At 45.7% G+C, this 143,496-nt stretch overlaps 1 protein-coding gene across 1 annotated transcript; it reads left to right on the top strand.

The window, feature by feature from the left end:
- The first annotated feature begins 24,346 nt into the window (after nucleotides 1-24,346).
- On the top strand, nucleotides 24,347-137,085 carry NECTIN1 (nectin cell adhesion molecule 1). Its single transcript, XM_081333775.1, has 6 exons — nucleotides 24,347-25,121; nucleotides 113,355-113,702; nucleotides 115,923-116,225; nucleotides 116,975-117,092; nucleotides 121,619-121,770; nucleotides 134,760-137,085. Exons 1-6 carry the CDS (start codon nucleotides 25,040-25,042, stop codon nucleotides 135,293-135,295), a joined length of 1,539 nt encoding a protein of 512 aa, XP_081189901.1. The 5' UTR covers nucleotides 24,347-25,039; the 3' UTR covers nucleotides 135,296-137,085.
- The last annotated feature ends 6,411 nt before the right edge of the window (nucleotides 137,086-143,496 follow it).

The following is a 143,496-nucleotide window of genomic DNA, read 5'->3' as shown; positions in this document are numbered from 1 at the left end:
CCATCCTTCCGAGGTAGGTAAAATGAGGACCCAGATTGTTGGGGGCAATGAGCTGACTTTGTAATAATGCTGCTTGGGGGGGGGCGAAAGCCCTAATAAGCAGGCATATACATAGAATGAAGGCTATTGCTAAGCTTGTAAGCCGCCCTGAGCCTTCGGAGAAGGGCGGGATATAAATGGGATTAAAAAAAAAGTGGCCAAGGTTGAAAAACATGTTGTATGTGCAGAACCAAGCAATGTGACTTCTTGCGATCGACAGCTGACACATTTTGTCAATGTGCAGATTTTCTAAGTGCTGTCCAAAATTTTGGGTTATGGCAGACAGTATACTGATAACCACTAGGATTGCTGTAGCAGGTTCATGTCATAATCTTTCCATTTTGATTTTTGGATCTTGATACTTTTTGATCGTTTCCAATTCTTCGTCTTCTACTTTACTATCACATGGTCTTGCCACATCAACTATCCACAATTTCTTCTTTGCAACCACAGTTAAATCTGGTGTGTGATGAGCCAACACTTTATCAGTCTGGGTCTGGAAACCCCCACAATATTTTAACCTGCCCATTCTTGACAACTTTTTTCAACTCTTAGGTTCCCACCAATTTTTCATTCCCGCTATGTGATCATTTTTACAGATGTTCCAGTGAATCATTTTGATGACTATTTTATGCCATTGTTTATCATCAGTTTATGCAATCTTCCTGCATGAGCTGAATAGATGATATGTTTGGGGCACATGTTCTTCTCGAAAGTCCTAGAATTAAGCTCAACTCAATGGGAGGATAATGCTGGTGCAGTTGCCCATCATTTATTGGTTTAATGGAAACTGAAAGAAATCATTGGAGGATACCAGAAGTTTCAAGTCCCCACAAAATGTATTGCAAGCGAAATGATGATTAAATGATTGGAATTTGCCTGGAGGAAACATTGGTAAAAACTCAACTCCTCGTTCTATTTCTGGTTTGAGCTTTGCCAGCAAAAAGGACGGGGATGAAGGTAGGAATGGACTGAACATTTGAGCAGCTGAAAACAGTGATAATCTATCACAGCGTTCCAAAAACAAAATGACATTTGGAAAGCTTAACTCAAAAGAAAAGGTTCCATTTCTTCTCAAATGCAGCTTAAATTGATTTCTCTTCCTCTTAACTCTTCCTTCTCCCATTTGGGCAGAAGAAGCAGTTCAAGGCAAGCAGGGGGCAGAATCAGAGAAGAAAACAATATTATCGTGCATGTGTTTACAAATAACAATAACTGTGGCCCATCAATTATGTGGCAAAATTGAAAATTCAGAAGCAGAGATAACAATATCGAAGCAGAATACCCTGTAAGGCTTATAAGAGCAATTTTTTGAGTCCAGCCAAGCATGAAAAGAAAGCATTGAGTTTAGGTCTTCAAATCCAAAAAAAGTAGAGCTCTGTTTTTGCCACTGTCATGGTTTTCTCATCAGGGTACATCTTGCCCAATTTTAGAGGAATTAAGTGCTACATTTTTCATGCACCTATTTCTCTCTCCCCCACTCTAGTTGGGGAGGAGGAGAAGAAGAAGAAGAAGGAGGAGGAGAGGAGAAAGGAAAGAAAGAAAGAAAGAAAGAAAGAAAGAAAGAAAGAAAGAAAGAAAGAAAGAAAGAAAGAAAGAAAGAAAGAATAAGAAGAATATGATATACCTCCTAGCCATCACAAACTCTTAGGGATGAGCGTACATCCTTGGTAATGTCTAAATATCTCCCATCAGATGTGAAGCAATTAAGCCCAGGGTCTCAACAAGCATTCTGGCAGATTTGTTCTGAGCTTCCAACTGATCTGCCTGGGTGAAGTATGTGAGAGACAGGAGCACAGCAAGAAGCACAGGTGCGTCTGGGCTCAGTGACAACTGATGGAGCCCATGATTAACATGTCTGCCTGTTAATTGCGTGTCATCTCCCCTGCACATTTTTCATTTGTCCCGCACATCTGATCCAAAAACAAATCTAATTGTGAAGGGTGAAACAAATTCCTCTATCAAATAAAGTGCACTCACACGTTTATGCACTGTGCATAATCCTGCCTGGAAAATGCTGGTAGCAATGGGAGGAAAAATCAGGAATTGAGTATCGATAGCAGACAGGAAGACAATAAGACCAAAAGATAATGAAGAGAGCAGAGACTACACCCATATATATAGGTGGGACTGAAACATATGCATGTCTGAATCAACCTCTCGTTGACTCTGAAGATCAGTCCTTGAATAATTGCACATCACCCAAGTTCTCTGCCTTGATGAAAATGAAGCCAATTATAAGTTTGCAAGGCTAAGCATCCTTACTAGAGAGTGAACTCCACTGAGGATAATAGCTATTGGAGAGCAATTGTCCCAGTTGGGATGAGGGCTCAAGCGAAGAATTAGTCTGAACTCATTACGTAAACACAAGAGGGCAAGATCTGACTCCCCTCCAAATGAGCCTTATCTAGTGTTTCCCAGGTGAAAGCTGCCAATCTGGAGAGATTCCTGCATTATAGGCATAGAAAAATAAAGCAGCTAGTTTGAACTCTGCATGTGTGAGTCTGGTTGTTTGCACTTAACAATAGCCTATAGTAAGCAGCAGTGGTGGGATTCAAGTATGTGGTTCTTTGTGTGGATGCCGCTTCCAGAAGTCCGTTCTGGGCCTGAACAAAAAATTAGCTAACGGTTCTGCTGAACTGGTATGAACTGGCTGAATCCCACCACTGGTAAGCAGTGTTGCAGAGCAGAAGGACGGTACACATTTGCCATTGGTCAGGAGGCCCAGGAATCTCTGGGAATCTCTGGACCCCTCCTCTCCTAGGAGAAAGAGAAGAGCAACCAGGCCTTCTACCCAGAATTGGTCAGAAGAGGTCTGGCTGCATACATGCTTTAAATAAATAAATTAAAAATAAATGCAGGAGACCCTCAGAAGAAGACTTTCCTCCTTACCAGAAATCACCTTTGCTAAAGGACTCTTTGGCTAAGAACTGGTGGCTGGGTGGCTTCCCCACCCCCTTCTTTTACCTTCCCAATCCTTTTCCTTTCTTGTTCTGTTGTGAAGATTTTTTTTAAACAGGTAGGATTTTGTAAGCCGCTCTGGGAGTCTCCACTACTGAAGACTGTGATAACAGCTCTTTAAAGCATAAAGGCGACTGAAGACTCATGCACAGGCTAGTGCGATCCGTAGTCGGCTGTGTACTGCGATACACAGCGAGAATGCAATTAATGAAGGGCTCATAACCCTAACCCACCCCAAACATTCATCTTACGGGGAATAGCCCATTACGTGTGAGTCTCTGTTCTAGCTACGGCTTTGGCTGCAGTAATTGGTGCTAGCTGGGACTTAACAGTTGCATTGCCTTCCTGCTAAATGAGTGAACATCCCTCCTCGTTGGAGGCTTCCTGTTGCTTCAGCAGGCCTCTGTCTTTCTCCTCAATTGGCTCCGCTAATTCTGCTCTAATTCTCTGGGAAAGAGATCGGCACGTTCCGTTCTTTCCAGAACTGAAGGACAGCAGAAGGAGTGGTCCCTGAAGGGGTTCTGTGCTTCGTCCCTGCCTGGATTGTTGTTGCCGTCCTGCTTTCCTCAAAATCAGTACGATCGGAAACCAGGAAGACCTGCATCGTTCATTCTTGGGCAATTTGTTTATTATTTATTATCACTTCAGTTCTGAGGCCGTCCTGCTCCATAGCGACTCCAGGAAGTTTGAGGATAAGCATTCAAAGAAAACAAAGTATATCAAGAGGAAAAAGAGAGAAGACAAGTCAAACAAACAAAAATAATTAAACCCCCCAACCAATAAAGAAAGAGCTAGTTTAGTCTAGTGGTGAAGGAACCAGGCTACAAGCCAGGAGACTGGGAATTCTAGTTCCACCTTAGACATGAAAGCTGGCTACAGGACTTTGAGCCAATCACAAGGAGATTGGGAGTTGTATTCCCTTCTTAGGCATGAAAGTCAGCTTGATGAGTTTGGGCCAATCAATAGGAGACAGTGAGTTCTAGTTCCTCCTTAGGGGCAAAAATCAACCGGGTAACTTTGGGCCAATCACCCAAAGACAATGAGTTCTAGTCTTGCATTAGTCTTGAAATCCAAGCTGGGTGACTTTGGGCCAGTCACTTTCTCTCAGTCCAACCCACCTTTTTTCGTTATGGGGAAAATAGGAAGAGGAAGCAGAATTAAATCTGTTCTGTGCCTTGAGTTAGCTAGAAAAATAATAAAGGTGGGATAAATATATTTAAAAAAAAATAAGCAGCCATCACTACCCTTGCCAGGGTCTAGGAGAAAAATTAGTTCATAAGCAGCTTGTAGAAACTCAAAAGAGTAGGAACCCCATGAAACTCAGGCAGAAATCGGGCTGAAGCATCACTGAATCATTATGGATCTCTTCAAGTTTGGGATTTGAGCAACGCTTCCTTCTTTGAAGGTGGGCATTTCTAGTGGCTATATGCTCAGAAGACTAACTTTTTTATTTTGGGAAAGTGAGGCTCAGCTGTCAGGAGTTTGGTTCTGGCTGACCTACTTGCTTCGGTAAGCCCACCCACCTGTACGAGGCCAGACCATCTAAAGTCCATGCTCCATGCAGAGTCATTTCTGAGTCTTATTCTAAAGGTGGCAATTAAACACCAAAGAAAAATCAGTCCATTTGGGATGCATTCACGAAGGGCGAAGGCTGAATTATATCTCCCCAACCTCCACTGACAACCTCCATTATTCATCCTCAATGAGTCTCCTTACGTTTGAATATCAATTTGTCAATTATCTTGGAAAACAAGCTTTGCTGCACTGCTGGGAAGAGAAGATGGTGCACATCTTACCTGATAGTCTACCCCCGGGGTCCTCAACCTTGACAACTTTAAGACTTGTGAACTTCAACTCTCAGCTTTGCTGGCTGAGGAATTCTGGGAGTTGAAGTCCACAAGTCTTAAAGTTGCCAAGGTTGAGAACCCCTGGTCTACCCAACCCATTGCTTGGTGTTGCCAACGAAGAAAATGAAAGGCGAGGTACAAGAGAAGAGACAGAGGCTTTTTGAAAGGCTGGGTCTTCAAAATCTGGGTACAAGCAAAACACCCATACACAGAATCTTTCCCAGATCTACATTGCTGTTGAATCTCCAGCACCAGAGCAAAGATAAGCTTAATGCAAGCAGACACCTTCCCCAACACTTATAAATATCGTATGTCAGCCTAATTTACTCATGCAATCAGGTGATGGTCTGTCAAGAATATTTATTCATTAAACATATGTGACAACCATCCTGCCTGGAGGCACATGAGGAGGAGGTGGGTCTTATTGTAGCCCATTAACCTTCTCCAGTTAGACATGCTCCCACCTGGAAGACAGGCCAATTAGCAGAGCCAGGTCTTCAGACCTTCTTGGAAAGCCTCAAACATTCTCCTTTTCTGGCTGACTCAACCATCTTCTACAGACATCACGCCCAGTCCCTGCCTTGGAGGATTTTCCTCTAAAGAGAACCCCATACTTGAGATGTGGCTCAGTGCCACAAGCCACATCTTCTTCCTGTTTGTCCTCTAGATCCTGGTTCTTTCAGCTAACAGTCATGCTTTCTGTCGGGTCCTTGGTGCTTGTTTCAACCAAGCTCCGAGAGCACCAAGGACCCTACAGTTCAACCCTGAGCTACAAATGTGCTCTTCAATTGGTACTCATGTGTTCTGCTCTTCCCTTCCAGCCTCCACTTTTCTTCTGACCCCTTTTTCCAATAAACACTTGCTTCTCCTTGTCTTATCCAGAGGGAGGCATCAGCACTCACTTGGCTAATGATTCCAAGTGACATCAATCATGGTGACAAGAGGCCTCCATCAGTCTTTGGCCATTTATCACAAGCTCACCCCCTGTTGTTTTGCTCCTGGCAGCAGGCATGGATGCTCTATAGGTCCCCAGCTGCAGAAAATGGGACGGAGGGAGACTTGACTCTCTCTGTCTTATACACACATACGCAAACACACACACCAAAAGACCCACACAGACACATGAATACACACAACAAAGGAAAGCAACGCATGTCAGGCCCAGTGCCATCCTACTTTCCAGAAAAAGAAGCCTGGATTTGCTGCAAGAGAAAAGCATCTCCATCCTTTCACCTCCATTAAATTGTGAAGACATTTTGCTGTGAAAGAATGAGAGAGCTTTTATAAATAAATATAGAAATGAGAGTTCCAGCTATAAAGGGAGGTCACAAGGGGGAAAATTGTTAAGGGTGTCTCAGGCTCATTCAACCATCTTCAATGCTGTTCTTATTTTTTTTCCTTGGATGGACAAAGTTGAGCGCATGGCAGGAGTAGTGGGACTTAAATCTGGAGTGGGAAAATCTTTGAAAAGAAGCCAAAATAAGGCCTCTCTCTATTATACTTCAGATCCTGTATCATTATTTCTCTAAGAGGAAAGGACAGCTCTGGATATTGCAACAGTTTTGTACATCGCTGAATGACTACACTTAAAAACAATTAAGTAGGCTTTGCAGGACAATGGGAACCCATTTCAAGGCAAGCATCCATTACTATATGGATATAGATTTGATTGGATTGTGAGTGGGAATGTCTTCAAAACACATTTTATGGAAGGAAGGAAAGGAAGGAAGGACGGAAGGAAGGAAGGAAGGAAGGAAGGAAGGAAGGAAGGAAGGAAGGAAGGAAGGAAGGAAGGAAGATCTCTGGGAAATTTTTGCAGTTGAAAATCCAGGAGTAGACATTAACTCTTCCACCTTCTGCAATAAATGTGTGAAATCTGGAGAAGAGCTATTTGGACCTAGTGATTCTGGTGTGGATGACTCTCCTATAGTAGTATTCCACACAGATGTCCATGTCACAATAGTTCATTCTCTGGGGAGGGGGATAATGACTCCCTACAATGCTATCTAAGGAGGTCCCCTTCATATGTTGCTAATGTCCACGTTCTAAAGCAGTGTGTCTTAAACTTGGCCACTTTACAATGTGTGGACTTCAACTTCCAGCCTGGTGGCTATGGAATTCTGGATGCTCTGCAGTCCACACATTTTAAAGTGGCCAAGTTTGAGGAACACTGGTCTGAAGCTTTCGTCCCTCTTACCTTGAAGGCATCTCCTACTAGTTGTACTTCATCATCCTTCTGATTGGAGAGTGAGACCAGAGCTCCTCATTCAAACTGGTTTGGGAGAAAAATAAGAAAATCTTGGCTCCCCCTTTCTCTTCAGCTATCTGTTCCTCCTGTATCAGCTGTTCCTCGCTTTTTGTATTCTCTTTTAAACCAACTCAACAAACTTTCACATTATTCCTCCTTGCCATCAGGAAAGCTGGTAATTAAGCCCCGCTACCCACAGCAGGGTTTCCCTCCTGACTGGCAGCTCAATTCGATCCACACTGGTTTTGTGGTGAGCCAGCAAGAGATGAGAGCAGCATCATCTGCTTACAGGCTGCCAGGCGCCTTGCCTTCGTAAATCTCAGTGTGTCTGGATCCAGAAATTTTGAGAAGAAAGATAAGGGGGGGAGGAGGTTGGATAAGGGCAAAAGGCTGAAGAAGCTGCCAGGACTAGGGAAGTACGTGGACATCAACTCTGGAAGTCGTGACACCACATGTTGAGAGGAGCTTTGCCCAGCTGAAATAGGTCAGGTAAATCATGAAGAATACTTGGAAGAGACGGATACATTTATCCTTGTGAAGAGGTGACTAAAAGGAGATTAAAAAACAACAGCCACCCTAGCAGCTTTCTCACCTGCAAGAAGAACGTGTCTTGAAGAACATGGTGTAGAATGTTCCCAAGGATAGAAGATACACATTACAGGGAGGCCTTAATTTAAGATCACAACTGAAGCCAGAGCTATTGCTAACAATAGCAGGGTGCCCACACGATGATCCTGGCTCTCCTGGTTGCCGTTGTTATGCACACCCATGGAGTGCTTTGGGGGAGGAAGGCTCTGGGTTGATGAATGAATGGCTGTAAGTCAAAGGTTGTCTGCAAGAGGAGAAAGTGTTATTGAATATTAAGAAATACTTCCTAGTAATGTCGCTGTGGATTAGATTTAGGAGGAGAGACCTGCAACCATAAATTTGACAAATTTCAATCCCACTGGAGCCAGGCTCCCCTATTTTGGATGTGTTCTGTAAGTTACCCCATCTGAGATAGTTGGATTCAAAAATTATTGCACTAGGATAGCTATATCACTTATATACCACTTCCTAGTGCTTTACAGCCCTCTTTGAGCAATTTACAGAGTCAGCATATTTCCCCTGACCCCAATCAAAAATGAGGACCCCAATCTGGGTCCTCATTTTACTGACCTCAGAAGGATGGAAGGCTGAGTCAACCTTGAGCCAGTCAGGATCGAACTCCTGGCTGTGGGAAGAGTTTGCCTGCAATACTGCCTTCTAATTGCTGCACCACCACGGCTCATCAAACAGGAGAATTTTTGTCATATATAGATCGATAATACCAGCGACAGGGTGGGAAAGAAGTGTAGATATGGGACCAGGTGGTGGAAACCCCAAGAGATGATGATCTGAAAGCTTCCTGGAGACTCTTGAAAATCACCTTTGAATATCATCCCAGGTTGGTATATCAAGGAATCTGGATCACTTTTCCAAAGCCTTTTGTTTCTCTGATTCTCTTTTGAAATGGGCATCAGCTGTTCCTAATTATCTGAAAATGTTTAATGCCACCCTAAGCCAACTGAAGCACTTGTTCACAGACGATAAATCCTTCATCTCTCAGCTTTCAACTGGCTCTTCCTTGATGGGTCTCAAGATCCTTCAAGAGTCTCAGCGTGACTGTGCTGACATTGACACCTACGGAACTGAAGTTAGATAGTGGGGAGCAAGCAAAATCAGCCTTTCAATAATGAAGGCCAAGATGGAAACATTGGGTCGCCATAAGGGATATTTTCTCCCTTAGCAGGAGGTGTGAAATGAAGAGAACTCCTGGGTTACGGATTTTCTTTGAAGATGCTACGGCTAATAGACTTTATCATAAATCACACTGAGATTTTTTTTATTGCACTGTTCAAACAATGTATACGTGGTTATCTGGAAAACTAACTCTCAGCCTTTCTAAGTAGACCAAGTCGGGAAATAGACACCACAAGAAAAACCAGAACTTTATTGAAATAAGTCAATGTTTTTCTGACTTTGATAGCAACTTTTAAGATGTGTGGCCTTCAACTCTCAGAATTCCCCAGCCAACATGGGTGAATTCTGGGAGATGGCCACATATCTTAAAGCTGCTAAGTTTGAAAAACTCTAATGTAAGTTAGAATATTAGAATCTTGAAAACTGATAAGAGTTTTCAAGATTTTTAGCTATATTGAAAAGAGTCAAGGTGAAGCATTCTTGAGTATCTTCCTCACCTTTTCCTGTTATCCTGGACTATGTTCATGTTTTCTTAATGACTGATGTGTGTTTCTTCAAAGTTATCTCTATTCTCCATGGGAGGGAGGAAATGCAAAGCAACTGAAAAACATGGCTGCTACTTGGCACTCCAAAGTATAAATTTTGATGTTCTCCCTCACATCCATTGACCTCTCTCATATCATTTATTTTTCCTTAGGGGTTGACAACTACACTTTCTCTAAATATCGATAGCTATCTTCTTCAAAATTGCCCTTCAGGGGAACTTACCTGTTCTCAGGTGAGATTCCTTAATTTATTCATCAACTATCATGTAATGGGTTATTCCAGGGGTCTTCAAACTTGGCCCTTTTATGACTTGTGGACTTCAACTCCCAGAATTCCTCAGCCAAGCACGCTGGCTGAGGAATTCTGGGAGTTGAAGTCCACAAGTCATAAAAGGGCCAAGTTTGAAGACCCCTGGGTTATTCCCTAATTTTCTGCTTGGTGCAAGAATGTTTGGCGACAGCATGCATATACAATACACATATATGGGCTGAAGGAATCTACATATGGACTTTGGAGAGAATTTCTACAGTATAAGTAAAAGCAATTTAAAAAGCACTGGGTAGTGGTCCAGGAACAGATGGTAAGAAGAGCGAGAAAGAGAGATGCAATTATAAAATGGCACATTTTAAGATATATACCGTAGAGCCGGATTTCAGTAAAGGAAGTGTTTTAAAAGTTACTTTGCAAACGGCTTGCACGTCATGATTCTACACCTGGTGCGCCCACTTAAAAGTATGTTCCATTATATTCCCTTGGGATCGTTCTCAATTAAGTGGGCAGCCAATTTATCTCATTTGTATGCACAGAACAGAAAACAGGAAAGGGGGGGGTCGGAGCCAATATAGAAGAATATAGAAGCTTCTACTGATTAGCTATTGATTTGCATTTGGGTTGAGATGATATAATGATCAGAGCTTGTTTTCACTGGGATGTACTGTCCTCTTTTGTGCCATTTCTGCACCACACTGCACCAAAGAGAATTATTCCTCCTCCTTCTCCTCCTCCTCCTCCTCCTCCTCCTTCTCCTCCTCCTTCTCCTCCTCCTCCCCTCTTTCTCCTCTTCTCTTCTTCCTCTCCATCTCTCTTCTATCACTGCTAATGTTATCTAGTTTGGTCATGAAACATCTGCAAGAAAATGACCAAGCTCAGAGAGCAGCAAGCAGCCCTCACAGTCTCCTCCTCCTTCCTTCCCCTCTCCCTCCCCCTTCTCCTCCTCCTCAGTGAGTGAGCAACTTTCTCAGGATGACATCAGGAAGCTACATCAGAGATGGCAACATTACTGGATATTAGTCAATAAATCCTACACGCCAGAAGCGATGAGAGCCTTATAGCATTATGACGGTGACGGAAGGTGAATGAGAGAGCAAAAGGAACTGGAATTGCTCAGATCAGTCACTGAGATTTCTGCAAAGCTGATTTCTGCACCACAATTTTGTTCTCTCTGTTCCCACATTTGGTCTGCCTTCCTTTGTCAGTTTTTTTTCTTTGAAAATGGATGTGGAAGAGAACGGGTCCGTGGGAAGCCATGGAATATTTTTATTAATATGTTATTAGGTAGCCTATAAACAATTTATATACCTTCGGCTGTAAATAAATCTGAGTAGGGAGAGAAGCAGAGTTCACCTATTTGAAAGAATACTTTTTTTGAAATAACTTTATTAAATTTTAAAGTAAAAAGATAAAAACTAACAAAAATCAATCACTGTTCTTAGTATCTAGGCAGCCATTTCTACTGAAGAAAAGCAAAGATTGAAAAAGAAAGCAAAAAGAAGGAAAGGGAATTTAAAAATTGACTTCCGACTTCCTTTTACAACAGAAGTAAGCATAAATTCAGCTCTTACTCTTTCACAACATGACTTTTCATATTTTTTTATCCTTTACTTTTTTTTCTAATCATCAGATCCATACATCATAATTTCAGGTGTTTTTTCCCCATTTACTGGGGAATTCTGGGAGTTGAAGTCCACCCGTCTTAAAGTTGTCAAAGATTAATCTAGAAGCACACTCTTGCCATTAATTATGACGTGTGGCACTAAAACCATTCAACCATTTTTCGATCCCACTTTGCAAGTCTTCTATTGTCGTGAAATGCGCAGCTCAGATTAAACGAGTTGAAGAAGGAGGAATCCCATCACTTTTGAGAAGATCAGCCTGAGCAAAGTGCACAATTTTGTTTGAACCCGTAGCCTCAGCCTGCGCTTTGAACCCAGTGTGGGAATTTACATCCCCAAAAGTGGGTGAGACCACATTCAGTTTCCTTCCGTTTACGGTGAAATGTTCTCCAAATTTAATTAAGTACAATTAACGTGATGTGTCCCATTCCATTTTGTGATGTTCTCATTTTGTTATATTAATAAGGGCAATTTGGAGACGCTTTTTTTTTTGAGGGGTGGGGTGAAGTCTCCCGGGGAGCCAGAGAAGGCTAGAATTATATGTTCCTTGGGGGAAAAGAAAGATTTTTTTACTTCTCTCTTTGTTTAGGAGTTGACAAATCTACCGCGGCGGGCAGAAACTCTGCTATTTCTGCAATCGGTGGATTAGACAAGAACGGAATTGCCTGCCGGAGGAAAACGTTTGTTCCCTTCAGAGTGACCATCAATTTCAGCAGCCAAGAGAGAAGCTCTTTCCTTCCCTAAGCAGCTTATCTTTGGTGTTTTGATTTCTCTCTTTCCGTTGCCACTTCGCTTCCTTCTGATCATCATCGGGCACAGGACAAGCAACTATTTGGGATGGATCAGAATAACAGGGGAAGCTTTTCCACAGCCAATTCAGCAGGGCGGTGGAATTTTTTCCTGAGGGTTGGGGTTTTACTTCCCCCCAAATTGACCTGGGGTGGGTTTTTTTGTTTGTTTGTTTGTTTGATATCCCACCTTTATTGTTTTTACAAATAACTTAAGATAGCGACCATATCCAACGCAACTTCCTCCTCTTCCTATTTTCCCCATGACGACAACTCTTCGAGGTGGGTTGAGCTGAGAGAGGATGACTGGTCCAAAGTCACCCAGCTGGCTTTCATGTCTAATGTGGGACTAGAACTCACCATCTCCTGGTGATTGGCCTAAAGTCACCCAGCTGGCTTTCATGCCTAGTGCGAGACTAGAACTCACCATCTCCTGGTGATTGGCCTAAAGTCACCCAGCTGGCTTTCATGCCTAGTGCAAGACTAGAACTCACCATCTCCTGGTGATTGGCCTAAAGTCACCCAGCTGGCTTTCATGCCTAGTGCGAGACTAGAACTCACCATCTCCTGGTGATTGGCCTAAAGTCACCCAGCTGGCTTTCATGCCTAGTGCGAGACTAGAACTCACCATCTCCTGGTGATTGGCCTAAAGTCACCCAGCTGGCTTTCATGTCTAATGTGGGACTAGAACTCACCATCTCCTGGTGATTGGCCTAAAGTCACCCAATTGGCTTTCATGGAAAAGGCAGGACTAGAACTCACAGGCTCCTGGTGATTGGCCCAAAGTCACCCAGCCGCCTTTCATGGCAAAGACAGGACTAGAACTTACAATTTCCCGATTTCTAGCCTGGTGAGATATATTAGAGCAGGACTTCAGAGGAAAGACTTTTTAAGCTTGACAGCTTCCAAGGGACATTTCTTGGTTGTGAGTCAGAGATGCCTCATCTGTGAGGCAGAACATACAACTGACCCCTACTAGGACTTTATGGGTTCAGATATTAAATATTACTAGGGAACTATTCAAATGCAACATTCTGTTCACCGGTAGAGGCAGATCCATCTCTATATATTATTGTTATGGGTCTGCTGAGCAGATTTCCCACTTTGGAAGTGCATATTCTCATTTTCCAGTTACAAAATTAGACTCTAAGTGACCATTAGATTAGCTTGCTATTTTTCTTACTTTCTTGGATGAGGAGAGTCGCTCGTCCCTTAAGCCATGGGAGCGGGGGGAACCTCTAGTTCATCCCTCTGAGGTTTGGGTGCAGTTTCTGTCTAGATGCAAATTGCCAAGACAAAAATAAGTCCATTTTTTATTGAGCAAATAAATAAAGCAAGACAGGGTGAGCTCATGATGGAATACATTTAAAACTGACACCGACAGGAAATAGACTTGTCAGTGCTGGCTGAATGGAGAAAATAGAAAAATACAGGGGGAAAAAAATATCACACTATTGTTTTAATAAAGCATTACCGAAAGGGGCCAATGAAATCATCATCATAAGAAAAACCCATCAAAAGCCATCACAGAGATATTTACTAAGGACACAAGCCAGTAGACTGAGGATTATTGCTGTTAAATGAAAACTGTCAGCGTTCACGCCACGACATGTTATTGTAGAAACTCCAGGCCAACTTCTGAAGAACTGCCAGGAAAATGCAGCCAGCAAAGATGAGTTTGTGGCAAAGTCCGACCACAGAAAACTACATATATAACTTTTCAGAGTAATAGCGTAGTTTTTCTCGAGCGACGTGAGAGTTAACTATCTTGCTTCCCGGGGTTCAAGTAATTTCTTAAAAGTAACTCAAGCAATGTGATTCTTCTTCCTCTTTGTCTAGAAGATCAGAATAACAGAACAACAGATCTGGAGGAAACCTTGGAGGTCATCTAGTCCAACCCCCTGCTCAAGCAGGTGACCCCATAGAATTTGAGACAAGTGACTGTCCAGTCTCTTCTTAAAAACCTCCCGTCATGGAGCACCCACGACTCCTGAAGGCACGTAATTCCAGTGACTAATTGTTCTAAATGTCAGGAAATCCCTCCTTAGTTCTAGGTTGCTTCTCTGCTTGATTAGTTTCCATCCATTGTTTTTTTGTTCTGTCTTCAGGTGCTTTGGAGAATAAGTTGATCCCTCTCTTCTTTGTGGAAGCCCCTTAGATACTGCAGTCAGAATTTCCTCCTCCTCTCCTGGAATGCAAAGCTTCTTAAACCTGAGATTGGATGCCAGAAACATTGGTACAATATGAAATGGATTTTGTTAAGACGATGCACCTATGAACAAGGAGAGTCATCATTTTTCTTTACAGCCCAGCAGAAGGTTAAATAAGAGGGGCATGGAGTGGCCTCAACCATCCATCAGCAGAACTGTCCAAAAACAGAAGAGGCTCAGGAAGGAAGGAAGGAAGGAAGGAAGGAAGGAAGGAAGGAAGGAAGGAAGGAAGGAAGGAAGGAAGGAAGGAAGGAAGGAAGGAATAAGAGAGATGGGGGAAAGGTGAGTGGACAAAGGAAGGAAAATGGCTGAATTAGTGGAGGAAGGAACAGTGGAAGAAGGAAGGAGAGGGAGGGAGGGAGGGAGGGAGGGAGGAAAGAAGGAAGGAAGGAAGGAAGGAAGGAAGGAAGGAGCCAGCAAAAGGAAGACCAAAATGCCAGATGAGGTGAAGGGGAACAAAATAGTTCTGAAAATTTCCCCCAGTGTACCCTTCTGGGAGAGACAGTTGGGCATAGACAGAACTAGAACTCACCATCTCCTGGTTTGTAGGCCAGCTTAAGCCCTATATCAAACTGGCTCCTATGCTGCCTATTTCTGTGTTTCACCCATGCACACAAAGCTTTGGAAAAGATTCCAGAAATCATGCCCTGTCTACTGTTTTATTTTCAGGATCAAAAGAGTCCTTTCTTGGTTAGTAGCCTGCAACTGTAGAAGCTGCAGGTAGAAGCTACTGGCTCTCCCCAGAAGTGGACCTTAAGTTGTTCAAATGCCACGTCAACCTATCTGCCTAGTCAGCCTGATCTTATATGCCCTGACATCCCTTGTTACGTCACTCTGCTTCTTGAATTCCACCCCCGAGATGCTTCAGTGGCTGGCAGAGCCCTCGGCGTCCCTCAAGTGCCATTCATCCCCCGGTGTCACTCTGCGCCAACTATCAAATACCAAAATCAATCTCTGCAATCAACATTCAATCAACTTGAACTGTAATTATAGATCTAGGCAAAACGGCGCCCCTGGGAAGCCCAAATGGACTGGGCAGATGTTCATCTCAATCGATTGACAATTAAAGGGTGCGCCCGGCAAATATTTGTAGACCCCTAAGGAATATTCCACTTCAAGATTTGCAGGGGAATTGGAGGTGGAGAGAGAAAGGGAGGAGATTTGATTCATGTTGTTGCCAAAGGGGATGTGGACGTTGGGCTCTCTCTCTCTCTCTCTCTCTCTCTCTCTCTCTCTCTCTCTCTCTCTCTCTCTCTCTCTCTCTCTCTCTCTCTCTTCTCTTTCTCTTTCTCTTTCTCTCTCTCTCTCTCCAAGAATGGGGTGATTCCCACATTCCCATATGAACCGTGACTGAGCAGCCATGATGGTTGAAACCCAAAAGCAAGTGAAACTGAAACCTGAAACCCAAAAGCAAATGAACCACGTGATGGGTTCGCGTGTTGCCTGAGCCCATGTGTGCCACATCGATCAATCTGCACATTCAGTACAATCACGTGTGCCACGGCATTTCCTGTTTTTGCATATGGCCCAAATGGGACCAGAATCTATGTTCCTAAGCAAGGCGGCTGTTGAACGGGTTGGGCTCAATCTTAGCATCTTTCTTTGCCGATGGTTGTTGAGCGAATCACCGTGATTGTTAAGTGAATCCTGGGGTCGTTAAGCGTATCGGCTTCTCCCAATGGACTTTGCTTGTCGGAAGCTGGCTGGGAATGTGGCAAATGGCAATCACAGGACCCTGGGACGCTGCAACCCTCGTAAATACGCGCAAGTTTGCCAAGCGGTTGAATTTCGCTCATGGGACCGTAGGGATAATCATAATGGCAAGGATTGGTTGTAAGTCATTTTTCTCTGCGCTGTTGTAAATCCTGACAGTCGCTAAATGAGTCAAGGACTACCTGTATTGAATTCCTTCTCCAAAATCTGCTGCTGGTGACAAAATTCTGTGCCTGCACACTTTTCTTCCCCTACACACCAACAACCTGTGTGTCAGTGTGTCGGTAAAAAAACAACAACAACACCCTCCTCCTATTTGAATGATTCTGCCTTCTTTTCTTCTTCTTTTTTCCCAGCGTACTTTTTTTTTCATTTCAAAGCAAAGTTCATGCTTAATCTTTTAAGAGGCAGGATGCAAAATGAAGGCTGTTTGTCTCGCTGTTCCAGACAGTTTATTCGGATTTAGGGGATGCTGACAGCTCAAATCTATCTCTCACGTCCACTTTTAACCAAACTCAAAATGCACCACCGTTCGGTTTCTGCATCAGATTGCAGATATGCTGTTTTCAAGCCTGCGTGAAAATGCCCGCACCTGTTTATCCTTTTTTTGGGGGGGCTGTGACAATTAGGCTACCTTCTCTCTCTCTCCCTCCCTCCCCCCCCTCTCTTTTTTGGGGGGGTATTTCTCTTTAATACATTTGGAGCAAATGAAGTGTTGGAGTCTAATGGAAAAATAGATGAATAGATATGGAGAGAGAGGGAGAGAGGGAGAGAGAGAAAGAGAGAGAAGGAAAGAGAGGAGAGAAAGTAGAGAGAGAAGAGGAGAGAGAGAGGAGAGAGAGAAAGAGAGAGAGAGAAGGAGAGAGAGAGAAATAAGGAGAGAGAGAAGGAGAGAAAAAGAGAGGAAAGAAAGAGAAGGAGAGAGAGAGAAGGAGAAAATGGGGGCAGCAAAGATTGTGCTATACGTTTGTAAGGAATGAATAAGTCAAGGTGAGGAAGTCCAACAATAAACAATTAAAAAAATCTTTCTCCAGATATATTCCTGCATATTTTATACCTTCAGGGACAGCTGTGCCAATTGGACACATTTATATTGTCCAGGACAGGGCCAGCCAGCTACGTTGAGTAAAATCAGTAATTTAGACCTTGCTCTTCAAACACTAGATGGCACTGGAAAGTTGCATTATGTAACTCTGGTCTTCTATCTTACAACACGGGACAGAAGGGAACGCAAAATACCGATTTTCACAAAAATTTGCCTCCCTTTTAGAAGGATTTGCACAAACATTTATCACCGGGGCATCCACGTTATTATTCTCTTCTGCGTAGGCCTGATGCTGAAAAGACAACATGGTTCCAATTCTCCAGCTGATTTGTAAATAGGAAAAATGCGCTGAAACGGTGGGTGACTGTTTTGCTGAATGTGCCCAATCGGAGGAAAAATTGGGTGGTTGTGGTGTCTACAATTAGTAGTAACAATGACACTGCCTTCCCCCCCCCCCATTGCTTTGTGGGTCTATGCCACACGGAGCCACAAGTGTGTTTGCAGCTAGTGTGTGTTCCATTGGCCTCAGCATCTAGCCCTGATTTATCCACCGTCGTTTATGGTGTAACATATTGCATAACAGAATAAGGGACCTTAGAGGCCTTCTAGTCCAACCCCCTGCTCAGGCAGGAAACCTTGCACCATTTCAGACAAATGATTGTCGAATCTCTTCTTAAAAGCCTCCACAAATTCTGGAGGCAAGTCGTTCCACTGATTAATTGTTCTCCCTGTCAGAAAATTTCTCCTTAGTTCTACGTTGGGACCATCCAACTGTAGTTTATTCAAACAAAGATGGGACAAGAAACAATGGCTTAAAATTAGGTGTCAACACAGCCATTGCCTACAGAGGAAAGCAAGAGATTAAAATAAAAGGTACCATGAAAAGGTGAGCATGATACTTGGGGTGGTGGGTGGGGGGAAGAAACAAGAGTTAAAAAACAAACATAAAACCTACTAAAAGGACCCCAATTCTAATCTCATTCATGTCCAGCCCCCCTTGTATTTTAAGGAAAAGGCTTTGATTCTCTGTTAGATGATAAACTGATATTTATTCCCTGATGTTGTTATGCAAAGGATGCTAATCTTTTTCCATCATCCAGGGTTACAGTCTGGAAATCATTTTTATGATTTTTATGATCTGCCCATCTTCAGGCTGCCAAGATTGAGAAGCATTCTTCAACGTCACAGCTTTCTTTGGGTGAAAGATGCCCTAGCTCCAGCGGTGGGATTCAAATAGGCGAACAACTGGTTCTCCATGTGGATGCTGGTTCCGGACGTCCATTCTGGGCCTGGGCAACAAAAAATTAGCTACCGGTTCTGCCGAACTGGTGCGAACCGGCTGAATCCCACCGCTGCCCAGCTCCAACATGGATCAGATGTCCATACGTGATTCTTTTCGAGCACCTATTGCTTATTTCCACCCCTGCTTTCTCATTACTGGCCTTTAAGAAAGATGCAAGGTTTTTCTGTGTTTTCGTCCCTTTCAACAACCTTGTGAAAGAGGTTAAGGCTAAGTGAGCAGAAGAACCGGTGATGGGGGTGGGGTGGGGGATGGGGTTGTATTTCTTTCCCCAGGCTTGGTCCAGCCCCTTAATTTAACTGGGTCAGAGGCAGCCCATTCCGTATTCATTCATTCATGGAGCGTTAGAAGCATTTAGAGGCAATGGAGCAAGCATCATGACAATGTGGGCGTTCGCAGGCTGCTTGACACCGCGCTCTGCACAAATTTCTAATGTTTATAAACACCAAAAGGTAATATAATCAAGTACAGCAGGAAGAACACGGCAGGCTTTTTGTGGTGACAAGTGTCAACAATTTTCTCCCAGTTGAGTGACAGGGTTGCCTTCGGAACAAAGGGGACCCCCAGGCTGAAGGGAAGGAGGGCTTGCAGGGGAAATGCATTTCCTGGTGGGGGGGAGGAGGAGGAAGAGGAGGAGATTGCAGAGGACCACAGTGTAACCCACATATTTGGAACGTCTTTTATTGCTCCAAAATGGAATGCCTGAGCCAACCAACAGGAACAATCAAAAACAACAATGAAGGTAATTTCTATTGGTTTTTTCCCCCCAACCCATGTGCCCTGGCTAAATTTCATGTCCTCCCTTTTCCAGTCTCTCTCCTTTCTCTTTTCTTTGATCCCCGTTCCATACAGATGGCTCTGGACAAAACCAGGAATCACTGGGCGAATGAATTTGTCCCAGAGCTGCCAACATTAACAAAGGAAGGGAGGGAGGGAGGGAGGGAGGGAGGGAGGGAGGAGAGGGAGACGGAAGGAAGGAAGGAAAGAGAGGGAGAAGGAAGGAAGGAAGGAAGGGGAGAAGGAAGGAAGAAGGGAGGGAGGGAGGGAGGGAGGGAGGGAGGGAGGGAAGGAAGGAAGGAAGGAAGGAAGGAAGGAAGGAAGGAAGGAAGGAAGGAAGGAAGGAAGGAAGGAGGGAAGGAAGGAAGGAAGGAAGGAAGATGGTCATGATGGGTTTCCTGGCCTCATGAGATACAAAGACTGAAGGCTATGATATTCCAAAGCATTGCACATTGTTGTCCAAGTAAAGCTGAACCATTTATAAGTGCTGGCAATATTTCTTCCACAGTCCAAATATTGTTTCATGCTTTAATTGCAATTTCAAGAGCTATATAAGCATGACCATACTTGTAAGAGCTGGCCAGTTTACTTATGGCATAAGCCATGTATGTAGTATATGGCTGGAATTCAAGGCTGGAATGGATTTTACAGTGAAGTTTAAGATGGTTTTTTTCCCCTGGTTGGTCTGGAGATCCTCCACTTCATATCTGAACTGGTGTACAGAATGGTCAGCCTCTAAATATTTCCAGCAACTTCTCGGGAATGATCAAGATCTCTTTCGCAAGTATGCACTGATGTTAAACCTATTTGAGACCGATCCTTTTTTTTTAAAAGTCCCAAACACAAATCATTCCAAGGTCACATTACACCAGCTTCTATTGGAGTTGGGTGGACCATAAATTTAAATGAATCAATCAACATATAGAAGAAAAACAAAGACACAAAAATGAAGTAGATTGGTGTTAGATAGATAGATAGATGATAGATAGATAGATAGATAGATAGATAGATAGATAGATAGATAGATAGATAGATAGATAGATATGGATGGATGGATGGATGGATGGATGGATGGCTAGACCCAGGGGTCAGCAACCTGAAACAGTGAAAGAGCCACTCGGAACCGGTTCCCTCACAAAAGGAAAAACTGGGAGCCGCAAAAAAATGTGTGCACATGCGCATACATGAGTGCATGCGCAGATCAGGGTTTGACTGAAGAGTGGAGCCAAGGTGAGATATGCACCTACCCTGCATATTTGAATTGATTGGTTGAACTTTTTTAGTCTCACTTTTTTTTTGGACTGCACATGGCAGAGGACCGGGAGCCGCAGGAGATGGCTGAAAGAGCCGCATGTGGCTCCGGAGCCGCGGGTTGCAGACCTGTGGGCTGGACAGACACAGATAGACAGATAAACAGATAGATGAGAACGTAAACAGATACACACACACACACACAAATAACAGAGCACTCTGATGTTCTCCCTTTGCCCTCCTGTTCACTTACACTCACTCACAAGAGTGCAGCAGGTTGTCTTTTTCGGTGTCGCCTCTTTCCTTTGCAGATAGTTACCGGTTGACCATAATTTCCTGTCCCATGCGACTTCTGAGGTGAATGTCATCTTCCTCTATCTGGGCCTTGTCTGTGGCTGGCGACAAACCTCTCACCGTGCCTTATTTCGCCTGCAACATTGGGAGGAGGTATGAAAGGAGGGGAGGGGGGATGGAAGGACAAAGAGACGGGAAAGAGATTTGCTTCCTAAAATAAATGATGCAAAAGTCAAAGAGTGGCTGTTGGCACAAAGGAGGCTGTGAGCACAAACAAATAATCTTGGTTCATTTAATGACTGAGGGGGCGCAATACGAATCTTCCATCCAGGAAAGTGAAAAGGAGGAAGCAGAGGGTGAGCAGACATAACCCAGTTCCTTCAAGCACCTTGATATTTGGACATGCTTGTAAACGATCAGTGCCCAGCAATCGATCAAACAATAAGAAAAGAGTTGTAGGAGAGAGACTGGCTGAGCGAAAGGCAGGAGTCAAGCAGGGCATCAGTCTTGGATCCTTAAGAAGGCACAAGAGGACAACGTCCCAACCCGCTTGAATGCGATTGGACCTTGTTTAGTTTGGGCCAGCTGCAAACCGCCAGTCTGGGAAGATTCCTGTGAAATAGGCATGAGCAATGAAGTAGCTAATTGAAGTCTGCATGCGTAGATCTGGTTGTTCAACCTAACAGTTGCATCCCTACAGGTCGCCAAATGACATTGAAAGGCCCTTGATTTACACGGACAGTTTTTCATAAAATATAAGGAACCTTGTCCCAACTATATTAGATGATTCTCTTGCTTAAATGGGTCAATTCCCAATTCTGCATTCTTTCTACCCTTAGGATAGCATCTCAACAGTTCTGAATGTAACACTTGTTAGTTTCTTCTGCTTCTTGGAAATGAACAGTCTAGCATCAGACTTCAAATATGCAAGATTTTTACATAATAAACCATCTTCTTGTTACAAAAGAAAATTTTATCCTTGGCTGGGTTAATTCTTGGTTAGCTAGAAGAATCAAGTACTTCAGTTGGCAGGTTAATAAGATCAGTAAGCCGCTGCATTAAACCTATGAATAAATTCTTTTCTGCAAGTAAAAAGCTAGCAGCCCAGCAAGATGGAGGCTGGGCTGAAGTCCCTGATGGGCTACATTTCTACTGGGAAGGGAATTCAAAACCTTGAAAATGCTCTCTCCTAAGATGACCTGAGGATTTTATTACTTTCCTGTGGCCGGAATAAAAATAACTGGCATATTATTTCCAACCGCAGGCTTCCTTTGCATCTGTGGAAATGAACTCTTGATGCCATAAACGAAGGGAAGGCTTGCAAGGACACGAAAAGGCATCTTTTTATAGTGTTTCCCTCCTGCCCCCTCCTCTTCCTCCATTTCTGGTTGCACATCCTCCCCTTCCGATCCCTTCTCTTTTCTTCTTCCTTGCCAGCCATTGAGGCCTTGCTAGGAGGCATCTAATGGGGCTTCAGATCAACCGGCTCTTCTCATCGGCGGGATGCACCAGCTGCTCTCCAACGCTTTGTGCCTCACTGTCATTGCCCAAGATGGAACAGATCAGGATTTAAGATTTTGACGTCTGGGAATACAAGATGCAAACACTGGCTGGCTGCATTGACAAAGGAACGGATGAAGGGGGTAGGGTTCCCCCCAACCAACCCCAAAGTGGAAACTCCAGAAGGCTCTTTTCCCAACAACATGATGGGGTTGCAAGAAGGACTGAGGCTCAGGCAAAGAGCCAAGGCCCCAAAACCTTGGTGTGTCCAAATCAGTCCACATAGCAGCAGGGGAGGGGGGCAGCAGCAGCAACAAGGCAAATAAACCCGGTTTCACATCTAAGCCAACCGACAGATATCCAACTTCATCCAAAAACTGTTAACGACTTACTGGAGAATTGCATCCTATCCCTATTCCCATTCCAGCCCAAAGACCTGTACTATTCCGTTCTGTTCGGTTTGTTTTACGTTATCTGAGATTTATGCTATGCAACTCTATTCTAGCTAGATCGAGGACCGTAAAATATGATCACAAATTCAGTTTGTTGACCACGAGTGAGTGATTGATCCATTCTTCTTCCTTTTTTTTTTTTGCTTTCCACAGTGAGGCAGCAGAAATTGTGTTGGGAGTGGGGTTTCGGTTCTCTCGTGGACCCCACCACTCTAGGCTAAACGAATGGCAGGTGGGCTACTGAATCCCAGGTTTAGGGATGGTGCCTGGGTGGCAGGAGGGGCAGCCCTGAGCCTCCCCATCCTTTGCACCACATTGCAGCACCCTGACTGGCCACAGGGGGCACCATTCACCGAGCCACGATTTCTGGGATTCTGCCCCGGTAGCCGCTGCCCAGCTCCGACCGGGAGACAGCCGATGCTGCTGGAAGAGGCAAAGCAGCTGCCCCAAAGGGGGTGGTGGTGGTGTCCCGTCAAAAAGACAGGGCAAAGTAACCCCCAATGCACTTGGCTTACGGGAGAGTAGCTGTCATTTGAGAGCTAAAAGGAGCACGACACAGCTCGCTCTTCGAGCACACGCAGGCTACTTTAAACCAGGATGGAGTGGCTTGTGGATCAAGGGGTGGGGCGTTGTGAGAAGCCCAGCCTTGCTGGAGCTTGAGGAAGGAAGGAAGGAAGGAAGGAAGGAAGGAAGGAAGGAAGGAAGGAAGGAAGGAAGGAAGGAAGGAAAGAAAGTAAGAAAAGAGAGAGAGAAGAGGAAGGAAGGAAGGAAGGAAGGAAGGAAGGAAGGAAGGAAGGAAGGAAGGAAGGAAGGAAGGAAGGAAGGAAAGGAAGGAAGGAAGGAAGAAAGAAAGAAGAAAGAAAGAAAGAAAGAAAGAAAGAAAGAAAGAAAGAAAGAAAGAAAGAAAAGAGAGAGAGAAGAGGAAGGAAGGAAGGAAGGAAGGAAGGAAGGAAGGAAGGAAGGAAGGAAAGAAAGAAAGAAAGAAAGAAAGAAAGAAAGAAAAGAGAGAGAGAAGAGGAAGGAAGGAAGGAAGGAAGGAAGGAAGGAAGGAAGGAAGGAAGGAAGGAAGGAAGGAAAGGAAGGAAGAAAGAGAGAAAGAAAGAAAGAAAGAAAGAGAGAAAGAAAGAAAGAAAGAAAGAAAGAAAGAAAGAAAGAAAGAAAGAAAAGAGAGAAAGAAGAGGAAGGAAGGAAGGAAGGAAGGAAGGAAAGAAAGAAAGAAAGAAAGAAAGAAAGAAAGAAAGAAAGAAAGAAAGAAAGAAAAAGAAAGAAAAGAGAGAGAGAAGAGGAAGGAAGGAAGGAAGGAAGGAAGGAAGGAAAGAAAGAAAGAAAGAAAGAAAGAAAGAAAGAAAGAAAGAAAGAAAGAAAGAAAGAAAGAAAGAAAGAAAGAAAGAAAGAAAGAAAGAAAGAAAGAAAGAAAGAAAGAAAGACTGCGGGAAAAAGGGGCCACTCAGCCAAACTGCCCCCTTTTCGGAGTTTGGCGCGCACCTCGCACTGCGCACGCGCCCCGCCGTCCAGCAGCGGGTTAAGGCGGAGGCCCCGCCCGGAGCGTTACATGCCGTGACATCACAGCCCGGAGGGGCGGGGCCGGAGGGAGGGGCGGGCCAGAGCGCCGAAGCTGGCTCCGGGCGGGCTGGGCCGCTCTTGCTGCTGCTGCTGCTGCTGGTGCGGGCGGTGCGCGTGCCCGGCTGGCGGCGGCGCGAGGCGGGCAGAGGCGCGGGCACGACGGGCGGCGGGGCGCGCTCCCTCTTCGCTCCGCTTCTCTCCGCCCGGCCAGACTCGACTCTCGCTCGGAGGCAGCCGGGGCTGAGGTTGCAGGGCGCCGCCGCCGCCGCCTCCTGCCGCTCCTCCTCCGGCCGCCCGGCCGCCGCAAGCCCGGACCGAGCCATGGACGGGGGGCTCCCTCCGCGCCCCGCCGAGGCCCTCTGAGCAGCCGCCGCGCAGCGCTGAAGCCGGGCTCCCCGGCACCCAGGCGGTCCCGGGAGCGCCCCTCCGCACTCCGGCTCCGCGCCGTCTCTCCGCCTCCCGGCTGTCCGGCGCGCGGCTCTGGCCGCGGGCGATGCTTCGGCGCCGGCGTCCGCTCTGAGACGCTCCGCCGGCGCTGGGCTCGGGGCGAGGAAGGCGCGCCGGGCTGGGCTGGGCTGCCGCGGACCAGCCGATCGGAGCAGCCGCTGGGCGAGCGGAGGCCGGCCGAGAAGCGCCCCGCCGCCAACCCCGCCGTCCCCCGCCGGCCGAAGGGTCGGTGGGCGCGCCGAGGGGGCGTCTGCGGGCGACCCCCGGGGGCTCCTGGGCTCTCCTGCCCCGCGGCCGAGAAGAAGAAGCAGCAGCAGCGGGGCGTCCCTGGCGCGGATCCCGTGGATGCCCCATCCCGGTCGGCGCCTCGCCCCCAATTAACTTCCCACGCCGCCTTGCCTGCTCAGACCCCCCCTCCCCCGCCCCGACCAGGAAACCTCTCCGATGGCCGGGCAAGCGCAGCAGCTGGGCTGGCTCCGGGGCTGGTGGACTACCGGCGTGTGCTTGGCGGCGCTGGCCTTCCCAGGTGAGCCTCCCCCTCCCCTTTTTTCCCCTCTGGAGGTGGTGGTGGTGATACAAGGAGGGGGGGGGTGTCGGAGGGAGGGTCGAGTCGGGGGCGCGGAGGAAGGGGAGAGAAAGCGCAGGGGAGAGTTGGAAGAAGAGAGGTGGGGGGGGGGTCCCTGCCGCTGCTAAGGCTGACTGTGCTTAAGATTGTCCGTTTGGGGTGGGGGGGTGGGGGGCTGTGGACAACCCCCCACCCATGCCAGTTGGGAGGGTGGCACGAGGCTGCGCCCCCCCCCCATTCGTGCTTTTCTGCCAGGGGAAAGGGGAGGGTGTACTCCAAGCTGGGGAGGAACATGTGGGGGGGGCAAAGACTGGTCCATCCTAGGTACACCCCCCTGGATTGAAAAGCAGGGGGGGCTCAAGAGAACATTTCAGGGGGGTGGCTGAGTGGCAGCCTGGCTCATCCTGGTTGAAAAATGTCTTTCCCCCCCCCCCTCTGGATAGAACAAGGGGTCTACAACCGAGCTGAGTTGGATCACGACTCCCCTCTTTCTAACTGTGGGCACTTCTCCCTTGTGCCCAGATCGGCTGGGGGGGGGGGCAAGGGTGCGTCTAGCCTTTGAAACAATTCTGTGTGGGGGATCTTGGATAGATTTCCCTCCCTGCACAATGGTGGAAACGAGGGACCCAGCTTTCTAACTCTTTCTAAGCAAAACCTTGCCTGTGTGTTCCTTAGGATAATTTGGAGGGGGTTGGGGTAGCATTGTTGGTGGGTGCTAACAGGACCCCAGGGGGCCATGGAGGAGGGAAGGCAGCCGTGGAGGAAGCTGGCAAATGTATTGTGTGGGCGAGAAGTGGGCATTTAATGGACTGAACGGTTGTAGGACCTGTGTGTTGGGAATGTGGGGAGGATGCATCCATGCTGCGGGGCACGGGGGGGGGGGGGAGGAGGAAGAATCGCTCCCGCCCCCTTGAATGTCATGCTAACCTGTCATGGAGGGAAACTGAGGCAGTGGGTCTTCGGGGCAGGAGGAATTTTCTGGCAGGAACTGTGCAGTCAGCAAAACCTGTGTTTTGGTAGCTGAGAATTGCAAGGTTGCAAGGAGCTGGCTCAGCCAAGCTTTGGGTGCCTAGACAGACCCAACAACCAAGTCCGTTTCTCTTGGCCAAAGTAGGAGGTGGCTCTTGACCTGGCCAGGTTGATGTCGGTTGCCTTCTGGGTCTTTTCTTTTTGCTTGCTTTTTTGGGGGGTGGGGGTGGGGAGACAGCCCTAGATGCCGGAGGGGCATCTTGCAAAAAGCCAAAATTAAAAAAAAAAACGAGGCTCGGCTTGGCTTTCGAAGTGGTGCCGCTTCTGCTGCTGGTACAGCAGAGGGCAGACTAAGCTGAGGAGGCTCAGTAGATGGAGCCTTCAGAAGGCCAGGAACCAACCAGCTGTCGATCAACCTGGAAAGCTGGTTTGGGGTTCAGGGTTAGAGATGGTTGCAAAGAAGGAAGAGAAGAGAAAGGGAGCCTTCCAAGGTGGGAAGGTGGTCCGTGGTGCTTTTCCTCTTTCTCTCTGCCGGGGACCGGCAGGTGGTGGCAGGCTTAGCCACAGCTCGTGCTGGAGGCAGCAACTAGGGACGCCCTCCAGAGGGTTCAGTGTAATGCTTTTCCAGGATCCTGGGTGGATCAGACTATCTTAGAAGGAGGCAGATCTCAAGGTGGCTGGTTTGCGTGCCTCTGTTCCTTTTGATGGTGGTTGGACTCCAGTCTCCATCATCCTTGCCCACTGGGTTGCTGGCTGGGACTGATGGTCCTTAGAATCCGGCCGCATGCAAAAGACCACTGAGAGAGAGAGAGAGAGAGAGAGAGAGAGAGAGAGAGAGAGAGAGAGAGAGAGAGAGAGAGAGAGAGAGAGAGCGAGAGAGCGCACTTAGAGAGGAGCAAAGCTCGTAAACGGAGCCTGGAACTTGTTTATACCTTTTGTGCTTTTTATTTTTTTTTTTAAATAGCCGTTTTCAGCATCCCCAGGGTCACGTGATCCCAATTCAGCCGCTCGGCAGCTGGCTCACGTTGATGACGGTTGTACCGTCCTGGGGTCCCGCGTTCCCCCTTTTGCGACCTTCTGACAAGCAAAGCCAGATTCGCTTCACATCCGTGTGACTCACTTAAGCACTGCCGCGATTCGCTTAACGAGGGATAGCAAGAGAGGTCGTAAACTGGGGCCAGGCTCGCTTAACAACCGTCTGGCTTAGCAATGGAAATTAATGCCGGCATTAAGCTGCTAAGTTCCTACCCCAAGGGGCTCGGAGGCTAAGTGCTTCTCATGGTGAAGAGTCAGAAGGAGAGAAAGGAAAGGGAACGGAGTTGTCAGCACGGTAGCAACATCCGTCTTGATGGATTTGGGATCAAACCACGGGACGCTTTCCCCTCCTCTTCACCTGCCTTTTCACCGAGCAGAGCAGAACGTACTTTCAGCTTCGGAAGCGGATGGATGTTTACTGAGTAGCAAATCCTGGCTGAGTTTACGGCCTTCGGGAGCTCAGCTCAGGAATAAAGACTATCTTTGCTTACAAATTCCCTGCCCTGTATCATCCCAAAATTTGGACATGTATTTCCAGGAAGAGCAGCTTCGGTTGCAAATGTGAGCGTGGAATTCTTTGCCCACAAAAGGAGACCTAAATCGAGAAGGACGTTGTTCTTAGCAACTTTGGTAAAAGTGATTTTGGCTTCAGTAGCTTCCTTTCCTGCAGCTGGGAATTCCAGCGTGCAAAGCACGGTTGTCCTTAAAGGGACCATGATGGATAGTGTGTGTTGTGATACTTGCGTGACCTTACCAGTTCCTGCAATGGGGGAATTTGGCTTATCAGTAGGCGGAAAAGGAAGGAGGGGAAGATTTCGGTTAAAACGTGGAGTCTTCGCTGCTGTCTGAGTTTTGGGTGCTATCTTGCAGACATCTCAATACCCAACTAGGTAACACTATCGGTGCTAGAAGGGAGTGGGGTTTGCTTATGTTAAAAGGTTTGTATTCGTACATTCCCGGGTGAAGCACAAGAGGAGAGAGGCACTAAACCTAGGTGAAGAAATAAAAAAGGCAACCTGGAGAGATGCTGGAGTAGAAACAGGGAGAGGCAGATTTTGCCCCTCTGCATTCACGGAAAATTCTTGGCTGAATTTAGGCTGGTCCCGCCCACTCAATCCAAGAGCCAATCAGGTGCCTGTCTGTCTCTCTCTGTCCATCCATCCATCCATTCATTTAAACTTTCAACTGCTGCAGAAAAAGGTGGGCATGCTGTACTCCAAATTAAAGTAAAGTAAATCCTAATCTGGTTTAACTTGATGGACCTGGTTCACATAACAGTTCCCACAAATTGCCCAGCCCATTTTCACAAAGACCAGTAAAACACGCTTCTCCCTTTCTCTCTCTGCCCTTTTCCCTCCCTCTCTCTCTCCCTCCCTCTCCTCTCTTCCTCTCTCCCTCCCTTTCCCCCTTTCCCCCTTTCTCTCTCCCTTTCTCTCTCTCCTCAGTCTCTGCCCCTCTCCCTCCCTCCCTCCCTCTCCCTCCTCTCTTCTTCTCTTCCTCTCTCCCTCCCTTTCCCCCTTTCTCTCTCTCTTTCCCTCCCTTTCTCTCTCCCTTTCTCTCTCTCCTCAGTCTCTGCCCCTCTCCCTCCCTCCCTCCCTCTCCCTCCCTCTCTCTCCTCTCTTCTTCTCTTCCTCTCTCCCTCCCTTTCCCCCTTTCTCTCTCTCTCTTTCCCTCCCTTTCTCTCTCTCCTCAGTCTCTGCCCCTCCCTCTCTCTCTCCTTTTCCCTTTCTCTTTCCCTCTCTCCCTCCCTCTCTCCTCTCTCCCTCCCTCTCTCTCCTCTCTTCTTCTCTTCCTCTCTCCCTCCCTTTCCCCCTTTCTCTCCCTTTCTCTCTCCCTTTCTCTCTCTCCTCAGTCTCTGCCCCTCTCTCCCTCCCCCTCCCCCTCTCTCTCCCTTTCCCTCCCCCTTCCTCTCTCTCCTCGGTTTCTGCCCCTCTCTCCCTCCCTCTCTCTCTTCCTTTTCCCTTTCTCTTTCCCTCTCTTCTCTCTCCCTCCCTCTCTCTCCTCTCTTCTTTCTCTTCCTCTCTCCCTCCCTTTCCCCCTTTCTCTCCCTTTCTCTTTCCCTCCCTTTCCCTTTCTCTATCTCTTTCCCTCTCTCCCTCCCTCTCCCTCTCTCCTTTTCCCTTTCTCTTTCCCTCTCTCCCTCCCTTTCCCCCCCTTTCTCTCCTCTTCCTCCCTCTCTCTCCCTCACCCTCCCTCTCTCTCTCCCGCCATCCCCTCGATGGGGAAGCAGAACCGTCTTGCGGTAGACACAACAGGCAGTTTATGCCAGGCTTTGTGTTTTCCCTGCATTCCCTATTAATGCTCATCACTTCCGCGCAGGTAGATACGATTTTATGGCACCGTCTGCTCCTCTGCTGCAGCTGCCCCTCCCGCTTACGGTGTTTGCTCTTCCTTAATGCACAAATAAAATAGAAGGGAGCAGTGCCATAAAAGCAAACGTGGGTCGCTTGCCGAGGGCGGGTGGGAGGAGGCTGGGCAAATTTGCCTTCAGCCACGGACCACGGATGTGTATCCTGCAAGCTGTCCTACAACGGGGCCTTTTTTTTTTGTGGTTGCGGGGTTCACGGGAGGTTTGGCAATTGCAAAAGTGACAGGGATGTTGGAAAAAGCCTCCGGGGGACCCCAGGGACAGCAGAGCAATGTTGTCCCATTGGGGACTCTGGACTGAGCTCAGCTGACCTCAGCTGAGCCCGACATTTACGTTGCTAAGCAAGACATTTGTTAAGTGAGTTCTGCCCCATTTTACAACCTTTCTCAGCACAATTGTTAAGCAGTTGTTAAGTCAGTCACACGGTTGTTACGTGAACTTGGCTTCCCCCATTGACTTTGCTTGTCCGAAGGTTGCCAAAGGGCATCCTGTGATCCCCGGGGCAATGCATCCGTCATAAGTGTGAGTCAGTTGCCAAGTGCCTGAATTTTGACCACATGAGCAGGGGGAATGCTGCAACGGTCGTCAGGGTGACAAACGGTCATAAGTCACTATTTCCTGTGATGTTGTAAATTTGAACAGTCACTCAATGAATTGTTGTAAGTCAAGGTCTTCCTATATTTACCTATCAGGGAAATGGGTTCAGCGGAGCAAGGACAATAAAAAACCCAGCAGCAGTTCTTGCCTTCCAGGGCCGGTTAAAGTGTCCATAGTAGTGTCCGAATTATTAAAGCATCTTGGCTTCCAAAGAATAGAAATGGAAATGGAAATAGAACAGAACAGAACAGAATAGAATACATAACCTTTATTGTCATTTTTTCCTGTGGGCACAATGGCAGACATTAAACATGAAATTTAGTTGCTTGCTCTCAAAGTGTACACATACATAACACACATTTAAACATACTATATGCAACATATGCACAGACCTACACCCTTACAAATAAATATTAATCACTGTCCATCCTGAATACATAATGGAAGGAGGAAGCTTTAGAGTTTACAAGGTTAATACCGTATGGAACAAAGCTGTGACTGAATCTAGGATGAACTGAGGAAAGCAGTGGTAGGTTTGCACCCTGCAAAGTCCTCCCCTTCTCCTCCCAGGTATTTGCAAATACTTTACACATTAAGTAATGACCTAGTGCGCCTGGATGGTGCAAATTCAAGTCTCAGCCTGGCTGCTCTATTAAATAAATAATAAGTGTCACATATACGTATGGGTTTTTATTTTTATTTTTTAAAAAAATTTCTTCCCCCTTGGGGACTGTATCGCTGACAGGCACAACAACTTGATATGTAAAAGCTGACAAGGAAATAATAGATTATGTTTGGGGAAAATTTTTTTCCCACTGCTAAGGTTCTCTCCCTCCTCTCTCTCTAACGCTTCCCCTCCCCATCGCTTCATTAGCTGGATGCAGGAAATTATTCCATTTGCTGGTTTGCAAGAAGTCTTCAGATCCTTGGTGTCAGCAAGAGTCATAATTACACTAAATTTCTCAAAGCTTCTCAAAGCTGTTGGCATCGCCAGCAACCACAGACACACACACCAACGTGTGTGTTAGATCGACCTGACTTGAATGCAAAGTCTAGGATGAAGGCGGGATCACAAAAATCGGCCCTCCGCCTATTAGTAACCAAGGGAGGACAGGGTGTTAGGAAGCTTTAAGTATCAACTGAGTACAGGTAGTGCTTGATTTATGAGCATTCATTCAGGGGCCATTCCAAGAAACAACTGCACTGAAAAAAAGCAACTTGTGTCTGGTCCTCGCACTTACGACCGTCACAGTATCCCTACAGCCGGATGATCAAAATTTGTCTGTGTGGCAATTGGCTTGAATTTATGATGGCGGCAGCATCCCAGGATCCTGTCATTGTCATTTGGAACCCGCCCCGGCATCTTTCAGCAAGGAAAGTCAAGGGGGGAAAATTGGATTCGCTTAATGACTGCATTTTACTTAACAACCTTAGGGATTCGTTTAAATACTGTGGCAAAAAACGAAGTCGTAAGATCAAGCACGAGTCACTTAATAACTGCCTTGATTAGCAACCGAAATTCTGGTCCCAACTGTACTCGTAGGTTGAGCTGTACAATAGGTGTTTATAAGTATTTACACAGAAAGGCAGTTTAAAGAAGAAGAAAAACTCCAGTTAGGAGAGGGCCCCATTTCCTCACTCAGCTTCCTCCAAATCATATTTCCCAGGACTTTTTTTCCATGCCTCACCTCTCTTTATTGGCCACAACATGAGCTCCCGTCCAGCCTTATTACCGAATAATGTAAATAATTTTAAAATAAGCCTACTATAAAAACCTATCAGCCAGATATCAAAACAGGAAGAAATAAAGCAGAAGTTAAAAGGTGAAACCAACTATATCACCTGCCAAGGGTACGCAGCTAAAAAGCTGGGGGAAATAGTGGAATAAATGAAGAATTGATCCGATGAATAGAATAGAATAGAATAGAATAGAATAGAATAGAATAGAATAGAATAGAATAGAATAGAATAGAATAGAATAGAATAGAATAGAATAGAATAGAATAGAATAGAATAGAATAAGGATAGACAATAGAATAGAATAGAATAGAATAGAATAGAATAGAATAGAATAGAATAGAATAGAATAGAATAGAATAGAAAATATGGAATGGAATGGAATGGAATAGAATAGAATAGAATAGAATAGAATAGAATAGAATAGAATAGAATAGAATAGAATAGAATAGAATAGAAATATGGAATGGAATGGAATAGAATAGAATAGAATAGAATAGAATAGAATAGAATAGAATAGAATAGAAATATGGAATGGAATAGAATAGAATAGAATAGAATAGAATAGAATAGAATAGAATAGAATAGAATAGAATAGAAAACAGAAAAGCGTAGAATAGAAACTTTATTATCATTTTAAATGTTCACTAATCAGCATACATTAAAATGAAATTGTGTTGCATTCAGCTCTCCAGAAAAAAAAGCCATTATGCATATACCCACACACACACACATACTGTATATGACACAGAGAAACATCACAGTCTATTGAAGCTTGATACATTAATTGATCAATTGTGCCCACTGTGTAAAATGTTACTTTGGGGTGTCAAGGCCCAGAACATGGGAGAGAAAGGTCTTGTCAAGGTAAAAATCACCTTTGTAGAGGGCGACGGACCGTGCTTCAGAGAATGCATGATACACTTGCAGGAAGGCAAGAAAAACAAGACGCATAATCTTACTAAATACCTTTTACTTACAAAAATATAAAAACTAAATATATATTATACAGAGCTAGCTGGGCTACATCCTAACGTAACAGTCAGTAACAGCAAAGTGAAGAAAACAATACAGATAACAACTCAGAACTTTCTCTAGACATGCGCACTAAACAGACTGAAACCATAACATAGCTAGTCATATGGGATTCACTATGGTTACCAGATAAGTTATCACAACAGGTGCAGAGAACAGGGGAAATGTACAGTTAGAAATGAACTTTTCTGACGAACAAAAAAAAACGTGCAGTGACATTCCCCTTCTTTCGTCAGCAAAGTGAAGACTCAAGTAAGGCACATCTTCTCACGCAGATACTCATGCTGGGCTGTAGGAAGTGGTTTGTTCAGCATGTCAGCAATTTGATCACGTGTAGGCACATACTGTAATGACACAAAACCTTGTTTAACCAGTTGCCTTATGTTTTGATATCGGATGTCAATGTGTCTGGACCTTGAACCTGTAAAACGTGTTTCAGAAATATAAACCACAGATTCATTATCTTCCATCACTGTGATTGGTCGAATCGGATGTGTCCAGATATCTGTGACTAAAGCATCAAACCAGGTTAAAGAATTGCATGCATCAGACACACAAGCATACTCAGCTTCTGTAGAGGAACAAGAAACAAGATTCTGTTTACGCACATGCCAGTAAACAGGACATCCATTTAAAAACATCATGTAACCTGATGTACTTTTCCGTGACTTCTTATCACTCGCCCAATCTGAATCTGCATAACAACATAACTCTGCATAGTCAGTATGTGTGGGTTCCAACAACAACTTCATGTCTTTGGTGTGTTTTAGATACCTCAATAACTTTTTAACACATGTCCAATGAAACTGTTTTGCCTTGCCTACGTGTCGTGATAAAAGATTAACACTAAGTGCAATGTCGGGTCTAGTCCAACTACTAATATACAGCAGCGACCCAATGACTGAGCGATATAGTGTTTGATCTTCGAACTCAGGACTTGGTTCATGTGCCAAAATGTGAAAATCAGTTTGCATGGGTATACTCACAGGCTTAGCGTCCTCCATGTTACAGTGATGTAACAGTTGTTCAATCTTCTCTTCTTGTGTGAGACTAAACCCCTTCTGAGTTTTGGCAATTTGAACACCTAAATAAGTGTTAATACACCCTAAAGACTTCAACGTGAAAAACTTTTGTAAAGCTTTAGCAAAAACCTCACTCATCTGCTTATTTGGACCAATATAAACAATATCATCGACATAAACAAGAATTATCTCATACCTATTACCGGATCTTTTGGTAAACACGCATTCATCTGTTTCGGACTTAATAAAGCCCATTGAATTTAGTTTGTCAGAAAGACATAAGTACCACATTAAACCAGACTGTTTCAGACCATAAAGACTTTTGTGTAGAAACCAGGTATCCCCTTCTTGCTGTCTGAAACCTGGAGGACCTTTGACGTAAATTTCTTCATCAAGATCAGCGTGTAGATAAGCCGTTTCAACGTCGAACTGGAAAACCTCTAGGCCAAGGATAGTTGCAGTGGCTAAAGCAATTTTCACACTTTCAGTTCGCACCGTGGGTGAGTATGTATTTGTATAGTCCTCAGGATAACGTTGAGCGAAACCCTGGGCTACGAGTCTGGCCTTGTACAACGACTCACCATTCGGCTTCTTTTTGATCCTGTAGACCCATCGAGTACCAATAACTTTCTTGTTTGCTGGAGGACTTGCAGGCGTAAACACTTGAAGTTTTTTTAAACTGTCCATTTCAGCCTGCATTGCCTCAAACCATTTATCTTGTTCTGATTCAGGAAGATGTTTGATCTGTGTGAACTTCTCAGGTGGAAGTGTAACATTACAAATCAAAGGTACAGGTGTTTTTGTTACTTGCCACGAATACCGTTTTGGAGGGATTCCCTTTGTGGACCTCTTGGAACGTCTCGGGCCAACCGTCCATTCTTCTTCCGTGTCGTCCTCGTCTTCATCGTCGCCAGCAGCAACATCGGCGGCTTGCGAAGACGGAACAGTAGGTTGAGAAGAACTCGTGGAAGGAACATTCTCCTGTGAATCTTGATCAGGTTGCGTGGCATCAGCAACATCATCTCTAGGAAAATAAACTCCAGGATCGTTAGAATGAATCCTGGACCAGTCAGCATCTTCCTCAAAAGTAGCAGATTGTGAAACCACAATAACATGATGAGAGTCAATGTATTTGCTCCATTTTGAATTATCATCAATGCCCATAAATCTCATCCTTTTTGCTGCAGGACCCCCTTTCTTTCTTTGGGCTAAAGGAATATTCACCATAGCATAGGAACCAAAAATATGGAGATGTGAGAGATCAGGCTTGTGTCCATACAACATGAAATAAGGGGTCTGATTTATCGCACTACTCCAAATACGGTTGATGATATGGTTAGCATATTTGATAGCTTCACCCCAGTATGGAAGACTGAGGTTAGCATCTTCAAGGAGGCAACGCATCATGGTTTGCAAAACCCCATTTCTGCGTTCTGCCACCCCATTTTCAGCTGGAGTATAAGGAGCGGATGTCTGATGTACTATCCCATTCTCACGCATCCAGTCCTGGAAACGCTGAGACATGAATTCAGCACCGCAATCACTCTGGATTCTGGCAATGTTGACCTCGAATTGGGTATAGACAAGACTAGCAAAGTCTTTAAAGATCTGAAAGGTCTCAGATTTTTCTTTCATAGGATATACATATCCATATCTAGAATGATTATCAACGATTGTCAAGAAATATCTTTTACCACCAAGTGTTGGTGCAAAAGGACCAACTATGTCAGTGTGTACCAAATCAAAAATGCGTGTTGACAGGCGTGTAGCGCGTTTTGGAATTGCTGCTGCCTTGGATTTGGCTTTCTTGCAGACAGCACAGTCCAAAAACACCTTACACCCCTTTAGATCCAAACCTCTTGCGAACTCTGGCATCTTCTTCAGAACACGGAAACTGGCATGACCCAATCTTCTGTGCCACTTATGGATACACCTGGAATGCAAAGGTTTACCTGTTAGTGAATTCTCAACATTAGCATTTTTGTTAGGAACCCCAGGCTTGCTGTGAGCAACCTGTGTCTTTTTTGTCTTTTTATCATTATTAGGAACCTTTGGAGTAGCAACAGGATCTCTCTCTGGGACGTCTCTCTCTGGGCCTGTGCTCTTTGGAACGTGTATACTTGCCTGCTCTTGCTGCTTAGGCTTTGGTTTTAAGTAATAAACACCACCAATCAACACGGTTTCAGCAACAATATCTCCGTCTTTGACTATATAACTTGCTTTTTCAAGATGGTGAACCTGAAAATGAGAAAACCTAGACAAATGACTCTGACTAAGCAAATTACTACTGGCAGACGGAACATAGTAAACATTTGGAATGAGAGCACCGAGCTCTTCAATGTAGACAGTTCCTTTTCCCATGACCTGAACAGGATGATTGGAAAAAGAGTAAAGTTCACGAAGTTCAGGTTCAGGCTCGTGCATCTCAGTGTAAAGCTCTTTTCTGTAGGTAACATGTAATGCTGCTCCACTGTCCAAAGTCCAAAGAAGTCGTCTGTCATACTCTGGTTGAGGCTGTGGATCGTTGGTCACAACCAATGTGACAAGTGGAGCTTGTGGATCACGCCTGGAACCACGACCACGACCTTGTCGTCCGCCTCTACCTCTGCCTCCTCTGGAATCTGTTCCTCTGGGCTGGTATGTGACGGGCGCTGGAACTCGCTGGGGACAATCCCGGGTGGCATGTCCCACACAATTGCAGATGTAGCATCTTGGCATTCTTGGAACGTAGGTCCTTCCACGGAAGGCACGCCTCGCTGAAGCTCTTGATGCAGGTGGTTCCCTTAAATGTGGCGCAGCTTGCATAAGTGCCTCTTCTTCGGCTAAAATTCTGCATACATGATCCACTGTGCGTTGAGCAATAGGCACTTGATTGATCTTGGAAATAGCATCTTTCCACTCATGATTCAAAGAATTGATGATAATGCTGATCATTTGAAAATCATCAATAGGATAGCCTTTTTCGCCCAGTTCTTTTCTAATACCTTTCATTTTAGTCAAATGTGCTCCAATATGTTCACCAGATTTTAATCTGGAACCATGGAACTCAGACAAAAGTAAACATGTAGACTCGATTGATGTAGGCCGATAACATGCCTCTAACTGAGTCCAAATTTGTTGGGCAGTTGCATCATGTGAAAACGTGAGCTGCAATTCAATGTCCATTGACATCAATAATGTTGTGCATGCTCTATTATCCAAGTCCCATATGTCAGGAGTCCATGGCTGGGCAGGAGGATTAAACACCATCATGTGAGTACCTTCTCTGCGTAGCAAAAGTCCAACCTCACTGACCCATGCCCTGTAATTCTGTCCTGACTTCTTTAATTTTGAATCACCAGCCAGTGGTACAATGGAAGGTGTTTGATGAGGAATATACAATTGAGGTACTGGCTGTGCAGGTTGTGCAATCCGACCATAACCTGCAGGGGGCACCAGTGGCGTCCGTGCCTGGACATGCGGCAGTTGCATTGAAGCTGTCGGTAGTCTTGGTGCTGGCTGTGACTGTCTTTGAGCTGCTATTCCACCCTGGCCAGCAGGAGACGCTGGCGCTGGGGCTGGTGCATTAGCATAATCTGCAGATGACACTGGCCTTCGCATATAAGAACCCGGTGGCAATTGCATGTGGGTTACATATGGCTGTGCTCTGCCAGGTAGAGGGGCTTGCATAGAAGCAATATTAACAGAAGAAGCAACAGTAACAGGAATCCTAGCACCATCAGGGACTGGAGCCTCAGATAACGGCAGAAATCTTGTATCTCTGAGCAAAGATTCCTCCATCGACAATTGCGAGAGTGAGAGCTCCAATTCATGTCTTAATGCAGCTTCACCAGTAGATGGTGCTATAACATTTGCTTCAGGCATCACTGTGGCTCTGTATGGCCTTTGGGACAGCCCATAATCATGTGACATAGGAGCCTCCGGTTCCCAATCGTCTTGCATGACACTCAATGATGGGCGTGACTTAGGCTTTGGGAAAGAAGGAGGCAATATGGCTTCTCCTTGTGGGTGTGGCAATATGGCCGGTTCATGCTCATAATTCCTCTCATATTGCTGAACCATTGACACATATTTCTTTGCCTGCTGCAAACGCCTTTCAAAAACCCCAATTTGTTCACAGTAGCCTTGCATAGCCCTATCTCGCATAGTTTGCTTGGGGCTTGAAGGAGCAGAAGAAATTTTCTTTGGCTGAACTTTAGGTTTCGCTCCAAGCCTTTGAAATTCATCTTGAGCCCCTGGAGTGTGAACATTTCCAAAAGCAGCTGCCAGGGAGCTTGGAAAAGTAGAAAAAGGAGTGACTGACCTTGCATCGTAGACAGGAGCAGGTGCGTCTTCTCCAAGGCGTGTGGCCGAAGCTATCGGAGTCCTTAAGGTCGAAGGGAGATGCCCAACAGACAAGCTCCTGGCCTCCCGTTTCAGCCGTGGCTTCCTTCCTGACATGTTTCAGCAGTTAATCACCGCTGCCTCACTAGCACTAACTGATAACAGCCGCAGAAACATGCATCTCCAAAAACATAAATCAAACCATCCTCTGCTACCAAAATGTCAAGGTAAAAATCACCTTTGTAGAGGGCGACGGACCGTGCTTCAGAGAATGCATGATACACTTGCAGGAAGGCAAGAAAAACAAGACGCATAATCTTACTAAATACCTTTTACTTACAAAAATATAAAAACTAAATATATATTATACAGAGCTAGCTGGGCTACATCCTAACGTAACAGTCAGTAACAGCAAAGTGAAGAAAACAATACAGATAACAACTCAGAACTTTCTCTAGACATGCGCACTAAACAGACTGAAACCATAACATAGCTAGTCATATGGGATTCACTATGGTTACCAGATAAGTTATCACAACAGGTGCAGAGAACAGGGGAAATGTACAGTTAGAAATGAACTTTTCTGACGAACAAAAAAAAACGTGCAGTGACAGGTCTGGCATTCCCCACATTGTTATGCACGTGACTTATGGCCCAAGAATCAGATGCATCAATTTTGAGAGCTTTGGGGATTCAGTGGGCATAAAAAGGTCAGTCTGTGCCTCAGTTACCCACTGGTCAGCACAAGAGTTGAAGTCCACAAGTCTGAAAGTTGCCAAGGGTGAGGACCCCTGGTCTAAGGGATTCATTGCTTGAGAAGGAAAGGGAGACTTATGGAACTCAGCCCTGCCTCCAGGCTACGGCCTCTAAGTTCCAGCCCAGGGACCAGCTTTGCAGGATCTTTTGGATGGGAAAAAATATATTGCACGTCCTTCAAACACTTCCTCTCGTAGTCTTCATTACTTCTCCTCCTTCCTAGAACAGTTTTTCCCAGCCTGGCGGATTTTAGTCCCCCGTATTCTTAACAACAGGGACGCGGTGGCTCAGTGGGTTAGGATGCTGAGCTTGCCGATCAGATGGTCGGCAGTTTGGCGGGTCGAATCCCGAGTGCCGCGTAACAGAGTGAGCGCCTGTTACTCGTCCCAGCTTCTGCCAACCTAGCAGTTCGAAAGCACGTAAAAGTGCAAGTAGAAAAATAGGGACCACTCCGGTGGGAAGGCAACAGCGTTCCATGCGCCTTTGGCGTCTAGTCATGCCGGCCACATGACCACGGAGACGTCCTCGGACAAGCGCTGGCTCTTCGGCTTTGAAACGGAGATGAGCACCGGCCCCTAGAGTCAGAAACGACTAGCACGCATGTGTGGGGGAACCTTTACCTTTACCTTTATTCTTAACAACGGTTCTTCCGGTTGCGGAATTCTGCGATTTTGGCCACTCAGCTGGAGGGTAATGAAGAGGCTCAGGGTTAAGCTGTATGTCTCTATCCTCCTATATAGCTGGATATGCCTTCTGTTCCTCCTAAAGGAGACAGGAAGGAGGCTGAAGAACAAGCCATCCCTTGTTATGCCTTAGGAGAGCTTGCCTTGGCCTAGAAGCCTTGGATAAGAACTTCATTGACCTCGTTGGAGGCTGGAAGCTGAACCAAGGCTTTGTCCCTCCTTGCCAATCCAGACGCTTGCTACATTATTTTAATTTTTGATGCTGCTTTTCGTCGGCCTGGAAGATTCCTGCAGGCATCTTCTTGTATCGGAGCTGAGTCAGAAGGTAAACCTGTAGAGCCAGCTCCATATGACCTGATTTCCCAGACCTGGCCTAGCCAGTGGTACCTCGTCTCCCTCCCTCTCCTACCTGCCGTGATTAGCCCAGGCTGTGTAATGAGATAAAGAGCAACCGGTGGGGTGGGGTGAACAAACCTAGATAGAGGAGAGAGATAAGTCAGGAGAGGCTCTGGAGGAGACCAGCAGGCAACAGTCAAAGTTGGCTGAGCTTTATTGGAAGAGCTGTAGCCCGGGGGAAGAAGAGGCTTGAAAGACGCTGCCTCATCAAGGTGTTCTGCCAAGGGAAACGTTGCTAGGGGAATGGGGTGGTAGTGGGATGGGGGCAAGTGGATAAGAGGAGGCCTTGGAAGGAGATAGAGGGAGGGAGGGAGGGGGGAAGGAAGGAAGGAGAGGGACTGAAGGAAGGAAGGAAGGAGAGGGAGGGAGGGAAGCAAGGAAGGAAGGAAGAAAGAGGGAGGGAGGGAAGGAGAAGGAGGGAGGGAAGGAAGGATGTAAAGGGACGGAAGGAACGAAGGAGAGGGAGGGAGGGAGGAGAGGGAGGGAAGCAAGGAAGGAAGGAAGGAAGAGGGAGGGAAGGAAGGAGAAGGAGGGAGGGAGAAAGGGAGGAAGGGAGGGAGGGAGGAAGGAAGGAAGGAAAGAAGGAAGGAAGGAAGGAAGGAAGGAAGGAAGGAAGGAAGGAAGGAAGGAAGGAAGGGGAAGGAGGGAGGGAGATTTCAGAAAGTGGTTGTCTGGTCTTAAAAACCTCCAGTGATGGAGCACCCACAACTTCTGAAGGCAAGCTGGTCCACTGGTTGATTGTCCTCACTGTCAGGAAGTTTCTCCTTAGTTCCAGGTTGCTTCTCTCCTTGAGGAGTTTCCATCCATTGTTTCTTGACCTGCCTTCAGGTGCTTTGGAGAATAGCTTGACTCCCTCTTCTTTGGGGCAGCCTCTGAGAGATTGGAAAATGGCTGTCATATCACCCCTGGTCCTTCTAGATCAGTTACAGTGAACCTTCATGTGTGGAACCCTAACCCTATCATATCTTCACTAGTCCTTCATGTCACCCTTAGTCCTTCTTTTCTCTAGATTAGCCATACACAGTTCCTGCAGCCGTTCTTCATATGTTTTCGTCTCCAGGCCCTTAATCACCTTAGTTGCTCTTCTTTTCACTTTTTCCAAAGCAAGATCCATTTGCATTTCAATTTAAGCATTGTTTTTCCTCCTTGAACAGACCTCAAAGCAGTCTGTGATGGAGAACCGGGCACGCTACACTGTCATTTTTTTTTAAAAAAAGGAGAAGTCTGTTTAATCAATAACAATGTAATATTGTTTGAACCAATTTAATTTAAAATCGAGGTGGTTGCAGTCAGAAGTGCTCGGAGGCACCACATGAAGAAAAGGCCGTCTGTCTCTCTTCCGCGCGGCGCTGGTCACCAACCCTTGTTATAATCACACGGCTTCCATTGAAGTCGGCCGCTTCTGTGCGTGGTGGATTTTTGCAGGCGCCTTTTGCAGAAAAACCAGCCTCTTGGCTACCTTTTTGATTATTTTTTCTCTACTTGCCTCGTCGTCATCGGGAAGCTTCCCTGCAGAACTAAAGCTTTCCAAGGAACGGAGAATGTGAATTTCAGCAGAATTTCGAGACAGAGCAGGAAGCAGCATCAAAGGACTCAGCTCAATTAGATGTCCCTAGAACTTGCTTTGGCCAGTGAGAAAGACCTTGGCGTGGCCATCAGGTCCCCATCAAAATAGATCAGCGATGGGCTCTTTGCCAGAAGAATAAACCTCCTTAATTTCTCCGGAGTAGAATTTCCATCTGGAAGATCAAAGATTTAAGGTTCTATTCTTCTTCTGGGGTCCAGCATCTCCTGGGTCCCCTCTGCTGGGTCAGCCCCCAAGGGTGTTGTTTTGGTGCCTGCCTGCGTGCGTAGACTTGCTTACATCAGTTTGCCATTCTGCACAAAGGAAAACAAGATCCATTAGAGTGAGGGGAAACAGAGGAAGGCTCAGCAAGAGATGCGCTACTGCTAATTAAATAACAGGGGAGGGAAAACTGTTCAGTTACGTGACCGCATTAGCTGAGATTTGCAGAGCTTGGAAATCGGTCTGTTCGCTGTTGCCACCCAGACACGGTTGCCGGTTTAGGATTTGCATTTGAGGGTCTCAGTCATCTTGGTCTGAGTCAGTTGCAAAGTGCAAAGAGTTGCCAAAAGGTCCTGTGTAGAAGTTATGCTTGTCTTCTTTCCCCCCCCCCCCAAGTGGGAGATAGATAGAGACAGAACTTCCTTCTTTTCCCACCCCACCCCATCCCTCCTCGCCTCTTCAACTTTCCCCTAGTCCTGAGTTCGTAGCAATATAATCTCAGACCTGAACCAAAACAAACAGAAGGAATGTTCCCAAGGTCCCTAGGTGATGCATACACCCTTTCCACAATTAAAGTTACAATGGAACTCTGGATTTTCAAAGTTCTTGCTGAAGTGGTGGACATGAAAAAGTTCTTCTCCTCCTTGCGAGACTATTTGGGGGCTAGATCTCTGTTGTAGTAGAGTTGAAATGATCAGGAGAGGATGTAGAAGTAGAAATGGGTCAAAAGAGGACAATGGATGATGGATGCAGGAGATGATTGACTAGGGTTGTTTCAAGGACTGCCTCCCTGCCTTTCCATTTTCCGTCAGCAGCCACAATTGCATGGACATCTGGCTGGTTGCCCTCCAGATGTTTAGACTACAAACGCTATAGACTCTAACTATGGCTACGAAGGATGGCCGGGAGCTTTGTCATCAAAATATCAAGAGGAAAACCAGTTTGTCTCTAGTGGTGGCATGGGCCTAGCAAATGGCCATTGTCAGTCAAGGGAACATGGATGACCAGGATGTTCAAAGAGGTCTTCAAAAACGTGTGAGTGTATAGAGAGCCTAAGCATCCTCGCCTGTTATTGAACAGAAAAGAGATGGCCACAAAACTCCTAGGTGACAATTGACATTTGTTGTTGTTGTTGTTAGCTGCGAAGTCGTGTCCGACCCATCGCAACCCTATGGACAACATTCCTCCAGGCCTTCCTGTCCTCTACCATCTTCTGGAGTCCATTTAAGCTCACGCCTACTGCTTCAGTGACTCCATCCAGCCACCTCATTCTCTGTCGTCCCCTTCTTCTATTGCCCTCGATCTTTCCCAGCATTAGGCTCTTCTCCAGTGAGTCCTTCCTTCTCATTAGGTGGCCAAAGTATTTGAGTTTTAGCTTCAGGATCTGGCCTTCTAAAGAGCAGTCAGGATTGATCTCCTCTAGGACTGACCGGTTTGATCGCCTTGCAGTCCAAGGGACTCGCAGGAGTCTTCTCCAGCACCATAGTTCAAAGGCCTCAATTCTTTGGCGCTCAGCCTTTCTTATGGTCCAACTTTCACTGCCATACATTGCAACTGGGAAGACCATAGCCTTGACTATACGCACTTTTGTTGACAGGGTGATGTCTCTGCTTTTTAGTGTGCTGTCTAGATTTGCCATGGCTTTCCTTCCGAGGAGCAAGCGTCTTTTAATTTCTTGGCTACAGTCCCCATTGCATAAATAATGTCTTAACAGATGTCCAGTTTCTCCCTATGTTATTGAACTATTTTAGCTCAAGGTGCTTAATTGTGCTTTATTGCCTGGGTTCCACATCATGCTGAGCCATAAATGATGCCCTGCAAACTAACTGTGGGCTGGGCTTCTACCACACACTAAGCCAAAATCAAACAGACCATTATGAATTAATGCAACGTGTGAATTGTTACGGGTGTCGCTCATCCAGATCTTCCTCTAACATGTTTTAGCTGGAGAGGCTGGTGATTCAACGTGGACCTTATGCATGCAAAGCATGTTCTGTGCCACAGAGCTACAGCGTTTCCCCTTTTAAACATGCGTAACATTTTCCTGAGATGGCCAGTGTTTTGCACATACATAGCAGCCTTCACCAAGAGCTGGTTCACCGTGTTGCTGCTGCTGCTATATACAACCATCACTATATAGTGTGCCTCTTTGGGCATATTGCTTCTGTGTAAAGTATTTGGGAGAGAGAAGGAGACCAATCCAAATTAATTTTGGTATATAAGTGTTTGATACGTTAACTGGTGTGTGACACTACGGAAGCACCGATTAGCTTTTTGGAACTGAACTGACCCCTTTTAGGTGTTTTGATTGCCGTTGTTTGACTTGTATTATAATGGCATGTGCGAATGTCCTTGGGGGACAGGGGGAAGACCCTAGTCAGGGGAATAGTTAGATAAGAGGCAGCTTAGCTCAAAAACCTCTCGTAAGGGACCCTCCCCCCACCCTTCATTTTCTTGGACAGAGGAGAAATATCCCTTCAGACTTGCAAGACTCAAGGTAACTTTACAATAAAGTAGAATTACTTCATCTGGGTGTATGTCTCGTCTGGACAACTTTGCAATTCTGATAGTACCCCACTTTTTCTCCAGAAGCTCAAACATTCCTCACGGGGTTTGGGGGAAATCTCCCTTCATACTAGCCCCATATCCACCTTGGGAGATGCTTTGGGCGAAGCGAGTGATTGGTTCAGTTTTCCAGTGAACATCCTTGGCTGAAGGTGGTCCTGTCTCCACTCCAGTGGAGAACTTAATCCTCTCTCCAGTTCAGTGCCTTCACCATGAATGGTAAGGATTGTGGTCTCCCCAATCCAAGGCAGATAAGCCGAGGGAAGGCTGTGTTTGAGCCAGATCGATAAGGAGAATTCTCTTGGTAATGCACTGAGATGATTTGACCTTTTTGAGCCATGTTTCTTTGCAAGCTTTCATTGGCCGGGTTCAACCGGCTCGTTTTTCTTCCCTTTGGGGTTGTCTTCTGCTCTTCCAGCCTTTCAACCTTCCTCCCCCACCTCCCAAATCAGGTCAGTCTTGCTGACCTCACACAAACGTTCATATTGCTCTCCTGAAACGGATGTGTGTTTTCTCAGTCTGGGTTGAAACAGCTCTGTCCTGCTGTTGGTTATTTATAGCCCAAACTGAAATCAGCTCATGTTTTTTTTTTGGACATCTTTATATCTTCTCGTTTTAATCCCTCGTGCTGGGCGCATTGCTGTCCCTCGTGACAGAGACGTGAAGGGCTGTGGATAAGGTCAGTGAGCATTGGGATGGTACATGCTTTCAGCACCGAAAAGCATTCTGCTGTGCAGCTTGGTCTAGAGTTGGCGGGGGGGGGGGGGAGAGAGAAAAGGTCTTGAAGGCATCTGCGAGGCTTGGAGATTGGCTTTGCAGCGGTGGCTGACTAATAGGGTTGCTTCCAGAGATGACAATCTGAGTCACAAGCAACCTTCTCTGAGTCTCTGTCCTCTTCTGGATCCTAGCAATGCAGGGTCTTAAGGGGTTGTGTTTCCTGGACATGTTCATGCCATCCACAGCCACAACAAACGAGGTCTTCAACAATAGCGGTTGAGAGTGGAAGAGTCTGTTTTTTTCCCCATAAAAGACGGTTCCTGACACTGAGACACACTTGGAGACCCCTAGACTAGAAGACCTCCAAGGTCCCTTCCAACTCGGTTATTTTGTTCTTCTGCTACAAGCAGATGAAGGGCTGATGGAGTCTTTGAACATGTGGAAATATGGTCCTTAAATCCTAATTTCCTAGGGGTTGGCAGCAGAAAGTTCCCCTACCAGGAACTCTGGGCAGAGAGCCAGCAACCAAAATAGGCTGTCCCAGCCTTGCCCAACTTGCTGCCATTCAGAAGTGTGAGACTTCGATTCCCAGAAGTTGGAGATAGGTTCTCAAGAACTCTTGATGGGCTCAGATTGAGAAACCAGGTAGCCATCCTCTCCCTCTCTTTCTCTTTTCACTTGCTGGCCACGTAAACATTCACTGACCCTTCTGGCAGGCCAACTAATTTAAATTTTTTTCCCCTCTCCAAATCAAAGTGCATCCATAACTCCTGTTTTAATGAACTCAGCCCTGTCTTTCCAGCATAACAGATACCCTCCTTCTTGACAACGGGGATATTTGTCTTGGCTCCAGTGTAGCCTAGTGCCTTCCAACTTTAACCCCACCTGATCTGGGGTGGCGGAACAGATCAGGCCAAATGGCAATCCGGAATCAAGGGGTGGGGCTTGTTGGAAGGGGGAGGGGCTTTGGGGCAGGGTTTGGCAATCCAGATGTATCAAGGCAGGGGTTTTCTGATGACTCATCGGTCATAGAAACAAGTATTTTCCTACTTTTCCTTAAGTAAAGACAGAGACCATTTTGGGAGATTTTTCCTCCCAATGCAGGTGTATTAAGTCGTTTAATAAAAATGATTTGAAATGGTGGAATGGAATAATATTAGTAGGAATTGATCTATTTTTTAAAAAAACGAATAGAGAGACCTTATTAAAATCCTTCTGTAGAGCTACTTTCTGAAATATGAACTAAGCTGAATAAGATTTATAGAAGGTGGAGATGACATCCCAATAAAAAGGTCCCATCTCTAGGGTCCCTATAGATGTTATAGACTTGAAAAACTAAGAAATCCTCACCAGCCTGGCAGATATAGAGAATTCTGAGAGTCGGAGTGTCAAGGTTGAATCGCCAAGATGCCAGCTAACTTCTATCGCTACTCAACTTGCCATAGAAATGGGGAAGGGGAGGAAACATGGGGCGGAAACGGGAGTCCAAGAAGCTGTCCACGTAATGCCACTAACACAGGTGTCTGATGCAGAAGTGGACCGTTCCCATAACAAAGCCAAGACATATGATTGGGCAAAGTGAACACCCGCTGGGTGGGGTTTAAAGGAAGCTATTGTTCACTAGGCAGATTTTCGCGTGGGAAAACTAGAGCTGGTTTTGCTTCTTCAGTCCTGAGATGTGTACTCAATAAAGATTGATCTTTTGTGGCATTTCAAAGCCTTGAAGATTCCTTGATTTTGAGTTCTGCAATCAGACAGTTGACATGGAGTTCAGCCATATCTGTTTGCACAGGGCATTTTCTGTACAGGTACATTTTCATATACAGGTAACCCTCGACTTACAGCCATTTGTTTAGTGACTGTTCAAAGTTACAACGGCTCTGGAAAAAAAAGTTACTTACAAAGCCAGTCCTGGCGCTTAACAACCGTCGTAACATCCCTACCGACACGTGATCAAAATTTGGGTGCTTGGCTACTTCAGCATCTTGGGGGTTCCTGTGATCAAACCATTGGTGATCTTCCCAACCAGCTTCCGACAAGCAAGGACGACCCGCAAAGCTGGATCCGCTTAACGGCTGCAGGGCTCACTTAACAGCTTCAGTGATTCGCTTGGGAGCCATGGCAAAAAGTAGGTCATAAATTCGGGCAGGACTCACATAACCGCCACCTTGCTTAACAACAGATTAGGTCCCAATTGCAGTCGTAAGTCAAGGACTACCCACGCTAACTTGACAAGCACAGCAATTCACTTAACATCGGTGGCAAGAAAGGTTGCAAAATGGGGCAAAACTCACTTAACTTTCCCACTTAGTGACCTAAATGTGAGGGTCAATTGCAGTCGTAAGACGAGGACTACCTGTGTATTGTTTGGGCAGATGCAAGAGCGATCCTGCCAGCTTGCCTGCTAAAGCTGCCCTCCTACTGCTGAAGGAGAGGGCTCGGTGAAGATGGGGTGAAGGGTTGGGGAAGAGTTTATAACTCTTAGCAAATTCTCTTCGCGGCTGCACTTCAATTGATCCTCAGTGAACATTCAGCCCTTTCAAAGTGGATTGGAAAAGAATAGGAGAAAAGCCATTAGCAGCATCTGTTCAGGACAGTGAAGGGTGAACAAGGATTTAAATTAAGGCAGGTCCAAATGCAATGCAGTAATGGAATACAATGCCTGGAATGGCTGGGGATTATCTTTCCGTAAAGGTAGGCTACATTTATCGCTGCTCTTCCAGGCAGAGTTTATGCCAGGCGCAACGATTATTATAAGATGTGACTTTGATTTTTTTTCCCCCTTCCAATAATACCATCTCTGATTACGCCCCTTTGCCACACAAAGGGCCGTCGCCTCGGTAAGATAAAAGAACAGTTCGGAGTGTTATTACTCTTTGCTTTTCTCCGGGACTAATAGGCAGAAGGAAAGCTAAGGAGGGCTCAGATCCGTGAAGCAAAATGTAAGGATTAGAAGGATTAAAAAAAAAAGAAGAAGAAGAAGAAGAAGGTAATTGTGAATGTCAGCTGGCTCTTTGCAGGCCTGACTTCTTCCCTGGGTTTGCATTTATTATCATCAGCGTTGATGACAGACAGAGATTCCCAGACTGATTTAAGAAAAGTTGCTCAACTCTTGACTTTTGGCTAATCCAGGGCTACCCCATTTACATAATTGATTACTCCCCACTGGTTGATAACCTTCTGCTTTTGGCACAATCAGGAGTGAAGTGTGGAAACCAGGGAATTATGGTGGCTCCTGCGGTTCGAGGTAACACAAATTTGCATCATCATGAATTTATGGGATTGCGACAGGCAAGCGTTGCAAGAGCCAGGCGCTGGGTGGCAAGTTCAGAGCCTCTTTGCAAGGAGACATCATCCATTCCCAGGCTTTGTGGCTGGGCGTTTTCCACCACAACGTGGGTCTGATTAGTCCAAAGGCAAGTTCTTGGACAGAATCTTCTCACCTGTCAAAAGTCAGGACACTCTAGCAGTGTCCCAAAGCCCTAACTTCTTTACAGAGCCAGCCGTGTGCTGCAGCCGTCAAAAAAAGCCAACACAGTCCTAGGCTGCAATAACAGAGGGATAGAGCCAAAATCATGTGAAGTGTTAATACCACTTTATAATGCCTTGGTGAGGCCACACTTGGAATACTGCATCCAGTTTTGGTCACCGCAATGAGGTTGAGACTCTAGAAAGAGTGCAGAGAAGAGCAACAAAGATAATCAGGGGACTGGAGGCTAAAACATATAAGGAACGGCTGCTGGAATTGGGTATGTCTAGTCTAATGAAGAGAAGGACGAGGGGTGACATAATAGCAGCATTCCAATATTTCAGAGGCTGCCCCAAAGATGAGGTAGTCAAGCTATTTTTCAAAGTACCTGAACGCAGGAGAAGAAGCAACAAATGTCAGGGTACCAGCCACCTTTTTTGGTAGTTCAAAGGTCCAGGAGACTTGCTGAACTCCTGGTCAGAACCGAGAGCATTGGGCATCACTGCAAATTCTCAATGATGATCCCAAAAGGCCCTAGGCTCTTTGGCTGATTCCCCTGGGTATGTCATGTGAGAATGCTTTATATCTGCCAATCAGTGTTGTGCTCCAGGTGGACCGTACAAGTTGACTTGGCTTTGCTTGGACTTGAATTCTTTGAGCATCTTCATGCAGGACTCTGCATTCTATTGTTCCCCAAATTGGTGCTCTGTAAGCATATCTGTGCTCCATACCTGGGCAGGCTAAGGGTAAAAGACACCCTTGAATCAAGGTGGGTTCCTGGTGATTTCCTGGACATCTTCCCTAGTTTTCTTGGAAGCAGTATGGAAGGTCCTTCGTGGTATAAAAGCTTTCTCTTGGTGTTTTGGTCTGTCACAATGGTCTGATGGTAGAAAGTGGGACATAGACGTTGAAAGCATGCCGTAAACAAAATCTGTTCTTGATTTTAAAAGAGCGTTTGGGGTAAGTACATTAAGTCAGGAGCTACATTAGTAAGCAAAATGGCCTTGGCTGAAGACGGAAGGAGCTACAGCATTCAGAAAACGTGCCAACCATCTGGCTGTCACTCTCTTTTATTAATGTTTTTAAGGAGTTGCTGGGAAGGAGATGAAAGCTATTCATTTTGGCTGCTCGGTTCACTGCTTTTTTGGCGGCTTGAAGTTCATAAGGTGTGGGGTAGAGCTGGGGAGAAAATGGCAGGAGCTGCCCCCAGCAGCACAGAAGCTGCGGAGATGTTGGAACAACAGAAGAATTGGTTTCATTATGATGAGGTGGGAGAGAAGCTGGGCTGTGATGGATTGATCCTTGGCCAGACCCTCGGCAAGGTTGTCCTGGACCATTAGTTTCCAACCCAGCTCATGGCCAGATAAGAAATTGTAGGAGTCAAATGACTAGCCAGGGTTACCTGAAACTTAATCACGGGAGATTACAAGGTGGGCACCACCTCCACCAAGGACATGCAAGGAAGGGGGACTGGTGTACTTTTGAGTAATAGCCCATCAAATTCAGAATGGAGTTCCAAGAGGCATCGTCCCAAAACGTCTCCAGGGACCCAGGCGGAGTTTGGGACTGGCCTGCCATCTTTTTCCAAAACAAGGACGGCCAATATCCCTCATCGCCATTTTCCAGCTTCCTGGGAGGACAAATCGCTCTGTCTCTGTAAGCTAAACGACCCTAAGGGGTTGCCGATAGCTGGACCGAATTCAAAGCAGAAATCCAGCTTCCTAAAGGTGTCTGAACAGGAACTCAAGGCATGGCCTTTAAAAAATATATGTGTATATTTGAGAAATCAGAACAGAGGATTACATTCTTCCTGAACAACGGAAAATGCTACACACCCAAATGGGTTTCCTTTGGGGGAGAATCCTGCAGGATCGATCCCCAAAGAGCTCTTTTTCATTTACCTTTTGCTGGTCATCCTCGACAAATACGGCCACAACGGAGCCCAACATTCGGACACTTGGCAACTGGCTCATATTTATGACAGTTGCGGTGTCCCAGGGTTGTGCGATCCCCTTTTGCGACGACCTGACAAGCTAAGCCAATGGGGAAGCCAGATTTCACTTAACAACGGTGTGACTAACTGAGCAACTGCAGTGATTTGTTGAACAACTGTGGCGAGAAAGGTCATAAAAGGGGGCAAAACGCACGTAACAAAAGACTCAGCAACATAAATTTTGGACTCCATTGCAGTTGTAAGTCCCCATTCCTAGACAGGCGATCTCTGATCTCCAAAAAAATCTTAACAACAACAACAACAACAGAGTTGGAAGGGACCTCGGAGGCCTTCTAGTCCAACCCCCTACTCAGGCAGGAAACCCTATACCATTTCAGACAAATGGCTGTCCAGTCTTCTTAAAAACTTCCAGTGTTAAGACAATTTACAACTTCCGGTGGCAAGCAGTTCCATTGGTTAATTGTTCTCGCTGTCAGGAAATTTCTCCTTAGTTCTAGATTGCTTCTCTCCTTGATTACTTTCCATCCTTTGCTTCTTGTCCTGCCTTCAGGGGCCTTGGAGAATAGCTTGGCTTCCTTCTTTTTGGGGACAACCCCTGAGACATGGGAAGACTGCTATTATGGCACCCCTCGTCTTTCTTTTCATTAAACTAGGCAGACCCAGTTCCAGCAACCGTTCTTTATGTGTTTTAGCCTCCAGTCCAGGAACTAGACTAGCATTTTCTTCTTCTCCACCACCACCAATCTTCCTCCCTCTTCTCGGCTCGCTTGTTCTGAGTGGTTTTGGCAAAAGTCCTTTGCCAGGCTGGTTCTGCCAGCTTTCTGCTCCGCTTTGGATGGGGCCAGCGAGCCTTCTTTTGTTGTTTTAAGAGGCGAACTGAGATAAAGCCACCGAGGGTTCATCCTGTGATTAAGCAGCACAGAAAGGATTGTGTAAATAATACAGCCGTGTACACACACACACACACACACACACACACACACACACCTGCATTTTTTTCACAGGGGAACCCGCCAACGCAGCCTCGTTTTAGGCTTAGAAATATGTACCGGGGCGCATGTGTGTCTCTGTTGCTTTTGCATATAGGGGCCCAATGTGTTTGTGCGTGTGTGTTTGTGTGATTTGCTTTTGCATATACAAGACTAAGATAAGCTGCAGAGGCCTCCCCCTCCCCAGGTAACACCTGCCCGCTTGGCACACCTTCCTGAAAGCCGTTGCTGGGTCAATAAACAAGAAACAATGCATGGCCGGTTTTTTTGTTTGTTTTTTTTGAAATTCAACTCCTGTTGAGGCTCTTCCGTGCCGAACATCCTAAACACTGTGACTTCCAGATTACTTGCGAGTAAGTGAGATTTTTTTTCCTCCAGAGGTGCACGTTTTTAAACATTGCCCCCCCCCTCCCCATTTGAACAGTACAAGATTCCTCATTTTCTGGTTAGCGATATGGAGATGATGTCCCCATCCAACCCTCAGATCATTTTGTGAGTCTCCCACGCTAATCCTAACCAGGTCTAAATCTGGTACGATTTTCCCAGATAGCCATGGTTAGCTAGGTATGGTCACTGCTGCAGAGCAGGATGCATCCTTGCATCCGTGCATGCATTCTTGCATCCGTGCATGCATTCTTGCATCCGTGCATGCATTCTTGCATCCGTGCATGCATTCTTGCATCCGTGCATGCATCCATGCGTGCATGCATCCATTAGATTTTTATCCCGTCTTTATCACTTTATAAGTGACTCAAGGCGATAAACCTACCTAATGCTTCTTTCTCTTGCTGTACGTTCTCCACAACAACATCCTTGTGAGGTAGGCTAGAGCCGAGACAGAGTGACTGGCCCAAAGTCACCCAGCCGGCGGTTTTTCTTTAAATTCTGAGCCTCTTTTCTCTCCCTTTTATCCAATATTGTGACTGTGCTTTTACTCTGGCACGTCTGAAAACATCATTCGTCATGTTAGATGAGCTCACCAATTTACTTCTTCCTGGGAAGGAAGGGGAAAAAAATAGAGATGCATGTCACCAAGCTTGGTGGAGAACAGCAGAAGGCCAATAATAGTAATAAAATAAAACAAAACAAAACAGTAAAGTTAGAGGGAGAAAACGTGGTTCCTTTTTCTTCATAGTAGAAAAGACATTTGGGAAATAATTTAGCTAAGGAAACGCTGGAGAACGTGTTTGCCTGGAGCCTCCGTGATGGAGAGGTGGTAGATTTATCTGAGGCTGGGGGGAGGTGAAAAAGGAAGACAAGCCAAACAGAGTAATCTCCCATGTTTGCATCGATCCATAACCTTGTTGGCTGCGTGGATGCGAATCGGCTGCTTTCCCATCTGCTTAATGAAGGAGCTCCTGTGCAGCCTGGAGCTGGTAGAGAAACACGCTTCCGGGTAAGAAATGGGCCCAATGAAAGATACCGTCTCCCTGTTTTGTCTTCCTGCCTGTCGCTGTGCACGACTTATTGTTCGCTGCGTATTATAATTGCAGCTTTCCATTTCTTTTGCCAGAAAGCCTCCAGGCCTTCCTTTCCTGCAACCATAAGGGCTAGAAACTTCGCTGGTTTTTAAGCAGGAAGCCCAGATTGTTCGCTTTTTCCTTAGCTGTAGTGCTGGAAATGGCTTTGCTCCTTCAGGCGGGCGTCCGTCCGTTAGATTCAAGGAGCGAAGGACCGTGGTTTTACCTCTTTGCAAAATGCGAGGTGGAGGTCAGGTTGCAAGAAGAGAAAAGAGAAAAGAGCGGTTCTGGCTGGGGTGACTTCATTTGGGACCTGTTGCGCTTAAGAACCAGTTGGGCTGTTTCCTTTCGCACCAGTTGCACCTCCTCCCTCTCTCCCTCCCAGCCTCCTAACTACCTTCTTTATCTCTTCCTTCCTTCCTTCCTTCCTTCCTTCCTTCCTTCCTTCCTTCCTTCCTTCCTCCCTCCCTCCCTCCCTCCCTCCCTCCCTCCCTCCCTCCCTTTTTACTTTCTTCTTTCTCTATCTTTTCCTTCCTTCCTTCCTTCCTTCCTTCCTTCCTTCCTTCCTTCCTTCCTCCCTTCCTCCCTCCCTCCCTCCCTCCCTCCCTCTTTACTTCCTTCTTTCTCTATTTTTTTCCTTCCTCCCTTCCTCCCTCCCTCCCTCCCTCTTTACTTCCTTCTTTCTCTATCTTTTCCTTCCTCCCTCCCTCTCTCCCTTTTTACTTTCTTCTTTCTCTATCTTTTCCTTCCTTCCTTCCTTCCTTCCTTCCTCCCTCCCTCCCTCCCTCCCTCTTTACTTCCTTCTTTCTCTATTTTTTCCTTCCTTCCTTCCTTCCTTCCTTCCTTCCTTCCTTCCTTCCTTCCTCCCTCCCTCCCTCCCTCTCTCCCTTTTTACTTTCTTCTTTATCTTTTCCTTCCTTCCTTCCTTCCTTCCTTCCTTCCTCCCTCCCTCCCTCCCTCCCTCCCTCCCTCCCTCTTTACTTCCTTCTTTCTCTATCTTTTCCTTCCTTTCTTCCTTCCTTCCTCCCTCCCTCCCTCTTTACTTACTTCTTTCTCTATCTTTTCCTTCCTTGGTGGGCAAGCCAAATGCAATAAAAGCTGGACTTTGGACAGCAGACCCTCCAGTCAGTAGCATTTACCACATAGTGGAAGGTGAGGGAAGATGTTTTTAAAATTGTATTTTTTGGAAGAAGAGAAGGCATAGATCTGTGGACACCCCTCTGATTCGTGTGGACGAGAGTCAGGGTTATTGCTCCTGACTTTTCCAGATTTTTAATCAGGTAGCAAAGGATGGTTGAAGCCTTGTTTATTCTCTCTTCTGAAGCTGGCTCCACATTAGCCCGACCCACAAGGGAACAAAACACACTTGCATTGACACAAAGCGCCCTGCCCAAAGAACTAAACAATAGAAATGCTTAATATGGTGGTCAGGTTTTGCAACATGCTAGGACAGTTCCTGGGTGGGATGACCAGCAACTACCCAACTTCTTTTCATTCAAGTGTGGCAGGTCGTGTGAACCCATCTCGGTGCCACATCTAGGTTTGATAAGGAAAAAAAAAGATTGTTATGAATAACCAGCTGCTTTGTCATGCAAGAGACACAGCTAGCTGGAACCAGCATGTTTGGAAATTCCAATTTTCTCCTTGAGTTCCAATTTTTCTCCCTGTTTGTATAAATACGATGCAGAAATCAACCGCGTCCCCGAAGCAAATTTTATGCATTCACGTCAACCTGGCCTTTCAGTAATCTCAAGGTTTCTGTTCTCCTCCTCCTTCCCCAACTCTGCTCCTTTGTGCAAAGTCCTAAGGCCCAGGAGCATTTGGTCCTTCCCCCCTTCCTCCCCCCTCCCTTGTTTTCTTTTAATAACAGAATAATTGATTTCTGTTCACTTAAAATGAAGCAAATCCCTTCGTGGCTAAGACGAGAGAAAGAGGCGGACTCGGGCTGTGTATCTCTCGAAAAGCAAAGTTTGTTAATTGGCTTTTAATCTGAGAAGCTGAGCGTTTGTTTGGAGCCTGCGTTGAATCGTTATAGGGGATAATATCTTGTCTTTGAGTGATGAGTTATTTGATCTCTGCGTGGCGAGAAACTTGCCATCTGTGTTCACCATTCAGGTGGAGAGAGCTGGGAGGTGGAAGGGAGCCCAAAGCCAGGGAAAGAAAACAGCTGTTTGCCTGCGAATGGTTTTTCCCCTCCCTTCGTGGTCTTTTTCCTTCCTTGGAAAAGTAAATATTAGTACAGGCTTTAAAGGAAACACGGAAAGTAACCCGCCAAACTAATATAAAATGCAAGGGGGGAAGAGGAAGGAAGCGACGGATGGAAACTAGTCAAGGAGAGAAGCAACCTGGAACTAAGGAGAAACTTCCTGACAGCTAGAACAATTAACCAGTGGAACGACTTGCTTCCAGAGGTGGTGAATGCTCCAACACTGGAGGTTTTTAAGAAGATACTGGACAGCCATTTGTCTGAAATGGTATAGCGTTTCCTGCCTGAGCAGGGGGTTGGACTAGATGACCTCCAAGGTCCCTTCCAACTACTTCTTCTTCTTCTTCTTCTTCTTCTTCTTCTTCTTATTATTATTATTATTATTATTATTATTATTATTATTATTATTATTATTATGAAGGAAGGAAGGGAGAGAGGGAGGGAGGGTGAGGGAGGGAGTAGGAGGGACAGGGAAATAAAGAAGAGGAAGGGAAGAAAAATAGGGAAGGAAGGAATAGAGGGAAGGAAGGATGGAAAGAAGGAAAAAAGGAAGGAAAAGAAAGGAACAAAAAGAAAAAGAGGGAGGGAGGGAGAGGGAAAGGGAGAGAGAAGGAAGGAAAGAGTAGAAGGGACAGGAAAATAAAGAAGAGGAAGGGAGGAAAAATAGAAAGGGAAGGAAGGAAGAAATGGAGGGAGGGAAGGAAGGAGGGAAGGAGAGATAGAAAGGTGAGAAAATAAAAGATGAGAAAGAAAGGAAAGAGAGAGGAGGGAAACATAAGTGCAGCGAGAAAGAATAAACAGAAAAAGAAAGAAAAAGCTTCCAATTTCCTCTGCAAGAAATATCTTATCTCTGCTTCTGTGATTACGAAGAGCTTTTCCCTGTTATCCATTTTTTCCCCTAATCATCAAAAACAAGTCCTTTTTCCATTTTATGTAAAAAAAAATAGTCCATAAGTCAATTTTTGTAACTAGTTTTTATGTATTGCCCTGTTCACCGCCCTGAGTCCTTCGGGAGAAGGGCGGTATATAAATTAAATTAATAATAATAATTAATAATAATAACCATAAAGGTAGATCTGGTCTTTTCTCCGAAGAAGGAAGTTAATTTAGCCCTCTCTGCCAGCTCCATGCTCCATCCTCTTCACCAGCCCTTCCTCCATGGTGGGTGGAGGTGCCAAACCTTCTTACTCCTTTTTTTTTCATTATTAGGACTCTTAGTCAGAATCAGGAACCGCACCAGGGAGAGTCCCGTTTTGCTTCTTTGCTCTGGGACACTGTGAACAACACCAAAAAAGAAAAGCAAAAAGAAATGCGAGTAGAGTTTGTCAGCCGGTGAAAACATTGGCCGTTTTTGCCAAAAAAATAACCCAAACTTGATCTCAAAGGACAATCCTTTGCTTTGTGCCAGGAGATTGTAGCCCTTGGAAAGTATCTTGTCCTTTTTCATATTAAGTGTCTGTGGAGGTTGTTGGTCCTCCAGGTCCTGGTTGTCCCAAAGGTACTTTTTTTTCAAGTGGCAACTGGACTTCCTTGTTTTTCTTTGAAGACGTTTCCCTTCTCCTCCAAGAAGCTTCTCCGGCTCTGACTGGAGGGTGGGGAATGGAAGGATTGATACTCCTTGCAGACAGATGGTCATTTGCATCCTTTTGGAGAGTCGTTGAGGACACCTGCAGGTTTACCTGTGTCCTCAGCGTCACCCGAGTAGTGCCAATGGGATGTTTTCTGCCCTGGGTCCCTTCACTGTTGAAGACAGGCCAGGCTGTTGGGGATGAATCTTTGTTGTCTGCTTCTCAAACCAAAGCGCAGGCAGTTCCTGCGGTCTGCAATGTTTTCTGCAAATGCGTTCACACTCCCTCACCATTCAAAGGGGCCCGTCCCAAAGTGCGCTTATTTCACCCAAACCTTCAAGTGGCCTCAACGACTCTCTACAAGAATGGCAAATGACCAGCTGTCTGCAAGGAGTATAAATCCTTCCATTCTCCACCATCCAGTAAGAGCTGGAGAAGCTTCTTGGACGAGAAGGGAAACATGCTCCAATGGCGAACCACATTTGCGTCAGTGAACATTGACTTTCCCATCCCCCCTCTGGTCCTTGCTGACCAGTACATATTTTATAAGAAACTGGCTTGGCTGTATGGCTGGAACGCCGCCTCCTTCTTTCCCCCACCCCTTCATTTCTTTTGCCCTTTCTCCCCTCCCGCTGGTGATAGGTCTGTGTCCCCTGCGTTCAAAGCATTTCCCATTGTCTTCATGTGCTAGCATTCTTGCATTGCTGAATAGCTGTGAGACAAAAGAAGTCTTCTAGAGCTGGGCCATCTATTACGTGGAACTGGGACACTAGATAAGCCTGCAGGACAATCAGAGTCCAGATTTTCCACTGGACCGGCCAAAAGACATCCGGTTATTTTTAAAACCTTCCATTCTGAGGACAACAACGCTTGTCAAGTGGCTTCATGATTAGGAAGACAGAGAGACAGAGAGAGTCTTCTTTTGTTGCAAATCTTGAGCGATGCACAATTGTGTGTGTGTCCAGGAACCATCAACAGACCTACGTCTCGATTGTACTGTATAATCCAAGGGAATTGAGCCCAAACACAGCAGAGGATGCTGGGATGCCAGGCCCAGGTTGGTTTTGAGTGCCAAATGCTTCCGGGTTTTGCACTCAAAGGTGGGGTGTTTTAAATTCAAGGCAGTCTTAATGCAAAATATTTTGTACGTGCCTCCTGACTACTACCCTTGACAGTTTCAGGTGCGCCAAGCTCTAGAATTCATCTTGGTGGGCCTTCGGTAGCACCAGGTGTCAATTGAAGGTCTCAGAAAGATATCTAAAGGATGATCTTCCCCACCCAAAGGAGATAATCAGACGTTTGCCTCAAACAGCTGATGCAGCTAGGGTGGAAGAGGTGTAGGACATTTGATTCTGGCTAAGATCTTTAAGTAGTAGCTCCACGGGACTCCCCCCGCCCTCTCCCCCAGTTCAGGTTGAATTCCGTGCTGACATTTCGCAAAGGGGATGTTTCCTGAATTGCTCCAGAATTCCTTGGCCATCTGGCCACCCACGCTCCCCCTTCCAGCCTTGTCACACACAGAGCTGGGAGACTCCTGCTCCATCTGCAGCTGTTGAGAGTAGGCTCCTCCTCTTTTTTCTGGATGCCAGAAAGACAGATGTGTTCAATGTTCCCGAAATCACTGAGGAAGAGATAACTTTAGGAAAGAGCGCCCAGCCCTAACATTTGGCCCTCGGCATTGTCACTGATTAAAAACATGGGGTGGGGTGAAAATTTGAAAGAAGAGCCGGCCACATTTTATTATAGTGGTGCAGCATCGCCTCTGTCTGTCTGTCTGTCCACCCATGCACGTCATTCATCTGTCTTGCTTTCAGTTGCAAAATTCTAAATTTTGGGCCTCAGTGGTCCACAGAGAGAGCTGAGTGAAATTTGGGAGAAGACCCGGCCCCATTTAGTTAAAATGGTCCAGCATCGCCTCTCTCTGTGTCTATCTGTCTATCTGTCCATCCATGCAATGCATCTGTCTGTCTATCCATTGTGCTGAAATGCAAAACATTGCAGCACCTTCAGGGAAAAAAAAACTAAATAAGGAAACCGTAGTTATACGGCGAAGAAGAAAAAAGTCCAGATATATATTGCCGATTATGATAACTTTTAAGACGAGAAAAAAAAGGAAGAAAAAGAAAATTAACCAGGGGGAAAAAAAGAGTGAGAAGATTCATATAATAACTATTGATAGCGGTATAAAATTAATTCCGCCCTTAAGCTTATCATTAAATCTAGACTATATAGAAGCATTTTGCTCCATCCGCTCCTTTCTAAAACACAAGAGATTTATTTTTATTTTTTTCAAAACCAGATAACCCATTCACATCCTGGATCCGTTCCTCCAAATGGAGAGGATTACTTCCTTTCCATTTACCGTAATTATCCACTTTGTCATGCTGCAGGCTTGGAAAAGCAGAATCTCTTCACAAAGTGCAGTTCAAAGCCGTCTATCTCGGCTCGACCTTTCCAGCCTCTTGGTGGATCAGCATTTCGCAAAACTGGCCCTTTTTATAACCAAACTAAATAGGAGAATTATTATTATCGTGTCTGTCACACGCTCAGCCAGATGTTCAGGCCGGATCTGGCATTTTTAATCCACCTATCGCGTTCCTTCCCAAGGACCTGAGACAGGCAGATATTGCTGTTTGTTGGCATTAAACTATATTGTCGCAGCGTCAAACTGTCCAGTTGGCATTTCCAGAAATTTGCATAGCAGTGCAAATATAGCTCCACTAATGAGTTGGCGCATTCAGCAGCCCCATTAGTACTCGGTCATTCGAAGGACCCCCAATGAAATGGATAGTCTCTATGTGGGTCCCAGTCCTAAGGCTCACTGGCTCATTTAGGCAAGTTACTGGTCCTCCTCCTCCTGTAAGGCAAAGTTCCCCAATCTTTTTGGTTGGAGGCCCGGAGGGAAAGGGAGGACCAGAGAAATGTGTGCGTGCGTGCGTGCATGCGCAAATGAGTGTGTACACGGCGGTGGCACCAGCATCCGTGCACATGCCCAAGCAGACTGTGGGCACCTGCAGCAATGCTGGCACCTGTGTGCCCACGCAAGCAGACCGCTAGAACCCACAAACGGGCTGCTAGCAACCGTGTGCATGCGTAAACGGGCCACTAGCACTGTGTGACACTGGCAGCAGCGCTAGCACTCCCGCACATGCGCAAATGGCCCACTGGCCAACAGGTTAGAGACCCCTGCTGTAAGGCTCCCCCCTTCATCTCCTCATTAGTATAGTGGTAAGCATCCCCTGGTCCCCCACATAACACTTGCATTCCATTGCCAAGATACGAGCAAAAGAGGAAATCTAGTTGAAAAGGCGAATCAGTCTTGACACTCAGAATGTAAGCTCTTCCAAGCAAAGCTGCCTGTTTTGCAATTGACCAATGTTGTTTTTTTGTCAATGCTGATGCTGTTCAAGAGGCGCTCCAGATGTTTTGGGATTGCACCCAAGGCATTGATTACTATTGATACCATCTTTGCTTTCCTTCACCACCATCATTCTACTTCTGTGGGTAGTTCTCTGTACCGCAATCGAGCCCAATGTTTCCGTTGCTAAGCGAGGCAGCTGTTAAGTGAGTTTTGCTCCATTTTGCTCCACCTTTCTTGCCACCATTGTTGAGTGAATTACTGCAGTTACATTAGTAACGCCGTTATTAAGTGACTCCTTCCTCACTGACCATCAGAAGGTTATCACAAGAAACCAGGACGTTGCAACGTATGAATTTTGATCACCTGACCCTGGGGTGCTGCAAGGGTCGAATGTGTGAAAAGGGGCCATAAATCACTTTTTCCAGTGCCGCTGTAACTTTGAACAGTCAATAAACAAACTCTTGTAAGTCAAGGACTTCTTGGGTTGATACCATCTTAGCTTTCTTTTGCCACCATCGTTCTACTTCTGCATGCAGGTCTCTGCGGTTCGTGATTCTCTCCTGTTCTGCTCTGTGTTTTCAGTTTCCACGATACAAACGTTGTTGTTTGCCCTATCAACAGTTCTTAACTGTGGGATGTTGTGGGGCAGATGCTTATTTATTATAATAATTGTTGTTAGTATTTCAACTTGCATTCGACTCTCGGTAATTCTGGGTGTTCGCTGGAAGGAGAGAGTTATTCTACACAGTAACTGCGCGGTAGTGGTTTTTCCCCAGTGGATCAGTGCGTCCCAAACTGGGTCAGCTCCACGTGGTTTCTCTTTGGGTAATGACACATAAACCCATTAGCCAATCACCACAGGGACATTTAAATGGACTCAAATTGTGTTTTACCTACATTAGGTAAGTAGGGCTTTCGGATAAGCAGTTTGGGGTAATGAAGGGAAAAGTTTGAAAAGCCTTTTGTGGTTTTGGGTTTTTGTGTGTGTGTGTTTTTTTTTTAAAAAAAAAACTTTTCAGCTTAGATGTACCTTGGCAGGCTCCCATCCCAATCCATCCCAGCTCCAACCCTGCTTAGCTTCTGAATCCAGAGCTTCCAGATGTTGCCGCTTATGCAGGCCAGGAAAAATCAGGCTGAGCTGTAAGGGTTTTGAACCCAGTCCCTGCTAATAAGCAAAGGACCCGGGGATGAAATAAAGTTAAAAAGTATCTGCAGAGGTTTCAGCTGGGCTGCCTCCTCCTCCTCCTCCTCCTCCTCTTCCTCCTCTTCCTCCTGCCCCTCTTGAGAAAAAGTTTACCAAAAGCTCCTTTGTTCTCCCCATGCCTGACAATGTTGCAAACTGGAACATTAAGGAATTAGCATTGCAAAATTTTCGCTTTCGGATTTTATTATGCTCCTTCCACATCTTGACAGCTGTTCATTTTCTTCCGCCCTATCTTTTCTCTCCCCAAAGAGGTGACAGTCAGATGCATCTTAACGGCTGCAGAAAAAAGAGAATGAGAGAGAGAGAGAAAAAAAGAGCAAGGAGATTAATAAATGTAATTCCCAGGAGCAAATATAGCCATCACCATTTGGCAACAATTAAAATGTGGTGCTTCCTCCCCCCCCCCCCTTTTCTTTGAATTCTGGTATAAGTTATGCTGCTGAGCTGGGCTTCCATCTGGCTGGGTTGTGGTGTGATTTGGCTGGGCTGGGGGAAGTACACAGGGGCCAAATTGTGTGTCCAAGGATAGTTCCCAAGTGTGGTGTTGAGGCCCGCGAGGACATCATTAAAAGGGAGCCCCATCTGCAGCGAGAAATAAGTTATCACAATCATTAAAGGCTCCTCCGGGTCTGAAGCAACCATTGGCAAGAAGTTTCCTGCTGGGTCCCTGCATGCTTCACCTTTGGTTAGTGATGGAGAGTTTCAGCCAGGTCACCCTGATCATTCAGTCACGCCATTCCTAAAAGGGCAGCGCAATTGCCAGATGCAAAGAGAAGGTGCTGGGGTTTTGATGATCTCAGAAGCCATCATAGAATCCAATGGATTTTTGAGCAAGGTGGTTAACTCTCAGAATTGATTGGAGGTGGTTCTGCTGCTCTTCTGGACTTACTTGGGTTCCGTCTGAAGGCTGCCTTTCCTGGGGAGTCATCCTGAAATGCAGAGAGGGGATCTTCAGGACAAGAGGCAATGGGTGGAAGCAGTTCAGAGGGAAATCCAGTCTGGAAATCGGGAGGAATTTCCTGACAGTGAGAACGATTAATCAATGAAACAGCTGGCTTCCCGGAGTTGAAGGTGCTCCATCATTGGAGGTTTTTAAGGAAAGATAATTTGTCCAGGATGAATAAGGGTGCCTGCCTTGAGTAGGGGGGTTGGGTCAGAAGACCTCCAAGGTCCCTACCAGCCCTATGATGAAAGAAGGAAGGAGAGAGAGAAAGAGAAAGAAGAATATGAAGAATAAAGGAGAGGAGAGGAAGAGAGAAGAAGAAGGAAGGGTTGTGAGAGGAATAAGGGAGGGAGGGAAGGAAGGAAGGAAGGAAGGAAGGAAGGAAGGAAGGAAGGAAGGAAGGAAGGAAGGAAGGAAGGAAGGAAGGAAGATCAGTGGAAGCTGGTCAGAGAGAAATCCGACCAGGAAATCTGAAGGAATTTCTTGACAGAACAATTAATCAATGGAACAGCTTTGCCTCCAGAAGTTGTGGGTGCTCCATCACTGGAGGCCTTCAAGAAAAGATTGGACAGCCATCTGTTCAGGATGGTCTTTAGGACTGTGTCTTGGGCAGGGGGTTGGAGCAGAAGACCTCCAAGGTCCCTTCCAGACCTGTGATTCTATGACCCAATTCAGAAAAAAGGATATATTTCTTGGCCTTTTGAAAAAGCCAGATTTGGGCTGCAGATGAGCAGACCCAATAGTCAGCTCCTGTCTATAAACAGATTGACTTGTTTGAGAGCAAAATGGGGCTGAACCTTCAAGGCTTAGAAACCATCCTTGCAGAAGTGAACCCCTCCTTGAAAACTACTTCCCAGTTGCTTCACTTTGCCCTTGAACCCCAAGCCTGGCCAGCTTCCTCTTTCCCAAAATTCAGTCCCAAGAGGCACTTAATCCTTCTTTTGAGCATCTCTTATGTGCCGCTGTTAATAAGGACATGGGCTGGCCCAGCGAAAAATTAGCAAGAGACACCTGCCCAAGTGTAGGTTGTTTCATCCCTCTCCTCTTCCTCCTCCTCCTCCTCCTCCCCCTCCTCCTCCTCCTCCTCCTCCTCCTCCTCTTCCTCCTCCTGCTCCTCCTCCATTAAGAATGGGCTGCTGGATGGACCCTGTTGGGTCAACCAACATTGCCCATGTGTCATTGGTCACTTTTTCAGTGCCATTGTAACCTCAAACGGTCGCCAAAGAAACGGTGGCAAGTCAAGGACTTACAGTCTGTAAGCGGACTGTAATATCATGCAAGGAATGTTGGCTTTGCCCATAGCCAGAAAAGGGGAATAATTAAGGAAAGAAATGACATTACAGAAACCTGCTCCAGATCAAAGGACTGCCTGGTGTTGTATTGAAGCGAAATCCGACTCGTATCTTCTTTAGAAGAAGGTTCCATTAGGTTCAATGGTGTCTTTTGTCTGAGGGGGTAAGAGGAAGATTGTGCTGTAAATTAATCCAGAATTAGACAACTCTCATGCACTGTTCTCTTGGAAGTAATCCTCCCTGGGTTCAGGGGCCTTTAATCCCGGATAAGTGGGCTTTAATTCCACCATGAAGCTGATTTCCAAGAAACTATGCCGACGCCGCCTTCCAAGTTATGTGCACTTCTGCAAAATTTCAGATCCCGTGGAAATTTTCCGCGTATGAGTTAGGCAGAGTGGCTAACCCTGTTAGGGAGCTCATGCTGAGCGAAGAAGACATTTCTTTCCACGTTATTAGCAGCTGAGGGTAAGCAAAAACTAAAGTTAACCTTTGCCAGACTGAAGAGAAAGAGGGATTTACACTATCCAGCTCCACGTTTAGTTGATGAATGAATGTCCCACGTGGTCCTGATTCTGCCCCAGAAGCGGCCGGTTTTCCTGGGGTTGCACGTGGTTCTTCTGCTCAGTGTATCCTTTGGGGCGATTTCCTAAAGAAGAGGGTTTTCTGATGCTGCGGCACATGGGTCTGCAACCGAGCTGTGCCTGATGCGCTGCTTAGTACAGACGTAGGATTGGGTCCTTACCTCTTGCCATCCCTGCTGGATTAGAGGATAAGCACCATGTGCTTTAGGAATAGCTGGGAATTGTGGGGGCTATGACCCTGAAGCTGAGCCTGCCAGTGCAGCTCAGGGTCCTGTTGTTGCAGCATGGAGCAAATCAGGTCGTTGAGTTGTGCAGCTCGACAGTTCGAAGGCTCTCACACGTTGGCATTGGGAGATAGCCGTGCTCTTGCAGAGCAACTATCATTTGTGATTTCAGTAGCCTCCAAGTTCAGATGAACACCATCCTGGAGGTCCACTTTGGTCCTGAACCCTCAGGAGAAGACCATCCAGGTCCATGGGCTATTGTGAGATGGTCAGTTAGGACAGTTGGTGCCGACTCTTAAGGAGAACCCTGAGCGCCAACATATGGAGAATTCTGGGGAGGTTGAAGTCCTCTCACCTGGAAAGTGCGACCTGGGAAGGTTGCCGAAGGTTGGGCTGATGTTTTGCACCCACAACATTCACTCCCATGAGGTTTATTTTGTGTATTTCAGAGGGTAGGGGTCATTGGCAGCTTCCTTGCCTCCTTCAAATATTTGTTTTCTATCCTTGTTAAAGAGCAGCTTTGCAGCTACTTGGGGAAAAACAGAGCATTTCTAGGAAATTAGAAAGAGGGAGGGAGGGAGGGAGGGAGAGAGAGAGAGAGAGAGATGATAACCAGCAGTAATTATTGGCAGAAACCACTGGATTTTACTAAGCTCTCCTTTGCTTAAGTTCCAGATGTGTATATTTTTAAGCCGAGGATCCATTCTTGCCTGCATCTAAAATTAAATTGTATATTTCATTCAGAATCCAGCAGGGTGACTTATGTAACTGTTCCCTTCTGAAAAGCCATGTGTGACCTGATTTTTTTTTTTTTTTGCATTAAGGCAGGTTTCGAGGCAGTTCACATCGACGCACGGTTTTCTACGTGTAATGTAAATATTTCTGTTGTGCACATAAGTATAAAAGCAGCATGTTGACAATTTTTCATAGCCACCAATTTATATAAGTCGGGTCTTACATAACCTGAGGCCTAATTGCTTTGAAAGGGATGGATGAATTAATAGACGCTCCGTTTGGTCTCCGGGAAATCCAGAGGAAGGAGGGGGGGGCAGCTACTGTTGTGGCTGGTTGAAAGGTTGGCTTAACGGGGAGGTGGGGGGACGGAGAGACGGGGCTGTCAGAAACATTGGTTTCCCCCTTATTTCCGTGTGTCTGAATCTGTATTTTAAGCAGACAGACCGAGGAGCAACTCGGAGTAAGAGGTGAAGGAGAAAACAGCTATCAACTCAATTCAGGGGACCGTAAAATTAGTCCTTGACGTAGGGCTACAATTGAGTCCCAAATTTATGGTGCTAAGGGAGAAATTTGTTAAGTGAGCTTTCCGCCATCTTACATTTCTTGCCACAGTTGCTAAGTGAATCACTGCAGTGATTCAATTAGTCACCCGCTTGTTAATTGAATCTGGGTTTCCCCCATCGACCTTGCTTGTCCGAAGGTCGCAAAAGGGGATCACGTGACCTCACGGGGCACTGCCGCCGTCATAAATGTGAATCAGTTGTCAAGCATGACCGTGGAGATGCTGCAGTGGTCATCAGTGCGAAAATCGCTTTTTTTCAGGGCCATTGTAACTTTGAACGGTCGCTAAATGAATTGTTGTAAGTTGAGGGCTGCCTGTATTGCATCAGGTCAAAGGTAGAAGGAGAAGGAAGTTTCTGGGGAGGTTTTTCATCCTCCAGGTCATGGTTGTCCCAAAGGTGCTTCCCCCCCCCAAAAAAAAGGCAACTGGAGTTCATTGGGTTTTTTTTTCTCTTTGAAAACCTTTCGCTTCTCATCCAAGAAGCTTCTTCAGTTCTCTGAAGTTCTTCTGAAGAAGCTTCTTGGATGAGAAGCGAAAGGTTTTCAAAGAAAGAAAAAAAACACCCCAAGAAAATCCGGTTGCCTTTTGGCGGTGGGGGGGGGGAGAGAAAGCACCTTTGGGACAAAAACAAGGAAGGATCTTCTCGGGTGGCAGGACAACAAAAACATCAACCCAACAAGGAGTGTCCTGGATGTAGATTTTGCTTCTTGCCTTGGGAGGTTTTGGGTGTTTTGACGCTGCAGCATTTTTTAAAAAAAAATTTTTACTGCACACCCTCCTCCTGCTGACACATTGCAGCAGCCTGTTGTGACTTTGTCCACGTGACTTAATTCTGACCCCCCCCACCCCCCACCTTCTGCTTGTCTGTCATGTGGATCTTGTGACTGATGACAGTCAACCCCTGCTTGAATTTTGTTTTTTTTTTGTTTTCCTTCAAGAGGGGATTGACACAACAGCATCTCGCCCTGCTTGTTGTCGATCCCTTTGGTTCTTCCAGGCACGTTTCCCCACCAGCTTGTTGGTACTTGAAGAGGATATGTGGAAAGACATTCTGGAAGAAATAAACAAGAGGCCTGACCTTCTCTGACACAGCCTGCGCCGGATCTGTGGAGCTCCCACGGATTTTGGGGCTGCCAATAATCCAGTCTGGGTTAATATTCCCATTTAATAAAGCACGGGTAGATCAGTTTTTATGTACCGGTAGGTAGATCTTGATCTCATCCATCTTGGAGAGATGATAGGCAGTGATAACCCTGGTTGTTGTAGAAGCTCTTTGTTCAGTTTGGTCTCATTGTTCAATGGTATCAATCCATAGTTTCAGAAATCACCCTTAGCAGTTCAACTCTGTGTCGGAAACAGTGGATGGAAAGACTAGTATTAAGGTTGGTTGCACAGTCAGCCAATGTTTATGTGGGATTTTTATCCACCTGTGAGTGTTTACTAAGGATCTGGGATAGGCAGGTGTTGTTTGGTGGTGTTAAAGATATTGTTGCAGGATGTCAGCTGTTCCAAGCCAAGCTGCCTTTTGCAATTGACCGATGGTGATTTTGTCAGTGCCGATGGTGTTCAAGGGGTGTGCCAGATATTTGGCCATTTGGAGGGTTGTGAGAAGATTGTTAACTCTCCAAATAAAATTGACTGTCATGGTTCCGACTGATGAACCCAACTGAGCAAGCACCATCGAGACTATCCAATCCCTTAATGCAAAACTTAATTGAGTACATCCTTTTGGCACAGATGAAAGCAAAACCAGCTCTGGTTATTTCCCACACAAACCAGTATAATTAGTATAGAATTCTCCCTCCCCCTATTAGTGCAGATCACATGGTCCAATCGAGTGTCAAAATATTGTTATGAGAAAGTTTCACTGGGTTGACAAACACCTGCTGAAACGTCCTTGGTTCACACGGGCAGACTTCATGTCGTCTGGAGGCTGCATTCTATTTCCCCCTCTCCTGCCTCCCGGTGCATTAGCAAGCTGAGAAGCAATAATGGTGGCAGCATCATACACTATGAGCTTGACATTGATTTTCCTGAATCCTAATTTTCATATCAGCTTGAATTGGAAGCCTCTGTTCAAATCTTTGACCAGAGATTGGTCTTAAGTTCCTTCTCAAGGAAGGAACTCTTCTCTCTCAAGGGCCCTCTCAGTGTTGGCCCCTCCTCTATGGAACATCATTCCCCCGGGGTACCAATGGCCTTCACCCTGTTGCGTTTCTGAAGGGTCCTGAAGACTAGGTTTGGCCAGGAGGCCTGCAGATCCCAAATGGAGATGATTGTGGGGTTGATCTGATGGTGTGGTTGCTGCCATAATGGGGGGGGGATGTTATGGTTTTGATGTTGTAACTCATCCGGAGTCACTCCTCTGTGAGTTGGAGGGCCATATAAATATGTTTAATTAATAATAAATTACAAAAGAACTGGGTTCTCTAGGTGCCTCTGGCATTCGAACACCCACTGAAAAGATGCCCCCCCACACAGGCAAACTGAATTATTTTTTTCTGAATCATTTGGACTTAGTGTGAGAAGCTGGTTTGGGAATGCAAATCGGAACAATACAGAAGTGGCTTTGATGATACAAATCAAATCCATCCTGGCCATTAGGCCTGAACAGATCTGTACTTGTTTATTCACTGCTTCCTAGACCCAAGCTGGCAAGCAAAATACGACTGCTAAGAAAAACAAAGAGAAATAAAATATTAACATTCTGCACTGGATGGGAATGGTAGCCTCTCATGCATGAATGAAGCGTAAAAATCAAAAGTCTGTAAATAAAATACTTAACCCTGACAGATTTTGTGTAGGGACTTGCCTTCTACGCAACCGTTCGTCTAAATCTATAATTTCAGGAAGTGCCGAAGTCCTCCTCTCCCATTAAGGGAGAATTCTGCCATATTCTGCTTTTTTCCTATCACTTTCCCTCACCTCGTTTGAAAAACTTTTGTTATTGATGTGCATTGATATGTATTGCTATTATTTAAATAGCCGCCCCTCTTGCACATGTGACCATGGACCATGGATTAAAAACAAAGATCCCAACCATAACCACTATCAGCACCACCCAGTGACCAAGGATAAGCCGTTAACTAACCATCATAGTAGAGATCATCTCCACCCTGACCAAATGTCGGGGGGAGGACAGTGCAGGTCTTCTCTATCTTGCGAAAGGCTGGTGGAGTTGAGTTGTTGGCTCCTTGAGCATCTGGATTTGGCTCAAGTGTTTGAGGTCCTCCTTGTTTTGAAGTAATAAAGACCTTTTGGCATCATCTCCCAAACTCTTGAGTATCCAGCACTTGCTTCACCTTCTGGGGTGGCATTGATGGAGTGGCCTTCTTCTTGGGACTTGCTGAGAATCTCCTGCCAAGTTCTACTCAAGGCCAAGTAGCTGCTGCCACCTTTGTAATACATTCACCCATTGGCCTCATCTTCTTTGCCTTCCTTTCCTTCTCCTTTCTTGCATGTGAAATGATAAAAGTGAATTTCTTTGGGGAAACCAAAATCACCCTTCAGATCTCATATTTTATTGGCCCACCTTCCTGGATGAGGCTAAGACCGTCTCTTGCTGAGATTTCCTGCAAGATTGGGGCCCAGGAGGAAACGGGATTTGGGGGCACCTGTGAAGTTTATTTATTCATTAAGAAAATGTATATGGCTGCCCAACCCACTCTTAGTGACTGCAGGTAGCTTAACAGAAATATAAAACCCCAATGCAACCCCCCCACCACCAGTGACAACAATCAAAGAACCAATTGATGGGCTCTATATTATCCTGAGGTCCTTAGGCTTGCTGACAAAACCACTTCTTCAGGACCTTTCTTGAACTGTGGAGGCCAATCTTGTTTCTGGAGGGATGATATTCCAGAGGGAGGGAGCCACCACAGAGAAAGTCCTTCTTCTTGGTCTCACCAGATGGAACTCCTTAAGAGAGGGGACCCTTAACATCATCTGTCTCCCTGTTGTGGTGGGTTGGGTAGATATAACTGAGAAAAGATGGTCCTTCAAACAGCCTGGTCCAAGGCCATGGAGGGCTTTAAAAATGACAAGCAGAATTTTGATTTGGATCTGGAAGCAACTTGTAGCTGTAGTAATAAAGGAAGCAAATAGACCTTCACACCACATATTTAAGGGCTTAAGCAGGCCAATTGGAAGCCAATGCAGCTTTCACAGAAGAGGTGACGCAGGAGAAAATCTAGGTTTGCCGTGTACTCTGACAGCCAAAGAGAAGGTGTTTGCAGCCCTTGCTTCAGCAGCAACAGAAATCCGGTGGAAAGATTCCCATTTTTGAACGCCTGTGGATTTTCTGGTTGTTTCCCCCCAATTCCTCGGGGTTTATTTTTTAACATTGTGTACTGAGGCAGATCATCCTGGAATGAAACATTAAATTCCCTACACGAGGGCTGCTCTTCTTCTTCTCCTCTGCACAGTGATGGAGAGCCAAAGCATGCCGTGAGTCAGATCAAGATTCAAACAAGGTTACTCATTTGCTACCATCCCAAAATAACTATATTCTGATGTTATCAGGAGCAGGTGGAGGATGTGCAACCACTTTTCCCAGGGTATGGAGATGACTTGGGTTACCTGTTCTTGCCAGGATACCATTGAGGTGGTTGGCTGGAATACTGGGAAACTAGATGTGTTTGAACAACTGCTAGCATGTTCTTTCTAACTTGGCATTGTCTACGACTGTGAGTGGATCCTGGAAATACAGAGGAGGAAGCAGAACCGTTACAGAAGAGATTTCTGAATTCAGGAGAGAGAAGATAACATGAAAAAGAAAAACTCGGAGTAACGCCACCTTAATGATGCTAGGTGTATTTCTGCGGAGATTCTCAGTCCTCCAGGTCACAGTTATCCCAAAGATGCTTTTTCAGGAGGCAACTGGACTTCCTTGGTTTTCTCTGAAGATGTTTCGCTTCTCATCCAAGAAGCTTCTTCAGCTGAAGAAGCTTCTTGGATGAGAAGCGAAACATCTTCCAGGAAAAAGAAGGAAGTCCAGTTGCCTCCTGAAAAAGCATCTTTGGGATATGCCGGACATGCTGGAGAATGGCTTTGTAAGCTTTCAAGGTTTTGTTACCTTGGACCAGGGTTTCTCAACCTTGCTCCCTGGGGAATTCTGGGAGTTGAAGTCCACCCACCTCCAAGCTGCCAAGGTTGAGAAATACACTGCATTAGACTAATAGCCATAAAGATTGTTCCAGAAATGCAAGTGGTTCTTGTTTCTTGACTTGGCCAGCTTTGAAGGACTTGGCACGAGTCTTGACATCCTGCCAAAGCAAATGTCCAGACCAACTTACACTTAGCGTAATTAAGATGGAGTTACTCTGTGTCTCTTTTTTATGTTTTCTCCTCTCTCTTCTGGACTCAGGAATCTTTTCTGTGATGGTGCTGGTCCCTCCTTTGAGCTCCCTGGGTCTACAGGAGATCACAACTGCAGCAGGGGTTAAACATCTGTCCCATTGCACCTTGATGTCTGTTTTTGCCTCTCCACTATTTCTGAAATCTACATTCAGTGTTCTGGGGGTGTTTTCAGGGCATGAATCCTGTTGCTGCTTCGTGATTGATCCTAATCCCCAAAGTTGTGGACAGGTGGTGCATCTTTGTATCCCCAAGTCCTCGGTCTACTCTTGTTCCCTCTGACGCAGGAGTCCTCACGACTGTCTGTCGTAAGTCGTGATGGTTGTAAGTTGAGGCACCCCTACATGGCCGGATTCAATTTTATACTTTTTTGTGGTAGTCATTAAGTGAATGTGTCTGCTGTTAAGCAAACGCAGCAGACGTTAAGTAAACGCCAGGGTCGTTAAGCGAATCAAAGTGTTCCTTGGGCTGTGTATTTTGCTGGAAATAGGCCGAGCAGGTCAGAAACCAGCAAAAGAAAGTCATGAATCACATAACCACAGAACTCCGTAACTGATCATAAAGGTGAGACAAGTTGCCAAACACCCAAATTGTGATCTGTGGCCTCAAGTGGTGTGTTCAGCCAGTTGAAGTCCAGAACCAGGTTGTAAGTAGCTTTTGGGGGGGAATCCATCGTGAATCGAGGAATACCTGTAATATAACTTCTATGCTTGTAAAATCATGAGCGGCTGTGGTTCGTGGGGTCTCTGCTGAGCATGTCTGGAGGATGCCACAGTAGGAAAGCTAGGTGTAAACAGGCCTGAATTGGATGGTCAAAAGGTCTATTTTAGTTCGAGGCTGCCGTCGTTCATACGTATGTGCAGCCAAACTCGGCTGATTTCAGCCGGGCTGCCTCTGTTTTTGTCGGTTGCAAATGCAATTGACATTCCGGTGCCGCTTGGAACCGACGTGGGAAGGAAGAAAAGCCTTCAAAGATGTTCTCTGCCAGTTGAGGCTCCGGGAATGCAAACATTTGACAAAGCAGCCAGATCAACAGTTGGGGAACAAAAGACCTCCTTTGGAAATGTCAAAATGTTTTGTTTGGATTCAGAATATTGATTGGGCAATTTCATTCAGTTACTCAGCCTTTCCCTTTGGAGTCCTCCTGTGTGCTGAATGTCGTTTGGATCACTCTCCGTTTTCTCCTAAAGAGAAATGGGGGGGAAGGGAGCTGGTCTTGCCATTTTGCAGGCCGACATGGCGATTTAATTACGGATTTGCTCCGTAATGCTGAGTTCTCCACCCAATCTCTAGAGTCTCCTACCCTGCCCACCCCCATTGGATACTCTTGGTTCTTTTGCAAAACTGAGAACATCCTGCGAGCAAATGACACTTGGCTTGGCCATTTGCAAGATGTTTGCCACAGTGGGCAGAACCTTCTAGAATATTTATTTCTTCCTTCTTCTTGCTGCCTCTGGACATTCTCAGTCATCCAGGCCATGGTTGTCCCATGAAAAAGGGACTTTTCCAAAAGGCAACTGGACTTACTTTCTTTGTTTTTTCCTTGAAGACGTGTTCACTTCTCATCCAAAAAGCTGAAGTTCACACATCTTAGCCTGTCTAAGATTGAGCAACGCTCAACTCGGAGCCAATAGGATCGCTCCGATATTATTTAATGAATAATGAATGAATGAATAATTAATTAACATTACTTCGAATCCATTACGCTCAGAAGCAGTTCTGATTTGGCCTTTCTATATTCCCTGTTTCTGGCCCTTCCAACTATTGACTTTGGCTCCAGAGGTCTCTGGCCCACTGGGGTCCTGGCTTCCTGCCCCCCATTGCAATTCCTTTATTTAAAAAGTACCCCTCCCTTGTGTGTCTGTTTGTGGGTCTGTGCATCTCTTGTGTGTGTGCCTGTGTCCACATGCATGCGCTCACCCTGGTTCTTAATTCCTCTCCCCCAAGCTGCAAATGCAATTTAATTCCCCAGTTCCCTTCCAGCAAATGACTTAAAAGTGAGGGAGAACTAATGCTGGAGTTTCCTTCCTTCCTTTCATGAAGGGAAAAGGGCAAAATTTTGCCTGAGTAGTCTAGAAAGGAATTATAGCCTTAAGCTGGGCATAGAATGAGCAGGGGGGGGGAGGAGAAGGGGGGGCTGAGCAATTAAAGCTTCTCTCCCAAAAGGCAGAGCAAGCAAGGTGAGGCTTGTCAGCCAGGCATTCAGACCGTGCTCTGAATAAAAGAGGATGAAATTCCTGGGCACTCAGAATTGGAAGTGGTCCAATCTCCTGTTGGTTCTGAATGGCATTCTTAAAAACATCTCCAGGTAGGTGGTGGGGATAGCCAAAGTCTCCATCCTACTGTGGGGTCCTTGGTGCTCTCTGGGCTTGGGGGTTTTCTTGCAGACGTTTCATGACCCAACTAGGAAACATCATCAGTGCTAGAAGGGAGTGGGGGGGTGTCTGTCTCTCTCTTTATATATTATTAGCTTGCCCTGTCAATGTAGGTGGGACTGTTTGGAGCTCCTCAAGAAACCACCAAGAAAAGTCCCACCAACATTGACAGGGCAACCCACTTGTACATAAACAGAGAGTGAATCCTTCTACGGTAGCACTAAAAATATTACCTAGTTGGGTAATGCAATGTCTGCAAGAAAACAACCAAGCTCAGAGAGCAGCAAAGTCCCCACAATTCTCCTCCTCCTCCTCCTCCTCCTCCTCCTCCTCCTCCAATCCCACTCCCTTCCAGCACTGATGATGTTACTTATTGGGTGATGAAACGTTTCCAAGAAAACAAACTCCTCAGAGAGCACCAAGGACCCCACACTTTAACCTCAAGCTACAAATATTCTCTTCTATTGGTACGCCATCTACATTGTGCCAGAGAGATTCCACCTCCATTTTTTTAGACAGCCTAATGCAGGGGTGAATTACCTGTACCTTTATGGACTTGTATGGCTTCTCTGTCCTTGATCTGCACACATGTGCCCCAATAAAAGCTTGGCCGGATGTCAGCAGTGGCCTACTCCCTTTGTGGCCATTGCCACCAAAAAGCTAGCCAACTTACTTTCTTCCATGGCAGCTTTGCAGAGCATGGACGTCTCTTGACCTCCAGCCATCAGTTAATCCTCCTTGAAGACTTTTTCCAACTTCTTAAGAGATTCTGCAGGAGTCACGAGAACTGGGAATTTACTTCTAGAGGGGGGAGGTGAAGAGAGAAAGAAACTAGCATGAAAGGAGGCAGAAGATTAAATTCATCCATCATTCTTTTTATTCTAAAAATAGTGAGTGGATTTGGCTATGCTTACACTTTTTTGGATAAATGCAGAAAGTGCCCATATCTTCCCTGTGTTGATTGATTGATTCTGCTTGTATATTAAAAGGACTTCCAGTGGTCTATAGGGTAATAAACTGACGATTAAAATATCTATATAAAGTAATGAAGCAAACATGTTTTCCTCAGTTGTCACCAAAACCCTTCTCAAATGGAGATGAGGTCCAATGATGCAGACTCTTGAGAAATTCTGAAGGAAGCTGATGAGACCAGGTGGAATATCAGCACACCAAAATTAATGATAATAACAACAACAACAGCGCGATTATGGATGAAACATGTAACAGTGTCATCGGGGCACTGGGAACTATGTCCAAAAACTTTGCCAAATACATCAAGAAACTGCAGCTTCCTGCAATAACTCCAGCAAAGTTGCAATAAAACTGTGCTACTTGGAACATCTTACATTTTAAGGAGGTACCTGGTTGATACCTAGGATGCTGGTAGCAACCCATGTCAACTATCAGCGCCAGTCAATTTGAATGTTCATGTTTAATGAATAAAAGAAAATAACAACAATAACAACAGCATTATCATGGATGCTTTAATTGTATTATTGTTTTTATTACTTTACATAGGTATTTTAATTCAGTTTATTACCATTACTGATCTCTGCCATGATTGCTTTCTTAGGAAACTTGCTCAGAGGACTGCTGGGTTTCTCACCCACCTGGCAATGACTGGCTCCGGTCTTAATTTTCAGAGCAATGCATAACTGGCACATTCCTCTGCAAGCTAAGGCAGACACAACCCCCCACCTCTGCGCCTCTCGCACCCAACCCTCCCTTGTTTACCCAGGAGAGGGCCCAATCCTGCATCACAAGAGAAGGATTGCATTCCTTGGCTCTTTCCCCCTTGCGATGGTGGCCGCCTTTGAGGCTTAGCAAGTTGGAGCAGGACCTCCTGTTTTCAGGTTGCGTAAGGTGGTGGGGGGAGAGCAAGAGGGGGGGATTGGATTGTGTGCGCGTTGTGATTTGTCTGCTGCGCTTGAGGAGGGAGATAGGAAAGGAGGTGACTCTTCAGGCCTGGAAATGGAGAGATGAGTTGAAACCTGCACAGGGCCTTCCCCGATTCAAGTCAAATTTCTGGAAACCCTCCTTAGATAGACCAGAAAAAAAAAAGAAAAAAAAAGGGAGAGATAAGGATTTACTTTTTAAGCCAAGATTCAGGTGCTCTTGAGGAACCTCCTGAATTAGCCATATCTTCCTGAAAAGGGAGGGGAAAAAAGTTTGAACATGTGCAAAATGTAGCACAGGTAGTCCTTGACTTATACCCATTCATTTAGCAGTTAACAGCGGCACTGGAAAAACGGACTTACAACCATTGTTCTCACTTAACAGCCGTTGCAAGCATCCCCATGTGATCAAAACTCGGACGCTGGGTCACTGACTTATATTTACGACAGTTGCAGGCTGCTGGCGTCACGTGACCATCTTCTGACAACCCACGTCAATGGGGAAGACAGATTCGCTTAACAGCCATGTGTCTTAACATAACAACTGCCGTGATTCACTTAACAACAGTGGCAAAAAAGGTTGCAAAACGGGGCAACATTCATTTAACAGCTGTCTTGCTTAGCAGTGGAAATTCTGTGCTCAGCTGTGGTCAGAAGTAGAGAACTACCTGTATGGTCCTCTCCGCAAGGCCAGCAATGAATCTACCCTGAACTCCAGGTGAGAAGTTGTTGTTTCCAGGCAGACCTCGGGTGTGACAGGCACAGAGGCTAAATTCAGAGGGAACCCTTCCAATCAGACGCATTGCATTTCACTCCTACAATTCCTGAGAAAGACTAACTGAGAAGGCTTAGCGCAAGATGGGAACCGGCGCTTAGTTAACTTCAGTGGGCTGGCTTCATAAGTGGTTATAAATCCAGCAAGTTGTGGCTAATTAAACAAACAAAACCCAGCAGAAACAAACGGCATCGCGGTGTGGGTTGTCAACATCCAGAGTTAGATTGGAGAGTCTTTTCATGTATTCAGGATTCCTCCTCTGCTATTGAGCTCCCTGGAGGCCATCTGCCATACATCAAAAGCCAGGCTGAAACTGATTTTTGAGACTCAGCTAGAGCTGGTGGGATGGGGAAGCCAGACCAGTGGGACATGGCGAGAATTGCCGCATGACTGTAAGAATTGTAGTGATTCTAGAACTGAAATTTGGACCTCTGCCCTTTGCTTTATCCTGTTGAAAGACAAAGCTCTTCCCCCCTTCTCCTTCAGCTTTTGTGTCTGCTGACAGCTTATCCTGTCCTCTTCTGTGGCCAATTAAGCTGTTCTTGGGAAGCACCACCCACAATCCAGAGATGGGGATGCTGAGAAAGGGGGCAGAAGTCCATGAAGAGGTTCTTCTTACCTTCAATCCTCAGAGTTTGCTGAATGGTGGTAAGGTGAAAATCCACCAGAAGCTTTTCAGAGGAGTAAAAAGCAGACACATAGGGTTGGGAGATTACCCAAGTTCCCAATCAGATGTTTTCTTGAATTGCTAAACAACCAGACAGCTTCAAAATCCTTGGACCTTCTTCTTTGGGTCATCCTTGAATAGCAGGAAAAAGCCCGCTTGAATTAAAGCTTCTCAGTTCTTCCGTCCCGTTCTCTGACTGGGTTTTCTCTCTCCAGCTCTTGTTCAAAAGCTCCCCTTTCCCCCAGTAATATTATGCTGGAGTTTTGAAGATACCTTAAGAGCAGTAATTCAGGTAAAGTGCAGAACAAAGACAGTCAAACAAACCCACAGTGTCAGTCTTGGGGTCTCACATTGATTATTACTTGAATGTCTAAGAAAACTAGTGCAACCTGTTTGTCACTGTGTTGTTGTAAATGTTCAGTTATATTCAAGATTATTCTCACATTATCCTTTAATTGGCTTCTGGGTGGAAAAACCACACTGACCCTCATGTACGTAATCTCGAAAAACTTTTTAAACTCTTCAGCTAAAACGAATGTGAACAGTTTATCATCATTATTAAGAAGAGAAATTGGTCTGTAGTTCTTCACAGAAGTTACGTCCTGCCCTTCCGTGGGTATCAAAGTGATACAGGCTTCTTTCCGTGAATCAGGCATAGAATTTCCTTTTAAAATAAGAGTTCATTAGAAGATATCCTTAGAGCGATGATTCAGGTAAAGTGCAGGATGAAGACAGTCTAGCAAGTCTACAGAGGTAGTCTTGGTGTCTCTCCTTGATTTTACTTGAAGGTCTAAAATCCCATTCCTTCCTACAACATTAGTGTCCTTGTAATTCTGTTTTGGACTCCTCAAATATGCTCCTTCTTCCTCCTAATCCCACATCACAGCTTTCATTACAGTTCCTTTCCCACTCCAGTGACAAAACCACATCATTTCATTTTGAGCTGGACCTCCAGAATAATCTGAATTGTGGTACCCTAGGGTGGTGGTTGGTAGTTGTTTTGCCCAGTATTAGAAGCCGAAGAGCCAGCACTTGTCCGAGGACGTCTCCGTGGTCATGTGGCCGGCATAACTAGATGCCAAAGGCGCATGGAACGTTGTTACCTTCCCACCGTAGTGGTCCCTGTTTTTCTACTTGCATTTTTACGTGCTTTCGAACTGCTAGGTGGGCAGAAGCAGGGACAAGTAACAGGTGCTCACTCTGCTACGTGGCACTCAGGATTTGACCCGCCAAACTGCCAACCTTCTGATCGACAAGCTCAGTGTCCTAACCCACTGAGCCACCGCGTCCCTTGAGCCACCGCGTTTGTTGTAGCCACCCAAAATGTTTGTTTTTGTTCCTCTTCTCAAAATCAAATTTATGTACGTATGAAGTTGAGAACTCATTAAAAAAATGAGAACAAGTGAATCATTCAAGGGTTGAATATTCTTTTTCCTGATTTCCCCCCCCCCCTAATAACAGGAATGCTGTAGGGATCCTCCTGAGATACCGTCTAGCAATCTCTCCTTTCATTTTTCTTGTCTTTTCTATTCCCTTTCCCTAAATTAATAATAAAGTTTTCATAGCTACGAATCAAGTTTAATCTTCATTCCCTTGTTTTATCAGTTCTTTGACATCTAAGGAGTTTTTTTAAAAAAAAAATCAAACACCACCTTGTTTTTTTTCATTATTTGCTTTGATTATAATCCCAGCGGCCCTTGTACTCGATTTTGCAATTAGATGGAGTTAGTGTAAGAGTCTGCAATTGACATTAAAAAAAAAGGGAGTGGGGTGGGTCAGGATTTATAAACCGATTTATGGATATAATAGGGAATGTTAATTTACTAAGTATTGCAAAGGTTTCTCACATTTTTCAGTCATGACTGTTGTCCTCGGAATTGCATGAGAGTCGGATAATTCCTGGCAGGTTGCTCATAAAGATAGTTATCTTTGTGTCGTGAAAAGCAAATGTAACATAGGTTTTGTTCCTGGATTTTTTTCCCCTTTAAATCTGTCAGACACAGGAGAATGACCTACCTTTTGCAGTACAGTTGTTTTTCTTCTTTTAGTGTCCCTTTTCACCTATATGTCAGCCCTACAAGGCAGTTAAGATAGGTAGACAGACAGACAGACAGAGATGGATAGATGGATAGATAGATGGATAGATAGATAGATAGATAGATAGATAGATAGATAGATAGATAGATAGATAGATAGATAGATAGAGATGGATAGATAGAGATAGATGGATAGATAGATGGATAGATGGATAGATAGATGATAGATAGATAGATAGATAGATAGATAGATAGATAGATAGATAGATAGATGGATGGATGGATGGATGGATGGATGGATGGATGGATGGATGGATAGATAGATAGATAGATAGATAGATAGATAGATAGATAGATAGATAGATAGATAGAGATAGATGGATAGATAGAGATAGATGGATAGATAGAGATAGATGGATAGATAGATGGATAGATGGATAGATAGATAGATAGATAGATAGATAGATAGATAGATAGATAGATAGATAGATAGATAGATAGATAGATGATAGATAAAATAATTTCCTTTTTGAGCTTCTGTAAAGTCCTGTTCTTTCCATTGGAAGTGCCAGTAGATACAAATTGGGTGCCAATTTCTCTTCTTTCTCTCTCCTTTCTTCTTTTTTGCTTCCATCAATTATTCAGCAGTTCCATTCATTGCTTGGCACTTTAGCCCAACCACATTCTCCTATCTCCAAATTACCGCACATTTGGGAGGTATTGATCTCCCCCAGAAAAGAGATTCCTTCCATATGTTTCATCATGCTAATCCCTTTGTTGAAGAGCTTTCCTTAGCCCTCGCCCGCATCTTCCCGCCCCAGACCAATGCTTCTTTTCCACTTGAGAGCTGTGACAGGTAAATAGGTTTGAAACTGATTGAAAATCGCAGCGAAGATGCTTTTTTTAACGAACAGAGCAGTTTGACCCATGAAGAGGAGCTTGTTTTTGGTTTGTTTGCTTTCATGGTTGCTCTGCTTTTCTCATTCGGTGAATCAAAACACGAAAAGTTCAATCTGGCAGCCTCGGTAAATTCCATGGGTTGTCAACTGAGGAGAATGAATGGTGGACCTTACCAAAGTCCGTGCCACTAATACAAGTGGGATTCCTCCGATTGAGCCCGGGTTGAGCCAACGTTCAGGAAGGGGAAAACCTATCCTTGAATTTTAACTCTGATCAAACTCTTGCCCAATCAGGAATCTCTGTCCAGAACATGAGAGAGATTGCAAAATAAGAACCTGGCTTTTCAAGCCAGGTGTGAAACAGCAGGTCCACACATGAAGGTTCACTGTAACTGATTTAGAAGGACCAGGGGTGACATGACAGCCGTGTTCCAATCTCTCAGGGGCTGCCCCAAAGAAGAGGGAGTCAAGCTATTCTCCAAAGCCTGAAGGCAGGACAAGAAGCAGCAGATGGAAACTAACCAAGGAGAGAAGCAACCTGGAACTAAGGAGAAACTTCCTGACAGTGAGAACAATTAACCAGTGGAACAACTTGTCCCCAGAAGTTGTGAATGTTCCAACACTGGGTTTTCTTTACAAAGAGATTGGACAATCCTTTGTCTGAAATGGTATAGGGTTTCCTGCCTGAGCAGGAGGTTGGACTAGAAGACCTCCAAGGTCCCTTCCAAATGTGTTATTCAGTTATTCTGCACTAAGATCATTCTACGGTGAGGGCTCTGCCTGGAAACGTACAGGGTCCTCAGTGAGGAAGTGGATTCACCAGGGTGCCAAAGCCATGGTTGGCGGCGTGAATTTTACAGCTGCTTTCAGTCAACCTCACCAGATGAAAGTCATGTTCAAAGAGAGTTGGGGGGAGGGGGAGTGGCGGCAGCAGTGGCAGCTGCAGGCCCCAACAGGTATGTCAAGAGCTCAGCCAGAACTTGAAAGCTTGCAAGTTAAGGCTGGAAATGAGCAGGGTGCGGCTTCCCACAACAGCTATCTCAGTTTGGGGAGAGGAGGGGACCACTGGCGACCCCAGGTCCTCGGAGAGCGAAACTGCACGTCACCAGGGGCTTGGAGAAACTGAGTGGTTTTTTTGGGGGGGAGGACCAGGGGTGGGGGGAAAAAGCACGGAGGCCAAAAAAGAGTGAGAAAAGAGGAATCTTTCCCCCCACCCACCCAAGCTGAACAAGGAAGATCTGTGTTTGGGCTGGAACGGGAAAAAAAGACAAGGGGTCCAGCTTGTGTTTTTGGAGGAGATTGTATCAAAGTGGTCAGCAACTTGTAGCCTGAGTTCAATTTTAATCCAGCACAACATGTTGGAAAAGATTGCTGGATCAGACTGAGCATCAAACTACAAAGCAGGAGGTTGGGAGTTCTAGTCCTGTTGTAGCTGGTTGGGTAACTTTGGGCCAATCAGCAGGAGACTGTCAGTTTTCGTCCTGCCTTCAGCATAAAAGCTGGCCGGGTGACTTTGGGCCAGTCATAGGAGTCTGGGAATTCTAGTCCCATCTTAGGCGTGAAAGCTGGCTGAGAGACCTTGGGTCGGTCATTCTTTCTCAGCCCACCCCACCTCTGAGGGTTCTTGTTAGGATATATATCTCCTCGCCTTTTAACATGCCGCTTTGGGGGCCAAGGGCACCCTCATCTTTTCTCTTTAGCCCTAGAAAGCAGGGCTGGTTGAAAAAGATTTGAAAGACGGTGCGTGGCTTGGGTAAGATCTTGGCATGGACATCTTGGCACCGGGAGGGACTTGGAAAGAGCAGAACATGATTTGATGTTCATCAACCTTTGGAGGGTTTTAAGGGTAGCTGGCAAATAGCCTTTACAGCAGGGGTGTCCATCCTTGGCAGCTGTGCTGGCTGGGGGATTCTGGGAGTTGAAGTCCACAAGTCTTAAAGTCTTAAAATTCTGGGAGTTGAAGTCCACAAGTCTTCAACTCCACAAGTCTTAAAGTTGGCAAAGTTGGAGAGCCCTGATTTACGGCTTTATTTATCCGAACTTCCTCAGGGAACGCCTGGGTCAATTGGAGCAATATTTCCCTTGTGTTGTGTCAGCTTATGACTTATGCACAAGGCTAGGAAACGGGGCCTCTCCTTTAACTCCAGAAGCCGTAATGGATTGGATTGATGAAGTCTCTTAATTTGTTAAATTGCTGGCTAAAGTGCTGGATTGTTTAATTAGATTAGAATTATAGCTGGCCCTCATCGTGGGGTTTTCTCTATCAGTCAGATGGCCGCTAAATCTCCCCTTCATCTTCTGAGGCTGTTATCTTGACAACTGACAAGCTCACAATTATTTTTATCCTCTCAATATTTGTTCAATTAAGGGGCTTTGTAAAAAACAAAAACAAAAAAAGGTATCTACAGTGGAGCTGCAATTACCAAATCTTAATTAAGAAGCAAGCTTTTCTTTTCCAGGCCATGAGGGGTAGTGGCTAAGAATGTGACCAGCCTATCCCACTGGAATTTAAACCTCCCGCTGCTGGCTGTGGACAATGGGCTATACTCAGTGATAGGGGAATAATGAGACTGAACTAATTTACAGAGCCAGCGTGAAAAATGTTACACAGATGACATTAGACTTTAGCCGAAAAGCATTTTGAAATGTCTTCCGTTGATTTAAAGGACCAATCGTGAGTTCCACATTGCATATTTGTTGTGTCGACCAAGCGTAGACACTTTGATGCTTCCAGATTTTTAGACTAGATCACCCATCATCTGCTTTCATCAGTCACTAGTCGGGGGAGGGAGGGGGGCGCTAACAATATGGATTTTGAATTACATGAGCATAACCAGATAATTTCATTTAGCCCAGAGAGTCCACTTGCCTTTAGGAAAAGCACCTTTGGGACAGATCATGGCTGGATGATGGAGAATCTCCGTGGACTCTTTTACTTGAGTGTAACACACTCTTGTTTAGCTGACATCACTCCGAGCCCCCCCCCCAAATGTTTTCAAACTTTGTTGAAAGTATAAGCATTCTTGCATGCACTAGTCCTTGACTTTACAATTTGGACCAGAATTTCTTAAGGGACTCACACCCGATTTTACAAGGTTAATTTGTGTCCTTTTCCCTCTTTCTCACACAGTAGACAATATCCTTGCGATGTGCTGGCTGGCCTCAGCTAAATTCCTCAAATTTTCCAAAACCAGCTTGGACTTTTGTTATAAAAAAGGGGAGGATTTTCAAAGCTGGCCCCAAAATTCTGGGTTTTTGCTGGTCTTCTTCTTCTTCTTCTTCTTCTTCTTCTTCTTCTTCTTCTTCTTCTTCTTCTTCTTCTTCTTCTTCTTCTTCTTCTTCTTCTTCTTCTTCTTCTTCTTCTTCTTCTTCTCCTCCTCCTCCTCCTCCTCCTCCTCCTCCTCCTCCTGCTTTGCTTCTGCTTCTGCTTCTGCTTCTGCTTCTGCTTCTGCTCCTTCTCCCAGGAACATGTTTTTCCTTGCTCCAGACTCAAAGTAAGGTGTCTCTCCTCTTTCTGTCAAAGGTTTTGTGAGATGACATCTCCCTCCCCACAAGCCGGAGTGTCTTTACCTCTCATGTCAAAATTTAATCAAAGAGACAATCCGCTGTTCAGGAGATAGCCCACCCCCTTGGGGGAGGGAAATGGGGCTTGCTTTATCCGTGGCCTGTTTTCCCACTGATCCTGGGTAATTACAGTGGCTTAGCAGCTGAATAAGCCAACAGCTGTCTTTGGGCAGCTTCCCTCCCTAGACAAGAGGACTATGGTTCATGCAAAGGCGAAAGAGAGAGAGAGGGGGGGGGGAGAGAGAAATAGGGGAAGAGAGAAAGAGAGCAGGAGAAAGAGGGAAATAGAGGAAAAGGGAGAGGAGGGGGGAGAGGAAGAGAGGAAGAGAAAGGTTGAGAGAAAGAGGCCTACATTCAACAGATCTGAACAAAACAGTGGGGCCAAGCAGCCATTTGCCATAAATGGCCAGGAATTTGGGATGCAGGAGGGAGAGGAAAGGAGATTAAAAGGCCTTGGTTTCAAAGAGGATGGGGGGAAAATGCTGAGATTGAGATAGAAAAAAGAGGATGCAGGATTCCAGGGAAAAATGATTTTAAGGACGGTAATCTATCACCCAATGGGAATGGGTGCACTGTGACTTTTGGAATCCCTTGTGTGCAAGAAATGTAAGGCATGCGGCACGTTTTGGGGAGGTCACCATAGATTTGTCATCCAGCTTGGTCCAGGAGGAGGGGGTGCCCCGATAAGGAAGGTGAGGGGAAGACTCTGGGGAACGTTGGAATGGCAAGGAAAGTGGCAGAACAGAAGGAGAGCAAGAGGTTCGGCAGGCCTGCTGGAGAGTTTGCTTTTGAAGGAATGGTGGGCTTCCTTGGAAAGAAAACTGAAAATACTGGGTCGTAGGGCTTTTTTTAAAAAAAATAGTTGTTTCTTTCTTGATGGTCTTCAGTTCTCTTGAACAGAGATACTTTGCAGGAGAACCCACATACATCGCAGGAGCAGGTAGCAATCTGATGCAACCCAACCAGCAAAAATGTCATCTCTAGAAGCTGGCTCTGATCAGCATTGAGACCTCAAAAACAACTCTAGGTTACAGCATCCCCATCTCTGCTTTTAGAAGGTTTCTGGGCAGAAGCAGCTGAGAGGTGTCTCCGTGGCAGCTGCAAGTTAGGCCGCCTTTGCTAGCGTCTGCAATTCTCCAGTCTCTTGTTCTACCTTTTTGACCAGTATTTCCCAACCGTGGCCAATTGAAAGTGAGCGGACTTCAACTATCAGCATTCTAAGCCATGGCTATGCTGGCTGTGGAATTCTGGGAATTGAGGTCCATACACCTGGAAATTGCCAAGGTTGGGAAACCCTGTTTTTAGGGTGATGGAACCTGGATGGAATCAGGAAGGTGAAGGAAGCACAGGAGAACCCTCACAAAAAAGACCTGGGAGGCCTTGTAGTGACTTGGATTATCCCATGTCAGAAGTAAATTCCATGGGTTGATCTCTAGGAGATGGTTCTTCTCATACATGAGCATTCCTTCCTTCAGAAGAAGAAATTTCCCCTTTCTGTGTGGGTCAGTAGTAAATTCCACAAATTTGTCTGGTCTACAAATGTCCATCGTAGCAGAAGAAAAATATGTCCTTCCTGTTTCCCAACATGCATCCCTCTTCTTTATTGCTTACATCTCTTACTCTTCAGGTCCACCTTCCATGATCATGTTAGGTCAGCCTGGGTCTTATTTTCCAGCTGAGCTGACCCTCATATTGGACAACGCTTCCCAACTCTTCCCTTCCACCCCTCTCTCTGTTCTAGCCCCAAACCCACATCAATTATGACTTTATCCCAGCATGTAGGCCAGCCCTTTGATTTATAGGCTTGACTAATCATGCCATACTCCGTGCCAGGAGGAAGTGGAAATAACTAGCATTTTGATGTCTCTACCACGAGCTTCCCTCATCGCTTCCTCTGGTTCTTTGGAAAGCACCAGAGCGAAACCCACCGTGATCTCATCATGACTTCAAGGCTGCAAACTCGTTTGGGGAGACCAACCCCTTTGCCTTGGAGAGCTGGCTTTGTCTGAACATGGATCCTGAGATCGGGGAGAATCCCTAGGTGGGTGTCCCTGCCTGCCAAGAGGATGGTTCTGCAGGGTAGAAAGAGGGCTTGCTGGTAAATGCTGAGAAACAAACTTTTCTGGATTGGTGTGTCTGATTGTGGAAGGCTGAGTGTTGAGAGAAGAAGGGCTTTCACAGGCTGGAGTGGAACCCGGTTCCAGCCCCCACCTCATCCCACAAACATGGTGTGGCCCAGTGTCTCTCCCAATTTCCCAGGGTGGTGATTTTTTGCATCGCGCATCGGCTCCTTTCACAATCTCACCCAGTCACTTCTTTCCCTTCAGCCAACCCTGTCTTTATTTTGTCTGAATTTAAAAGAGCGTTCTCTTCTCCAAACCCCTCCAAAGGTATAAAACATTGCTATAGGTGAAGATCTTTGATCTGAGAAGCACACTGGAAAGGAATGGACATCTGCAAAGTTTTGCTAGCTTTGATGCCCATAATATTTGGAAGTACTTCTATCTTCTCCCCACTCCTCCCGGCTATCATCACCCTAACGATGATGGCACCCGATCTTTAGGAAGCCTTCCTAAGGACTTCTCTTCCCTTCCTAAGGACTTCTCTTCTCTTCTCTTCTCTTCTCTTCTCTTCTCTTCTCTTCTCTTCTCTTCTCTTCTCTTCTCTTCTCTTCTCTTCTCTTCTCTTCTCTTCCCTTCCCTTCCCTTCCCTTCCCTTCCCTTCCCTTCCCTTCCCTTCCCTTCCCTTCCCTTCCCTTCTCTTCTCTTCTCTCCTCTCCTCTCCTCTCCTCTCCTCTCCTCTCCTCTCCTCTCCTCTCCTCTCCTCTCCCCTCCCCTCCCCTCCCTTCCCTTCCCTTCCCTTCCCATTCCAATGCCCAACTCCACAGGGATGACAGGAACAGAATAGCTATGCCTGCTCATTTCCCTCCAGCGACTGGCCTTGGGAGATGGTCTACCTTTTCTTCTAGACATATGATCACAGCTTGATCCTAGAACTCTAAACAGGACTGTGCCCTTTGCAATCATTCTAATTAAGCTGGTTATGGCTTCCTTGATTAGAAAGCACCATCCAGGAGGAGCTTCATCCTGCCTCCCCTTGCCCACTGGAAGTCAATAAGGAAAGTCCTGAGGAGTCTGGGGAAGGCTGAGACACACACACCCCGGATGCAGATGGATTGGAGGGTGCTCAGAGAGAATGTTGAGTGGGTTTCGGCTCATCAATAGCTCCTTGACACCCACTGCGCTGCAAATATTACAATAAGGAAGCTTGCTTTTACCCGTTTCCCTTTTCAGACATGTGCCACTTTCCAAAAGTGCTCAGCAAGAGAGCCTTTTGACAGACAAACGGGGAAAAAATTTTTTGGCACTTTGTAAGAACCATCCTTTTGGCAGGGTGCTTGAAAATTTTGTCCAGCCACATTTTGAGCTGATTCACATCTCCCTGACTAATCACTTAGATTAGTTATCCTTCAGATTTTGCACCTGTCTGCATTTTGTGATATTGTTCTTGGCTCCAGTGTCCCAAAATGGCCCTCAAAATCAGGTGAAATGCTCCTAAAAACGGCCTATTTTAACATGGACCCGCTTAATGGGGTGTCTTTTGTCAAAATCACTGTTGGAAGTTGATAAAAAATGGATGGAAGCAAGACAGGAGAGAGACAGCTTGTGCGAACCTGACAGTCTGGGGGCAGAAGGGTCCCTTTGGCATCTAGTAACAAACCATGATGACAAGAAACTGGCACAGCCTGTATCCCAACACAAAGCTTAGAACTTCATGAGACACAAGGACGCAAGTCATAGGCTTGTGTCATGATGCTGTGACACCCCTATTGCCATTGGATCTTTTGTCTCCATTCTGCAGATGCCCGAGAACAGATCAGATTAAAATCCAGCTCAGAGCAGAATCCCATTTCCTAAAATAATCAACAGAATACCTCTGAGAATTTTGTAACCAGGAAAAAATTAGACTGATCCTTCTGTTTTTCCCTCATGTTTAATATCATCTGACTTCAGGACCAGTTGGTTGTCAGGCTCATAACTCATGCAGTGAACAGGACTTCTTCCTATCATGCAATTAAATATCTCTTTAATCTCTCGCAAGAAAAGTCCAGTTTTAGAACCAACACTTCTGAGAGTATCACACTTTAAAATCGTTGCCTTAAGTTAAAAAATGCAACTGCAGGATGTTAGGCAGCTGGAGTAAAGTAGAGTAGAGTAGAGTAGAGTAGAGTAGAGTAGAATAGAATAGAATAGAATAGAATAGAATAGAATAGAATAGAATAGAATAGAATAGAATAGAATAGAATAGAATAGAATAGAATAGAATAGAATAGAATAGAATAGAATAGAATAGTTGGAAGGGAACTTGGAGGTCATCTAGTCCAACCCCCGGCTCAGGCAGGAAACCCTATACCATTTCAGACAAATGGCTGTCCAGTCTCTTCTTAAAAACCTCCAGTGTTGGAGCATTCACAGTTTCTGGAGGCAAGTTGTTCCATTGGTTGATTGCTCTCACTGTTTGGGAAATTTCTCCTTAGTTCTAGGTTGCTTCTCTCCTTGGCTAGTTTCCAACCATTGTTTCTTGTCTTGTATTTTAGTGCTTTGGAAAATAGTTTGACCCCCTCTTCTTCGTAGGAGTCCCTCAGATATTGGAACAGTTCTATCATGTCACTTCTAGCCCTTCTTTTCATTAAACTAGACCTATCCAATTCCTACAAACGTTCTTTGTAAGTTTTAGCCTCCGGCCCCCTAATCATTTTTGTTCCTCTTCTCTCCACTCTTTCCAGAGTCTCAACCTCTTTTTTTACATTGTGGTGACCAGAACATTCCAAATGTGGTCTTACTAAGGCTTTGTAAAGTGCTAGAACTTCACGTGATCTTGATTCGATCCCTCTATTAATTCAGCCTAGGATTGACTATCATGGGGTGTATATTCCTTATATGTGTTTCAGCAAAGCATCTAATTGAAAAGTTAATGTACGGTGGCCATAGAAACCTAAGATCAGTGCTGGATCAAGACAAGGACCGTTTGAGTCCAGCCTTTCACTTTTCTGGTGTCTCCAGTTTGTTTGCAAGTAGGAGATGGAGACCAACCCATCTCCTGCTGCTACTCCTGTGCAACAAATAATTTGGAAGTGTCACATCTCCGTCTGGAGTTAACACCGAGTCTTCGGGATCAGCAGCCCTGTCCTTGGTGAGCACATCAGATCTGAATTCAATTTAAAATCTATCCAACTTAAAGCCATTCAAATTAGCATCTCGAGGTAATGAATTCATTGAATAAAGATATTTTGGTCTGCTCTAAATCCTCTTTGCAGTCAGCTAACGTGACAATTCTAAATGAAGGTTTTAGAGATACTTACTAAAACTCTGTCAGGAGCTGGTCTGAATCCCAAGCAGAGGAATAAATATTGACAGAGAAATCCTTCAAATCGGGGCCTGATACAAAGAGAGAGAGACGTAGATATTGGGAAGCACTTAGTCCTTGATGAAGTTCTTTTTTGTCATAATTGAGCAGCTTTGTGTACAGTATATGATTCAAAGAACGTCGGGAGGGAATTCAGCTATATGGTTGACCCGGGAAAGCTTTGGTCTCCTTCCAGTAGCTTGATGTATCAGAGATGTTTCTACCCATCCAATCCTCAGGTCTGTCAGCTGGGTTAGGATTTCCACAGGGCTTCTAATTTGGCATGGAATAGTGATGGTAAACCACCTATTACCAGCATGCTGATGCTACCTCACTTGAACCCGGAGGATGTGCCTACATACAAGTGCAATTCTACTTTTGTATGTAGGGAGACGTTCAAGATGATGTATCGATTCATTAGGTCCTCTTGTGTCAAGAAGCTAAACATACTCACTCACTTGAGAATGTGCAGAATGTTTTGCTGGATAAAAATTAGGAGTTGACTAGTCCAGCTTACTTAGGAGAAAAGATAAGCACTTTTTTGAGATTTGGGCAGATGGTGAAAATTCTGGTAATTATCAAAATGATTTCTGTCCTCGGATAGCACGATCAGCCACCGAAGTTCGTGACAGCTTAAACCCAAAGCTAAAATCACTTAAGAAAGAAGTTGAAAGAAGAAAAGGAATTGGGCTAAGTCTAGCCCATTTCCTGAGCCTTTTAATATGCTTTTTCCCAAAGATTCATCTGTGGTCACATTCATATCGTCAGCCTCCACCTTGAGTATGCAAATAAAGTATTAGAATTTGAATTTTATTGAATTTATATAAAGTCTTAATCTTCAGACGTCTGTGCAAGTCATTAAAAGCAGTTCTGAAACAAACCAGAATTTATTGTACAGCGATGATCAGATCAGGTAATTCAGACGATCTGAAGTTTTCCGGCTCCTAATTCATTGTGGAGAAATGATACTTCCCAGAAACTCAGGATGTCGTAATTGGAGATGGGAGAATTCAGGTGTAGAACAATTGAAGTGTAAGTGGAACTTTACAAAGGGGTGGAGCTGCTTTCATTTTCCATTTTGGGCCCGGTCAACCTTTTGGATGGAAAAATGGGAGTTTCAACTGCTTGTGTTTAGATGGGAGACCAATAAGTTTAGCCAACCATTTTGGTCCTTCTGATTGAGTCTTAGTTGGGCTAATTTGCAAGATTTATTTCTATCCAGACTTAACTTTCCCTTCCGGGCCAATGCTTCTTAAAAAGTAGGACAGGAGAAGAAAACAGAGATAGACAATCCTCTTGGAAGGGGAAAAAAAGGGAAATGCCTTCTTCCAACTCATGCCTACAAGAAGCTTCCCTTGCTTCTGGTTTGCATGAGGAGCTGTTTGACATTTGAAGGAGATTAAGTTTATCGTTTTTTAAAAAATGCCAACTTTCCTAAAGGAATGGTCTCCGAGGGGCCACATCTACTTAAAAACGAAGCAGTTTGATTGCCGTCTTTTTTTAAAACACACACAAACGAACTCTCCAGTTCTTTTAAATTGTCCTCCGTATGTATCCACCCAAACAATAAAAACAACAGCTGGTCCTGTTGTAGGCAGATGGGTGGTGGGAACCAAATCTTTAGGAAGCAGCAGATGAAAGAGAAAATGGCTTTCAAACAAGAGAAGGATATTTTTCCAGGTAAAAGTATTCCTGTTCCCTCTCCGTTGTGTTTGTTTATTCTAAGAAAAATATAAAATAATGTTCAGCTCTGTTTTAAAGCAAACAAGCATCTGCTACCAAGTGATGTTCACAGTTGCCAAAGGAGAAGGCAATTGCTCAGGTTGATTGAGATCCAGAATGCCTAGTCCATAATATCCTTCAATGTTTGGGATATTGAGCTGATTGCAACCACTTGAATCTTTCCATACACACACACACACACACACACACACACACACAAACACCCTTCTCCCTTATCATGGAGATAAGCTTAAACCAAAGGCTTCTCTTTTGATTGGGAGGATATATAGCAATCAGACAATAGGAAAAAGAAAGAGGTTGACTTACTAGAAGGATCAGCAATCTATCTACCAAGTTCTGTTTTGGAAACCCTTGGAGAGCTTCTCTTGAACTCAATGATAGAGTTGGAAAGGACCTTGGAAGTCTTCTAGTCCAACCCCTTGCTCAAGGAGGAGACCCAATACCATTTCAGACAAATGGCTGTCCAATCTCTTCTTTGAAATTTCCAGTGATGGAGTATCCACAAGTTCTAGAGGAAAGTCATTTGGCTGGTTAATTGTTCTTGCTATCAGGACATTTCTCCTTACTTCTAGGTTGCTTCTCTCCTTGATTAGTTTCCATCCGTTGTTTCTTGCCTAATACTTAATAATTAGATATAGTGTCTAATACTCTTCCTGAGTTTTATAGCTAAAGTTGGCTACAGTTCACTGCTGTTATTTCTTGAGTTGCATTCAGTCCTGCCCTTTCTCCAGAAGTTCAAGTTGGCTCCTATTATGGGGATTTCCTGTTCTTTTATATCCCTGGGTTGAACAATAGGGACTGTCCCAAAGTCTCCTCAGAAACATCCAATACCTTGATCATGTTGACTCACCAGATGGTGAGGAACAAATATAGGAAAGCATTATAAGTCCTAAATGTACAATCTGACTTGACCCATGGGTTGGGTGGTTCCTTCCTCACATTGCTGGTCTTCAAAACCTTTGAACAACTGCCTTAGCTTGTAAACGGTCTCCCTCTTCTGCATTCCAGGTCTGCTTAGAGAGGACTTGTAAGGAGGTTGCAATCCAAAATTCACCCCAAAGAGATGTGATAGAAGGAGTGATGAATAAAGAGAGGAGGAAGCAGATAACATCTGTTTACTTATTTAAATGACACCTATGTAGCTTTAGTTGCAGGAGGATTGAAGGGATTAAGCGATGGCTGTCAAAACTTCAGGGCAAAGGAGAAAGAAGAAAGAGGAAAGAATGTGGTTAGCCAGACAGTCCCATGGCAGGGGATATAATTGAAATAGGCTGAGAGTCTTTGGCTTCTCTTGTTAGTGACAACTTTGGGGGATGAACAAGTCTCTTGTAAGTTCAACTTGATTCTTGGAGATTTCATGGTTATGTGACTTTCTTGGCATCTGATGTTTCCTGGTAATGATAAAAGAGAATATTTGTAGATTGGGGTTGAACTGTAGGGTCCTTGGTGCTCTCTGAACTGGGTTGTTTTCTTGCAGATGTTTCCTTACCCAAGAAAACATCTGCAAGGAAGGAAGTGGGGTGTGCAGAGAGGAGGAGGAGGACACCTGTGTGGTCTTTAGTGCTCTCTGAGCTTGGTTGTTTGCTTGAAGACATTTCATGGCCCAACTAGGTAACATCATCCATGCTAGAAGGAAGGAGGAGGAGGAGAACTGTGGGGTCCTTGGTGCTCTCTGAGCTTGGTTGTTTGCTTGCAGACATTTCATGACTCAACTAGGTAACATCATCGGTGATAGAAGGGAGTGAGCCTTGCTCTCTGTTTCTATACAGTAGCTTGCCCTGCATAAATAGGACCAGACCTGACACCAGTAGCCTTAGCAGCCAGTTTAGCAGTTTTTAAAGTTGAGAGTTCCCTCCTGCTCTTGTTTTCCTGTTTTTAGTGGTAGAGAAGACTTCAAAATAGGGAGGCTCTGTCTAGCCATTATGCGGTATGTATTACCGCAAAAGCCTACAGTTAAGTTCTCAGGAGGAAGGCTATGAAAATCCTCTGTCCCCACCCCATGCAGACAATCTTCCCAGGCTCCCAGCTCAGGCAACTAATTGTTCTGATCCCTTGAGAGCCTCCTGCCAGGGACACAATTAAAGGGCCTGGAGAAGTCATGCCAGCCGAATCAAATGATATGAAATCCCCAAGGATAAAATGAGAGGAGAAGGAAGAGAAAGAGGAGGAGGAGGAGGAGGCAGAGGGAGAAGGAGAAGAGGGAGGAGAAGGAGATAGATGGAGAAGGAAAAGGGGGAGAAGGAGAAAGAAGAAGGAAGAGAAGGAGATAGATGGAGAAGGAAAAGGGGGAGAAGGTGAAGGAGGAGGGGAAAGAAGAAGGAGGAGGAGACAGAAGAAAAAGAGGGAGAAGGAGAAAGAAGAAGAAAGATGAGGAGGAGATAGATGAAGAAGGAAAGGGGAGAGAAGGAGAAAGAGAAGGAGAAGGGGGAAAGGTGAAGGAGCAGGAGGGGAAAGGGGAGAAAGAGGAGACAGATGGAGAAGGAAAAGAAGAAGAAGAAGAAGGTAGATGGAGGAGAAGAAGAAAGAGAAGGAGAAGACTTCCAGCCTGTATCCTTGTCCATTCATAGCCACCTAAAGAAGCAACCAGTTCTTACTGCCATGGGGGCATTCTAGACTTTGGCCCTCGATCCCCGGGGCTTCACATGATCCCTGATGCCCCATCTTCCCCAGAACCATGGCTTGCAATGGGCTGTCGCAAGGCTCCCCTGTGTGCCCTTGGCAGCCAATCCCGTCTGTTGGATTCTTGCCCAGGCACCATCGGGGGACGGGGCACGATGCAGGCAAGCAAGCAGCCTCCTGTTGAGTCACTTGGTGCAACCTGTAATTCCAGCTCCGTCTGGTCCAACCTGAGCTGGCTTTGCTCACCGCTGATCTCTTGGGGCTCCAGTCTGCCTGGGAGAGCAAAGACAGCTGACTCCAGGGGAAGAGGGGGGAGGGGGAGATTATGGGGCCCCTCCAAGGCTGCAGGAGGATGCTGCACCCCACCCGACGCCCGTCTGCCTTTTGCGGCCTTTCCCGTTACTCACCGCCCCGGGCTCAGGCCCCAGGCGGGCAGAATCCCATTAGGCAAAACGCAAATTACCACTATTTACCAATTTTCTTCTCTTCCAAATGATGGATGTGCCCCTGGCAGGAGTCTCGCAAGGGGATCAGCAGCAATTAGCTGGCTGAGCTGAGAGCCTGGGAAGATGGTGTACAGATCGATGCTCGAGAATGGGGGGGGTGAGTTCCACAGCCTCCCTACTCAGCAACACGGGGCTCAACGCTAAGTCAGTCCCCAGATATAGTCATGTCCTGTGTGAAGTCTTCTTCTCCTTCTCCTTCTCCTCCTCCTCCTCCCTCTCCTCCTTCTCCTCCTCCTCCCTTTCCCCCTCTCCCTCCCCACCTCCTTCTCCTCCTTCTCCTTCTCCATCTCCTCCCTCTCCCCCTCCCCCTCACCATATTGTGGGACCTGCAGTTTTGCATTTCGTCCACCACTTTGTCTGCAGACAATGCCTGTCAGGCATTGTTTTTAGTTTGATGAATAAAATTAAATTATGTGTGATCAGTGACTAGAATGGCTGAGCCCATGGCTGGAAATCTAGATCATTTAGCCCTTGGACAGCACAGCCTTCGAGATGATGTGGTTCTTGCAGGGATCCAGGGGATCTTCTGAGGGGACCTTCCGTTGCAATATGAAGTTTGCAGGACATTTCCATAGTCACAATTCATTTTTATTTTTTATTTTTTTTATTTTTTATTTTTATTTATTTTGGTGGAGGTAGGACCAGGAGTTTGACTTTTGGCTTGCATTCTTCAAGGTCCTTCACCAGCTCGGCAGAATCATTCCCATGTGTTATGTTTCGGAGAAGCAGGGTTTGCAAACCACAGTGACCGAGTTAGCATAACAGATAAAGCCAAAACTAAACAAACTGCATAGGAGGCTTAGGATAAGCCCAGTTGTTGTGTCTTGGTGTGAGGTCAACAGTATGCAGCTGCATATCTTTAGGACAAGATGGGTCACCTTGAAGAGGGTGTCCTTGCAGCCTCTGTTTGTCAAAGGATACCCATGTCCTTCAGAAGAAACTCTGTTGTAGGGGAGAGGGGAAAACATTTTGAGGCTGAGATGCTTTCAGTCAGGTCAAGGCAGCTGTTTGGAGTCCAGCACAGAATAACAGAATAATAGTTGGAAAGGACCTGGAAGGTCTTCTAGTCCAACCCTCTGCTCAGGCAGGAAACCCTATACCATTTCAGACAAATGGTTATCCAATCTTTTCTTAAAAACTTCTAGTGTTGGAGCATTCACACCTTCTGGAGACAGGTTGTTCCACTGATTAATTGTTCTAACCGTCAGGAATTTTCTCCTTAGTTCCAGGTTGCTTCTCTCCTTGGTTAGTTTCCATCCATCACTTCTTGTCCTGCCTTCAGGTGCTTTGGAGAATAGCTTGACTCCCTCTTCTTTGGGGCAGCCCCTGAGATACTGGAAGACTGCTATCATGTCCCCCCCCTCGTCCTTCTTTTCATTAAACTAGACGTACCCAATTCCTGCAACCGTTCTCCATATGTTTTAACCTCCAGCCCCCTAATCATCACAGAGTACGGCGCAATTGAAACATTTTGCACACCATTAAATGTTCAGCACGTTTGGAAAGCTGGTGGTCTCTGATAGGTTCCTTCTCTGGGGTAGCCACTTTATCTTGGAATGAATGAAATGTCATCCTTGCCCAGCTGAGCAACTTCCCTAAGAATGTTGTGGCCAGGTGATTTTTCAGGATGGAAAGGAAGGGTAGTGGGTGGGGGTGGGGGAGGAAAGCACCCCACCTGGGTGGGCGAATCCTTTAAAAATGCAGACCCTACTTGCAGATAGTGGAAAGAATAGAAAAAAGGAGGGGGGAGGAAGAGGAGGAAATGTCTCTTCATTCCAGTGAGTTTTCTTTCGATGGAGATCTTTAGGGCAGGAAAAGCTGCTTTGTCCCAACACGTTAAGCCATGCCTTTGTTTTGCCCTAAACTAAGATAGCAGAGCGCAGCGCGTCAGCAGAACAAGGCCTAAAGTCACATGAGGGTGTTTCTTTACAATTTTTTTTTTAAAAAAACCCGTTTTATTAGGGACCAAGTAGCAACTTTGATTTTGGTTTGGGAAAAGGGGTTTAGGTTTTTTTTTGGCACAGAACGGCCACCGTTCGTTTGCCATGTGAGCACCCAAAACGCAGGGAGTTCTCGATTCGTTTAGTGACCGCTCAAAGTTACAACGGCCCTGGGGGGAAAAAGTGACTTGTGACCGTTTTTTTCACCCTTAACGACCATCGTAACCGTCCCTCGCGGTCACGTGATCGAAATTCAGATGCTCGGCAACTGACTCGTATTTGTGACGGGGCGGCTACAGCGTCCTAAGGTCAGGTGATCCCTTCTTGTGATTTTCTGACTAACAAAGTCAAAGGTGGGGGGGGGGGAGCCAGATTCAATTAACAACCCTGTTACTCAATGAACAAATGCAATGCTTCCCTTAACAACTGTGGCAGGAAAAGTCGTAAAATGGGGCAAGCTCAGCTTAACTGGTGTTTCCCTTAGCCACATAAATTTTGGGGCTCAACTGTGATCACAACTCAAGGACTTGCTCTAGTGCAGGGGTAGGCAATCTGGGCTCTTTTATGACTCACGGACTTCAACTCCCAGAATTCCTGAGCCAGCTAATTCTTGGAGTCGAACTCCGTGAGTCATAAAAGAGCCGAGGTTGCCGACCCCTGCGTCTAGTGGGAAGCCCTGCAGTTTTGCCCATCAGAAGGAAGAGCATCGTAGGGGGCAGAAAAATGGGGGTGAAAGTAAAAGAAGATTTACTTTCTCGAGGTCTGTGACCAGGAAGCCCCGATTTTGCCACAATGCTTTCTGGCTGAGCGTTAGTCATATTCTTTCAACCCTTATTAGGACGACGTAACATTGCAGGCATGTTAAAAGTCAGCATGAGTGACAGCAGGCAAGAACAAACCATGGAAGAGGCTGTAATTTTGGGATGCGGGCAGAAAGATGATAGCAGAAAATTAAAAAAAGATTCAGTGAACTAGGGCAGAGATATGGATCCCTGAGGAAATGTAGATAGATTACAGACTATCAGGCAGATATCTTTAAGATGATAGATAGATGACTGGTGATAGGTAGATAGATGATATATGGATAAATAGACAGAGAGACAGAGAGACAGACAGAGAGACAGACAGATAGATAAGCAGTGTAGTAGCCTAGTAGTGAAGACTGTCACCTCCCACTTGGGAAGTTGAGAGTTCAATCCTAGGTAGCGACAGATGTTTCTCTGTCAGGACACAAAGAGAAAATATCTGCTGCTAACTCCCCTTAGGTGTCAGGAAGGGCATCCAGCCAGTAAATGCTCAGGTCTATCTAGTTGCCCCGACTCCACCCCAAATTAAGGGACTACAGGGTGAGAGAGAGAGAGAGAGAGAGAGAGAGAGAGAGAGAGAGAGAGAGAGAGAGAGAGAGAGAGAGAGAGAGGTGTTTCTCAACTTTGGCAACTTTAAGATGCATGGACATCAATTCCCAGAATTTTGGGAAATGAAGTCCTCCTGCCAAGGTTGAGAAGCACTGCTGTGGATGAATGGATGGATGGATGGATGGGATGGGATGGGATGGGATGGACCTGGCTGCCCAGCTTGCAATGAAAACCAATGAAGCTTCCAGTCCTTCTGGATTGGGAAATGCTTGTAAATGTTTGAGTAAGGTTTCTGGTATGTCTTTGTTGACTTCATCCTCCAGATGACTTCCTAAGGCCTGATTCTGCAGTTGCCTAAGATCTGCAGCATAAACCAGGAAAGGAGAGATTGTGTTGTGTCTCCCCTCTGGGGAACTTCGGCATCTTGGTTTCATCCCTCTGAGCACTCAGATTCTGTGTTGATTAAATCAAGATAACTGGATTTTTCTCTCCTCCCCCAACTCTGGCGAGAAGAATTAGTTCATGTTTGGGCAAAGGGGGAGGCACAAAGCCCTCTGTTAATTTAGTGTGTTGTTCTTTGGGGTGGGGCTGAAATAAGAGAGGAGACAGATGAAGATGAAGGAAGAGAGGAGACAGATGAAGCGTAAGTTTCCTAAAATCCAGTTTTGCCCAAGATAATTTGAAGGAAAGTTGAAAGGAGAAGAGGTATCCAAATTAGGGTACATCCAGGCCTAGTTAGAAGGCAAGTAGAACAAGAGGAAGAATAAACTGGAATGAGAGAAGATCGCTATCAGAATAATATTGCATTAACATTTATTAGCTTCCACCAGAGAAGGTTGGGAGCCTAATTATCCTTCAGGTGGGTTGAGGTTACCAGAAGCCCTGCTGTAGTTGTGAAAAGTTAGGATTAATGGGAGATGTGGACCATCCAAAGGATTGTCACCTCTGGCCAGTGGCTTGATGGACATAGATAGTGGAAGATCTAGATAAAGAATTCTGCTTTGGGTGAAGACTCAGCCTAGAATGTGGAAAGGAGCAACTAATTTGGGATCCCAAACTAATGGTTTGGAGAATTATGGGACTGCAACCCCCATTGCTTGTCAGATAATACAGACATTGTGTTTGGGAAGTTGGCTGGGCAAGGCAGAAACAGAACATTTGGAGAACACGTAAGTTGATCTCTGCATGTGCAAAGTCCAGAGGATGTGCTTATTATTGTTTTGTGTCTTAAATTTACTGCTGGCTGTGCACATGGTCATATAGAGCTTGAGAAGCTCTGATGAACAAAAACTAGAGGTGTAGCCTAAGGAAAGTGTGTCTCCATAGATCCCATCTACCACCTGGTGGTGACTTTGAACTTCTACATGGATTATGTCTCCCAAAGTAAGCAGTCATTCAACACACACCCCCTCCCCAGGCTGGCCTTTGATCTCAGCACCGAGGGTGTCACATTTCAACTACAAAAGGTGCTCCTGTGCCCTTCCACAGAAGTTCAGCTTGGTTGTTTTTATCCATGAGTCCGTTTCGCTAACCATATACCATCTCATAAAGCCGCCCTGGTGTATAAGTTTAGACTTTTGTATCAAAGGTATTTCTAAAAAGCCATTAAAAAGCAACTCAGCTAAGAGGGATCAACTTTTGGGCAGGGAAACAGAGGCTCCTGACTTTGAAATGAATTAAGCATCAACAGTCTTTGGCCCAGGACAAGAAAGTGTGCTTTGAGAAGAATTAACTTGCTCTCAAGGTCATTCTTCCTAAAATCCCAGTTGCAAAACCCTAAAGGGAATTGGTTCATGGAGAGGAGGTTGCACAACCTTCTCAGCCGATCCCTTCCTCTTGCTCAGTAGTTGACACAGTCAGGAGGAAGGGCATTACACCACATCCAAAATTGCTTGGTTGCAACATGAATCAATTCCACTCACTTTGAGAAAGGAAAGAAAGCTTACCTCTGCTTGCTTGGCATCGGAGGAAGGGGGACCCTGCTTGTTTTTGCTGTTCTCATTGATGCTTGTGCCCAGTGCATTCTCAGAGTTGCCTAGTTAAACGGTCTGTAGATCACGGGTACTCGGTGTGCCAAATACAAAGCAGGAGGGGGTCAACCTGTTCTCCAAAGCCCCTGAAGGCAGCACAAGAAGCAACGGATGGAAACTAGTCAAGGAGAGAAGCAACCTGGAATTAAGGAGAAACTTCCTGACAGTGGGAACAATTAATCAGTGGAACTGTTTGCCAAAAGTTGTGGAGGTTTTTAAGAAGAGATTGGATAGCCATTTGTCTGAAATGATATAGGGTTTCCTGCCTGAGCAGGGGGTGGTGGACTAGAAGACCTCCAAGGTCCCTTCCTACTCTGTTATTTTGTTCATTAAGATCATTTTGAAAAGGACTGGACCAGAGTCATGAAAGATAGGGCCATTGAGGGCTGGAGGATGTAATGAAGGCTGGTCAAAGGCAACATACCTCAAATGCCAGCTACTAGAAACCAGAGTAGAACTAGGTTTTTTTTCCCCCATGTCCTTGCTTGTGAACTTCTTGATTGCATCTGACGGATCTCTCTGGAGCACAGAAAGTTGGGGTAGATGGGTCCTGGGCTTAACCTAGCTTTAAGATTCTTCATCAGTCCTTAGGTTTTGTGTAATTTCTTGTATTATCATCACGTCTTGGGTAGACTGTTGCCTCTCCTCATTCAGGCATCCATTGAAGGATTTGAACCCTATTGTCAGAACTTAGAAACTAAGCAGGTTCAGGTCTGATCATGATTTGGAGGGGAGACTCCCAAGGCGTCTGGGGGCTGGTGGGTGGACCAGCGAATCCAAACCTCCCAGAGAAGGTCAAACCTCTGCTTGCCGATACAAAAAGGTAGCTATGTCTGTGTCAACATGATTAGAGCTTGCTTCAAAAGGCATCTGGTGCTGTTGTTCCTTCTGCCACTTTAATTAACTTATTTATTAAATTTCTACACTGCCCATCTCACCTAATTGACTCTGCGTGGTTTACAACAGCAGAAGATAACCATACGAATAGATAAATAAAAGGTCGCTTCAAAACAGGGTGAACAACCAGTTAAAACTTCCAAGTGAAATGAAATCAGATTGTTATTTTTCCTCTTAAGTCAGTGTGTCTCAGCCTTGGCAAGGTGAAGATATGTGGACTTCGATTCCCAGAATTCCCCAGCCAACATGCTGGCTGGGGAATTTTGGGAGTTGAAGTCCACCCACCCAACCTAAAGTCGCCAGGATTGAGATACATTGCTCGAAACTAAACAAAGTCACTTCCTTCAGCATCCCTTTGGCTCCCTTATCCTTCCAATTTCTCTCCTCCAGCTTTTTATCCTTCCTTTCCTTCTGAAAGCAAAGCAGGCCTAACCCACTTCTTCCTAATAGGAGCATATCTGTAGCGAAGGGGAGCAATCACAGCCTTCTGGGTAAAAAGTACTTGAGGAGAAGGGATTCTCCTGGTCCTTTTGATCTGAGTTAGCAAAAGTGGGTGAACGGTGTTGATAATGAGGCTCAAGATAGGGGGGAAATAATCCCACCTCCCTTTTGTAGAGGGGGGGGGGGGTTGACTCAGCTTGCTTTCAGATTTTCTCAGGCTCCCATTGTGTGTTGAGATGAGTCAACAGCTCTGTCGGCCAAACGTTTGTGAGCTTTTCCTTTCAGTTCCCCCACCTCCTAATCTGCCAGCTCAGGAATTCCTGCACACACATCACATACACACACACACAGAGAGAGAGAGAGAGAGAGAGAGAGAGAGAGAGAGAGAGAGAGAGAGAGACAGAGAGACAGAGAGAGAGAGAGAGAGAGAGAGAGAGAGAGATGGATCTTCCTTTTTTTCCCATGAGCAAATTGTGGGCTAGTTTTCTAAATTCTCCACCCTGCTCACTCAAAGCTAACTTACTCAAGGAGGGAGGGGGTTGCTGGCTAAAGTCAGGTCGGTATGGCAATGAGCAGCAGATTGAGGTTTGCAGGAAATTTCAGTGGCTCCTCTGGAGCGTGGCTGAAGCCAAAAAGAGACTCAAATTTATGTACGTGGAACGGAATTGCAGACTCTTTCAGAAGCAAGCAAGAAGTAAAGCCCATTGAGCCAGAATTGGGAGCCTCTCTCGGATGCTGGGCTGGCCGTGGGGAGCCTATCTAAGAGAGAGGGTTGCCGAGCTGAGAATTTCAAAATCTAGGCTAGTGAGTCAAATTCACATTGTGCTAGCACAGGGGGTTTCAGAAATCATAATGGTAGGTGGTTTGGCACTAAGGCACTTCCTAAAGACAGCGAAGGCTCTACGGGGAGTTAACGGAAAACAAAGACATTTTAAAAGCCCGTCTTGTGTGGGAACAAAAGTGTTGAAAGGCCGAGCAAGATGAAAAATGAAAAGTTAGGATGATATTTGGGGTCAGGAATGTGTAGTGTAGTGGGGAGGGAGAGAGGAAGGGAGGGGAGGGAGAGAGAAGGAAAGAGAGGGAGGGGGGAACAAAGAAGAGGGAGGGAGGAAAATAGAAAGGGAAGACAAGGGAGGGAAAGGGGAGGAAAGAGAAGGAGGGAGAGGGAAATAAATAAGAGGGAGGAAAAATAGGGAGGGGAGGGAGGGAAAGAGAAGGAAGGAAAGAAGAAGGGAGAGAGGAAAATGAAGAGGGAGGGAGGAAAAATAGAAAGGGAGGGAGGGAGGGAGGAGCAAGTGGCCCTCACTCCCTGGCAATTCCCAATCCATGCCTCGGGGATAAAGGGATGGAGACCCCCTTTGTGACTCTGCCTCCCAATCCGAGCTCTTGCTGTACTGGGCAAGAGGAAGTATTGCCCACCGGTGGAAGGCAGAGATGGCTGATGGTTGGGGAAAGTGCTCACGGCAGCAGAATCTGTTCCCAGGGGCGGAGCTCCAACCCTGGGAACTCAAGAGTCATTGAGAACCTTGGCCCGCTAGTGCTGAGCTTTGGGCTTTACCTGATTGCATCAAGCACCCCAACCCTCATCCAGCAGCCTCAGCATTTCCAGCCAGCTTCACAGCTTCCTGTCACCTGAGGCTGACTGGCAGTCTGACCCATCTTATGTTTGGGACTGGGTTTTGCAGACAGCGTCTTACTGGTACCATGCTTTGGAGTAGGAGAACATCAACCTGTCCTGTTAAGGAGTAGGTTGATATGGCCATGCCATGGGGTATGTTGTGGAGGTGTCATAAGTTTCTCGTCCTTTCTTCCTTTCCTAAAATAGCCTTTATCTCCCTGCTTTCAAGAAGGTAGATTTGGATGTCTAGAAGTTGAAGGAGACATTGAAATGAGTAGAAATTCAGAATATGAGGGTGCCTGAGGGTGCTGTCCCATCTTTTTTTCTTTCTTTCTTTCTTTCTTTCTTTCTTTCTTTCTTTCTTTCTTTCTTTCTTTCTTTCTTTCTTTCTTTCTCTCTCTCTCTCTCTCTCTCTCTCTCTCTCTCTCTCTCTCTCTCTCTCTCTCTCTTTCTCTTTCTTTCTTTCTTTCTTTCTGTCTCCTGAAGGGTGTCAGTGTCTCACCATCTGGGATTGAAATTTACCTGACTCAGTAGGATTCCAGCAGCATCAGGTTTCAAAGGGCCAACACTACTGATTCATTGAGGAGTCCAACCCAGATTAAGTCCAGGTGTGGTCTAGATGCCATCCTTGGTGTATCTAAAGAAAAGAATGGTGGGTGACTTGGTTTCTTTTCCACCTGTTGGCTGTCTCCTTCTTCGCTGCTGACATTTTTCATTCCCGACCAAGAGAGGGTGATCATAAGAGCTTTGGCGTAATCCAACTCTACCCATACCGGATCTCAACATTCTCCCAGTCCTTTCACAAAAATTTCATTTCTTGCATCCCGCATCTGGCTGCTGTGTCATGGAACCAGGAAGAGCTGTGATCTTGAAAAGTCTGTCTTTGGGATGGACTTTGCATCTTCTGTGCTACCCAGGGGAATTCTGCTAGCCCTCCATGTCCCTAACCCTTCAAACATCCAGATCTCAGTCATACGATGTTGCAGAAATAATTTCTGCGAATCTTTCCAGGAAACGGATGGGTGGGAGATTAGAGAGAGGAAGAGAACACCTAATTAATCTGCAAAGCTCACCATCACCAGATCTGATGTCCACAGGTGGAGAGGGCTTAAAAGATCAAGTCTCCTTCAAATCAACCTTCAGTTCTCATGACCCTGTTTGCAGCCATGTTGTTTTCTTGGTGACAATACAAAGTGATTTTTCCATTACTACCTTCCAGCAAGTCTTGTGGACTTCCGTTCTATGGTCCAATCTGGGCCAATCACCAGAGGTTTAGTCTTCTGAGCTTTTGGACTCATGCTGGAGTCTATCTTCAGGGACTTCTCTCTGTGCTTTGGGCTAGAGAGAAGTTCCCTGGAGATGGACTTCAGCATGAATCCAAATTTGATCCTGTAACAATATCCTGGGACACGCCTTCGTTCACTTCCCATCTAGCTCACAATTCTGAAATGGTGGGTTGGTCTCCTAGTACACAGGTTGGTGGTGGCAGCTAAGAGGTCTATCAAGGATGAACAGTTCTGTTGGGATAAGTGCAAACTCCCCTCTTTGACATCAAGATAACAGCTCCTGCTTGATGAAAAAAAACTCTACAAGGTGCCTTCGTTGACCCCTGGGTGAACCAGAAATCTGGACTTAGAGGCCTCTTGGTGCCAACCCAGGAAGGCTCGCCTTAGGGTGACATTTCCCCATCATTGGAGAAAGGCTCTGATTACCTTGTACTGCAGCCCAAAACTTCATCTTCCCTGGAGCAAAGACCCAATTTCTGGAATGCATTAGGATTTAGAAGCCTTCGTTCCATTGCAGGTGTGTCAATGGAGAGGAAGAAAAACATCCCAGTGTTAGTGATATCATATGCCCCCAGGGTGGGGAAGGGGGCACATGCCCCCCTTGCTCTTTTCATTGAGAGCTGAAACACAAGCATTGGCACTAGTTAATCTCTCTGAAGCCAAAGCCCATGACACAGGTGTGCTCTTGCCACATCTTAGTAGGGTGGTGATGCCAAGGATGTGGCAGGATCCAGAGCCGGGTTATAGGGTTGCAAGATGGGGGTGTGGGCTGGGGGGGTAAGCAGGTTGGCAACATGCTAGCTAGAAAACAGAGTGCCAGAGAGAGAGAGGGAGAGAGGTTGGCACGGATTGAGCCCGTAGGAAGTTGTGCAAAAACTCTGCCAAGTCAAGATGCTTCCCCCTAACAAAGAGCCATTGAATTTATACTTAGTTGTGGCAGCTGAGAACACAACTCACTCCTTTCTAGTGATTGGAGATGGCTAGAAAGTCTTCAGCACTTCATTGCTGATTGTGAAGTGCCAAGAGACCAGCTCGTTCAGTCTGAGAATCTGAGGAAGCTGATTGTCAGAATTCCCTGGGAGTTTCTTTCATGCGAGTGATCTGTGGGGTCCTTGGTGCTCTCTGAGTGTGGTTGTTTTCTTTTAGCAAACCCCGCTCCCTTCATCACTGATGATGTTACCTAGTTGGGTCATGAATTCTCTGCGAGAAAACAACCAAGCTCAGAGAGCACCAAGGAGCCCTCAGTTCTCCTCCTCCTCCTCCTCTCTGCATACCCCTTTCCCTTCTAGCACTGATGATCTTCCCTAGTTGGGTAATGAAACGTCTGCAGGAAAACAACCCAGCTCAGAGAGCACCAGGGACACCACAGGTCAACCCTGAGCTACAGATCCTCTCTTCTGTGTCAGTGATCTGCATGTGAGAATTGTGGCAAACTCAACACCTTGTGGGAACAGGTCAGGGGACAGTGCAAAGGGCAGTCCCACACTGGTGTGCATCATGAACTTCCAGTTCATCAGGACGAAACAATGTACAATTGAGTAGTGTGATGTATTGAAACGATTCCCTGCTTTGCAGTCAGATTCTCCGACAGCATTCATGCAACATGCTAGTAGCTAAAGCATCGTGATCGATGCCCAGTCATTTTTGCACATCCATGTTCAGATGGGCAAAATAAACTGGCCTTGGGGGGCAACACTGCAATCACTTTCGTGCAGATTTTAAACCCTGTTGGCAGATGCCTTGGCTGTGATTCAGTCATTAGACAGGAATTTGGGGTACGCTTCAGCTGCCTATTGTCAGAATGTATAATAAGTAAATATAAAGTCCATCTCTTTAAGATTTGAGCAGAGGCTGAATGCCAGATTAGCTGGTGTCTATTCAGTGGAAGAAGTACATAAATACTATTTCAGGCTAAGCTTTGTTTTTCGGGAGCGAATATGGAGGGTGTATGATTTGACAATTCCCTCATTTATGAAGCGAGAAAAGAAAGTCTTCATGCTTATCTCTATGAATTATATTGCAAAATAACAAATCCAGTCATCAGCTAATTTGCCAGAAAAGCTCTTGAGCTGACTGATCTTTTTTTTAAAGTCGGGGAAGAGGTATTATAGGGATTTTTGAAAACAAGATTTCCAAATGGTGAACTCAAGCATCCTGGTCTGATCCTTGGGCTAAGACTAGAAATGTCAACCTGTGTGTACATGAATGATACGGCACCCTTTTTCGCTCTCTCCTTTCCTTCTTTGCCCTCCAGCCAAATCGGATACATGAGATTGCAACACGCTGTTGGAAGTGGCTACACCTACATTGTGTTGTAGAGCCTTGGGCTAGCTTGAGGTCTCAGACTCTGAGTGGAGAAAAGGCATCAGTGTGGCATTGATGAGGCAGGGAAAGGAGCTTTTTGGGAAGCCAAGTTCATAATTCTTCAATTTCAGTCCTGGGAACTTGGGATGCCATATGTAGACCCTCTATGATTCTCCTTGACCCAAAACTAGCCATTCATGCAGACCGGGGACCCTTTGGGGCGCCATACTTTAGACCTACCTATGACTCTTCTTGACTTAAAAATAGTCATTCATACAGAGTGGGATCTTGGTGGCACCATACTTATGATTCATCCACTTATGATTCTCCTTGACTCAAAACTAGCCATTCATGCAGGCCTGAGATCATACAGGCACAATACCTAGATCATCTGTGACTTTCAGAAATGCAAAACTTTGGTCCAATGAACGTTTATGGGCTGGGACTATAGTATCTTGCATTGTTCTGAAACACCTGTTCAGCCAATATATTTCAGATATTCGAGAGTGCTACGCTTTTGTTGGGACGTTGGGCTGTTGGAGACCAAGAGAACTTGTAATGTGGAGGAACAGGAAGGGCAGAATCTCCAGGACTGGGTCCAATTGAGTCAAGACAGCTTCTGAGAGACAAGCTTTGGATTGGCCTTTGCTCAGGCAAAGCCCCAACCTGTTTTTAACCAGCATGCAGGTGGAGTCACCCTGGAGCCTGGGAAAGCGTCGGAAGAAGCAGTAGAACCTAGCCCATGAAAGTCCCCATGGTAGGACTGCCGTCTTCTAGCAAGCCAAACCAAAGCTTGGAATGTGACAGGTGTTCAAACATATGTGCTATCTGAGATTCAGGAAACAAGCTTGTTCAGAATGTTGCCCTTACTGGAAGCATGAACACGATCTTTGCAGCAGAAATCTTCCAACATCACTTAAGAAAGCTACATTTGCAAGACTCAGCCAATCTCTCCTTGGCAGAGACACACTATGCCAACCACTTCAAATGCAAAGCCAGAGGAAGGAGGGCGAAGGCTCAGCTAATGAAGCACTGGCACCAGTACGTCTCCAACCCTCAGATGCTTTATAGTACTGAATGCATGGAGCTGGGGGGGAAGCTTAGACCATCATGCTCAGACATGTTTTGGGCCAATTTCTGCAGAGGAGGCTGCTCATGCGTTGACCCCTAAGTTGGCAAAATGGATGGAGGAGAACTCTATGCCTTGATGTTTCTAGGCTGAAACTTTCAGCCTGCTTACCCAGGAGATCATAGTCCAGCCTCTTTCCAAGTGAACGTATGTGCGATCTCACATATTTTTGTGCACATCATAGGTTAATGAGTCCAAATCAGTTTACTGAGGTCTACAGTTCAAAGATACCCATTGCTGGAGAAAGGCTGGGGTGGACTTTAACTTCCAGAATCCTCCAGACAGCATGACCATTGCTGAGGAATTCTGAGAGTTCAAGTCCTGTAGTAGGTGGAAGGAAGCACTGTAGTAGGTGGAAGGAAGGAAGGAAGGAAGGAAGGAAGGAAGGAAGGAAGGAAGGAAGGAAGGAAGGAAGGAAGGAAGGAAGGAAGGAAGGAAGGAGCTTCAGGTAGAACTTTAACCTGAAGCAACCTTCCCCATCTGCACAGAGACACTCTATCTTTCTAATAGTCCTATAAAACAGACTAATTTCAGATTAATTTAATCAAGCCAGTAGATCCTGGGGCTTCTGCTTCTTGATATGTCTTTCTCACCTGCAAACCCACCTGAACCCTAAAAGACCCTTTGTTCTTTAAATGTGGAGCCTTATTTGGCAAAATCAGTTCATCTTCCATCCACCTCCCTCCCGAAATTACGTATTCCAATCACCCAAACCTGGTCCTCTCCATCCTATTCTACATTTTGGTGCATCTAGGGTGCCAAGATTTTGCGTCTCTACATTAGTCGAGTGCCAACAATTCTACTTTTGCTGTGGCTGCAATGTTTTCTGGCCTCCCAAATGCCTGCTGCATGGTGTGGTGATTTAGGGACAAGCACTCAGTTCTTCAGGACAGGGAAAGTTCTGCCATCTTATTTTTTTATTATTTTTTGGGGTGGGGGGGAGGGAGGGAGGATGAGTTTAAGATGCCCAGGAGCAAAGTTTTGACTTGCAGACTGGGGGTTGCGTTCTTGCCCTACAGTATAGTCTGGAAAATGTGGACCATGGGGGGTTTGAAGAACTTGATTGATTGAAGAGCTGTCCTGCAGGAGAAGTCCTTCTCTTTCATAATTTTGGCTTCCAAGTGCCAAGGAGGGAGCCATTAGGAAGTCCGTGACTTCCTCACCCGGTTCCTCTCCCACCTCCTGCTTGTTCTCCAAGTCTCTCTCTCTCTCTCTCTCTCTCTCTCTCTCTCTCTCTCTCTCTCTCTCTCTCTCTCTCTCTCTCTCTCTCTCTCTCTCTCTCGTTTCAAATCTTGCTTGTCCAAAAATATCCTTGTTGTTTGGATTGAGGTGGTGGAGGAGAAGGCAGTGGGCTTGCAGCCAGTTTTCTGCCTGCCCGATCTGTCCTCAAAAACTCAACTGGAATTAAGGAGAAGCTTCCTGACAGTGAGGACAATTAACCAGTGGAACAGCTTGTCTTCAGAAGATGTGGGTGCTCCATCACTGGAGGCTTTTAAGAAGAGGCTAGACTGTGACTTGTCTGAGATGGTATAGGTTCTGCTGGAGCAGGGGGCTGGACTAGGAGACCTCCAAGGTCCCTTCCATCTCTATTCTATTCTAACTCTTCCCTGCCCTCCATGAGGGCAAAGGAGTGGCACAGAGAGTTTGGTTTCTTCCAAAAACAAGGACGCGTTCTTAGTATCATTTCATTTCATTAATAAATTGCTTGGCTTCTTCTGTTTGGTTTTGGCTGCGGGGATAACGCTGCTCTTCCTGTGGTCAGAGTTCTCAAGAACAAGCGAGAAGAACACAATGAAAAAGTGGGTTGTTGTTGTTTTTTCACTATACCCATTCATAGAAGGAAGTCCCTCTCTACCCTGGTGGGTGTGTTTAGTCCTGCAGCTTAAATACATCCAACGATATAATCCGTATTTGGATTATACTGCCTTGAATTTCCAGGCCATTGGGGAATCTTCCCAAAGTTATGCATCTGCTGGTAGTTCTTGACTTACAAGCACAACTGTGGCTGGAATTTCCATGGCTAGGCAGATGACTTTGCTTGCCCGAAGCTTCGATCAATGGCTGTAAATGCAAGCAAGTTGCTTAGTGCCCAAAACACGAGCATGTGACTGTGGAGATGCTGTGATGGTCATAAGTGCATCAACCAATCCTAAGTCCCTTTTTTTGCAGCATGTCAGCTGGCCAGAAGAGCTATTAAAGCAGCAGCCCCAGTTCAGAAGAAACCTTCACTCAGCCTGTTGCTCCAGAGTATCACGTAATGGCTCTGGGAAGCCAAGCCATGGTTTGCGGGCATGGGTGGCTTCAAGATCTTTTAGGATAGGACTTTCACGAGAAGCCTTTGCCAAGCTGGTTGAGTGGGACCGGGAAGAGCCGTTCCCATTCAGGCTGAGCACCTCTTGACAGGGCATTTCAAACAAGTAGCTGAGTCAACTTGTCTTCCTGGCTGGCTTTCAAGAGGTTGGGTGGGGAAGCCAAAGACGATCACCCCAAAGCCTGGGAGAGGGGGAGGAAGTGCTCAGGGCTGGAAGGCTGTTCCCAGGCCCTCTCCTGCATGACCATTCATGTGCTCCCGGACATGTCCCAGCATGCGGAATGAGCCATAAAGGCTTCAGAGGCTGAGCCCGGCAAGCAGTGGCACTCCTTTGCAGGTGTAGAAGCTTTGCTTCCTGGAAAGAGAGGAGCAAAGAAAAAAGGACTTCTTTCTTTGGATGTATTGGTTGGTTAGCGGTCTAAATTCTTCTCCTCAAAAGGCCAGATCTGGGCACAGCAAGCAAGGGAAGATCTGTTTGTCTGATTTGCCTTCACTGACTAATCCCGGGTTGGCAAATATTTTAGACTTGGCTGTTTTGCCCAGCTTAGGAGGGTTTGGTTGGCTGGCGAGAGAGAAGCCACATGGGACTCCGAGTCTCTTATGCCACAAGAATTATTGTTTTGTGTTGCTGCCTCTTGTCTTTTCCATTGGGTCTTTCCAATGGAAAAGACAAGAAAAACCTGACTCACAAATCCCGGGAACCGGCGTCGCACCTCCTATTTTCTAATAAGCGTCTGGGAGGATGAAAAGCAAATCGGTAGACAATGCAGGCAGTTCTCGACTTACGGCACAATTTGGCGGGGATTAAGTGAGTCACGCCCAATTTTACGACCTTTTGGGGAGAGGTTGTTCAGCACATTGCTTCTTGATTTGTGCTTCTTAGATTTTAAGCCACCCTGAGTCTTCAGAGAAGGGCGGGATATAAATGGGTTAAAAAAAACACCACCCCAGTTGTTAAGTGAATCATGTGGTTGTTAAGTGAATCACGGGGGCTTCCCCCACTGACTTTGCTTGTGGGAAGCCAGCTGGGAAGATCACATGTGGCGATGACCCCAGGATGCTGCAACTGTAGTAAAATACACGCTGCTTGCCAAGTGCCCCCATTTTCATTGGGTGACCAGGGGTGTTGTAAGTGCAAGGACCTTGTAAGTCCTTTTTTCAGAGTTGTGGTAACTTCCAACAGTTGTAAGTTGATGACTAGCAGTATTGAGCAGATACAAGTAGTCCTCAAGTTACTACCACATTTGAGGCCAAAGCCTGTGTTGCTAAGCGAGATATTTGAGTGAGTTTTGCCCCATTTTACGACTTTTCTCACCACAGTTGTTAAGAGAATCACTGCACCGGTTAAGTCGCTAAGATAGCTGGTAAGTGAATCCGGCTTCCCCATTGACTTTGCTTGTCAGGAGGCCTCAAAAAGGCGTTGTCTTTCGACCGAAGTGGTACCTGTTTATCTACTCGCAGTTGCATGCTTTCAAACACATAACGATACAGAGCCCCCAAAAACCACCTCAAAAAACCGCCTCTCCCTTTGATCTCTTTCCTAACTGACCGGAGGACCCCACAGGATTCCCATTGGCTCATGAACAAGCGTTGAACCAAGGCCAATGGACAGATGATGCCCTTGGCTTTGGGGGGGATTACCACTTCTGAGCATCTCCTTCCTTTCCATTGGTGGTCTCTTGGAGCCCGGGCTGTTACCTCCCCAGGTCCGTTGTGTCCAGTGGTGGGATTCATATATGTGAACAACCAGTTCTCTGTGTGGATGCTGCTTCCGGAAGTCCATTCTGGGCCTGGGCAACAAAAAATTAGCTACCAGTTCTGCCGAAGCGATGCAAACCGGCCGAATCCCACCACTGGTTGTGTTCCTTCCAAGGTGGTGAGTTTCCTAGGACATCCTGAGGTTCTTCAGAAATTTTTCCAGGCCGCCATAAGAGGTTCAGAGAGGAGGGTGGACCAGTTTCTCTCCAGCGAAGCAGCCCGCCTGCTTACTAGCGCCTGCTTAACTACCACCGTTCCCTGCGGAGCTCAGCCATGGGTGTGTTTCGTAAGATGTAATCGCATTTTGCATGGGGTGGGGACAATCCCGTCGAACTGGCCTGCCTGGTGCCGGTCGGTGAATTCAGGATGTGCCTGAAAATGCAGGACGCCGCCCTGCCAGAATCTTTTAGATTGAACGTGCAGGGTTTTTCAGCAGCCGTGCAGATGTTTCTCACCCAGCCCGCTGATGTGGAAAAGGGAGATGTCAAAGCCCCCTCCCCCAGATGCTTTTCCCCAGGCACTTCGTTCTCTCTTCCTGTTTAAATTTATTTTTACCTCCATACATATATATAGATAGATATATCTCCTCTCCTTCGCATTTGCCCAGGCTTTCTATTTCTTTGGGATGGGCAGGTGGGGTGGGAAGGCCTTGCTTTTCCAGTTCTCGGCTGTGCGTTGTCAACCATCCCTTCCCCCCCCCCCCCATCAATCTCTTTTTCTCTGTACGAAATAAAAATACCAGCCATATAATTACTGGCGTGTTATCTCTAAATACACAAATCGGGGAATATGCAGCCACAGCAGAAATTTGAAATGGGGAGGAGGAGAGATGGTTGGAGGAGGAGACTTGGCTCCCGTTTGCTAAAAGGACCCAGGGCTCATTTTGCAATGCGAGAAGGAGGAGAGTTCAGACGTTTTTAATGCTCAATCACAACCCCCTCCCTCCTTTTTTTTCCCTGGAAGGTTATTGATTCCAATAGAGAAAAGGCTATTTGTAGCTCAGGGGTGAACTGTGGGGTCCTTGGTGCTCTCTAAGCCTGGTTTGTCTTCTTGCAGATAGTTCATGACCCAACTAGGTAGTATCATTAGTGCTAGAAGGGACTGGGGTTTCTGAGGAGGAGGAGAAGAGAGAGGAAGAGGAGGACGAGGACGAGGTCTACGGGTTCTTTGATGTTCTCTGAGGTTGGTTGTCTTCTTGCTGACGTTTCATGACCCATCTAGGTGACACCATCGCTGCTAGAAGGGATTGGGGTTTGTGAGCAGGAGGTGGAGAAAGAGGAAGAAGAGGAGAAGGACATCTGTGGGTGCTTTCTGAGGTGGGTTGTCTTCTTGCAGATGTTACATGACCCTTCCAGGTTACATCCTCAGCTCTCCAAGAACAAAGCCCACTCCCTCCTTGCACTGATAATGTTACCTAACTAGGGTCATGAAACATCTACCAGAAAACAACCAACCTCAGAGAGCACCAAGGGCTCCAGTGTACTGAGAAAGTCTCCCCTCCACCCTGCATCCCAGCCTTTCCAAAACTCAGTTCCTGTGAACCGTCACCCTGACTGGGTCTGCTGTGAAACCGCAAGCTGTTCCTCGCCTTCATCTTTTCTCTCTCCCATTCGTGGTGCAACCCCAAAGCAACATCATCAGGCTGGGTCTTCCAGGCTGCCCCCCTGCAAATACAATCACCCTGCAACCAGCTGGCTGAGGCTGATGGGAGCTGCCAGCTCAGCACCTTTGAAAGTCACCAGGCCAAAGAAGGCTGCCTTGCATCAAAGCCCTGAGCCCCATTAAATGGCACAGCACTTCCTCCTGAGTCAGCACCCCTTGAGTTGCCTTGTAATGTTTATTTTCTTTCAGTGGCTGGCTGCTTTTGTCTCTGTGTGTGTTTGTGTGTGGGAGGGACGTTTTGTGTGGGGCGTGGGGTGGAATTCTATTTATCCGTGCTCCCGTGTATTATAGAATTGATGCTTGCTAGATTTCCATAACTTACTTGTTCCTTATGCCATCCGCCTGGTAAACTCGCAAGATTTGTTTTTCTCGCCATGTGTGTGTATACACCCGAACTAGACTGTGTTGTTTCTCTGGGCCGTCTGTGTGTGTGTGTGTCTGCGTAATTTATTTTTTTTATTTTTTTATTGGTCATGTTTATGCAGTGTATATTGGAGGTGGTTCCCTTTGAGAGCTGTATGCAATAAAATCTCATTCTAATGTATGCTGATTAGTGTACATTTAAAGTGACAATAAAGTTATTATTCCACTATTCTGTTCTGTTCTCTTTCAAGAAAAGAGACAGCCTCTGCAATGCTCTTTTGGGCTATTTTTGCACACAATACTAAGTTTAGTTAGCTTTAACCTTGGTTGTTTCTTTGGTGCGTGTGTCTGTCTGTGTCTTAGTATGTTGTGTGAACCCAGGCCACTGGGTGACTTAAATGATTCATTGCGTTGTGCAAACCCAGGAAATGGGAGAATTCTTGCAACAAGATGAAACATGTTGCCAAATTGTCTCCCATTAATCTTCTGAGCTTTGGAAGAGCTCACAGGAATTTGTGGTTCCAAAATGACAACCTTGGCAGATTCACAAAGACAACGTTGGAAGCCCAGCAAAAAAGATCCTTTGCAGTGACATCCTAATCTTCATGGATTACGTTGCCTAGCTTGGAAATAGTAAAACAATTATAACCCCAAAAATCTTAGCTTGGAGAACTCTTTAAGAAGCCAACATCTCCTAATCCTTCCCTTCCTCCTTCGTTGTAGGCCTCTGGGCTCAGAAGGTGCTTGTCAATGAGACGGTCTCTGGCTTCATCGGGACTGACGTGGTCCTTCACTGCAACTTGGTCAAGATCAATCACACGAGGATCACTCAGGTCACCTGGCAGAAGGCCAGTAATGGCTCCAAGCAAAACGTGGCCATCTACAACCCCGTCATGGGGGTCTCCATCCTGCCCCCCTATGAGGAGAGAGTGGTCTTCCAGAGCCCCTCCATCACCGATGGGACCATCCAGCTGTCCAACCTCCAGCTGGACGATGAAGGGATCTACATCTGTGAGTTTGCCACCTTCCCTACTGGCAACCGGGAAAACCAACTCAATCTCACCGTATTGGGTACGTTGCCAGTCTCTTTTTATTCATTATGATTATTATTATTAAAATTATATGCTGTCCTCTCGTTGTCAGGTGATTCTGGGTGGCTTACATCACCATAAAAGCAAAAATAAGAAACATTAAACATTAACATAGACAGAAATTTGATAAGTTAGGGACCAGAATACAACAGGGTGGAGGTGAGAACTTCTTCCTACTCTGCTAACCAGCACCGTTCTGGAACACCCCATCAGGGTCCCATGCCAGTTGGCAGAGACAGGTTTTGAGGTCATTTTGGAAGACCAAGAGAGTTTGGGGTGGGGGAGGAACAGATCTCGCCTTGAGGGGCCCAGTGTTCCAGAGTGTGGGAGCCTCAACCGAAAAGGCCCTTCTCCTGGAAGCTGCCAGAAAGAATTCCTTGAGCTTTGGGGTCCACAGCATGCCCCTTCTGCCAGAGCAGGCGCAACATTGCCTACCTGCTGGGGCTATAGGAAAGACAGTGTGTGCATCAGAGTGATCAATCCATCTTCCCCTATGCTCTTTTATGTCCATGTGGCTTTACTAGTTTCTGAGTAGGTGTAGAATCCAGTTGAACAAGAGCATCAAGGATGGAATCAAGAGGCTTCCCGATTCCTCCTTCCTTTCCAGTTTTTTCCTCCTTTGCACATGGGGGTGATTTCATTCTCGTCCCACCCCCCACCCCCCCACCCCCAAGTGAGAACAGAGAGGGGATGGAGAGCAGGACTAGAAATTCAGAGAGCTTGGAAAGGTTTGCATTGTGGTTAAAGCTCTGAGGACTTTTCCCCTGCCCAAAAGATATAAAAATTTAGTTACATTTCTGGGAATTAGAAACTTTTTTTTTTTAAATGGATTCGAAAAAGAGGAGCCGGAGGAGCAGAAAGGAGAAGGGGCTTTTGCAAATTCAGGGGTTCCTTTTCAGTCCCCCCCCCCCACACACACACACATACCTTCGTAGATCTCCTATGTAAGCCCTTGTTTTACCTGTCTGAAAGCATTTCCGTTTCCAACTCTTGGCAAACAGATCTAGGATTGCACCCCGGCTCCCCAGAAACTACACCAACTGTGTCAGAGTTTTTAACTCTCTTGCAAATTTACTTGGAGACCGAGAAAACTGGAAAAAGCTGCATCCATGTTGAGATTAAGGAAAAGAAATTGACTCTGGACAAATGCAAATGTTTATGTACAGAGTGAAGCTATTATTCAAAATATTGCACAACCTCCCGGTCAGGGCATCTTGTTTTGAAAATATTGATGCAGGCCATTTAACGTAAACCCTGAAGCAAGTTTACAGCCATAATATAAAAACAAAGCTCCGTAAGGAAAATGATCCGTGAAAAACATCAACATTAGTGGGAGTTAGTGGCTGGGGAAGGTCATCCACAAAAGATGTGGTTTGGGAGAAAGCTCAGAACCAAACTAAAACTCACAGCCTCCTGGTTTACAGCCTCATTTTGTATCTACTACATCGAACTGGCCCTCCGCTTTTATATTAGGGAGGACTTATTTCTGAACTCAAGCCTTACAATCCACACATTTCACTAAGCCGTGGCCTGTTTTAACTCTAGTCTGTAGAATAACCGTAGCGACTTGGCTCAAACAGAGCAGAGACATGTTTTCAAATCAATATGCTAACCTAGAAGTCAGGTAGATCAGAGCACCTGTTGTTTCCCCTTCAGCATTTTTTTGGGGGGGAGAATTTGAGGTGTGAAAGGAAGGTGAGATGTCATCAGAGGCTACCAAAGAGCCCACAGCTTCTCCCTTTCTAGCACACCGGATTTTCGTCGCGTGTTTGCTATCGCGTCCAGATGAAGAACGACTCAAAACGTGCCCCGTTTTTCACGAAATGTGGTATTCCAATGAATTCAGATTCAGCAGTAGGATCTCATTTGTGGTTTGCATTTTTTTTTAATCCGTGTATATGTATATTTATAAGATTCGTATTTCCTCCTGTTTTGTAAAACATAACTTTGGATGGCTCACTCACAACAATAATAAAAACACAAACAAGGAAACAAGGTGGAGGCTGGTTTCATTTGAGATGGGATTCACAGAGAAATCCTTGTCAACAAGTCTATCTAGGTCTTCACTGATGTTCAGCTCTTGGGCAAACTAATGAGGAGGACCACTAGGTTGACATTCATCAAATGACTCATGCTCCTTGTTGGTTACTTGATCATGACTCCTTTGCTTCTGCTTGCTCATCCCTTGCCTTTTCTTCAGCCAAACCAGTGAACCGGATGGAGGTCACCTCCAGACCATTGATTGCCAGGGCCGGCATGACAGAGAAAATCCTGGTGGCCACCTGCATATCCTCCAATGGGAAACCTCCTAGCACTGTGACCTGGGACACTAAGCTGAAAGGCGAGGCAGAATTCCAGGAGATCCGCAACGAGAATGGCACCATCACTGTGATCAGCCGCTACCGTCTTTTACCAAGCCGAGAGGCCCACCAACAGCAGCTGAAGTGTGTGGTCAACTACCAGTTGGAGCGTTTTACACAGAGCACGACCCTCAACGTGTTGTGTAAGTTGAAGAAACAGGAGTGATGCTTAGCAGTGGAGTTTGGACTTCAAAGTGACAGAACTTAAAATGGGTGATCTTATAGTAGCTTATCACAGCCACCTCAATAAAGAGTTGATTACTTCCCTGGTTGGGGAGTTGCACTAGGCATGGGCTTCCCTGAGGGAGGAGGGGCAAGTAGCAAATCATGTGTGATGACATCAGGACACGAGGACATCTGCAACCATCATCGCTGACATGATGGGCGTCATGCATGTGTCATTTTGACATCATTGTGGTTTGCTGCAGAAGCCATTGTTAGGAGATGAAGCTGGTCTCCAGGACATCCATTAATGTCTGCCTCTTCTCTTGCCCTACCTCCTTTGCTGTTTTTCCTACTTGCCTGTCTTCTCTCGACTCTTCTCTGCTTTCCCTCCATCCTTCCTCTTTTTCTCCTTGCCTTTCCAATTCCACTTTTGCCCTTACCGGTCCCAATTTTTCCTTTCTTCTTGTGGGCTCATCCTTTCACCCTTCTTCCTCTTCATCCTTCTGTTCTCCACGCCTCCTCAACCCCATTCTTCCCACCCTTCTCTTCCTCAATGTTGCCCTCATTCCTAATCTTCTCAACCACCCTTCTGCCCTCCTTGGCTCTCTTGACTCTTTCTTCCCTCCGTCCCTGCTTCTCTCTTCCCTTACCCTCCTTCTTCCTTTATTCCCCTCTCTCTCTTTCACCTTCCTTCTTCCGTTCTGTTCTCCCTGCTCCTCTTTCACAGACGAACCGGAGGTTAGAATCGATGGTTTCGATGCCAACTGGTATCTCAACCGGAAGGATGTGAAACTGACCTGTATATCTGATGCCAATCCTCCCGCCACGGAGTATCAGTGGAAGCTGTAAGTATTGACCCACAGCACACGGATGAGCAGTTCTTTGTAGCACTGAATGAGTGGGGAACCAACTGGGAACACTTTTGCGCCCGTAAAGTTGCTTCAAGAGCTACTTGGTCAGACTGTGCAGGTGAAGGAAGAATGATTGACAGCTCTTTTCCTCCGTTGTTTGACGAAAACTGTACCCTGAAGACTTCAAGGTAGCGTTCCTAAGCAAGGCCCAGTTTAGCTTTTCCATTGGTGCTGCTGTTCTCTGTGTAAGTCTTTTATGTAACCCTTTAATTTATCCTCATTCTAGTCATTTCTGCAATATTTGTTACATGGTTGGTTCTGGGTTAGGAACATGACCGTAATAAGTGCTGCTGATGACATAAAGAAATGTTTTCTCTTGAGTTCCTGTATTCGGTCTGATAGAGGCAGCCGCCATATTGAGAACAACAGGAGTTTTAGGAGTTAAGGGGGCTGGACTGCAACCCGTTCTAAGTCCCTCCCTCCTCTGAACCTTAACATATACAAGTAGTCCTTAACTAACGACTGTAATTGAGCCTGCTATTATGGTCATTAAGTCATGCCGGTTGTTAAGCCGATTATCACATGACCATGTCTGATTTTGTTTGTTTGTTCAGTGGTTGTTAAGTGAACACCGCAATTGTTAAGTGAACCCATTGTTGGCGATGGGTGTTTTTTTTGCTGGAAACCAGAAGTAAATAGGAGTTTCTGGCAAAAATATAATAAATTGCAAGACACAGTGGTTAGAATGCAGTATTGCAGGCTAATTCTGCCCACTGCCAGCAGTTCGATCCTGACCGACTCGAGGTTGATTCAGACTTTCATCCTTCCCAGGTCAGCAAAATGAGGACCCAGATAGTTGGGGGCAAATATGCTGACTCTGTAAACCGCTTAGAGAGGTCCGCAAAGCACTGTGAAGCAGTACAGAAGTCTACACGCTATTGTTATTGCTAAATCATGTTCATTGGACTATGGGGCACTACAAATGGCTGTAAATGCAAATCAGCTGCCAAGAGCTTAAAATGCACTATTGTGAATGCAGGGAGGGGGGAAGGGCTGGTCATTGGAACTCCAAACTGACTTGTAAGTACCTTTTCGGGGGGGGCTCTGTCCTAACTTTGAACAATCATTAAGCAACTGGATGTAAGTTGAGGACCGCCTGTCCCCATAGCAAACCCTGGACTCCTCCAAGGTAAATTGATCAGGGTTTGCCTCAGACTAGCTACAAACCCTGATCAATTTTGACCCTGTCGGGATGCAGGGTGAGAGTCTCCCTGGTGGGCAGCTGTTTCAGAAAAGCAAAAAACAAAAAAACACAAAACGTCACCATTCTCCCACACACGGTTTCTGCAATCAAGAGCATCTAATTAGCAGGGGAGAAGATCTGACCTGTTGAAGCTCTCAGGTGTTAGCTCATTCTCACCTTTCACGGCTTGCAGGACTTCTTTAGACCTCAGAAGTAGGTCTCTGGCGCTGGATTCCGGTTGGTTTCCCTGGAAAACATTCAAAATAGAACCCACCCATCTGTTCAGGCCTGGTCGTCCTCAGATATTCCCACCTCTTCTTTCTTTCTTAAATTTCTTTAAAAAAAATTCTCCTTTCTCCTACTTGGCAACTGAGACGTTGTTGGGGATATCAGTTTCCACCCACCTGAGCATCTCTGGCTGGCAGCTTGGGAAGGAGCACGAGTGCTCGTGTGTGAGTCGGTTTGTGTGTGTTTGTGCGTTTCCAAGCAGACACATTTGGATCCGCAGCTGGTGAGTCATCGGCCACATCACCTGCAGTGACCTGGATGGAGTCAGTCAGGCGATGGTCCCTTTCTCACAAGCAGCCCAAGAAGAGGCTTCTCAGAGGCCCAGGGAGGGCTGAGATTGGCTGCTTCCTGGTGGGCATTCTCACCAATGCGTGGCCTCTAGAAAGTGAGCGCGACAGAAGGAAAGCTTTCCTTTCTCTTCTGTGGGCAGAGATTTAACGGTTTGATAGGGAGAAAACATCAGTCCTGGAACCCTGGCATTGACCCTGGATAGGGTACGATCCTCACAACCTTCAAGTAGGTCTTCTGTGGTTGAAGAAGGCCAGCAGAAGAGCATTTTCCAGATGAGCATGGAGGAAGAAGCTGGCTTATCTAAACAGAGGGAGGCAACCTAATCATCACCGTGGGTTGTTCTTTGCCAGATTCTGTTAATGTATGTTTACAATGAAGAACAATTGGCTTCTTCGGCCGTGTTTCCTGTCCATCTGGCAACGGATGGAAACTAATCAAAGAGAGAAGCAACCTAGAACTAAGGAGAAACTTCCTGACAGTTAGAACAATTAATCAGTGGAACAACCTGCCTCCAGAAGTCATGAATACTCCAACACTGGAAGCTTTTAAGAAGAGATTGGCCAACAATTTGTCTGGAATGGTATAGGGTTTCCTGCCTGAGCAGGGGGTTGGACTAGAATATCTCCAAGGTCCCTTCCCTATTCTATTCTATTCTATTCTATTCTATTCTATTCTATTCTATTCTATTCTATTCTATTCTATTCTATTCTATTCTATTCTATTCTATTCTATTCTATTCTATTCTATTCTATCCAGAGACATCCCTTAGTCAAAGTCCTAGCACTCATGATGTTACACAGTTTGGTCAAGAAACATCTGGAAGAAAACCACCAAGCTCAGAGAGCATCAAGAACCCCATAATTAATCAATGGAACAGTTGGCCTCCAGGAGTTGTGGGTGCTCCATCACTGGAGGCTTTCAAGAAAAAAATAGGACAACAATTGGTATATGGACTCCTGCCTTGGGCCAGGGCATTGGACTGGAAGACCCCCAAGGTCCTTTCCAGGCCTAGGATTCTATTATTCTAAGACCCAAATCTCCCACTCTCTTTCTTTTCAAAATAATGCATTATGAGCTTTGTGGTTGGGAATGCTATAGCTTGCCTTAAATTATAAAGTATTGATTGTTTCTTCTCAAAGTCCTTGCCAGTGGGGCACGTTAACATGGACAAACTCAACCTTCTTTTTTTTCTATCTCTTTGGACCAAATAGCCTATGGTTAATGATGGCGGGGATGGTGTTTTGAAGGCAATCAAGTAGATGGCGAAGCTGCTTTAGAGGACCTCGGCTGTTGGGCTAATATATTCGGAACATTAATTGCTCTCAAGGGGAGGGAGGGGTTTTCCCCACCACCCACTGGTGCTAATTGGAGCTTCGTCTGAATGCAAATCGGGTCTGTCACCCCTGGGTTGGGTGCTCGTCAATTGCTTTTGCTGAACTTAATTGCTTTCCCTCGGATTGATTAAAAAATGAGTAAACTGCATAATTTACCTCTCTGTACAGAGTTGTTTGTGTTTGTTCAGTGATTTTTCCAAAACACTTTGGAATTGATTTATTTTCATTTATTTTTAATCTCTTTTGCTGAGCCTCTTCTCTCAGTTTCTATCGGGGCTAACATTATGAGGCTGCAATTCCTCTACGTGGTGTTTCATGGGGAAAAAACTGTTACCAGAGAACAGACAGCATTAGCAAATCTAGTTTTGAGAAGATGGGCGAACAAAATAGTCTAGGTTGAAGTTATCGCTTCTTTAGGGCCAGGGAACTAATTTCGTTTTGTTTTTTTTCATCCTATCCTTTTGCTGTTGTTTAAAAAAAAATCAAGCAGTTGTATATCAGAGGTTAGAAAGATGGCAACTGTAGGTCGCGAAAGGCCGTCTCTTCGGAAACTGAATAATTTAAAATTTTTGAAACACTGAAATAGGATGACAGCCACCTCTCCCAACTGTTGGTGTTTTTAGGAGGTGACGAGATCTTGTGCAAAACTGGGGGCTTTCCCTTTGCACCCAGGCATGTATTGCTCACTGTTGGTGCAAAATGATCTCTGTCACACCAATAAAAGAGAATATGTGCAACTTGCAGGATGGCAACCAAGCTCAGAGAGCACCAAGGACCTTGCAAAAAACCAACACTCGCATCAACACTGGCAGGGCAAGCCACTTGTATATAAACAGAGAGCAAAACCCACAGCCTTCTATCACTGATGATGTTACCTAGCTGGGTTGGGAAACGTCTTCAAGAAAACAATCCAAGTTCAGAGAGCACCAAAGACTCCACAGTTCACCCCTGAGCTACAGATATTCTCTTCTGTTGGTTAACAAAGAGGACTTCAGAGGAGAGACTTTAGAAGCTTGTTAGCTTCCAAGGGATGTGTCTGGGCTGTGAGTTGGAGATGTTGTCTACTTGAGTCATAAAACATCTGCAAGAAAACAGCCCAGCTCAGGGAGCACCCAGGACCCCACCGATCTTCTGTCTCTTTGCCCAGTCCCATGGAGGAGAAGATAGTTAGCCCAAGATCCTACTGCATCATCGATCGGGAATCACCCTCCAGATGGGTTTAAGCTATGTTAGCTAATAATTTAACACGGCAGCAAGATGCCCAATGACTGTTGAACTCACCAGCCGCTGCTTGTAGAATTAGCTAGCCGGATGACAGGCTTTCTGCTAACGGTCCAAGGGTTTTGTGTTCTTGTTTTTGACAGGCTGAATGGCTCGCTGCCCGACAGCGCCGAAATTCAAAACAGCACTCTGTTCTTCAAAGGACCAGTCACACACAGACTGTCGGCGACGTATATATGTGAAGCCACCAACACCATCGGCACCCGATCTGGGCAGGTGGAAGTGAATGTCACAGGTAGGCATTGCAAATCAAGTTGGCCTCTACCTTGTTGGGGGGGGGGTTGCAAAAGATAAACCTAATTTAAGTTTGGGGCTACCTCTGTTTTTGTTTTTTTGTTTTTACAAGCTTGCCTTGAGTTCTCACATCTTCTCTGCTCCTCTGGGAAAAAAGCTACGGACTCCGGTGGGATTTTCTGAGCCCTTCCATTTATTTACAAGGGTGTTTTTCATGAGGAGTGCTGGTTTTCCTGGAATTCCTGTTTCTTCTCCTGCTTTTCTCCTTTGGCTGGCAATTTCTCAGTTTAGCTCTCTCTTTTCCTTTGGTGCCCTTTCCACATCTGGTTCAAAGCCAGAAGGATGAAAGGCCATGAGAATCAGAAGGAGGGGGTGAAAAAAATATATATGCGAGGATGGGATGTCAAAAGACATCGTGCTACGAGGTCGTGTCTGGAAAAGGATGAAACGGGGCTGGTGTTTTGTTCCTGCCGATTGTTTTCAAAAGGGATGTTTGTTTTTCAAAAGCTTTAGAAATAAAGTCACCGGTCAGGACTGCCGTAGTTGAGCTCCTGTTGGTTTTTCAGACTTCATTCTTAATTCCAAGCATGTAGAGATTGCGTGTCTCTGTGTGTGTCCGTGTGTGTGTGTGTGTGTCTGTGTGTGGTGTGTGTACAATTTCCCTCCAGAGTTGGCTAAGCCATAGAAGGAAGGGTTGACTAAGAGACAAGGTGTGACATTAGCAGAATTGGTGGGCAGGAATCAGGAGAAAGAAGGACGGTCCTACAGCCAGAAGAAAGCAAGAGCTGACAGATGGAAATGCCATTTAGAGTCCTTCAGCTGGGGTCCTCCCAGTTGAAACTCCCATAATTCCCCTCCTCTTTCCTTTCAAAAGTTTTATTGGTTTCTAATATACGGTACAATGAAAATACACGAGCAAATAGCGGAAAAGATGGGGAAGGGAAAAGGGAGTTAGAGAAGTGAGGTAAGGGAGAGAAAAAAGAGGAAAAAAAGGCATTGACTTCCAACTTCCTTTGGTGCCATAATAGAATATCAACTTGAAACCTCAACATAATTCCCCTCCTCTTGATGCCGTACCAGCCTTGAGAACACCAAGTTGGAAGGCTCAAGGGGAGGAAGTGATGTCACGCTATGCCGGCTGGGGAATTCTGGGAGTTGAAGTCCACAAGTCTTAAATGTTGCCAAGTTTGGAGACCCCTGTTCTAGAGGGATACATGAGTTTTGCTCTCAAGAGAAACACGTGGACCAGACAAAAAGTTCAAGTGTGGTTCTGAAAAAAGAAAATTCAAAAATGTAATATAAAGTCTCCTAATTGTGTTCTCGCCCAGCCCAGATGTTGGCCAGAGGGAAGCTTTAGCAGTAAGCTAGGTCAATTCAGGCCAGTCCTGACGCTGAGGCTGGATTCATTCCCCAATTTTCCTATTTTCTGAATAGTTATTGTGGATCCCTCTAGGCATCAAAACTTGTGGTCCACCTCGGCTATATCACTGCTTCTTATCATATGCTGTTTTCTTAAAAGGGCATTTGAGCTCTGATTAAGAAGGAAATCCAGTATATTTTTAAAAAAATTAATTCCATTTAGTCGCTTTCAAGTTGAGGACCTGTGCTGTTTAATTCATGCATTTGCTGTTTTGCATTTGTTCTGCTCCAGTCAAACAGGTTGTGTAAATTTCCCAAAGCTACACAACCTCCTTGATGACAGTCAACACATTTTTAAAGGCACCTATAACTTTGCAGTAACTTTGCACCCCAAACCAACCCAGCGATGCCCTCGCCGTGATGTCCCGTTGCCTGGAAGCGGTCCGGGTCTGGATGGGGAGAAACAGGCTTCATCTCAATCCCGCCAAGATGAGTGGCTGTGCATACCGGCATCTCGGGTCAACCAGACTATTCCATCTCTAACGATGGGGGGTGAGGTGTTACCCCCCATTGACAGGGCTCGCAACTTGGGCGTCCTCCTGGACTCACAGCTCACTTTTGAAGACCATATAGGAGCTGTGACCATGGGGGCTTTTGCCCAGGTTCGCCTGGTGCGCCAGTTGCGACCCTACCTGGACCGAGATGCCCTACGCACAGTCACTCATGCGCTCGTGACCTCCCGTTTAGACTACTGCAATGCTCTCTACATGGGGCTGCCCTTGAGGACCACCCGGAGGCTTCAACTGGTGCAGAATGCAGCCGCGCGAGTCGTGATGGGGGTCTCCCGATACTCCCATGTAACACCTCTACTCTGCGAGCTGCATTGGCTTCCAGTTGCCCTTCGGGTGAGATTCAAGGTGCTGGTGATGACCTATAAAGCCCTAAATGGCGAGGGCCCGGGATATTTGAGGGAACACCTGCTGCCGGCATCAAGTTCCCTTCGTCCAGTGCGCTCCCACATGGAGGGTCTCCTCAGGGTGCCGCCGGTTAAAGACTGCCGGCGGGTAACACCCAAGGGGAGGGCCTTTTCTGTGGGTGCGCCTGCCCTGTGGAACCAGCTGCCTGTGGAGCTTAGGACTGCCCCCACCCTCCGTTCTTTCCGCCGGGACCTGAAGACCTGGCTCTTCGAGCTCTCTGGCCCAGGCTGAGAATATTTTTAATTTTAATTTTAACTGGGTTTTAATTTTCTCAGGGTTCTATTTAATCTCTTTTAATTTGTTTTAACGTTTGTATTGACTGTTTTTTAAATGCCCTGTAAACCGCCCTGAGTCCTTCGGGAAAGGCCGGTATATAAATCTAAATAAACTAAAATAAAATAAATAAATGTACATCATCTGTCTGGGTATCTTTACAGGCAGTCCTCGTGGCTTACGACCACAATCGAGCCCCAAAACATTTGTTGTAAAGTGAGACATTCGTTAAGAGGGCTTTGTTCCATTTTAAAACCTTTGCTTGCCACAGTTGTTAAATGAATCGCTGCAGTTGTTAAATTGGCAACACGGTTGTTAAGTGAATCTGGCTTCCCCCATTGGCTTTGCTTGGCAGAAGGTCACAAAAGGGGGTCATGTGACCCCAGGACCCTGCAACCGTCATAAATATGAGTCAGTCTCCAAGCATTGGACTTTTGATCATGTGACCCTGGGGATGCTGCACTGGCCATGTGTGTGAAAAACGGTCATAAGTCACAACAACAACAATAATAATAACAGCTTCCATCCTGCGACGATATCTGTAATACCATCAATTCAAGCATCCACATCTGCCTATCCCAGGTCCTTGGTAAGGACTCGATAGGTAGACAAAAATGCCAAATCCAGTCTGAACATCTGGCTGACTGTGCGATGATTAATAATAATAATAATAATAATAATAATAATAATAATAATAATAATAATAATAATAATAATAACAGAGTTGGAAGGGATCTTGGAGGTCTTCTAGTCCAGCCCTCTGCTCGAGCTTGACAAATGGTTGTCCAGTCTCTTCTTAAAAACCTGGCAATGGATGGACGAAGGGAGGGAGGGAGGGAGGGAGGGAGGGAGGAAGGAAGGAAGGAAGGAAGGAAGGAAGGAAGGAAGGAAGGAAGGAAGAATAGAACAACAGAATAACAGAGCTGGAAGGGACCTTGGAGGTCTTCTAGTCCAACCCCCTGCTCAGGAAGGAAACCCTATACCATTTTAGACAAATGGTAGTGCCGTTGCAACTTGGAATGGTCACTTAACAAACTGTTGTAAGTTGAGGACTACTGTATCCCCCATGGCTCTTCCAGGTCCCCCTGCAACCATCTCATAATTGGGAGTCTGGGGTGGAGTTTTATATCTTCGCAAAAACTGGACCTCAAGTCTAGCTGATCTGAGCTTTCGGATGCCAATGAGGGCTGTGGGAAAACCTAATAACTGCAGAAGGGGAAAAGCCACATCCTTCTCGTGATCTTTCCCAGCAGCTGGCAGCCATGAAGATAAAAAGGAGGGCAATTAAATACAAACCAAAAAAAATCCAGAATTTGCCAAAAAGGACAGATCGAGCAGCGTCTTCATGAATGATGGCACAGTATTAAAAACAGGCGTAACTCAGAAGCAAGCGGCCATGAACTGCAATGATTAAAATGCTTTGCTTTAAAAGACCAAAAAGGCAGCTGAACTACATATCGACAGTCCCCGAGTTGCAACTGTTCATTGAACGACCTTCCAAAAGAACAACGGCGCTGAAAAAAAGGGACCGGGGACCGGTTCTCGCACTTAACAACCGTCGTGGCAGCCCAGGGTCACGTGATCAAAATTCGGGCAAATAGCGTGTATTTACAAGGGTTGCAGCGTCCGAAGGCACAAGGTCTCCGTTTCTGGCCTTTCCCCGCCAGCTTCTTACAAACCAAGTCAGTGGGGCAAGCCAGATTCACTCCCTGCCTAGGGGAGATTCATTTAACAACTGCAAAGATTCACTTAACGGCGGTAGCAGAAAGGGTAGTGAAAATGGGTCATGCGCCTCCCTCTTAAGAACCGCCTTGCTGAGCGATGGAAATTTTGTTGCCCATTTGTGGTCACAAGTTGAATGGCGGTGCCAATTGGGGTCACTTATGGGATGACAAGGAGAGTGTTAAGCCACCCTTTGGGCCCCAAGGCCTCTAAAATTGGGGGGGGGGCTACGGCTAAGAAGGCCCTGCCACTAACACCCAGCCCTTTGATCTCTCATAGAGCTGGTCCAGATGATCAACTGTTCATATGATTTAATCACCATCTTCTATTGTGGCTTTCCTGGTACAGGAAACCCTCCTTTCCCCCCCCCGCCCCCCCCAAAAAAAAGCTTTTTAAACAACCTGCTTTAAATGGGAATCCTTGTGACTCTTGACCTGTGCCAAAGGGAGTGTCAACTGCCTGCCTGTCACATCCATTTTTTGTTTTCTTAGGCCTTCGGTGCCCCCTACCCCAGTGGTGGGATTCAAATATCTGAACAACCGGTTCTCTGTGTGGATGCGGCTTCCGGAAGTCCATTCTGGGCCCGGGCAACAAAAAATTAGCTACTGTTTTTGCCGGAGTGGTGCGAACCGGCTGAATCCCACCACTGCACTACCCTCTTAAATTTCAGGGCCTACTTGGAATATTTTCCAGCCAGGGCAAAATGCAACTTTGCATCCCAGGAGCAGAATATCAGCGTGATGCTATTTTTAAGGTCTGCTCTGCAGCCCCACACCCCACGGGTCATTCCTCAGCCCCCTGGGAGAACAGGCATGGCTGAGCTGACCACGGTGGCCACGCTCCCTGCCAGTTAGAGCCCATTAAAGCGAGGGTTTGGTGGAAATTGAATATTTTATTCTCGCAATCTGTTCACGGAGTAGCTGAGCGTTGCAGTACATTTGTTAGCTTATGCTGGATCCAGGCAGTGAGGTGGGGAAGTCTATCACGGCTGGCTTGCGCAATCTTAATAAGGAGAGTCCAGGGAGACAGGAAGCTTGGGGTTGAAGGGAACATGCCTCGCTAACCATGCACATCTGGGCATGCATAGAGAGGAGACTTTCATGGATGGTTGCTCCACTCTGCAGCCAGCCAGGCCTCCTCATTCAAAAGTAGGCAGATCTGACTTGAACTGTTCTTTTGAGAGCCTATGCTTGTTTTTCACCATCCTGCTGCCTGTGGTCAGATGTCCAGCCTGGGAGCTGAAAGCTTTGTTTCGATCGCTTGTTAGGAGGATGCTCAGCTGAACTCAAAGGGTTTCCTCCCCAACTGTTTCGTGTGTGTGTGTGTGTGTGTGTGTGTGTGTGTGTGTGTGCAAGTTAAATTTGACTCTGGCAACTCCATGGACTTGGGAAGCCAGCTTTCTTACAGGTGGAAAGAGGTGGTGGAGGGTATCTAGCCCAACCCTTGCTTAGTGCAAAATCTAGACTCAAGCATTCCTGGCCATCTACGGACGTGTTTCTCAACCTCAAGTAGGGGTGTCAGGAGTTGGTACATTCCAGCGACTCTGTGCCTAACTAGCATGCTCTGACCGATGAAGCTGCTTGGATGAGTGGTGAAACGTCTCAAACTAACAAGAAAGAAATTAGTCCAAGTTGCCATGATTCAACCTTCAAACAGCTTTGCCTGGATGACTGAGAATCTTCGTCGACATGTTTCTCAGTCTAAGCGGCCTCGAGGTGGGTGGACTTTAACTCCCAGAATTCCGCACCTAGCATGGTGGCTGGGGGAAGCGTGGGAGTTGAAGTCCTCCCATCGTAAAGTGGCTGAGGTTGAGAACTATTGATCTATAACCAATCTTTGTGGTAGCATCATCCTCAGACGTCATTCACAGCATTATTGTGGTTGTCGCATCGATGTTTGTCTTTTGAGAGTTGAAGGCAGCATAACAGAAGGACAGAATTGAGAGGGACTTTGGAGGTCTTCTAGCCCAACCCCCACTCAAGCAGGAGACCCCATACCATAAAATCTTCCCTCATTTGATTTCTGTCACCTCAAAGGTGCTCAAAGAAGCTGAGAAACGGAGACTCTGCGAAGAGCAACCTAAGCCTAGATCTCCCCTCGCCTAGTACCATAACCATTAAATAGGTAGACTTCGGCATACGACCAATCACTTGGCAACCATTGAAAGGTGCAATGGACTCCCCCAAAAGGTACTTACAACCGAGTTCTGAAGTCCCAACTACCACACAAACACCCTGCGCAACTTGGACACAATGGTTCGCTTTACAACCAAAGTTATAAAATCAGGTTGGTCTGGTGATGTCCCTCTCGGTGACCCTCACACCGTACCTGATCCTCACCTGTACAGAACTGTGTTAATTTTCCAAAAAAGGAGTGCCAGTCTTTAACCATGTTAAATGACACTCCCAGCCTTGGCTTGACCACTTAAGCTTGGATGGAGACGCCCCAACGCTGGAGATCCAGGCTGGGAGGAAGAAGCAGATCAGACGATAACAGATGTCCTTAAGACATCGGCCAGCTTTGGCCAAGTTAACTCATACTTTTCTTCATTCCGTCTCTCAGTCTGGGCTTTCAAGGATAATCTTCTTCCTCACCCACCCCCTCCCCCCTCCCTCTCTCCCCCCTCAAGAGAATGAATGGTACGGATTCTTGGATCAAATAAGATAAGCGATCTCCCAGCCAAGGTGTCTTCTGTCACTTGGCAGTCTTGAGCAGGAGGCAAGCTTCTCGGTGACTAATTAAACCAGAAAAAAGCAAGATCTTTTTAGTCCCAGTGCTGTCAAGTACCTTGATCCAGCAGCAACAGCTGGGGATAGAAGGAGGAGGGAGATTGGGGCACCCAACAAGAGATTCTCTTTTTCAAAATCTGTTTGGGGGGGGGTCCATTGGAAGGAAAGCAGGAGGTTTAAGCCCAACATCCTTCATGGACGCATGCAGATGTGGTTTCAAGAGCAAAGCTCAGTGGGCAGAATGGATGTTGGTTTGGGGGAACCTGGGAACCTGACTGGCCAGTCCCCCCCAGTTTGCAGAAATGAAGATGGGACTGGGTCCTCTACACCCTCCCCCCACCAAAGCTCTTGATTGACAGGCAGTAGGTGAGATTAAAATCCAGCTGGCTCCAGTCTCCAAAATTGTCAGGGCTTGAAACATCAGCAGCAGCTGCAAAACCTCTGGATAGGCTTTCAAGGGGTCGCCCCTGCAGCCTGATTAAGCCTTCCCCCCCCTCATTTCCCCCCTCTTCCCAGCCCCAAATCCAGGCCAGGGTGATGCTTTTCAATTTCCTGAGTTTCATTTGCTCCAGAAATTAGGATTCAAAATCAGTTTTGAAGCCAGAGCAGATGAAGAATGTCCTCTGAAGGGTGGTGGTAGCCCTGGAGCTCTATAGCACCATCTTAAAAGTGATCTTGTAGGAAAACCAGGGAATCTGTTTCATAACGCTAAGTAGTAACCTTGGGATATTATTAATGAGTTTGCCTGAGCATGTGCGAAGTGTCTTGGCAGTACCAAGGCTTGGCTGGCTGCAAATCACAAGAGAGGTCTTTTTAGATTGTTCCTATTGTATTTTTGAAAAGATTTGTAAGAAAGGAAAAAACAGGAAACAGACAAACAATAAAAGAGGAGAAAGCAGCAGAAAAAGGTAAATTAACTGGGAATTTATAAGCTTTAGGATTAAAGTGGAACACATTTTTTAGGCTAGGATTTACAGTATTTCATCAATTTGCTTTGCATATGAATTCCTTGTATTGCTTTAAAAATGGAAGGACATTGTTGCAGTCCAAGTAATATATAAATCCAACTAGCAGTCATCATGATGGTATAAACGCAACTTGTTTTTTTAAAAAATGAATGTGCTGGGAGTTCAGAATTTGGAATCAGAAACTGAATTAAATCAGAAATATGCATGCTAATTCGGTGCTCAGATTTACAGCAGGCCCTTTCCCTCTCCCTCCCTGTTTTTCAAAAAAACATTTTTAAGAAGCTCCAGTTTACCTGCTTACCTGAAAAACTCTGATGGCTAGAAAATTGCTTATGCTAATGAAGAGAAAAATCTCCATACTTTCTGCTAAGATTACTTGTTTTCATGGAAATCCACACACTTAGGAAGAGTAGGATGCTTTTCTCTCCTCTCTGATCAGAAACACGTTTGCATATGGAAGTTCCATGAGGCATGCTGTTTCTCCTTGACCAACATGGGCTTTGACGTGCTAAGGCAGTATTTCTCAATCTTGGCATCTTGAACACGTATGGACTTCAACTCCCAGAATTCCCCAGGCAGCAAAACTGGCTGGAGAATTCTAGAAATTGAAGTCCGTACTTCTTCAAGTTGCCAAGGTTGAGAAACACTGTGCTAGAGAGACCCATGAAAGCATTTCCACCATTTCCCACCTGCGTGGAATTCTCATATTGAGAAGCAGAGACGGATTGTAGGGGGGGGCACCTGACTTCCCTGGGGTCTAGAAACTTGATGGACCCTTTCCTCGAGCTGTAAGTCAGAGACTCGAGTCAGCAGAGAACTGAACGTGGCCCTTTTCATGTCCAGCTGTATGAGAAGACAGACTTGCCCAGTGGACCTTCTCCAGTTGTCCATCAGGAACAGGTTGGGCCTGTACGATTCATCTCTCTGGAACGGATCTCAGAAGGCTTCCTTACCTAGGAGATTTCCAGCTCTCCAGCAGGCCCAAAGCACATGGAGTCCTTGTTAAATAAATCTCCCATTGTCCTTCTCTGGTGGGATAAAAGGAACGCTGCAACGATCCTTCGGTTTTCTTCTGCTCCAGCAGCTGTCCCAGGAGACCAAGCGGTTGGCAGGGGGACAGGACGCTTGACTTGAATGCAACAGCTGTTGGGGCAAAGAAGAGGAGGGAAAGACCTATAGTAGCTCTTTAGGATGCTCAGGCCCCCTCTTTTTAATGGCAGCAGGACTGGAGAGCTTTCTCGATGGGAAGGAGGACCGTGGTTCCCTCGCTGTGCTCGGCTTCCCTTTGGTCTTCTTTCTTCTTCCAATTCCATCCAGGCGCCAGGAATTCTAGCATTTGGGGGCCAACTTGGACGGTAGGACCTCCAGCATCAGCCCACCGGTTCTCCTAGAAGATTCATCCCTGAAAAAGCACCGCATGAGAAGATCTGAATTGGTGGGGAGGGGAGGAGACAGTGCTAAGCAACAATCTCTGACCCACCAACATCCTTGAAGAGATGATTTTTTTAATTTTTATTTTTTGAAGACCCCGAGTCCTTTTTCCTCCATGCCGTTGTAACTTCAGACAGTCACTAAATGAGCTGTTGCAAGCCTGTATTGTGATTATCTGCTATTTTTAAAGAGGAGCCTGGTCAGGAGAAGCAGCCTTAGGCTGAAAGGTCCATCGTTATCAGTACAGAAGAATATTTGCAGCTCGGGATTGAAATGAGGACTCTGGTGCCCGCTGAGCTTGGTGGTTTTCTTGCAGACCTTGCCTGACCCAAACAAGGTTACATCATCCGTGAGTAGCACTGTCTGCAAGAAACGTCTTCAAGGAAACCGCCAAGCTCGGAGAGCACCAAGGACCCCTCGCTTCCATTGCCTTGCGAAGGGTAACCACACAACACAAATCTTCGGTCTCTATCACCCCCAAGTGGCCGTGTTCAGAAGGTCCCACCCATCATCTGCTGTCCTCCTGGATTTCTTTCCCTGGAAAGCCCGCCCTCCTCTCTTCCCCTCCTTTTTAGAATCGGAATAGAGCTGGAAGGGACCTTGGAGGTCTTCTAGACCAGCCCCCTGCTCAAGCAGGAGAATCTACCATCTCAGACAAGTGACTGTCCAGTCTCTTCTTAAAAGTGATGGAGCACCCACGATTTCTGAAGGCAAAGCTGTTCCACTGGTTTATTATTCCACAGTTCTAGGTTGATTCTCTCCTTGATTAGTTTCCATCCGTTGATTCTTGTCCTGCCTTCTGCTGCTTTGGAGAATAAGTTGACCCCCCCGCTTTTCTTTTTGTGGCAACCTGTCAAATATTTTGTCTTTTTCTAGATGAACTGGAAGGGATTCTTAGCCTCTATTAGCCCTGGACTTTCCTGGCATCTCTCAGTTGCCCATATAGTCCCTTCATCATCTGTGTTGAGAATGGCATCCCTGGCATTGTTCAGAATTGGGTTCCAACGGGCTTTGGGAGCCCAGGGCTGGTCAAAACCTGGAAAGGGTTAGGGGTTGGTGGAAGGAATAGCCTTTCTAAGAGACAAAATACACGGAAATGTGTGAATTCTTGCAGGCAGCCCCACGGGGGGAGAAGAATGCCTTCAAACGTCATGGCAACCAAGTCTCGCCGGGGTTGTGTGAAAAGGATCAGCATCTTGCCCTTTTGCTGCTGAATTGAGAATAAGGGGACGGGTGAAAGAGGAAAAGAATTGGGACCAAGGGATTTTCTTTCCCCGGGATGTTCTGACCTGGAAAAACCTGAGTCTAGCACACTTCACACATGTCTTTGCTCACCTCTGGGGGGAAACATGGGGGGGGCAGACCTCTTGCTTGAAATGTGCTTGCCTTATCAAGGTGATGCCTCCTACGCATCGCCCTTAACTGGGGGTGCAAACCAGGGTATAGTATGGGAAAATCGCTTTCCCCTTTTCTTTCATTTTTGTAGCCTCTTTCTTATGGAAAAATCCACCCGGTCCCTGTCCATGCAGAACCATTGTCCTGTGTCAGAGTGAAACCTCAAAGGGTGGGAAGGAAGAGGGCCTCTGAGCATAATATAGACAAGCCCAGATTCGCATGTGAGGAATTGGAGAGCCTGGTGTGTATCAGACAGAAAGAACTCTCAGGATCTCTGGCCAACATTTGGGGTTATCCAGAATATCAAAAAGGGCAAGCAATTTCAAGCCTAAGATTAGTAAGAGGAAATTACTCAAACTAGGAGAGTAATTATATTGACTACAGAGTGAAAGTTTACTATAATAAACCTTTATTGGAGAAGAGTGTCTGTTAAATCCACAAGAAAGCCTTCGTTTAAAGGACAGATCCGTAATGTAGTGAACTGAATTGGAAGCAAAAAAATGTCCGCTAAATCCAAAGTCTGCTAAATCAACGTCTGTTAAACAGAGCGCATTTAGTATTTACTTTTGATTTTGTTTAACTGGCAAAGCAGATGGGATCCAATTTAGTGTTTTACCCTGATGCGTTTGGCTGCACCTTTTCCCAGCACAACAGCTGCAGTTCATGCTTTCCTTTGTGTGCAAACGTTTATTTAATGCATGTGAGTCTGAACAGAGCTGGTGTCTTTGCATGCACGCTTTCTGCGCCATCTTTTCTCACTTCTACACTTTGCTGGGAATAATAATTCACAGAGAGGGTTACACTTTGTGTAGAGGGTTACTCTACGTGCCCATTTCCTTAGCAGAAAGTAGCTCCCTTTTTTATTATTGTTTTGGGAAGACAAGCCGGTACCTTCTCTCTCTCTCTCTCTCTCTCTCTCTCTCTCTCTCTCTCTCTCTCTCTCTCTCTCTCTCTCTCTCTCTCTCTCTCTCTCTCTCTCTCTCTCTCTCTCTCTCTCTCTCCAAGAAGGTCATCTTTTGTGGTCCCACCAGATGTTCACCCTAATAGATGGGACTCACCTGTCTTCCCATCTTACTGGGTCAGGTGGATGTACAGTAGTAGGAGAGAGGCTGTCCTTCAAATAGCTTGGCCCTCAAGCCATGTAGGGCTTTAAAGGTGATAACCAGCACCTTGAATTGGACCCAGAAGCAGACTTGCAGCCCCTGCCCAAGAGGTGACATCTGTGCCTGGTTTAGTCTCGGTTACAAACATGGCCTCCTACCTCTTTGTTCAGTCTTGTTGGTGCCTCTCTTGATCTGGGTGCCTGTCAGTTCTTAATATCCCTCATGCAAACAAGACGAGCTCACGAACCACATGAGATCTCATCCTCCTGAGGAATTAATGCTTATGAACAGGAAGCCTTCTTGGGGATTGACTAAATATTTAGCAGGTGGATCCAGGCAGAATCTTATCTTGGTATTGGCAAGAAGACACAGAGAGGGAATTCATTTCAAGGGTTGGACACTGTTGAGAAACACCCAGCCTGGCAGGGAGGAGGGAATCAAGTGCAGAGCTAGCCTGGAGTCATTGCACAACCACAAAAGGGCCAGGGCCCACCCCGCTCTCCCAAGTTCCTTGGAGCCTTACCTATTAGCTCCCAAGAGTAGGCAGCCAGACTGGGGAGATTCCTGTATTAAAGGCAGAACATAATAAAGTAGTTAGCTCAGACTTTGCATATGCGGGTCCATAGTTTGCACCTGACAGATATTGTGAGTTTCTGGAAGGTCTTTGAAGGGGATGCACATTCTTGTGGACCCCAGTGTGCTGAAATGGGGAAGAAATGTGATTTGATGTAAGGTGGTTATATGCAGTGCTGATGGAATGCCTTGGTTGAGTTACCAGCATTTCCACCACGGGCTGTGTGAGAGGACAAGGTTTTTCTGACCACAAAGCTGGGTATGAAGAGCCCAAACCAGGGCTTCCATAGGTAGGCACTTCCTGCCCCCTTCCCCGGCTTTCCCTCCCCTTTTCCTTCTCCTCATCTCCCTCCGATTTTTTGAAATTATTATTTATTATTTTTCAAGTCTGAAAGCATGTGTTTGCCATTCCTCACAGACTGATGCTTGTTCCCCCTTCCATCTGTCTTTTCCTACCCAGAATTCCCCTACACCCCGTCTCCACCGGGCACATCCGTGGCACATCCGACCGTCCCCACTGCTGTGATTGGGGGCGTGGTGGGCGGAGCCTCGTTGGTCGTAGTGGTGGCCGTGGTCGTCCTTATGGTGCTCCGCCACCGGCGCCACACTTTCAAGGGCGACTACAGCACCAAGAAGCACGTCTACGGCAACGGGTACAGCAAGGCGGGCATCCCCCAGCATCACCCACCCATGGCCCAGAACCTCCAGTATCCCGACGACTCAGACGATGAGAAAAAGCCCGGCCCGCTGGGCGGCAACAGCTACGAGGACGAAGATGACGCCGGGGCTGAGCGGAAACACCGGTCCTGTCCCAACAAGTACGAGGAGGACTCCAAGCGGCCTTACTTCACAGTGGACGAGGGCGAAGCCCACTCTGAAGCCTACAACGAACGGACACTTGGATTCCAGTATGACCCCGAGCAACTGGACATAGCCGATAACATGGTCTCTCAGAATGACGGGTCTTTTATTTCCAAAAAAGAGTGGTATGTGTAGCTTGGTCCACGTTCTCCCCTTTCTTGCCCTCTCTTCACCGGCCATGCCCCAGAGCTGTTGGCCGCTCCGCGGAGCCCGTGTGCCTTGTCACACACCCAGAGCCCCCTGACCATCCCAACACACGCACACCCAGAGACATCCATCAGCTGGGGAGTGGGACACAGTACAGGGACACTTCGGAAGCCAACGAGAACTCCCACTACTTTGGGGGCACCCCGGAAGAGGCAAAGCAGGGGAGTTGGGGGCGGGAGGGATGTTGCTTGGCTTATGAGTTTAGTTTTCTTTGGGAGAGGAGAGCAATGTTTCTTCTCCCCTGCTTAATTTCTCCGACAGAGATTGGTCCCTTACAGTGTCGTTTGTACTGATCAGTGGTGGCTTTGATGTTAATACTTTTAATTATTATTGCCTGTCTTTGTATAGTATACCGATCCCACCCCATCTACACCTCCGGGTTGCAACATAGAAGTGTCTCTTGGTCAGCCTGTGGGCTTCTCTCACCCTCCCACCCCTTTCAGAAACACTGGAGTTTGTTTATGGTCTTAACTTTGGGGAGGGGAGGGGGCCAAAGGCACACACACACACACACACACACACCCGTGGACTTTGGAAAGCAAGGTGGGGCTGGGGGCTGCCGAAACCGAAAGCACAAACGCGCAGAATTGGGGCCAAGAGCTTGGCTCCTTTACGACTCTCCTGGATCTCTGTGCCTGTATCTTCCTTTCAGCATCTTCGGTGGCCATTTCCCACAATGCACTTGTGGTGGGAAGAGAAGGATCACCTGCCTTTATCCGTGGCCACAACAAAAAAAAAAAGACTCAACTTCATCTTCAGAAGAACATTTAGGAAAAGAAAGAAGCAAACAAGAGAGTGCATGATATCCAGGGAGGAGAAGTGTATTAAGTGTGGGTCTTTTTTGTTGTTGTTGTTTTTGTTCTTAATTATAATTTTAAGAGAGAGGTTCAGGGTCTATCAAGATTTGCATGCCACGTTATCTCTTTTTTTCTCTCCCCTCCCCTCCTCACTTGCTCCTGGACCCAACATCTTTGTTGATGAGGATCTTCTTAGATCACTTAACCAAGTCCATACCTACTCATTTCTCATTCCTGGAAATGTCAGTTAGTGAACAGACAAACCAGCAGATGCTTGTTCTCCTTCGTCAAGTCTCATTGTTTAATGTTGGAAGTCTACCAGGTTACTGGCAAAGCTTAACAGGCTTTGTATGCACACCGGAGGCTACTAGTCCGGTCACTGGCCCTCCCAATTAAGTAGCCTCAAGGGCAAGCAAATAGAGATGTGTGTGAAACTAGAAAAATGTGCTTTTGTTTGGGGCTGAAATCCAAACCACTCTGTTGGGACGCTTTTGAGTTGGTCTGTATGTTTTTTGGAACAAAACTGGAAATGGCTTGAACGTTCCAACATAACTAAACTTGGGGGGGGGGAGTTGTCTCTTTGTTGGGGCAAAACCTGAACTATTTAATGTGGTTGACCGTCAGAAACAGGAGGAAACCCCCCCCAGCTACTCCTTTGTTTTTCATTCCAGGACCACAAAAATAAGTGAGCGAGTGGCCCATGCAGAATGCTATCTACTATCCTGGCTGTAGAAAAATTAGCTACAGGCATGATTTTTAAAACTTCTTTGAAAGCATTAAAATAAATCCCAAAGGGGAAAAAATGGAAATAAAGCTTAGCTTTCACCAAATGAAACAACTGTTGGGATTAGCATCTCTTATCAACAGTGGCCCTCCCTTCCCCAACACACACACATACACACACACACACACACACACACACAGAGAGAGAGAGAGAGAGAGAGAGAGAGAGAGAGAGAGAGAGAGAGAGAGAGAGAGAGAGGAAAAAAATTGATGCATAGGGTGTCTTCACTTCCTTTTTAGATAAAACTTTTGAGTTGCTCAGCCAACAGACTACAGGAGAAATAGAGCGACTCAATTCCTTAACATTCCTTTCAGTTAATACATCCTCTGTACAAGGCTTTCTTAATGTTTTGAAATGTTAAAACATTTAATGCTGATGGGGTTTTTTTTTAAAGAAATAATTACGGTGTCCAATTTTTTTATGTTGTGGCACTGTTTTGTTTTGATTTCTTTCAGTTTGCCAGTCATGTGCAACTCTTCACAAAACATCATCTGTCCTGATGCTTCTGCTTGCATGTAGGAGCAGCTGCTGTGCTAAACGAGAAGAGCAGGGAGATCCTTTGTGCTTTGTAATTGCATGAATAGCTCAAGGACGCATGATGGAGTGCACCAATGCACCCAAACTCAGCAGTTCCACCAAGCCAACATTAAACACTAGTACAGTAGTGTTTGTGGGGTCCTTGGTGCTCTTTGAACTTGCTTGTTATCCAACTAGGTATTGTCATCAGTGCTAGAAGGGAGTGGGGAGAGCAATTCCCCACCACCACCCCAGAAATGATGATGTTAGCTAGTTAGGTACTCAAACGTCTGCAAGAAAACAGTCACGCTCAAAAGAGCACCAAGGACCTCACAGCTGACTCCTGAGCTGCAAATATTCTCTTTTATGCTAGTTCATAAATTTGTGCTTCAGCAGCATTAGCAGGCTTTGTGTCAAGCAAACCAGTGTCTCTGCACACAGCTCCACACAGATGCTTGTATTGCCTGCCTGCAGTGTTCATAGAAGCCACCCATTCTCCCATCTGGATGATGGCAACTTTCCCGTAGCGAGACTTATTTAAAACAAAATGCACGATCTTGCCCGGTTGGCTGCCATTTCTGCATCCCCTTCTCTGTTGAATCCCTTCTTGCCTTTCTACCCTTCAGGCCTTTGTCAACCATCCAGTCTAAAATCTTATGCACAGGAACGTGACTGGTTCTATACACAGGACTCTCCGAGTCCCAATCAATCTATAGCATGAAATAAAACGCCTGCAATTAAGAAATAATAATAATAATAACCATGGAGGAATCTGGGTCAAAGCTTTGATCTGCTCAGGATCCAATGTGATAAAAATATGAGCGGCTACTCTAGGTTCAATCTGCATTTCTGAGTCTCCTTTTTGATGCACAGTATAGCAAAACTATAGGCTGTAGTCTGGCAGAAGCCTCTGCTAATTGAGTAAAAACACAAAATTCCTACTTGCTCTGAAAAGTTCCCGCCTTCATGTCCGGACCTCTTAAATCTCCACATGTTGCCAGCATCTGGTCCTCCTCATCTCCTCAAATTCTGCTGGAGAAGAGATTCATTGGCTTCCCCTGAGCACAGCTAATCGTATCCCCTGAAAGATTTGGTACAGTAACATATTTAAGGTATTTTTTTGAGACTTCTGATCGGACCCAAGTTTTCAAAGCTCGAGGGATGAATTGATTGGAAAACCAGCTCCAAGTGGATAGCTACCGTTCCTATAGCCTCTGATGGCTAGCTGCTTTTGGAACCTGGGAGTTATAGTCTAGAATTTTGGAAGACACAAGGTGAATCAGCCCTGAGCTGGCTGCTCGAGGTTGCCATTCACAATCCTAATTTTTCCTCTCTGGAAACTATAGGGTGCAAGCAGCCAGAGTCACTTGTGAATGGTCTCAAACAGAAAATGTATTGTTAGACATTCCCTATTTATTGAACACGGCAAGACTCTCTTCTCACTGAGGAAGGCGGATAGTGCTATCCCAACCTTGGAATGGATTTAAATGCAATCTCAGATTTTCTTTCCAGAATTTTAATCCAGACCCAACATTGCTGATGTTTCCAAATGGTTCTAAAGCCTCCGTATTGCAGAGCACATCTGGCAGATGTTTGGAAGAAGAGTTACTGTCTGGGTTTTCCCCATCCCAGCAATTTGATTTTCGTTATTGTATTTCATGAAGAGACCCTTCCCTCTCTTCTTTTAGCATCGTTTCTTTGCTTATTCCAGCAGGTTGGTTTTTTTGTTGTTGTTTTTAAAAAGCAGACGAGAAGTTTGCTGGAGTTCTCCTTAAGGAGAAAATGAAACCCACCCTAAAAGTTGAGATCAGCTTCAAATCAAGAGCCTTGCTGGAAGGGAGCTTAGCTGCGGGGGGCGTTTTTTCCTATTCGTCCTTTAGGCAGAACAGATTCGGATTGCTACTGAATCCGAATTGGCAGTATTCAGAATCCGAATTTTATCAGAAGAATACTATTTGGGGAGCATTTTAAGCACAGGAAAAAAAAGGCAGTGTAACTTGTCTGGAAAATAGACCGAGGTTTGATCCTCCTTCTGGATTCATGAACCAAAAATACAAGGTCCCATTGCAGGCAAAGCATCCGAAAAAGGTAGTCCTTGACTTACAACTGTTCATTTAGTGACTGTTCAAAGTTACGACCAGACTTTTAAAAAGTGACTTATGACCATTTTTCACACTTAACGACCATTGCAGCATGCCCATGGTCCCCCAAGATCAAAATTCAGGCGCTTGGCAGCTGACTCGTATTTACGATGGTGGCAGTATCCCGGGGGGGGGGAGGTGTCACGTGATCATATTTTTTTGCGATTTTCTGACCAGCAAAGTCCATGGGGGAAGCCAGATTCACTTAAAGACCATGTTACTAACTGAATAGCTGCAGGGATTCACTTAAAGGTGGCCAGGATGGACGCAAAAGGGGGCATCGTAACAAAATGTCTCACTCAGCCACAAAAATGCTGGGCTCAATTCATTTAGCAACTGTTGGAAGTCAATAATAGCACTGGGGAAAAAATTATGATTGGTCCTCGAACTTGCGACCGTCATGGCATCCCCACGGTCACGTCAGAATTCGGACACTAGGCAAACCGGCATGTATTTATAACAGTTGCAGGATCCCAGGGTCACTTGATCACCATTTGCGACCTTCCCAGCCGGCTTCTGGCAAGCCAAGTCAACGGGGGAAGCCAGTTTTGCTTAATGACCATGTTATTCACCTAACAGTTGGAGGGATTCATTTAACAAGTGCCTTGCTTAGCAATGGAAATTCTGGTCCCAGTTGCAGGTCGTAAGTCAAGGACTATCTGTGTGGTCTTTTGCAAGCAAGTGTGTATATAGTGCTTTTCAAAGATACGAGATATTCACGCAGTCCAAATAATTGCCAACAGATCAACCAGCTGCATTGTTGTTTTGATTTCTTTTCTACATTCTGATGTGTTCCCTTTCACTCAAATGAGTCTCTCTCTACCATGGTTCCTCAACCTGGGCAACTTTAAGACGCGTGGACTTCAACTCCCAGAATTCTCCAGGCCACCTGGCCTGGAGAATTCTGGGAGTTGAAGTCCTCGCGTCTTAAAGTTGCCCAGGTTGAGAAATGACGGTCTATGTAATTTTAACTTTCTTGTTCCCATTCATCACATTCCTGCTCTAATCAACCTTGTGGCACAAGAGAAATAAAAATATCCGTTGGGAGGGATGTGTTTTTCTGTGTTGTAAGTGCTTTTTTTGTAAAAAAAAAAAAACGAAAACAAAAAAAATGTGGAGAAGACAAATATTATAGATAGTGTAATAAATGAACTTGCTTTCATTCCTGGTTTTATTTTTTATTTTTAAATTTTTCCCAATGCTTTGTAATAATTTCTTTGTGGTTCCTTTGTTTATTTTATTTTTTTCCGGGGAGGGGGGTTTTCATTGGGAGCATTCACTCGCTTCACCGTCTTTTACTTGTACAAAGTCAAAATTTTAAAAGAAAGAAAGAGAGAGAGAGAGAGAGAACAAGAAGAAGAAGAATGGTTCGACCGTGGAAAGAAGTGTACTTTTTTTTAATAAATAAAGAATTTTAAAACAAGGACGCTGTTGACGGCCTTCTCTTTTTCATCTGGAAGTTTTAGAGGTTGCTCGTCGCCAGATTCTGTACATTGGAGGGAATCTCTGCTGGATGTTCTTGATACGTACTGAGGAATACGAATAGAGAAAGAAATGGCTTGGCAATCACTTCTGTTGTCGCTTGGCTTGTAATTAACGAAAGCAGGTAGCCTGTGCAGGTAGTCCGCAACTTACAACAGTTAATTTTGTGACCGTTTGAACCTACAACACCACAAAAAAGAGTTGAGTTACAATCAGTGCTCGTAGGAAGGCAAAGCATCCTATACAGCAGAGTTCCCCAACCTTTATGGCTTTGTGGACGGATAGAATAGAATAGAATAGAATAGAATAGAATAGAATAGAATAGAATAGAATAGAATAGAATAGAATAGAATAGAATAGAATAGAATAGAATAGAATAGAACAGAACAGAACAGAATAGAATAGAATAGAATAGAAAATAGAGTAGAGTAGAGTAGAGTAGAATAAAATAGAATAAAATAGAAAATAGAGTAGAAAGAATAGAACAGATCAGAATGGAATATAGAGTACAGTAGAATAGAATAGAATAGAATAGAATAGAATAGAATAGAATAGAATAGAATAGAATAGAATAGAATAGAATAGAATCTAGAAGGGACCTTGGAGGTCATCTAGTCCAACCCCCTGCTCAGGCAGGAAACCCTATACCATTTCAGTCAAATAATTGTCCAATCTCTTCTTGAAAACTTCCAGTGTTGGAGCATTCACCACTTCTGGAGGCAGGTTGTTCCACTGGTTAATTGTTCGAACTATGAGGAAATTTCTTCTTAGCTCTAGGTTGCGTCTCTCCTTGATTACTTCTGTTTTCTGTTTCCATCCCCCTCTTCTGCTGCCCTCTTTTAGCCACAGAATTGCTGCACAGAATTCCCTTCCCCTTGCAAAGGTTGCCTCGCAGAAGGCGGCAGAAATGAGGGCAGCAGGGAAGGGCAGAAAGGGGATCCTCCAACCCCTGGATGGTGTCAATCTAAATTCTTCACAGCTGGCTCAGTCTGGCAAGTTCAGCTCGGAGAACAAAGACACACAGAGCTGGAGAGGAGAAGAGGGAGGGGAAGACGCCACAGCTGCAGAGGGCCTGGCATGGCTGTCACAACCCGAGGGAATGTGTGTCTTTGTGTTCCCAGGCTTCTCTTTCGCGCGCTCAGTGATGGCTAAAGCCAAAAGAAGAGATCAGAGCCAACAGGGGTTTTTTTTCTTCTTATTTTTATTTTATTTTTTGGGGAGATGCAGGAAGCTCTGTCTCCCAATTTTTCACCCCACCCCAGAACTAACCCGAAACAGGTGCAGATCCATCAGTGCCAGAGGAAAGCCAGTTGTTGCGAGCCTTCTCAGGTGATGCTGGCACTTAAGAGGGGGCTTTGCTCCCCCCCCCCAGAGCTTTCCCCAGGGCAAAGGAAGAAGGCAAGTCACTTCTGGGGGCCACATGCTCCCCCCAAAAGGGGCCAGAGCTAGGCCAAAAACTAGAATTCATTTCACTTGCAGTTGAGTTTGATCTAGTCCTGAGAAGTCCCGTCTTTCATCATTTTCCCCTCCTCTCTCTTTAAATGTTACCAGGTAAGGATCCTTTTTGGAGATCCCCAAGGAATGTGGAGGATGCCTTTGGCAAATGGGTTCAAGGTCCTGGATTTGGCCATGGGACCAAAGTTATAGATCTGGCCCACTGCTAGCCACTCGCTCTTCCTTCTAATACAATAATCAGACATAATATTGACAGGGAGCCAACAAGCAAAACAATCAGAGACAGTAAAGGAGAATATTTGTAGCCCAAGATTAAAATGAGGAGTCCTTGATGCTCTCTGGGCTGGGTTGTTTTCTTGTAAATGTTTCATTACCCAAACTAGGGAACATCGTCAGTGCTAGAAGGGAGTGGGGTTTGTGGAGAGGAGGAGGAGGATAGTGGGGTCCTTGGTGCTGTCTGAATTGGTGGTTTTCTTGCAGACGTTTCATGAGCTGAGTAGGTAACATCATCAGTGCTAGAAAGGAGTGGGATTTGTGGAATGGAGAGGAGAAGGATCTGTGAGGTTTTTGATGCTCTCTGAGCTTGGTTGCATTTTTGCAGACATTTCATTGCTTTTTTGCAATATATACCAATTATTACCAAATGACATGTTTCCAACTGTTTCAATAATTAATATAATCATGTATACAGAGTGTGTGTATGATGGTACTTAGTTTTGTGTTCACCAACTTTTATTAATAATACCCCAGCCTGTCTTAATCAGCCAGGGGGTTAGGCTGTAAAAGATTATAAAGCAACTCTAACTGGGGGACAGAAACTGGGGCCTTCGCACAGAGTAGAATAGATCTAGACATCTCTATTGTGATTATGTGTCTGCACATGTAGCATAATAGTAGGGTTGGAGACAGTGCAGAAGACAGCAACCAAAATTATCAGGGAGTCCAAAAGTTTAT

Source organism: Vipera berus, assembly GCF_964194415.1.
Source record: "Vipera berus genome assembly, chromosome: 8".
NCBI lineage: Eukaryota > Metazoa > Chordata > Lepidosauria > Squamata > Viperidae > Vipera > Vipera berus.
Note: the sequence above shows the minus strand (reverse complement) of the source record. Positions and strands in the feature narration are given on the sequence as shown.

Excerpts from the sequence above, each read along its gene's own strand:
- NECTIN1 (XM_081333775.1), top strand. The coding sequence starts at position 25,040 with ATGGCCGGGCAAGCGCAGCAGCTGGGCTGGCTCCGGGGCTGGTGGACT. Across the intron at positions 25,122-113,354 it reads GGCGGCGCTGGCCTTCCCAG|GCCTCTGGGCTCAGAAGGTG; the intron begins GTGAGCCTCCCC and ends CCTTCGTTGTAG. Across the intron at positions 121,771-134,759 it reads GGTGGAAGTGAATGTCACAG|AATTCCCCTACACCCCGTCT; the intron begins GTAGGCATTGCA and ends TTTCCTACCCAG.